This window comes from Myxocyprinus asiaticus, chromosome 23 (genome assembly GCF_019703515.2).
Source record: "Myxocyprinus asiaticus isolate MX2 ecotype Aquarium Trade chromosome 23, UBuf_Myxa_2, whole genome shotgun sequence".
Lineage (NCBI taxonomy): Eukaryota > Metazoa > Chordata > Actinopteri > Cypriniformes > Catostomidae > Myxocyprinus > Myxocyprinus asiaticus.
Window position 1 is genome coordinate 34,482,406 of NC_059366.1, and position 144,179 is coordinate 34,626,584.

The 144,179-nt window shown below is 40.0% G+C and overlaps 2 protein-coding genes across 3 annotated transcripts; both read right to left on the reverse strand.

Moving 5' to 3' along the window:
* Positions 1 to 24,322: 24,322 nt before the first annotated feature.
* LOC127414163 (BTB/POZ domain-containing protein 3) lies at positions 24,323 to 36,537 on the reverse strand. Of its 2 annotated transcripts, none has more exons than XM_051651959.1 (5): positions 36,129 to 36,537; positions 35,626 to 35,878; positions 31,798 to 31,888; positions 29,130 to 29,248; positions 24,323 to 27,249 (listed from the first exon to the last, which is right to left on the reverse strand). In XM_051651959.1, the coding sequence occupies exons 2-5, from the start codon at positions 35,760 to 35,762 to the stop codon at positions 26,217 to 26,219; spliced, it is 1,380 nt and encodes a 459-aa protein (XP_051507919.1). In that variant the 5' UTR covers positions 35,763 to 35,878; positions 36,129 to 36,537; the 3' UTR covers positions 24,323 to 26,216. The 2 variants fall into 2 exon arrangements, with proteins under 2 accessions (XP_051507919.1, XP_051507918.1); XM_051651958.1 differs by having other exon boundaries at positions 35,626 to 35,948.
* On the reverse strand, positions 26,217 to 112,770 carry LOC127413799 (BTB/POZ domain-containing protein 3-like). Its single transcript, XM_051651214.1, has 8 exons — positions 112,669 to 112,770; positions 108,278 to 108,462; positions 102,905 to 103,077; positions 44,467 to 44,573; positions 35,626 to 35,948; positions 31,798 to 31,888; positions 29,130 to 29,248; positions 26,217 to 27,249 (listed from the first exon to the last, which is right to left on the reverse strand). Exons 1-8 carry the CDS (start codon positions 112,768 to 112,770, stop codon positions 26,217 to 26,219), a joined length of 2,133 nt encoding a protein of 710 aa, XP_051507174.1.
* Positions 112,771 to 144,179: the final 31,409 nt, after the last annotated feature.

The following is a 144,179-nucleotide window of genomic DNA, read 5'->3' on the forward strand; positions in this document are numbered from 1 at the left end:
ATGAAATTCCTTGATGAGCGCAGCTTTCTATATTTTGTTGACATACTTCTTATTGAAACAAAAAGGGCAGGACATATCATAAGGGCTCATACTTTTTTTTTTTTTTTATGAATTAAGCATCCAATAAATACATATCTATGAACCATGACTTGCTGGTTGGTTGAGGGGAGGTACATTGTCACTCTATGGTCTGTTAATCTGACTTCGCAAAAAATGGAGTGGTAAGATTTCAGTAGAACTAAAGCTTTTAAATGATATTTAAAAAACATAAATTATTGTTTTAGTCTAAAATCAAATGTTTAAAGTGCATGTGAACATACTTATTAACAGTCTTTTGCAATGTGAAATGCACTGGTGTGCCATGTGTGCTCATTCTGACACACTTTGATATATTAAAAAAACAATATTTTTGTTATACTCTTGCTGCCACTTCAGAGGAAATGAATGTCATCCAGTTGAAATTGGTTTCCTTTCACCTCTCAGTGTGTTATGTGCATTATTTCACTGCAAAACTGTTCCCTCTTTGATGCTGACTGTTATTTTTTTCAGTCATTCAAAAATATAATGCTGGACCTAACTTTCCACATAAAACTCTTTATTTTTCTGTTGTTTGAAAAGACTTTAACTTACAGGACTTAGACCCAGTGACTAGTGAGCAAGAATATTAGTGTCAATGATTGTGCTTTACAAATATTGGTTTTATTGTGGTGGGGAAGTGGTTAGCACACAAGCTCCAGACATGTTGATCTGTTGTGCTTATAGGGGTGACACAGGTTTGGGTCTAGCCTGCAACATTTCCTGATTCAATTCCTCCACTCTCTCCCCAATAATGCCCTGTCCCGCAATTACTTTTCCTGTGCCCAAATATTTATAACAACTGGTATTCAGTACATGTCCAACCAGCTTATATTTCATACCACAGACAGTTTAAAGGAGTGGTTCTCAACTGGTGGGTTGTGACCCAAAAATGGGTGGCTGGTCTGCTCTAATAGGGTCACAAACAGCTAGTAGAATGCAATGTAAATGCAAATAATGAAATTCCACTAAACATATACTGTAATCTTGCATAGTTAGGACAGCAAAATGAAAAGTTTATCAACTTTTAAAAATGTGGGAAATGGTTCTCATGTCTGCCAAAAGCTGTTCGCCCATTTACACTCTGGTATTTTGGCACAAATTCACCTAAATGGCTAATAATACAATATTTGTCCCAGTATTTGTACCATGTGTTAAGCTGGTAAATCGCACTTCTGCTATTGCTTATGCATTTGCAAAATTTTCTGTATTATTTCATGTTATTTCATGTTAATAATTTTGCATATTGTTGGGCCTATGCAATTCATGGTAATGTTAATAACTTTGAAAGTTTGGTTTTAAAGACATTTTTGTTTACTTTGTACAATATTTCACAATCCACTTATTCCAATGTAAAATTTGGGTCCTGAAGCCAGAAAAAAAAAAAAAAAAAAAAAAAAAAATAATCAAAGTGGCTTCACCAGGTCTCCCCAACTATTGCCCATCAGTGGCGGTGAGATCTATCTACCTCATACTTAAGCGAATATAATAGTGTTGTGCCATACGAAATGGAAAGTTAGGAAAGGAGCCCCCCTGGGAAATGCTTGCACAGAGCTGGGGAACTGAGCTGCTAATTATGAGTCCATCCCCGCTTATCCTCTTCCACTTTTATTCCCTTCCTCACTTGAGCTTCATCTGCATGATTCTGAAGCTCCCCAATTACCACAGCAAAACCCCTGGCCACTACCACAGGGAAGATACAGAGGAGGAAAGAAAGAAAAGAGAGGAATAATATTAAATTACATGAATAATTTAATATATACCTAGTGTCTTGAATGCCTGTATGTAAATGGTTGCAATTTTCCCCAAAATGCTTTTGGATCTCTGTGTATAATACTGTAATGATTTGTGGTACAAATCAAGTATGACCTTCACTGTACAATTATACAGATATAGCTTGAAGAAAGGCTTTTGTTGACAATTCGGGTGCCATCAGTTATAATTAGTGAGGATGTGTCTGTTTAACTCGTTCATTGATTTTGTGCTTCCCGAAGCTGACACTCTATCATTTGCTCAAACTTTCATTGCTTTTATGTGTCTGTATGTCGGTTGGGTTTTGCCTACATTCTGGGGATCAACTATCCCCACAAGTATAGTATGACCTGAAATCACCTGCATTGTGGGAGCAGCCAATGTGGTAGTAAGGGGAGGGTAAGGGGAGAGGAAATACAGTGTAATGAGCTAACATTAAGGGTAAGGGGAGAGGAAATACAGTGTAATGAGCTCAGTATCATTTTATACTAATATAATTAGTATAAAAACAACAAGTATATGGAAAGTCCCCACCATGATAGAAAAACAAAATGTGTGTTTTATGTTTGGGTTAGACAGCCTCAGTATTTTGAAGAGGTGACATGTCTCTCCAATGCAGAGCTGCTAGATGCAAATGTGAGAGAGCTAATAATTTCACCATGCCATGGGCTTGGCTCTTGCCCAGACTGAGCGAAGCTACAGGTGAAAGTTGTTGTCTTTATAAATATTAACCTTCACAGGAAATGTGTACCATCAACTCTCAGACATAAGCAGTGTTGAGTCCCCTGGCATACTCAGTCAGACAGTGTACTTAGAAAGACAGAGAGATCTGTTATCTTAGATGAACAGAGCATCAGAATATTTGGCAGTTTTTACGCTCAAATGAAGCTGTTTACTTCTTTGTGCCTTTTGGCATTCGCAAGTAATGTTTTCATTCACACCTAAAAATAGTTATAATTTTTAGGCATATGAGACAAGAAAACGAGGAGAGGTACGTAGTGTATGAAAGAGTACTAATGAAAGTGCTTCACAAATAAATATATAGCAAAGCATTTAGCACTGAGCAACTTACTACAAAGAAAATACAAGGAGATGGACCGCTTGTTAAAAAATTTATTGGGTAAATTTCTCAATAAATTGCTCAATACATTTAAAAATGTTAGCTGCCGTGGGAATGGAGGACCTACCTTTTAGTAATAAGAGCCAATTGCCTGTTTGATAAAAATTTACTCTAGAAAGTGCATACAAATTAGCTGGACCACACAGTTTTGGATATATAAGTCTTTCTTCATTCAAGTAGATATGAGCTGCATGCCTGTTACTTAGATAGAAAACAGCTGTTGTTGTTGCCAAGATGGCAGCTGAGTGGACTGACTTGCGTTTAATGGATTTTGCTAAGTAGGGATGCAGAATAGACCTTTTTCACCATCCGGGTTTTGGAATGCAGAAGTAAAAGATTGCAGGGTAAATTTCGACAGCGGTGAATGGCAGTGAATGGGAAACCACAGCAAATATTATTTTCACTTACCCATTATTACTTTTCAATGATTTTCCAGAAGAGGAAAAAAATAGAGAGTGGTGGATTACAACTGTCAGATGCAGGGGCGTAGTTTCCAGTGAGGATGGGGGGGCAGGCCCCCCCCCCCCCAATAATCAAAATAAGCAAGTACAACCCCCCAAAAATATATACCATGATCAATGGAAACATGTAGATGCTTCACGCTGCATATATATATATATATATATATAATTTTTTTTCTTTTTTTTTTCTGTATAATACAATGCCATGTTGCAGAATTACTGTGCATTACATAGTTTTAATACCTAATTCTCTTGAATCATATACAATTCTAGATCAGGGCATTGATGAGAATGTCAATAAAAATAAAATAAAAAACATAGGCACAACAGTATAGATTTATAATATTGCCTACTATATTGCTTATTGAATATTATGTAAACTCAATGTTTTCAAAGTCTTTCATTTATTAGTCTAAACAACATCAAAAAGATATCTTACATTAGACTTACTTTGTGCACCTGAGGACCTTTGAGCTGATAGCATCCCTGTAATATCAGCTAATCTATCTGTCATTCTCATATAAGAGGAAAAATGAGACATTTGGAAAACCATAAATGGCAGGCTCTGTTTTTAGAGCCTGACTGAAGTGTTATATTCAGTGTGGGAGAAGATGACACTTTGCACATCGCATCTCTCCTACCATGACTGTAGGCAAATCCATTAGGGTTTTTAGAACCACTGTCACTGTTTTCCATGCTTTCCAAACCTAGTCTATTCAAAAGACCCTCTACCCTCTCAAACATGTTAAGTTGCTTTTAGTAAAACTAAAAAAAATTGTGTTCTTCCTCTGCTTCATACTTTTTGTTCCTGTCTCTTTCAGTCTCTAGTGGACTGCATTACACCTTACTAATATATTTCATCTGCTGTCTATCAGTAGTCCTGTAGTGTCGGACAGGTAATGGACGGTCATGGCTGAAGGCTCATTGGGTTATGTGCTCAGTGCTCTCATCATGGTACATTTTCTCCTCGATCAGCTCCAGCTCGTTACGCCAGGCATCCAGCCTGTCTCACAAACTCCCACAGCATCGTGACATCTGCACATCATACCATTAAATACATGTCACAGCACCCACTGAATGAAAAAGGTTGAATAACAGGGAGGTTTATTATGCACCAACATATTCACCTGTCAACCCTGTGGTTGTTTGTTTTTTATCTAAAGAACACTGTGGAAATCTCTTCCCATGCAGCTAATACGCTATGAATGAGCATTTTGATCTTGAATTATCAATACTTCCATTGTTCACAAAGATAGATTATTCCATAATATACTTATATTTAAACTTTTAAGGATTGACCCCATTCACTTCGATTGTAAGTACCTTACTGTAACCCAGATCTGTTTTTTTTTTTTTAAAGAGGGACAAGTCAACATAAATTTTTATGGTATATGCCACAAATGTTGTTGATTGAGCTGAATGTGTATTGAACTCAGAATATTAATTTAATGTTACTAATGTTAGCAAATGGGTTGTTTTTTCACTCAACTATACAGTTGAAGCTAAGGTTTCTGTTGATGCTGAAGACTCATATTTTGCTGTTTATTGTGAATGGTAATGGCTTTTAGTGTTAAATGATTTTAATTAACCATTTTATATTTAGAAATGTCAATTTAATTGAAGTATCGGTATTGGTATCAATATTGGCTTTAGTACTTGGTATCGGATCGAAAAGATTGGATTGAATTAGCCTACATTCTACTAAAAGCATACATCCAATTAATGGAACTCCAAATTGAACAAATTCCATAATGACATGTGAAATATAATTATAAATTCAGTTTGCTTTCAGATACCTTTGTGGCTAAATGTAAAATGGAACCGTGTTAAATTACAGGCGAATTACATTTGCAGGTAAAAATTTTGAAGGACAAATCTCTGGTGCATTTGAGAGATGTCTTCTGCCCCAGTGGGTGTATAATGGAGGCTGATGGGTGCTGCTAACCACTAGCACACAACACTTTGGAGTACTGTTAATGCCCTGCAGATATTGACCCAACATCCATCAGAGTTCTTGTCATACTGTCAAACCTGATGCTTAGTTCCAGCAACCACCATACCATGTCCAGTCCCTAAGTGAGAATTCACAAATTGAAAAAAAGTGGGCATGTTCTTTTAAAAAAAACAAAAAACAATCACGCACACATAATCCATGAGCTGCTAATTGTTGGGAAATTAAATGTGTCTCTTAACCAGAGGTGGGAAGGGTTGGGGAATCGATGCATCCAGTTTATTGTTTCTAATCCTGCAAATCATGTGTTGCTCCTGGAAGAGCTGTATTGAACAACTGAAGGAAACGCGCTGCTTAAGTTTAATTTATGTAATGCAGTGTACGTGCAATGAGCATCATTCCAGCAAGTGCTCACTGATTTAGGGAGCCATTAAATATATTTATTTAGCTACAGTGTCTGATAGGACATACGCAGAGGAACTTCAAACTAACTAATTTCCTTATTAAGACAAAAATGTAAGCTGAACTAACGGAGACATGTAATTGACATGTATAATGTATAACAAGGAGATTCTAAATTAGTGAGAAATCATTTAGCTCAGTACACTTATTACAGGGTCAGTCCCCTTTGAGAAACCTGGGGTTAAAATGTGCCTTGCTCAAGGACATAGTGGTGATAACTGATGGATCGCTCCTTGTGGGGTTCAAACCTACAACCTTGCCAGACTGGTCTCATGTGTGGAATCACATTACTATACCTATTTTTGCAAAATGATTTTTTCATGGCTCATTATACATATCACAGCATTTTCTTGGTAAAATAAACACTAGAGAGACTACAACAACAATTGCTTTTAATTATTTTCTCACAAATCACAAGTAACACTGCAGATTATCAGTATTCTAACAGCTGTAACAATAGTGACAGTGACTTAATTAGTGCGTTCACGTCATGTCGGAATTACTGTAATTATGATGTTCCAACTTGTAAAAAGCGTTCACATCTTCGTAGAGCTCGTAATTACAAGTTGTGAACTCGGAATTCTATGAAAGCTCTGACTTGACAGTGGTGACATCATGTGAAAAGAACCAATATGGCAGCAACCTCAACAGTGAAAAAGTAGTGAACACATTTCAGTTTAAATGCTATTGCATTATGCCATTGATGACTGGAGCATTTCTTTTTGTTCTTAAAATTTTTTTTAGAAAGCATTTAGAGGTGAATTAATGAAGTGATAAACATTTTACTGTTATCAACAACAAAGCTGTATTGGCGTTATAAGTGTTGCCATAGAAGGTCTGATGACGTGAACGTCTCTGAGTAGGACCTCCGAGTTCCCATCTCGTAATTGCAGTAATTCCAACATGACGTGAATGCACCATTAATATCAAATAAGCTGACATCCATAACACCGGCATATCTTACCACAATTAATGCCGCGTTATTAAATAAACAAGTCCAATCGAGGCACGAGTTCATTCATTAGATCATTATTAACCGACAGCAGTTTTAAATGCTTTTTAACCTTTTTTTGTGTCGCGTTGCTCGTGCCAGTGAGCAGCCGGTGGAAAACAAGGCTGAATATGCGGATGACAAGCAGCTAATATCTCCATCTCCATGAGTTAACAAAACCACACATGAAACACATGAGACACACATGTGTATAGTGCAGTGTGGCTTTCTCACATTAAGTGACATGACAGACTACTAGTTGTCTAGTACGGTTCCGTTCACACAGCACAGGTTTGTCGAGAATGCGATTGTGAGTCCTGAAAATTTACAGGTGTAAGTTTGATTATAGAATGCGGTTGCCACTCTCATAAATAACCGAACTCTGTGTGAATGTAACGGTATTAAGCACTCAAAACAGGACTGACAACCGTATTCTGCTGCTGTGTGAACGTGGCCCTAATGACCACCATTCCCTTTAAGCTGCGGCGTGCATGGCCAGCCGACCGCACAGGTTAGTTGTCTAAAATTTTGGTCTTAACTTTTTCAGTCAGTTGCATATAATTTTAGATCAGTCTAATTTAAGACCAAAATGTAAGACTGCATACCCCTAGGCAAACTTTTGTTTACATTCTATGTTGCCATGGAAAATAACTGTGAGCTGAGCTAGTGGGGGCTTCAACTGAGGGCTAAAATTTGCCTTAAGTTGAGACTTTCAAAGCTAGTTAGTCCACTGTCAGCCATCTTTGGAATGCTCTGGGGAGGCTATTTCCAGTCATGCCAGTGCAGCTCCTATCAACTTGAATGGGGAAAGACCAAAATCTCAAAAATGGTAGGTCAAGATTACAATCAAAGAACATATTTCAAATCAGCAATAAAATTTGATAATATTGGAATCATAGATTGTGCTTCTTTACCTCATATTATGCTAAAACTTGCAATTTTCCCGGCTTGTACAACTAATACGCATAATGTCAGCAGATGTTTGCGAGTTAATTGACAGGCGATGTCTGTATCTAAAAGGTGATTGGCTCTTTTACCTGTAAGACTTCCTTTCTACATCCATTGACCATTGGTCGCCAGAGCTTCTTGGTTGGTTGGGCGTTCCAATTTCTCCCATTCATTTAAATAGAAGTGGCCCATCTCTGTTGACTCTGTAGAAGACTTTGGCTTCTACGATGATAACCAAATGCATTGTGTTTTTTATTATATTGCATAAAAATCACATTTTCTTTTTCATTACAATCAATTCTGAAGCATCATGTATGCAAATATTGGAAATACTGTATTTTCAGTGATGGAAAACTGTGTTGAGCCCCCACTGTTGGCCAAGGTTTTTAAGTTGTTCTGTGTCTTAATTTTCCCACAATGCAATGCAAATTAGACTGTCATACTAAAGACAGCTGTGAGTTTATTTTAATGCAACAGGCTTTCTCTGGCATATTTAGTTAGTCAGACTAATTGTTAGATGCACTCTTAAGTTAAAGTGATATTTTACCCAAAAATGAAAATTCTCTCATTTACTCAACCTCTTGCCATCCCAGATGTGTATGAATTTCTTTCTTCAGCAGAACACATACAAAGATTTTTAGAAGAGTATCTCAGCTCTGTAGGTCCATGCAGTGCAAGTGGATGGTGACTCCAATGGTTAAATTAATGTCTTCTAAAGCGATACAATCTCTTTGGGTGAGAAACAGATCAATATTTAAGTCCTTTTCACTATACTGTAATTGTTTACTTCCGGTCCATGTGGGGAATCAGTTCACGCTGCCTCTCCTGTGATGTAAGCACACTGGCATGTGAAAGCAAAACCAATGATGCTTGTGAACAGCATTCTGTTGTAAACAAATTGAGCTGCATATCCGGTTGTATCGCATCAGTTTTTGCATGAACACGTCAACACAAGAGGCAGCGTGAACTGACTTTTTTCAAATAAAGGAGTATTGTAAATAGCAACACTCAATTATATATTAAAAAATATATATATATTCCTTTGAACCTGCAGATAACCTGATCTCTGATTATTATTCCAGAACTAAAATTTTTGCTAATGTGCATAATCAGGCAAAACCACTAAGCAATGCATTACATAATCAAAATACACTTTGCACATTTCCAAGTGTCAATAAAGCTTTTTAAATAAATAATAAAAAGAAAAGGTTATAGTGTGGAGAGCATCTTTAGATAGATAATCAGGGATACAGTCTGCTCCTGCATTAAATCCTAACATTTATTATTTGAAATGTACAATGGAAAAAGTCCATAAAGGTTATAATTTTATGCTCAGCTAGTTAAAAGAACTGTGGTTTCCAAAAGAAAATGAAAAATCTGGCTTTGGTTTCTGAAACACACAGCTAACCCATACAGTGCTGTAGATTTTGATTTTCCATAGAAAAGACTAGATAAGCTGTATGCATTATATGATTTTGCCATGACAGACAGATGTTTTCACCACAGGGTATTACTTTTCTTGTTCTCTGAATGCATGGTAAGATTTCCAGGTGGATTTCCATCCCAGTTTCGATCAGATCAACTAACTTTGATTCCCAACATGTGACAGTGTGTCATAGTGGGACTTGCTCTCTCAGCATGAAATATTGAAGAAGTCAACCATCTTCTGAGAATCAGATAGAAACACAAACAGCGTATGCTATTAAGTTATAGAGTGCTTATTTAATAATTGATATTTTACAAAGTGGGGATTGATTTTAATTCCAGAGCAGTCTGCTAACTCCCTTTAATTAGGAAATCCACAGTTTGTGGTCTGACTAAAGGAGGGCTCTTTTAGTCTCTTTTCTATCCCTGTCTTTGTGTCACACAGAGAAAAAGCAGGAATTAGATGGAGAAGAGAGAATGGAGGGGAGAGAAACCTTGAGGTAGAATTAAATAATGAAGAGGGCTGCCACAGTTTCAGCGAATGTTTGAGAGTCACTCATTGAAAGTGATCGGCATCTGAGAATAAATGCGTGCATATGTTTGTGTGTATATGTGTGGTGTTCTTATTTCTGGCTCCCTGGCTCATTTAGACAGTTGTGATATTCATCTCTCTGACAGACTATGACATCGTTCAGCTTAAACAATAGACCTTTTTCACACTCCGGGTTTTGGAACGCGGAAGTAAACGTTTGCATGGTAAACTTCGACAGCGGTGAATGTGAGATCAAAGCAAATGTTATTTTCACTTACCCATTTGCTCCAAGAGCAAAAGAAAAAATCCACAGTTACGTTTGAATGACTTTCCAGAAAAAAGTAATAGAGAGCAGTGGCTTAAGCAAGTCAGATGCGAGAAGATGCCAAATTTACTGTCACTCTCTCAGCAGCTGTAATAGAAACCCCCTCGCAGCTGTGGTAATTCGTTTTTTTAAAACTAATTCCAGGGTAATATAGCACAAAGTATAATGTTATAAATTTACACTCAATATTTTAAAAATGTATAATATAAAAACATTTGTGAGATTTACGCTGATAAATAAGGCAGAAGCGCATCACTACAGTCTGTGAAAAAGGTCTATACAACAACTATACACTCAGACGCAGCATTATTAATTTCAATCAGCTGTTGTCTTTTTTTTTGCTGTAATGTAAATTCCATCATAAAATGTTAATATAAAGTCTGTTTTCATGGCCCCATCACAAATGATTGTTAACATCTTAAAGAACAACATCTGTTCAACTTAAAACAGTGTAAACCAGCCAAAGGATGTGTGCTTGTCTTAGCTAGTTTAAACTGGTTTAACTGGTCTCCCAGCCTTGTCAATCGTTTTTTATTTATTTATTTATTTTTTTGTCTAGCTGGTTTCTTAGCATGGCCAAGCTTGTTTGTAACAGGTTTAGGTGGTCGGTCAGCTGGTCTCTCAACTTGACCTGCTGACAAGTGCCCTAAATACCTCTAAAAGCATCAGAACATAGCAGCCTAACCATCTTGGCCTGGATGGAGCACCACTAGGCTGGTTTTAAGCTTTTTTTTTTTTCAGCATGGATTTATTTTTAGTTTTTTTTGTACAAAGGCAAAGCATAAGGCTCAGTCCTTCTTTCCCATCTTCTGAGTAGACTTCATTAATTTGATTATTCTCATTAAGTGTACCATACTGTTTGTTCCCTCCTCTTATCCACTTAGGTAAGTGCATGCAGGGTGGAGAGCCAATACAAGGTAAATGCTTCACTCTGGGTTTGGTCATCATTGTTAATTTGGTCCTTTAGCTGCCTGTCATATGGGGCTATTGATGGATGGAGGTTGAGGCTGCTATTCTTGTTATTGATGATACAGTGGGAATGTACTACAGCAGAAACAGCCATGAATGAATATTTAAAGAAGATCAAAGAAAATGCAATTTTCCCCAATGGCGCCATTAATCGAAGGCTTTCCTAATGCACCCGTCCAAATTAATCTGCTGTTTCTGCTCTGCATTTAAAACTGAGGATGGCAACCTTCATGCAACATCATCATATGTGTCTATATTTTATGAGTTGAGCTCACTGTCTGTTCAATATTTTAAATCATTATTTTTAATTATGTCAATGATGGGATCAAATAGATTTCACTTACATTAAAAGGTCTGCTCGTCAAAGGATAATGAATTGATTATTTACAGAATGAGACATTAAGTTATTGGTGCTGTAAGCAGGTTTTAAAAAAACACCATGCCTAAAATGGTCCTACGACCTGACAGATATCACTGAAATAGGTGTCCTGAGAAATCACACCTGTCTCTGTGATAGCCCAAGACTCATTAAACAGTATAAGTCCAGGGAGAGGCCCATATGCGTTTTAAACAAATCAGAAAACTAGCAAATGAGAAAACGCTCTCTGCCTGTGAATCATTTTATGCATTTGGGTTTGCTGACATATCTTTAGAGGGTGGGGTTTTGAGGTTTTGGTGAAAGTCTGCAAAAATGATTACATTTATATTGAAACTGTATGAACTGTCAGAAAAAAGGTATATTAAAGGAATATTCCGGGTTCAATACAAGTTAAGCTCAATCGACAGCATTTGTGGCATAATGTTGATTACAACAAAAATTCATTTTGACTTTTAAAAAAAGCAAAAATCGAGGTTACAGTGAGGCTATTACAATGGATGTGAATGAGGCCAAATTTTGAAGGGCTTAAAGGCAGAAATGTGAAACTTAAATTTTATAAAAGCACTTACATTAATTCTTCTGTTAAAACTCATGTATTATTTGAGCTGTGAAGTTGTTTAAATCATCATCTTTACAGTAGTTTTAAGGTTTGTTTACATTACATCTTCATGGTAACGAAGTTGTAAAATTGCCTATAACTTTACACAGAAAAGGTTAGTACGCAATTTTATCACACTAAAATCATGTTAACATGCATATTGTTTATGTCTTGTGAATATACTTTTGAAATAGTGCGTATTTTAACGTTTACGAATTGGCCCCATTCACTTCCATTGTAAGTGCCTCACTGGAACCCAGATTTTAAGAAAAGTAGGAGCAAGTCAAAATTAATTTTTGTGGTAATCAATATTATGCCACAAATGCTGTCGATGTAGCTTAACTTGTATTGAACCTGGAATATTCCTTCAAAATGTAAAGGAGGTAAGTAATTTTGAGGGTACTGTCCCAGTGACATGCTGTTGTACCCCTGAAGGTAAAATTTTTGCACATTTTTCAGACATTATTTTTTCTTGATATATAATTTTTCCACGAACTAAAGATCATGATCTGTCAAAATAAGATACTGTCCAAATGCAATCACATAAACTAAATCTCTGTCTACTATTCAACTGAAAATATTTCAAGAAACAAGCAAAACAATGACATAAAGTAACAATATTATTATAATTCAGATGTTTTTTGTAGATTATCCATGAGCATTATATGTCACTGTGGCACTGCTAAGAATATTTCTCAACAAATTATTTCTAAGAAACACAGGGGCTTTAGTTAAGCATTTCATTTATTCATTTATTTGTTTTAATTGTCATCTCAGGCAAGTAATATAGTGTGTCGGGGAGGAAATGTGCTGTAAAAAAAATTTCTTTTACTCCTGACAGCCAAATAAATGGGCATAATGTGTTCTTAACAACCAATTCAATTTGTAACAGAACTGCATTGTACGTTCAACACAAGGAACACAGGACTGACATCCAGAAGCAAACTATTTATTTGGGGAATTTATTACACTTTATTATAGACAGTTAAAACATCCATATAATGAACTTTAAAATATAATCAGCACTAATGTTGACTTGATTTTGCCTGTTTGCTTATGTACACTGCACACTGAGACTGTTAACTATATTGGATCCAAATATAGAACATAGAGCTCAAAGGAGTGGTTTATCCAAAATGTATGTTTTGATTTGGGTTCTGGCAAAACGTAATTACCAGTTGTGCAGTTTCAGTCACATTCAATTCAAAAGTCACATTACACAAACTAGAGATTATTATAATAAGAGCTAGAGCTAAATGAAAGTTAACCCAAAAATGAAAATTCTGTCATAATATCACCAAACCCTCATGTCGTCTAAGCCCATATGACTCATGCAAGAACTTGCATTGTTTTCAGCACTATACAACTCAAGTTCTTGCAAAAACACATGTGCTACTGTGAAAGAGTTTCTGTCATAGTGCCTGAACGCAAAATGGATTGCAACATTTTCTGAAAAATGACTTACATTTTGGGGTTGTTTCACATCATTGAATGTCTTCTGAAGACTTGCCATATTTTTATTTTTAATTTGGGTCCTTTCTTACTTATATTACTTATCTTCTGCCATTGCATTGAAAAGACAGACCGCAATATTCATTCTCTTTGTGTTCCACATAAGAAAGAAAGTCATACGTGATTGAAACGACATAAGGGTGAGTAAATTATGACAGAATTTTCATTTTTTGATAAATTATTTTTATATGTGGTCCAAATCAAACTTCATATTATTCACATCTTGCATGTTATGTTGACTATTACGAATTTTTTACAGGTTAAGATGGTCAGCAAATTATCCTGGACCTCCAGTTCTGTATTCCAAGGTTTGTTGTGCAGTGCTGTTTTAATTTCATTTCACCTTTTGCAAATGGAAGATGACAGAATGGAATGTATTTTCATTATTTAACATTATTCAGATTTCTAGAGTCAAATACTTTGAAGTACTAAGATGTAAAAAAAATGCATAAAAAATGCATAAAAAATAAATACAATAAAAGCATTTGCATTAGCACTTGGGACAATGTTTATGTGACACCTTGCAAAGAGCTTGTGGAATAAATAAATTTGGGTTCCTTCAGCACAGACATTTGGAAAAAATAAAACTGAAGAGCTTGTTTTCACCACTCTGTAAAAACCTCTGGGAGGAGATGACAAAAAGGCAGAAGATGAGAGGCAGTGCTGCTCGATTTTACCGTGAGATCAGTCTGGCTGTTCCGTAAGCACGTAGTATAAATCAACGGTGTGCAGCATCAGAATGTTGTTCTGTGACCATTTAAAGGAGTAGTTCAGCCAAAAATGAAAATTCGATCATTTTTTACTCATCCTCATGTCATTCAAACCCGTATGACCTTTTTCTCTGGAGCACAAAAGGAGAAATGTTGTAGAATATACTGGTCACTCTGTTGGACATAATGAAAATGAACTTAGGCTTTTGAGCTCCAAAATTCCAAAAGAGAATCTAAAGAAGAAACATAAAAGTGTTCCATACAATGTGTACAGTATATTGAAAGTCTTATGTATAATAAAAGGTTTTTGCTGGTTTTATGGTGCTTTCCCCTTTCATTGTAATTAAATGGAAATGGAGTGGTCAGTTCTTCTACATAGATCCTTTTGTGTTCCACAGAAGAAAAAAGTCATATGAGTCTAGAACAACGTGGGGGTGAGTAAATGTAGTCAGGTTTCTTTATTTTTATTTTTTTATGAACTATTTCTTTAAAGTGTTTTCAGCACTATAGTTCCTTGCCTGAATCCGAACACATTTCCGTAACAAATCTACCATACCAAGCATCATCCTGGTCAGTAGAAGGTTAAAGAGAGGTAACATGGATTGAGCCGCTTGGAATTCTCTGCACGTTGTGTGTAGGTGGAGGGGCCAAAAAACGCATTATGCCGGTGTTGTGAAATTGTGCTGACTCCTATTCTAAGTGATTCCAATTCATTTCTTCAGCCTCCCCTCTCAGACACAAAAGAAGCAATCTGGTGCCAAACAATAAGATGAATATGGACGATAAACCTACAATACGTAAAAGCATTCACCTATCAGCATGTTTTTGTGCTAACCCATTCAAATTGTGCTGAATGTGAAAGCAAAATGCAATCAGTTTGAATAATCTCGCTGTGTGGTACGCCATTCATCTCATCGGTACAGGGCAATAAAGCGTATTTTCCATTAACTCTAATTAGGTCTTGGTATTTTCCATGTCGTCTTTAGCCTGAGTAAAAATGCTGCTGAGCAAACTTCCGCCTGGATTGTATATTTTGTCTCTTAGACACTCAGATAATAAAGTGAACGAAAACTTTTTTTAATGGGCTTGGTTCTAGTACAAGTCTATGTACTTGAATCTTTTTATTATCATTAACGAATGAATGAAGAATGATGTAATCAAATCGAAAATGATGGTGCAATATAAAACTATTAATTGTATACTTTGGCATATGAAAGTATACCTGTAAGTCACTTTGGATAAAAGCACCTACAGAATTTATGAAAGTATAGATTTATATTCAATAATTAAAAGTATAGAAAACAATATATTTTAATTTTGTTTCAAAATATTCAGATATATACAAAAATATAGGTAGTTCGTGAGTGTAGGGAGTTTGAGACTTAATGTGGGAGTGTGTGCAATGTGGGAGTGAGCGCAAGCTGCTGAACTGTTTTTCTGCGATTTTCTGTCAGTCAATCTCTCCTCTGGACTGGTGGGATTTCAGCTAATAAACATGCTTTTTTTGGTTGAAATCACTTTTTCTGTGTCTTTTACAGAAGCATATACCATCTCTAAACTATTTTAAACTCATAGTGGGCTTTAAAATGTTTTCACAATACTGATAAAAAGCAATTTCTCTATGGAAGAAATATATAGGGTTTTTACTTCCAGAACCCAACTTTTATGATCTATCAAGGTTTTTCACGCTGCATATTACAGGCAAGCATTATTACATATTGTATTTACAGTATTTTTGTTCTTGACTATTGTATTGCAAACCTCTTTAGTGTATGAGGATCATAAAACTGGTGCTGATCTCCATGAAGTTCCGAAGGAGCATCTTGGTTTGAATACATGCACAACAATGACTACTGCAACTTGCAAAAGGGAGACAGCTGGGATTGTGTGTTGCTATCTGTCAGGCCTTAGTGTTTTTTGGTCTTTATGTCTTTTATAGATCCCTGTTTAGTTAGCCTAGCATTGTTATACTGGGCCCCTGGGATATGGCGCCTCTGATTCGCTCCGTTCATGGCTCTGGGCTGCCTTAAAGGACACAGCACAGGCTTGCACGGCAGATATAAAGAGCCTTGCCTTTTAAAAAGTGCTCTGCTCAGCCCTTCTCCCTCCTCTCTGTTTGTGTTGTTGCCAGCATCCAGGGTTTTGATCACGCCTCGCCATTATGGCGGAATATGACAGGTATATGGAGTCAAGCTTTCTGAGAGAAGGCAGATTAGCATAGTGCATCACCCACAAATTCAAAACAGAGAATCTCCTTGGGCAACACACAAAATATCTTAAAGAATAAACTTATTGATAGCGTAGGCAGAGATTGTAAACACAAAACACAATACTTGTTACTCAGTTAGATACTGAGGCAGTAAGGTGCTGATACTTATAGTCTGAGCAAGACAGATATGCTATTTTCCAGTTTTAAAGAATCCTACATGCATGACTGTTAAAGATATTCTACCATAACTGGGAGTGGTGGTGGCATAGTGGACTAAAGCACTGCACTGGTAAGCAAAAGGTTGTTGGTTCAATCCCCACAGCCACCACCATTGTGTCCTTGAGCAAGACACTTAACTCCAGGTTGTTCCAGGGGGATTGTCCCTGTAATAAGGGCACTGTAAGTTGCTTTGGATAAAAGCATCTGCCAAATGCATAAATGTAGAATGCGAATGTAACTCTGAAGGTCTGCAAGAATGATGTGCCAAGAAATATGTTCAAAGTGAAATCCTAATTTTCTCTCAGTCTGGGATGTTTTCCTACTCTGAAATCCCTGTCATACTGATCTATTTGAAACTGTCGTGCTCAGTAATAGCAAAGGTAATCTTACATAAAGCCAGGTTACGCTTCCGCCCACTGCCTCTTGAGACGATTTACCACCGGCTGCTCACAGTGAATAAATAAACAGTGAAAGGAGATGAAATCTCAGATTTCATTTAATAAACCTACAAGATTATATTGTGACAAGCTTGGGAAAAGAAATTATGTTAAAAAATGCTTTGAATTGATTGGTTCTGTGACATTACCTACAGTATACAGGATTACAATGTTCACCACATTTAGTCATAATAGATTTTGCTGAAAATCTGCCTGTGTGTGCTTTTAAATTTTGGTTAACTAACCTCAAATGTAGATTGTTGCTTGGCACTCAGTATGAGTTTCTAAAATATATTGCTTATTTATTTATTTTTTATTATTGTTTGAACAGAATTGGTGTGACAACAAAGCTAAGCATTTAGAACTTTAAAATTTGTTATACAACAGTTAGATTTGGTCCTCAAAAGCGTCATTCTGAGTGCCGATAATTAGTATATATTGATCCACTATATACTGAAAAATGATTTTGGGGGGTGTTAATTACTATTCAAACACATTGGTTAAAATATACCCTTAAACTGTATTGCATGCTAAAATTGAGAAAAACATTACTCAAAGAAAGTGGGTGCAAATTGCTGCCTCATTTTTTGGGGGGTAAATTCTATAGGTTGTTTTTTTTTTCAGTGCAGTCATACCATCAAGATATGCGATTTATATATCAGAAGAAGTTGCTCATAGTGATTCCTACCAAAAGTATAACCATCTTAGTTGTTGTATATTTGATGGTTTAGTATCTTCTGAATACGCAGCTTGCACAAAGATATAATAAGCCTAGTTTTGGTCTAAACTGCTCTGTGAAGAATAGTTTTAGGTGGTTCACTGTGAATAATGCTTTAGCTCCTTAGACAAGGCTCATTCCATGTCTAGTGTTCTTGCTGAATACAACCATCAACGTATTTTCAGTTTATTCTAACCATCTTTCTAGGGAGAATCATATCTTAGACATCTACATGCAGCTCCAACATATGGCCAACGCTTATGTTTCATGTATGACTAAACCTGACATTTCTATGCTATTAGGGAAACTGTGCATGAAGAGACTGTGAAGAAATGTTTCAGTATGGACTTAACAAGCATAATAGTCCTGGCTTCTCTCTCACTCTGTTTTTATTTTTTATTTTTTTTTTACCAAATTTTTCTCTTTAATTCTGATCAGTATTACCAAATTAACATTTCCAACCCCTATTCCAAAACCACAGCCCCCTAACAAGCTGTGAGTAAAACCTGGACTCATTCAATATAGGATCAAGCAATTTCACTCTTACACCTCAGAGGCACACACAGGCATACACACCACAATTTCTGTATTACGCATCACATACAAAAACAAAAGAGCTAATCATCAAGAATTCTATTTTTCAGACCATCCTGATGACTTTGAGAGAAACTGAAAAAATACCATCAATAATTTGTCTATACTGTATAAAGAGATAATACAAATTCAGATTTAACTTAAAGGAACTGTACTGTAAATAAGATATGTAAACAAGGCAATGTAATGGACAGTTAGATATTGATTTACATCTTCAGATCTAGAAGAATTCTGATTTAAGCAGACAGAAGTTTCTAGATCAGAGATGTCCTGGTAGCAGGGGATTTAAGCATCCAGCATGCTGCATTACTGTAATTGCTTCTTGGATCCATTGATCTTTGAGAGCATTAACTTGGTGATCATTTGAATTAGTCCAGTCTTTCTCAAGCTTTCTGCAGCCTTTGACACAGTCAACCATCAGATCTTACTCTCTACCCTCTCCTCACTGGGCATCACAGGAACTGTGCTTGACTGGTTTAATTTCTATCTCTCAGGTAGGTCCTTCAAGGTAGCCTGGAGAGGTGAGGTATCCAAGCCACATCAGCTACTTACTGGGGTACCTCAGGGATCAGTGCTTGGGCCACTTCTCTTCTCTATGTACACAACATCACTGGGACCCATCATTCAGGCACATGGTTTCTCTTACCACTGCTATGCTGATGACATGCAACTCTACTTGTCTCTCCAGCCCAACGACACCACAGTGACTGCGACATCTCGGCCTGGAAGAAGGAGCACCACCTGCAACTCTACCCAGCCAAGACTGAACTCCTTGACTTTCCAGCCAACCCTGCTGTTGAACACAACATCACCGTGCAGCTGGGTGCAACTACAGTAACGCCTTCCAAATCGGTCAGAAATCTAGGGGTAACCATCGACAACAGACTAAATTTCACAGACCACATCTCAAAGACTTCAAGATCATGTAGATTTACACTCTACAATATCAGGAAGATAAGACCATTCCTCTCTGAACATGCCACACAACTGCTTGTCCAGTCACTTGTCATAACTAGACTGGACTACTGTAACGCTCTCATTGCAGGCCTCCCTGCATGTGCAATTAGACCCCTCCAAATGATCCAGAATGCAGCAGCACGTCTGGTCTTTAATGAACCAAAGAGAGCACATGTTACACCACTCCTTGTCTCTCTCCACTGGCTGCCGGTTGATGCACGTATCAAATTCAAGGCTCTGATGCTGGCATACAGAACAGTCACTGGGTCTACTCCAGCATACCTAAAATCATTTATGCAGAGCTACGCGCCCACTAGAAGCCTGCGGTCGGCTAAGGAACGTCGCCTTGTTGTACCAACACAAAGAGGCACCAAAAGACTTTCCCGAACTTTCAGCTTCATCGTACCACATTGGTGGAACGACCTTCCCAACTCCATCCGTGAAGCTGACTCACTCTCTGTCTTCAAAAAACGACTAAAAACACATCTTTTCCATGAGCACTTAACCAGTCATTAAAAAAAAAAAAAATCCTGTTGCACTTTATTCTGTTTTGAATGCTATTATGATGCTAGTGATACTTTGTAATACAGCACTTTTCATACTTAGAATGTCTCCTAAGATGATTCGCTTATGTTTTTCTCTTTTGTGAACACTTTCTCTTTTGTAAACACTTTGGATAAAAGCGTCTGCCAAATGAATAAATGTAAATGTAAATGTAAGCTTGAAACTCACTCTTCTAAGGTGTTACTTCTCACATTATCAGCCAAATTTCATGGTCGCTGTGTTAACATCTATGAACAAGTTCTTTCAAATGTGATTGTTCAACTGATTGATTTAATTTATCATGAGTTAGTCAATGAAAAGCTTATTTGGGTCAGCTGATAGCTGCCTAATGCACTAGCTGGTATATACTGTAGCAAGTTGAGAAATAAGCTATGTGAAAGAGAGATAAGATAGATTTTATTCCTGTTGCTGAGGAAATTAACAAGTCTCCTATCAAATACTTTATTTTTGAAATGCCAGTAAACAAATTTGGTTAATCATTCTATATTTATTTTTGCAACACAAATAAATGATATAACTTGTAATACAGGTGATTACAGGGATTTTCCTATCAAAAGCATGGTTAGGATTAGGGTTTGTATAAGGGTTAAACTTTATGGTTAGGTTTAAATTTTGGTTAGGGGTTAAACTTTGTTTATATAACATTGTTGGTTTATTTTCCTCTATGGGAGTAAAAGTTATACAATTTGGTATGAGGATACTCATATTTTTCTCCATCTTGTACTAATAATTGTTGTTGGAGAAACAGAAATGACATCTTTGGGTTGCTGGTTCAGTTACCGTTTTGGAATAAAGTATTTTTATGAAGGAGATTAGTGAAAGATCATCAAATCATCATGATTTAGTGTACATAGACATGCTTTCAGATACTCATTTAAGGTTTTAAATGTGAAGCATGTAATTTCTCTGCCATTAGCATCATCTTTTGGAGTTATTACACTTGGATTGAAGACAATATATTGAAAATTTCACATTCACCTTTATGTTTCAGGCTAATAATAACATTATTTCTTTTTCTGCAAGAAAACTGCCCCAAAATATTGGGCTTAGACTCTATTTACTACTTCAGATGAAGGGATTTTAAAGACAGCATGTTATCTATTTTCTATTCATATAAGCTACACCCCTGGGATGGTGAACCATATGAGTTATTTCAGAAGGGAAACACAAAAAATAATGACAAAGTGAATTTGCTTCCTGCAATTGCTCCACTGGCATAAATGAAAAATTACTCTGACTGTCAGATTTCAATCCAGCGACTTGATCCGAGATGTCAAAATGCATTTTATCTGTCTGTTTTTGGTATGGGACCAAAATTGGCTGTGAAAGATAAATGATTTTCTTCACTGCATGTGAACAAACAAGTGTGTGTTCTTGTTATTGAGGACATGAAACATTTATCTTGTCAGCACCTTTAGTGTTTCAACAGTTTTGCCCTTTAGCTTGGTCTTTTACCAGCACTAACAAGACAGGGTGAAAAAAATTCTAGATTCTAAATCAAAACACAAAAAATACCTCAGTGTTCTTACCTGCACTCCTGAATAGAAAATAAAGTATTTATTTATTATGCTCTTTGCATACTGCGAGGAAAAGTTTCCATTTCAAAGAGAACCATAATAAAGAACCATATTCACATATACAACCATAATGAAGCAAGGTGTTATTACTACATTATAACGTAATTACTGTTATTACCCATAAGGGCCTCAAATGTCTCAGTGTGCTTTCTCCGTGAGGAGAGGATTCTAAGAAAGACACTCCCAATCTGGGGTCTGGGATTTAAGAATGTCTGAGTTGCTTGAAGAAGATACTCAAGTGGTTATTACTGTGTCTGCATTATGTACCGAAAAGGTCAATCGACACTGAATTCTCTGGCTGGGCAACTAGACATTTCATGACAAAGAACAAGCCAGCATGGACATGCCAAGCAGCCCTTTCAAGGGATTTCTCCAGCCTTCTTATGCATTTTGAGTTACTCGTATTATAAAGCAAACTGCAGTGTAGTTGAAATGAAATCTCATTAACATAAAGAATCTGTTGCATCAGTTGCATGACAGGAGTGGTTCTAGAAATTAATTCATGGGGTGGCAAGGGAGTGAAATGAGAACCATGAGGGGTGGCAACACCTAAACGCTCATGCATAGATCTTCTGGATTAAGATACCAAGCCTCATGCATCAGGCACTAGTTAATTTAAGTCACTATCAAATGACAAATGCCCACAAATTTGTAAGTTTAATTTCCACAGAGAGGCCATAAAGTAATAATTTGTTACTTTTTTTTTTTATATTAAACTAATTGTAATAACTTTTTTGCATTCTTAAATAACATCATCAATAAATAACAAAATATCAATCTCCAGAGCACCAAGATATTGTCTATTAAATGCATCAACAGATTCTAAATGTTCCTAATCTTGACCAGTGCTAGTTGTCACACTTTTATTCCAGTAACTTAATATTTATCAGAATAGGTGGTAGGTTTATTTTTTTTTTAACTTCTATATCTATATTGCCACATACATTGAAGTCTTGGCTAAAAATAGTTCAACATTTTCACCGTTATTGTTCAGGAATAAAAGATAAAATTTAACTGAACTCACACACACATGTTGAACTTTTGTCCACTAGGGGTTAGTTGTCACAATGGAACCTGCAATTAAACCAGTGGCATAGGTTTCATGTTAACTTTCATGTCATCACACCTGATAGAATTAGCAAAAATGTATTCTAATTTAAGAGTTTTTAACTAAGTTTTTGAACTCTGTGTGAGACCAACATATAAAACCACTGCTAGAGAAAACACATTTGTTTAACTGGACTTTTAACTTAAAACCTTATAGTTACGTAAATATAGCTCTTGTGAATCTAAAGTCAATGAATAGATAACACCAAGTATCATTGGGGTAGGGACTGGGAAAGGCAGAAACAAGGGACAAAAATAGAAACAAACTAATAATGTATTAATAATGGATGGTTATGTAGAGCAGGGGTGTAAAATGTAAAAAATAAATAAATTGAGGGCAGGATTGGATTAAAGTCATCTTATGCAGGCCAAATTGTTTTGATTTGTTAAATCTTGATGTACCCATGGATGGAGAGTGCATGCACAGACCATGTTATTCTAGAGCTAATAAAGTCCTGTATCACCTTTGTAAAAAGCTATCTGAAAGCGAACATAACACAAAGTAAGGCTTTAAAAAAAATACCATTGTTCATTGTAAGCTCATGCTAGATTTTAGTGCATTAATTAATGTTAACAAATACAACATTTGATTTTAAAAATGTATTAGTATATGTTGAAACTAACATTAACAAAGATTAATAAATGATGTAAAAGTACTGTTCATTGTTAGTTCACGTTAATTAATGTAGTTAACTAATATTAACAAATGGAACCTTCATGTAAAGTGTTACCAATTCACTGCACAGATAATTGTAATTACATGTCAACTCCGACATCGTATTTGTATTAATGCATCATATCTAATACTCATTTAGTGAAGACTAACTGGAAACAACTGAGAAATTCATATTTTACCTCTATTTTTCCATGTATCAGTCCATGTTGTCATTACTATCTTGGTTGAGGAAATATTAACTGGGTTCCTTTATGACAGTTGAAAAACGAGAGTCAGCATGTGATACGCGAGGGCCAAAAGCTGCGTGGGGCTGATGTGCTGGAGACCCAAAAAACAAGACTTTATTCTGGAAATAATTGCAAAAAACAGCAACCTGTGAGTGCCTGTGTTTGCAAGCAACTTTATGAAAAAACAAGCCCAAAGTTTTTAATTATAAGTGGACTTATCAAATATGCCTGTCAGATGCAGAATCACTGTGCACGTGATGCAGTAGCCAAACATGCGATTGGCCGCAGCTGTAATCAATCATGTGTTCGGTGGCAATGCTTTTTCTATGCGTTTTCTTAGGGTGGCAGTTTCCACCACATCCCACCCCAGTAGATCTGCCCCTGTTGCATGAAATAAATCTATCCATCTTATGCAGCCGCTTATCGCCTACTGGTCACGGGTAGTGCTGGAGCCTATCCCAGCTGTCTCAGGCCAAAGGCAAGGAAACACCCTGGACTGGTGTGTGGCAAAACACACAGACATACACATTCTCACACACCTTAGAGTCTCAATTAACTTAACCTGCTTGTCTTTTTGGACTGTGGAGCACCTGGAGGAAAAGTACACAAAACCCATGTGATTACAAGGAGAACATGCAAACTCCACGCAGAAAGGCCCATCTGAGCCAGAACTCAAACCCAGGACCTTATTATTGAAAGGCAACAATGCTACCCACTGAGCCACCACACTGCTCCTACATAAAATAATGTACTAGCAATATGTTATGGTTTGTAATGCATTGTCACATTGGATAAAAACAAGCATCAATACTGTGTGCTTTTTGTAGAACTGGTGTAATAAATCTTTAATGATGCTTTGTGAAATGGGATGTTAAGATAGAGGTGAAAGCAGGTTGTAGCATTAAATGAGGATAAACTCCCCCTAAATGAGATGAGAGGATTTTTAGTGCCCTTTTTATTCAGGTGAAGTGCTTTCATTTAAGTGGGCAAAAGTATAGGCATTTGACAGCTGCAATTATTCTGCTGTCAAATGGTGCAAAATTACACACAAAAAAAACTTAAATTAAAAAGATAGGAAATTAATGTCATTGTGTTTACATGTTTCCATTGATCATGGTATAAATATTGGGGGGGTTGTACTTACCAACCCCCCCCCCCAAACAAATTCCTCCCTGGAATCTATGCCACTGCATGTAATCTCTTGACAGTTTAAAGAGGAATTATTTGTCTTCTGTTCATTGCTTACGTTTCGGTTGTCTGTCACTAAACATCTGCAGGGAATATAATTAACTTTCTGCTTTCTTGCTTTTGACACCTTAATGACCAACAATGCCAACAAAAGCCAACAATGCTGGTAAATACAGCCCAGAGCAGATAACATGATGCATGATAACTTGTCTTTACAAATTCATGATATAATGCTAGTTGACAACATCTCATTTAGTAGTGTGAAGACAAGGTTTTTTTTTTTTTGATTTTTTTTTTTTTTTGCATGACAGCTAATTATGTTGCTAATTAGCCATGAACGCAGCACTTATAGAGGTGTAAATAATGACACAAAATCCCAAGTGTCACATTCTGTGGCTCCTATGAATATGTAACCTGTTATTTCAGCTGAAGGAAATGTTGCTTATGCGTTCAGTGTGTTTTTTGTGCATTTTACAAAACTGACGTGAAAGAGAATAAAGTACTTAAAAACATACTGATGGTGAGTAGTGTTGAATAATAAGTCATGTTTTATAAAACTCAGAAAACTGTGTATTAATAGCAAGATACATTTTAAAATGCTCTTTATGCTGAATATAATACAATATGTACATGTTCACTGTACATTAGATTGCATTGCAGGGTTTATTTCACTGCAAACACCACGCATGTTAATGATAAAAATATTTCATAGTTTAGATTTGTCAGTGTGATTGGCCTAAATGATTTGATTACTTTTAAAGATAGTTAAAAGTCTGTCTAAGGTGATCTGTGCTTGCAAATTATACTTATTAATTAAATGTAGTTAACTATTAAAATCCTGATGCTGGGATAGTGATAGTAACTTTGGTGTTAGGTATCTTGATTGCCTTGAAGTGTAATGTGAAGAAATACTGCAGTTTCTTGAGTTTGAATATGTTGTTCACTATTGCTACAATATACATGTGCAAGCGTTCACTAACATGGCATAGTCATTGTTAACAGCAGATATAGCCATGGAGTGGTAACATTGTATATCTATATATAATATAATTTAGTAAACACATTTAAATATACAGTATACTATACATGTAAAACATTATATCCAGTGCTCGTAGTTTGCTTGTTTGTTTGTTTTTTCCTTTCTATGTCCCCTCTCAAATTAAATAGAAAATAATATATTTAAAATAAAAATAAAAATAAAAGAATTTAAAGATAAAAGAGCAATAGCCTATTGAAATGAGAACATTATCCCTTGTAAACAGGTATAGCTATATGCAGAGCACAAAATAAAATATTTAATTAGCAACTTTTAATACCTGGAGAAAACCCTTCACGCTTTGACAGACCCCCACAAAAACCCACTTTAAGCTTAAAATTAAACTCTTGAAATGCCTGTTATTTCTCAGTTTGAGTTGACAACACTGGAGGAGAATTATGCAATGTAGTAGAAAAAGTAAGATATTGTATGGAATGTAAAGCTATTCCAATTTCACACTGGTAAATTGGGCAGTTATTTGTCTTGCACGTGGAAACTCAGGCATAGAAGATAAGCTCTGGAATCTGTCCCCCCTGCACACCTGTTCCATTGGTACTGTCTGAGGAGCACTGAAACTGGAAGGTCACCTTCCCACACTGAACTTCCGTCATACCCTCCTGTCCAAAATAACTCAATTCATTGCCATCCAGAACCACACTGGCCGTGTAGAAAGTGTCAGGCTCGATCTGAACTGGATACTCGAACCAAACAGGGAAGGTGTTGCTGGAACCATCTGAAAAGTACTTGCTGAGGTTGGTTCCCAGCACAACACCCTGCCGCTTCAGCTCGATCTTTGCGGTGTACTCTGCAGATCCGCAGCTCGAGCCGTAGAGCCCGAAACCAGCGATAAACACCCGCTTATCGACCGCAAACTGAATACTGTCACAACGTCCACGGTAACGCCATTGGTTGCTGCGGTAGGCGCAAGATTGGAATCGGTGGCACTTTTGTGGCGTCAGTCCCTTTCGAGGCTGGCTTACAAACTGCAGCTCGGGCTTCTTGGCCGCCGTGTACCATAAGAAAATGTCATTGGTTTCATTTAGTGTCAGCACTCCTGACTGTGCTGCACCATTGGCGAAATCATCAAGACCCATAGTGGGGATTCGGATTAGATAAACGGCCTGGCCCAGTACTTTGCGTTTGTTGTCAATAGTTGTGTTCATCTCTTTACGCTGACATTCAGCCTCCGCCCAGCTCAGTGCCGCTTCAAACACTACAATCTCCTTGGCATTTAGAGTCTCCCGCCTGAGTATGCTCTCTAAGGTCTGAGAGTCAATGTCACAAAAGCCCTCAGATTTAAGTGCCAGCTCAGCCTGAGCGTCAATGACTTCCCAGCAGCGTTGTGTTAGGTCTGGCTCTTCAAACAGACAGCTCTGAGATAGAAGAATGCATGCGTTCTTGGCACTCAGACTTGTTTCTAAGAAGTTGACGCAGGCCCGAGCTAGGTGCGGTACTATGTACTTCTTGGCTGCATATAATGTCGCCAGCACAGTGTCAGCACTCAAGTCAATTTCATCACAGTAAATGTACCTGAGAAACACAAAGATTCAGGGTTAACGGTGCAGTACACAATCTGTGGTAGTAATTTAAAAAGTATGTAGTACTTTAGAGTGCATTGTAACCTGCTATTACTAGCACAGCTAGAAACAAATATTTTATGATGCTCTAGCAGCATGAGCCACAATGCGTTTTGCTATGAATATTTGGTCCACACAAGTAAAAGAAAAAGTATTGCAAGCCTTCAAACTATAATGGAAACACTCTATTTTGAAATGAGTTTTTATATCAAAAAACAATATTCTGGAAATATTAGAGAAGAATATAAATTATTTTGCAGGCACAGTGACCTGTGATTGTGTCCATGGGAGCACCACTGCTCACACAATGATATGTTTTACAGAGCAACAGCACATCTTATACTACATTTCCCAACTCGGAAATGACAAGTCGTAATAATAGTACGAGATGGCGAAATTGTAATAAATCTTACAAGTTGGCTCAAACAAAAACATAATACTTTGACTTCCATACGAACCAAACACAAACGAACCCAACAGATAAAGTTATAATAATTTTCCTAAGTTAAACCCCTAATATCCCTAATCTAAAGCTAAATGTAACTATAAAGTATAACCCCTTGCCCAAAAACTAAACCTATTCATTTTATAGGAAAATTACTTTGGCGTACCACAGAAGAAAATAAACGTTTGGAAAGAGAAAGGGGAAGCGTATTACAGGTTGTTGACATCAGCCATTTGTATTGCAGAAATAAATATGCAATGAGTAACTAGATTTGTAACAAACGTTTCATTTCTTAAAATAAAGTGTTGGATGGGATACTAGCTTAAATTTGATGCCTGTATTGTATTGATTTGAAATTCTGTTTGTTAATTGGTTGATTTCTATGGCAATAAAAACCTGTTCATATGAGCCAAGTTGTGCTGTATTTTATGTTTTGGGCAACTCGTACAAATTATTACAATTTGTCATGAGATTGTTGACATTTCCTGTAACATATTCTGGACTAGTACAGACTACAAGCAGTAACTTAGAAGGAAACAACAAAAGGCACACAATGTTCTATAGGGGTGCTCTGCAAACTGAAACAATATAGTATAAAGCAAAAAAATATGATTTACATGTTCATACTTTATGACAATGGCGAGTGAGAGGAAAGAGAAGGAGAGAGAAAGAACAAAAAGATTGAGAGAGAAATGAGCCAAGGCAAGCGAGAGAGAGAGAGAGTGGAGAACACAGAATGTCTCTCTAGAGAGATGGGTAGAAAAGCATGAGCTTAGGTTTATCAGATACTTCTGTCATGGTCCTAACCCTTTAGAGAGGCGGACAAGCTAAGCTTACTACATTATTTATTTTCTCCTTGTTTAAGGTAGAGTTTTATTCAACATTTAAGTTAGCAGTGCCACTTGTGTTCAGGGTTCAAGCTTTAAAAGCTGATTATAAAATACTTACGGAACATCCCTGAGTTCTAGTCATTCTGGAGATACAGTTTTTTTTCAGGTGGGGCATGGAAGACACATAAAGTCAAACCAGGGAGCTTTTTGAAAATGTATTAAACAGTGGTACCTCAAGTGAGGACATTTAAGAAATCCAATTAAGCTTTTTGGTATATTCAATTTATTTAAATGAAGCTATTTGCTTAGTTGGATTCAATTAGGACAGACTTTCAAAATTCTTTCAAAGGCCATATAGCTTTAAATAGTCTTGAACTGTTGGCTGTCAATAGTCGAATTACCCTCTGGAGGAAGTCCAAAGAAGGGTACTTAGACTGGAGAGAACAATTTTCCCCACTCCTGAGCTTAATTGAAAACAATAATAACTAAATCATCTCTAAAGGAAGATGATGATGGTTTTAAAATGCAGATGAGGACAGGGTCAGCCAGAAGTCTTACTTCAGCATAGCCAGAAAGGCTGGGGGTTCCACATCAGGGATACGGATCTCATCCTTGTCTTCGGCTAACTCTCCATAGAACATGGCATGGAAAACAGAGCTTCCCACAGCGAGGACATACTATCAAAGAAAAAATATTATAATATAAATGATTTTCAAATTAACCATTTTAGCAGTTAGCAGAAGAAGCAATAGGATCATTTACATTCAATGGATTAACAGGTTTCTCGAACACTCCAGGTTTGACAAATAGGTAGTCCTGCCTTAAACTCACACAACTGGTTGAGCTAGTGTTGCTGTTTCTAGTTGGTTGGGATGCTCAAACATTAAGATGGGATAGAAGAAAGTGTTTTAACATTGTACAAATTCATATTTCACTATTAATTTACAATAATTTACATGGTCCAAATTGGTTCCCAGAAAAATTCAAATCATGTCAGTGATTTAATGTTAACTCATGAGCAATGGTGGTTTCAAACATCAAAATCATTCCAAACCAGTCAAGTCAGCTTTGTTTTGAAGTATTTTTTGAATTTGAAGTCAAGTTTGGAGTCAAGACCCTTCAAATGGAAAAGTGATGAAGACAGATTCAAGGTCTCAGACTGTTCTGTCTTCTAGCTGATTGCTGTTTTTCAATCTGTCCCTTACTTTTCCAAAAGTGACCCATTTTGATGACCTATCTCTAAAGTCTTCTATGTCTCTTTCCTTTTCTATAAAAGTCTTTAAGCTGTCCTGGTTATTCCCCTCTCACTTATCACGAGAACCTTTCAAGTGGCAGATGAAAAATAAGAACTAGTAAAACTGGTTTCATGTAATTACTTACAGCCCCAAAACACAATTTCTGTTATAAACCTGGAACATACAAAGACACAGCTTGAATTATATAGCAATCTTCAACTCATCACAAGTTGCCATTGAGGTTTTATTTTTTCTGATTCTATTGCATTGTATAAGTAACACTTCTGGGTGTGTTTGTTTGTTTGTTTTGTTTTTTTCTGCTTTATCCCATTCCCCTGGAGACATTTGAGCATGAAGCACACAAAATTTCACCCACACAGAGCGATGATTAATTATGGCTGTAATTTTCACCTGGGTTTATGAGACACGCAAGTGCCATTCATGTAAATACCATTCAGTCTTCCCTTCTAAGCAATGTCGTGAAAATGGCTACTGGAAATAAAAGTTTTCTTACAGATGCTTATGGATGTGCACAACTACTGATGAAATCAGAGGCAACACAGTGATGCAGATGGATTATATAATATGAGCAAAAGTGATTCTTCCTTACTATTTAGGTGCATCTTTTACAGTTAGCAAACTTAATTCTTAGTGTCATTTTTGAATGCTGTGTCAGTAAAGACATTTTCTCATTCCCTTCAATGTCCCTCATGTTGAAAGCCCATAAAACATATGCTGTTACAATGAAGAGCATCAAATAAATGATGAGAGTAATTCTGCAAAGCACTCAGAGGATTTGGAGCTTTTACTAGAAGCAAACACAACCTTTCCAATAAAAATGATTATGCATATCTGAACACCAGCCAAATGGACATAAAAAAATAGGTGCTCAGTAATAATTCTTCACGGCCCATTGCAATATTGTCTGTGTCCAAGCAGCAAAGAAATACAATAGCCTTGCCTAAATGGGCTTTATAAAACATCACATATCGGCCAATCACAGCTTTCCATTCTACCCTCTTAAACAGATAAAATATGAGTCATGCCAGAATTTTAGGCACCAGTTTTTTTGAGGATAAATTAGCCCTGCATGTTTTAATAAAATGTCAGAGTAAAACAAGAACCAGTTTCCAATGATTTTTTTTAATCATTATTATTATTTTATTAGTAGAGACAAAATTGGCCTGAGGTCAAAAAAATAATAAAACAATAAACAATAATACAAATCCCAGAGTCCCCATGAAAATATTAGAAGATAAGTAATTGGAAAAGCTGGTTAACACAAGGTCAAGACTTCAAGCATCCGATCAGCCTGACATAGCAACATTGGCTCAACCAATGGCATGAGTTTGAGGTGGGGCTATCTGTTCTTACACCAATGGAAGATGGAAAAAGTCTTTGGGAAACCTTTTTGAAAACAGTCACTATTTTTGCAATTCCCTTTGGTGATGTTAGTGGCAAAAACATTACACTCTTCGCCTTTAAATAAAGTAGGAATAAAAGACTAGTGTGGTTCATCTGATGTACATTTTCATGATACACGCAATGAGTCTTTAGTTTTAGTTTGCAAAACAAATTTGGCACCAATGACAAACAAGACATGTCAGGTGTGTTTTGGGAGAAAATATTAACAGTGTGTAAAATTAAAAGCAAAAAAAAAAAAAAAAAAAAAAAAACATTTGCATTGCTTTCCTTAAAGTTTAAGAACTTCGCCCTCAAACTCTACTTCATTAGATGCAGCAAAAATCCAGCATGAAAGGGAGTTTGAAGCAAAGAAACAGACGTGTCTCCACTGTCTCTCTGCCTGGTTTACATCAATAATTGAGGTGTGTCTCAGAAAAGCATATGGCCGGCTAGCCAGACAGCCAACACAACAGAATGACTTGGGCTGTCATTAGCAACAGCAATGAAGCATATCACAAACTCTAAATCATCATGCTGTTCTCTGGTGTTGCTGAGGTGACTGTCTGGTGCAGTTCTGAAGGGCTTACCTTGTGTCCCGGGAGCCTCTGAGTCCCTCCTGACTGGCCCACAACAAAGTGAACATCAGCCATCAGTTCATTATTGAACATCACAGCATTTCTGCATGGGAAGATTGAGGTAATGCAATTATCATAGGTTGAAAAAGAGAACAGCATTCCTAATTGGGTAACATTTTATAATAATGGTCTGTCATTAATAGGTAACTATGCAGGAATTGATGTAGGATAAATGAGTAGTACTACATTAACACTTTAGTTACTACTATTAACTAATATGGAAACATGATTAACCAATCAGTAAGTAATAGTGAACTGATGACTGAGGTAGTTCACTGTTAGGTATTCAATAATTACTGAATTTGATTTTCCTCATTGAGAACTATCAACTAACTATGGCTAATTTAAAATAACTACTAATTAATTACCAATCAAAACATTAACATGTGTCTAAAATGTGAATGATTATGTTTTTATTGTGAACATGATCATGAAATGTGCCTTCAGAGAAACATGCGCCCCATGTGTGTTCTTTGCTGGAATTAATTTATGAACATAACAGCTCTCTAAATCATGGCTACAGTGTCTGGTAGAGTATCATAGTCAGCTTACAGATGTATGTGCCCAACGTGTATTCCTTGGGATATCTCTTCTGTTCATTACAAATTATTAATTTCGGCAGGTTTGATATTTCTGGAGGTCTTTTTAAAATAATTTTGGTAACCCATAAGTAATGAGTCAAGTGTTAACACATAAACATGAAGAAATTACTAATTATTTTAAAGTGAGGGTCATGGTAACGCATCATTAATTAATGAATACACACTTGAATAAAAAAAAAATAAAAAAAACATTCACAAACATTTTTTCAAATGAATTTTTTAGTCATAATTACTGTAGGTTAATCTTACAAGAAGTGTTTAATTTTATATGACGTGCATTTTATTTTCTAAGTAACTTAATGGATCCAATGAAAAAAAAAAGAATGAGTGTCATGTCCATCAAGTTTCTAATCCAATCAGGGTTCACCATATTCAGTGCTCGCGCTGAAACTGAAAGAAGTGCGAGTGCAATTTTGCTCCACCCTCCTGTCGATCCACCTGCACGCGGTAAACTTTAACATACATTCTGTTCTATTCATACTGAACATAGGCAAAGGAGGAAACATGTCAAATTTGTTTGATAAAAACTGTACATATTTATTGAGTGGGCTGTCTAGGGCAGAAGCACACAGGTGGAATTGGCCTCATGCTACATGCCAGTTTTCTCTCCGTTTTCCGTTGAAGTCTTTTGGAGATCAACAAACTTGTCCTATAGACACATAATTGTATTATTTTACTTTATGTTAAGATATAAGACTTTTAAAATATGTAGTAACCATGAGCACCAGCAATTAAAAGCATTATCCTGCAAAAGGTTTGCAAAAATACATTGTGTTTAGTTAAGTATGCAGTTATGTTCAATTATTTCAATGATTCATAATTCAATGGCAGAGTTTTTGAATGAACAGAAGAGGTATCCCTATATTTATGTAAGGTAAGCTGACTATGATCTTTTATTTTTTTTTTATAATTACATTATTAAATTTGGTCCCCATCAATCCTGAATATGTGTTTGCATCCTTGACTATGATACTCTACCAGACACTGTAGCCTTGATTTAGCGACCTGTTACATTCATAAATTAATTCCCACATAGAACCCATGCATGATCTTGTTCACAATAAAGACATAATCACTCATATTTTAGACACGTTAATGATTTTTATTAGTAATTAATTAGTAGTTCTTTTAAATTAGCCATAGTTAGTTGATAGTTCTCAAAAAGGCAGATCATATTCAATAATTATTGAATACTTAACAGTGAACTACCTCAGTCATCAGTTAGCTATTACTTACTGATTGGTTAATCATGTTTCCATATTAGTTAATTGTAATAACTAAAGTGTTAATGTAGTACTACTCATGAATTCCTGCATAGTTACCTATTAATGACGGACCAATATTATAAAGTGTTACCCCTAATTGATTTTATACAAGTGGTGCAGACACATTTCTCAACGCTATTCTAACTGTCCAATAAGTACTTACAGTACTGTATGGCAACTTCACATTACTTGAAATAAATAGCAATTACTTTTCAGAATGTGCGTATTCTATTTTGAAAGATAGAATAATAATTAAAAAAAAAAACATCCTTTCCTGTGCTCACTAGATAGGACTGTTGGTCAGTTTGAAAGCAGAACTACATCAGAATTCTTTGCTTTAACTATCCACTTGCAAAATGGTTAAACAGCATCTTCTTGCAGTAAAATAAAAAGGGAAATCCCTGACCCAATTGGAGTCAGCAATGGCATCTTTCTCATGTATTATTGGGTTCTGGGCCATATTGGAACCGTGGATAAACAAGGAACGGCGTTCCAGGATGACTATAAAGCGGTGTCCGAGAGCGAACATTTGTTTTGGCCAGCATGGGGTTTTCCCATGACAACAAAGTAAATATTACCCTTTGACAAGGAGCAACACTGTGCATATAAAACAAATCTTGTTCCTTTCTTTTGCCTCCTGTGGGACAATGCACACAGGACAAAACAGAGACCAACAATACAAGATTTTTCTAAAGAGAAATGAATGAAAATGCTAAATATTACAATACCAATTACAATTTTAACATTTCAGGCACAGTGTTCCACACAATCTCAGAGACCTAAATCATAAGTTAATAACAGAGTTTCAACATCCAAACCTAAACAAGCAGAACCATGAGCGTAGTTACCTTGTAAAAGACTCAGATTTCAAGGAATTGTTCTGTGTATGCACATATTCTTCCAAATGCACATGTCAATAAATAATCAAGTCAAAAATCAAAACCAATAGATAAAAACACAAAAATCAATTCAAGCCAAGTAACTTTAATATGTATAGCTCTTTTCGCAAAATCGTTTCAAAGCAGTATTAGAGTGTTTTTGTGTAGTTTTCCAGAACAAAAATATCTAATCATTCTTAAAACAGGATAAATTTACTTGAGAAGCAAAATGACAAGATAATTTGTTTGGTTTTCAGAGAAATCTAACCAAATTTATTAACGTTTATGCTTATAACATGAATAAACTGCTTGCCAATGGGATAAGAAAGAAAACTTTCAAAAGAACAACAAGTTTACTTTCCATACCCCATTGGCATATTGTATTTTGTTATTTTAAGCATAATCCCACTAATTGTTGTTAGATTTCTCTGAAAACAAGACTTAATATCTTCTCTACTAAATCTAACTTGTTTCAAGAATGTTTAGATAATTTTACTGGAAAACAAGACAAAAATAATTAGTAAGAAAGTATTTATTTTATTTATTTATTTATTTATTAAATTGTGCAGTAGAAGGTGTTTAGGCAGAACAGGAAAATAACATTCAGAAAAGTCCACCCTTCTCTGACGCTCATTACAATAAATGTATGGCAAATTCTTTAATACCTAAAATATCATTTGGAAATATTATTACATTGGTGTCAATTGGAATGATCTTGCACCTTAGTCGATGTCTTGCACCTAGTCAATAAAACGTGGTAGCAAGTCTTTCACAATCTAAATAGAAGAAAATTGCAACTCACTTCCATTCATCTACAAAGAAGAGATTGGCATCTCTGCATACAATCTCTATTTTATGGCTGAACGGAAGTGTTGCAATTTTTTTTCTGCTTGCATTTAATCTAATGTTGACAACGTGTCAATACTCTGTTTGTAGACAGATTTTCGAATCTCAGAGCAACTTATGTCCATCACTTTTCTCTCTCTCCATTTGCCTCTTTGAGTGAGGCATTTAAGAGCTCATAAGCTTACCTACCTCTCTCTAATCGTGGAGTAGAGACCCTGCCAGTTGCAGCATTGGATGGTGTTGTTGTTGTTCAAGTTTTGTTGCTGGTACTGTTGCACCGTAGTGGCCGATGCCGGCTTCTTGGTGGGGAAAATCTCTGTGGCCATCTTCTTCTTCTTCTTGGTTTTCAAAGTGATGATTTCATAGCACACAGGGGGCAGCTTGGAAGAGCTGCTGGGACTCCCCTTTTTGGAGACTTTGCTGGACTTGCTTTTAACTGACTCTGGAAGCATCAACAAGAACGTCAGACATTTCATGTTCCTTCCCTTGGCATCCACCATGAGTGTGTTCACCTGCAGAGCAGTGGGAAAGCATGCAGAGAAGATGTTGGGAAGGAAAGGAAGAATCTGAGAGAGGTGAAGGCTTGAGGGGACACAGTGTGAAGGGTGAGGAGCTCGAAAGCACAGCAATCAATTTAAACAGACAAGGAAAAAAAGGGAAGAAATAAGGAGAAATCCAATCCAAGTCTTCACCTTGTGAGAGCAAACTGACAATTTAATCTCCGTCCTCTACCAAAGATTAAAGTGGATATGATGAGTAACTTTTTTGTCCTTTGCTTTTAGATTGATCCATTATTGGACAGCAGAGAGAAGTCCCCATAACTGTGCTGTTAAACAAATGCTGGTCCTTCTAGAATTCCTTCTCTCTCTCTCTCTCTCTCTCTCTCTCTCTCTCTCTCTCTCACTCTCTTTCTCTCTCTCTTCTTATCTGTGACAGTCCCAGATTTAGTGTTCCTGCGTTCCTGCAGTGGTTTAGAAGCAGCCAGTCCACACTGTCTCTCTCACTCTCTCTCCTCTGGACGTCTGACACAATCATACACAGAGCTCTGCAGGATTTGCTCGCTGTGGACCTGTGCTCTGACGTGTGTTTTGCTGACTGTGGGGGCTGAATGGAAGGATGGAGCAGAGAGAGTAACCTCCTACTGATAGGAGCCAGACATCCCCCTACAGCCCAACCAATGAGCACTCTCAAGAGCCATGATTGGCTGAGACTGCCATGCACAGCACCTTCTAGAATATGCTAAGACCTCTTTGATTAAAGTGATAGCCACTTTCCCCCTAGAATGATACACTCTAATTTTCAGCATTTCCCTAAACAGTCTATTGTTGAATATTAAGAATAAAGAACCACAATTTCAATAAGTCATGAAATATGAAGAATGTAAATTGAAGTGATAGTTCACCTATGAACATTCTGTCATCATTTACTCATTTTCATGTTGTTCAAAAGGAGAATGATAGTATCAGTCACCATTTACTTTCATTGTATGGGGGAAAAAAGATGCAATGAAAGTGAATGTTGACTGATAGACAGGTTTACACTCTGCCTAACATGGGGGGGGGGGGGGGTCACTCTTATAAATGTGAAGTAATTTAATTTAATTAACACGACTGAATAATTTGGAGTGATTTCATGTCAAAATATGTATATAATAATAAATAAATAAAAAAAAAAAAAAACATTAATTTAAACATTAATTTAAATTAGCCTATTCCTTGAATATGTTTTTCTCTAATTTTAAAAGTACACTTTACAATAATGTTCCATTTGTTAACATTAGTTAACATGAACTAACATTGAATAATACTTATTAAGCATTTATTAATCTTAGTGGATGTTAATTACAGTATATATTAATGCATGTTTAAGTTGTTGTAAGTTGTTAAAAGTTGTACTTGTTAACATTAGTTAATGCACTATGAACTAACATGAACTAACAATGAACTAAATTTTTTGTTTATTTATTAACTAAAATCAACAAAGATTAATAAATTATAATACAAATATATTGTTAATTGTTTTTTCATGAAACTTAATGCATTAACTAATGTTAACCAATGGAACCTTATTGTAAAGTGTTTCCTAGGGGTTTTCAAACTGGGGTCCGGGGACCCCAAGGGGCCACCAGAGGGTGCTTGGGGGTCTGCAAAAAAATAGAAAAAAAAAAAAATTAAAAAAAGAAAAACAAAATAGTAAAATGTAAAAAACAAAATTGACATTTTTTTTTTTTAAATTACTTACAGTTTCTTTCTGAAACCATGATCAGGATTAAACTATAAAAATAAATAAATAAATAACAAAAATCGACATTTAATTTGATGTATTATGAAAAAAATAAATTAAAAAAATTCTTATTCGTAAGACTATTCTCTTTGAAGCTGCTTTGAAACAATATTAATGTGAAAAGTGCTATACAAATACATTTGAACTGAAAAGTTTTTCTTCAGGTTCTAACATCTTATATTATTATTATAGAAAAAAAGTCAAAATTTTAAATAACTAAAAGGATTTATTTTCCAGATAAGATCTGAATAATTAACATTGTTTTAGTACAATGGCACTATCAAAGCCAGTTATTTTAATTGTCTTTATAATATCATGTTTACTATTTTTCTCACACAGGGGGTCCCTCACAAAGGGATCATCATTATTGGGGGTCCTTGGCATCAAAAATGTTGAAAACCCTTGACGAGAGTCGTGTGACGCCATGCGAGGTTCGGACATGTGAAAGGCGAGCTCTGCGCATTTTGCTAGTTTTATTAATGTCATAAACCGGTGGGATTCAATACACTCTGTTCCATAACTGTTCTAGGAGGACAATATGTTAAAGAATTCAAAATCCTCAGGCTCTTGAGACATTAAAAGACACTTACGTGCTCAAGCTGACACCCCCGTGGAGGCCTTGAACCTGGGAGTCGATTTGGTCGGAGAAATGAGGGAAATTCGGCGAGAAATATTGAACATGTCGGCAATGCTGATGAAGGTCATTGCTGACATGGAGGATCTTGTTGTAATACGTCAATCGATCACTGCCATGGAGACACAATTCACTGAGGTGGTTACAAGAGTGGGGGATGTCGAGAAACAGATAGATTATCTGGAGTCATTGGAGAGGGAATCATCTGCTAATCCGCTAGCGACCAAGGTGGATTTGGAGCGTGTCTGGGAGAAATTTGAGGACATGAAGAACCATAGCCAGCAGAATAATGTCCGTATTTTTGTAATTCCTAGGTTGCCCTCTTTGCCCATTATTGTTCTGGAACCATTAGCAGCCGCGATAAGAAAGGAGGATGATTTTCCAGGGGTGGTGGCAGGAGGTATGGTGCATAAACTTTTGCTTTACTCAGATGATATTTTATTATTCATCTCCGACCCCACTAGATCTATGCCTTGCCTCCACAGAATTATTAATTCCTTTTCTAAATTCTCAGGATACAGAGTCAATTGGCCTAAATCTGAAGCTTTGGCTTTGACAGCGTACTGCCCAGTAACGGCTTTCCAGCCGGGCGCCTTCCAGTGGCCCTAACAGGGCATTAAGTATTTGGGCATTTTATTCCCAGGAAATTTGTGTGATTTATTGAGTTAATTTTGACCCCTTAATAAAAAGGTTTTCAAGCGATGTGGGCAGGTGGGCTTCATTACATTTATCTATGATTGGGAAGGTTAATGTTATTAAAATGAAATGTATTCCAAAATTCAACTATCTGCTACAATCTCTCCCTGTAGATGTCCCCCCCCCACCCCCCCCACCCCCTTATTTCAAGCACTTTGATAGCACAGCGAAGTCCTTCATTTGGAATGGTAAATGTCCCAGATTACATTTCAATAAGTTACATAGGCTGATTGACAAAGGTGGGCTAGTTCTAACCAAGATTTTGTTTTATTATTATGCATTCGGTCTCAGACATTTGGCTCATTGGTCACTTCCACCTGAGAGAGCCCCTCCCTGGTTTTATATTGAACAGGAAATTCTTGCCCCTATTTCGCCATTGCAAAGCCTTTCTATTAAACTAACCGCAGAAGTTAAGTTACACCCTGTTATCACGCATTTGCACTCGGTATGGACAAAAGTGTCCAGAGTGTTTGATTCGGACATTTATTTAAATGTTGCCTCGAGCATACAGCTGAACCCCAAACTGACGTATTAATAAGTCCCCTTTGTGCTGGTCAGAGTGGATTGTGAGGGAGGTTAATTAGCTCAGTGATTTATATGAGAGTGGTGTGTTGAGATCCTTTGAAAATATAGTTCAACAATTTAGGATTCCCAGATCTCAGTTTTTTAGGTATTTACAGCTGCGCCACCTGCTCTGTACTATTTTTGGGAGTAGCATACACCCCCCTAAAGCGGCAGATACTCTGGGAGTGGTGATTACTGCTTTTGGAAAAGGTCATGAGGCATCAGTGCATTACTCCCTGCTAATTCAGAATCTGGGGGATGGAGCATCAACTTCTCTCAAGAGATTATGGGAGAAAGATTTAAACATGGTATTGGAGGAGGGAGAGTGGGCTAGGACTCTAAAAAACATCAAGTCTACATCTAGAGATGTAAGGGTGTGCCTTATGCAATTTAAGATTTTACATTGATTCTATTGGACCCCCTCTAGATTGTACAGGCTTGGTCTTAAAGACACACCCACCTGTTGGTGATGCCAATCAGAAGATGAGGACACAATCCATGTTTTTTGGTGGTGTGTTAAGATCCAAGAATTTTGGTTGAGGGTTCAGAGTTTTATGTGTGACGTTTTGGACACTCAATTTTCATTTTGTCCCAGACTCTGTATCTTAGGCTATGGGGTGGTCATTAATATAGGGGATAGATATATAAAAAGTTGGGTCCTAGCCGGAATTATGATCAGCAGACGGATCATTCTTAAGGGATGAAAGTCGGCTGGAGCACCCTCATTTAATGAGTGGTGCACAGAGATGGCAGGGTGGCGGCATTTGAGGAGGTGATATATAGAAGGCTGGGAAAATGGGATTTGTTTAATAGGAAGTGGGGTAGATATTTGGCCTTTTTGGAGGGTTCTCGAGGAGGGGTAGTGGAGAGGGATTTGTAGTTTTAAATGTGTATGTGCAGTCTTATTGTGTTTTGAAAGTATACTTTTTTATGTTTTTTATTTTATTTTATTTTATGTTCTAAATAATTATGACCACTGGAGTGCGTGTTTGTGTCATATTTTCTGTTATGTTTATTTAATTTGTGAATGGCATCAATAAAAATTTTAATAACGAAAACCGTTGACCTAGGCCAGTTCTGTCTTTTTCTGATGCAGTATCTTGTTACAAGTTTAAACTCTCATACATTTGTTGTTGCTTACCATAAACCACAATGTTTTCCAACCCATTCTATCTGTCCCCCATTAAATGAAAGTTTAAATCCCTTCAATGATGTGCTGCTCAGCACAGAATACAAAGCCTGTCTTCACCTGCTAATAGCATGTTCGTTTTAGGTCCCAGTCACCATACACGTAGACCTACATGTCATGTTTAATGCATATAGCACAGAGCTCAGCTCTACACATCCCTCTGCTCTCACTTAATTACATTGCTAAGCCTTTTGTTCCTCAGCTGAGGAACACATTACAGATATCAGGGAACCGAGCACATTCCTGTAAAAGCACATAAATCTGATGAGATTGCCAGTAGCAATGTCTGTCTGTCTGTCTATCTGTCTGTCTGTCTGTCTGTCTATCTATCTATTTACTGTACCATCATATTTCTTATGTGATAAGCAGTCAAACACATATAGTAGATACAGTTGTTGTACTGGTAATAAATCGATTGCTCGTAAAAAAAAATGCACCATGTGTTGTCTGCCTGACAATTCAGATTCTGAAGAGGCCCCTGTGTCCCCTCTGCTTTGGACAATCTTTCTTTACTGCATCCATTGGCCACCAGTGATGTTGCCCTGGAAACGGTGTTCATAGGATAGCTGGGGACAGGAAGAAGGTGAGATTTATAAGTAACTGCCAGAACATGTATTCTCATAGAACATTTCCTGATATTTCTCTGATTATTGAAAATCTAAAATCTATAAATGCTTTGATAATAGCTTAGCCTCCTATAGTTAGAAAGCTAGAATAGTTTTAAAGCTTAATTGTTTACTAACAATTTGCTTATGATACATAGCAGAAACATAAAAACAATGCAGTTGTTACTTTGAGTGATTTTTGTAGTTTTAGAATGTGGGTGAGTAAATGATGACAGATTTTTTTTTTTTTTTTGGGTGAGCTATCCCTTTAAATAATATGTTTTACTTGATTAAAACCAGTTTATATAGATGTTACCACATTGAGCATTTTTGACAATTTATTTTTAAATGTACACCTACAGTTACGTTCATTCATTCTCAACAGTAATTTAACACTCATCAAACCTTCTGTCTATCAGTACTTTCTAATTATACAGACTGCAATACTATTCATACTTTGACTGCTGTTGTTTTTAACAGAGATGACGCAGAATCTACAGAACTTAAACAGTGATCATTATTGCTTAATAGTTTAGCATTTCATTATCTTTTCTCAAGGCATCCTCCATCAGCTAAACTGAATTGAAACTGTTGCACTAATGTTTAAAGCTGATACTTGTAAGGGTGGTAATGATATACAGGCACCTGTTATTCTCAAAGGTTTTGCTGTTTTTGTAATTCCATGGTCTCTGGACAGTTTTGTGCAGTGTAGTGGTTGCACATTTCGCCAAAGGCTTGCTAGCTTCATTAACACTTTGCAAGCATGACAAATTGCATTTCCTATTTTTCCACCATACATGCCGGTTAAAACATGATGGCAAAACAAAACTTTATGTGATCAAGGTAATAAGATTCTCATATTTTACAAAGTAATTAAAATGTAAGTGAGGAGCCGTGAGATTTTATTGTTAATGAGTCACTCATTCAGAAAAAAACAAAAAACAAAACTTTTGTTTTGAGAACAGTGTTACAATGTAAAAAAAAAGAAAAAAAAAAGAGAATTTAACTAAAGTTAAGTATCTTTGTGTTGTTTTCTATTAAAAACATGTAAACATCCTTAAAACAAGATAAATTAATCTGATAAGCAAAAAGTTACTATGGCTTGTTTTTAGAGAATATTGAATATGTGTATTTTTTTTAATTAATTTTTTTTGTGGCACTGGTAGGTTCTTTTTACTTTTTTAAAGCAAAAAGGAAATTACAGAATCAATCTGCCAGTGCCACAAGACAAAATGCCTTTATTTTCAACGTAACTGTTCTGTAAAACAAGCTGTAATATCTTATCATGTTTTGCTTATCAGGTGAATTCATCTTGTTTTCAGGGAATTTACTGTAGATATTTTTCTAGAAAACAAGACAAAGATACTTATTATGAATTTGACTTTTTCACAGTAGTACCACAGGATTGAGAATAAGAGCTCAGTCTATGTGTGTGAGCGTGTGCATGTTTGGAAATGTGTGACCTCTCTGTCTCTCACAACAGACAGAGGAAAGGAGACGAGCTGGACCTCCGTGGTGGCTCGGACAGATCTTCATTCTGTTGGGACACCTGCTGGGAGTCTTGGCTTAGAGTAAGTAGAGCGGAGCTGAAAGACAGCCGTAAAGGTTGGCACGGAGAAGCAGGCAGTCAGGCATTGGATCCGGCAGGCTGGCTGCTGGCCCCCTCCCCTCTCTCTCCTTTCCCATTAAAACAGCCAAGAACACCTGACAGGTGGGAAAAGTGGTGGAAGCCATGGCTTTGGACCAGGGACAGGGCTCACACTGGTGTCCAAACAGGAGACTTGCTGACTAGAATGATCTGAAAGGATTTAATTGAGGAGGGGGTTGGTGGATGGAGGGAGCTGCCAGTCTGCATGTGTGTGTGTTGTGGCTCAAGCCCCAATCTAACCAGATAAAACCTGTAGTCAGATGTGGCCACATGTACACGTGTTATCATTACTAATATCTGCCTGTGTGGCTAAAATAAGTTTTGCTATAGGAGTGGTGCAGATCTCACAATTTCCCTGTGTGTTTTGGCATTCAAACTCTATATTACTGTCTTTCAGTTAAGCACAACAAGGTGACTCACTGAAGATATCTTTCAGAAAAAACAAAATGCCAATCAAGGCATTTTCTTAAATAACAGGGTGTCTCACGTATTTTCTTAGAGAGGGAGAGGGAGGTCTCACTCTACATGGCATTGAAATCAAGTGTTTGGTCATGGATGACCTTCTGTTGTCCCTGACAAAAGAACACCAGCAGAGCCTGTCCCTGCTAGAGCAGTAGAGTAGACATTGATGGTCAATCTGGACAAAACCTGTCCAGTGTTCAACAAGAGAGACCAATCTTGGTAAAAGTATGGATTATATTTATGCTGCCTTTATGTCTTTTTTGGAGCATGATATTTTTGGAACCCATTGGCTCACATTGTATGGACTAAACTAAAGCATGCTCAAATATCCTTTAAAAATCTTAATTTGTGTTCCGCAGAATAGAGAAAGTCGAGACGGCATAAGGGTGTATGATGAGATCATTTACATTTTTGGGTGAACAATTCCTTTAAGTATCTACAAAACCTATGCAAAAGCCTTACAAAAGTCTTTACAAAAGATATACAGTAAAATATATACACTCCCTGACCACTTTATTAGGTACACCTGTGCATCTACTTATTCATGCAATTGTCTAATCAGCCAATCGTGTGGCAACAGTGCAATGCATTAAATCATGCAGATACAGGTCAGGAGCTTCAGTTAATGTTCACATCAACCATCAGAATGGGGAAAAAATTTGATCTCAGGTGATTTCGACCATGGTATGCTTTTTGGTGCCAGACGGGCTGGTTTGAGTATTTTTGTAACTGTTGATCTCTTGGGATTTTCACACACACCAGTCTTTAGAGTTTACTTAGAATGGTGCCAAAAACAAAAAAAAACATCCAGTGAGCGGAAGTTCTATCAGAAAGACTCGCAGAAGTGGTAAAGTTTATGTGAAATGTATTTGATTAAATGATAGTGAATCACAGAATATATTTTCTCTTTTGGTGTAAGCCCCTTCTGGCAGTCCGATGAGATTGCTACTTGAACCGTCAGATCCTGCCGGAGATAGGAGGCAGGGGGCGAGGAACCTACCTCCGTGCAGGATGGAACTCGACTGGTTGTGGTGGGGAGGTTGTCGTGTTGGCACACTGAAACAGCAAAGAGGTAAATTGAAAGCAGGCTTTAAAAGCAATGGCTGATGTATGACTGGCTAGGAGCTAACTAGATAATGGTATGATGATGTTCATCTGCGAGTCTCCCGCTAGAAATGTGCTTACGATTACATTTCTGTGGACGGAAATGCCTTGTTGATGAGAGAGGTCAACGGAGAATGGCCAGACTGGTTCGAGCTGACAGAAAGGCCAAGGTAACTCAGATAACCACTCTGTACAATTGTAGCGAGCAGAACAGCATCTCAGAATGCACAACACGTCGAACCTTAAGGCAGATGGGCTACAACAGCAGAAGGCCATGTCAGGTTCCACTTCTGTCAGCCTTGTGACTGAATGCTATCCTCGTCTGGATCAGTTTCATTCTGTGGACCAGTAGGTTATACATTAATAGGACCACTGATAGGAACAATTATGTTGCATGAGAGAGTCTGCAGTGTGTAGGTGTGTGTGAGCAAGCATATCTGTAGAGGGTGTGTGTATATGTGCGTGTGGGAGGGAAGGTGATTTTGCCATCTGCTTAAAGGCAGCAGCAAAAAATATCTAAATTCACTGGTTTCTCATTCCCAGAAAACTATCCATATTTATTTTAATAAAACAACCCTAAAAATATCCCTTAAATAAAAAATCAGAAACTTTAATAGGTGAGAACAATATGGACTAAACAGGAGAATAGATAGCATAGTATACCGCTAACCGATTAGCCTGCAAACCTATAATACACCTCTTGATTTTTCTCACCCTAAGAAAGGTATTACACAAAATCACAATATACCTTCATAAAGGGATTTTTGATCAGGCATTTCAAATTGTTACCCCTTGAGGTCCAAAGTGATTTTGACAAGTGGTAGGATTTGGCATGACATCTGCCTATGTGACAACAGTCAAAAAGAAAAGCCATTTTGAGTCGAAGCATAGCAAGTTATACAATTATTATGAAATATATGAAGACAAACATTTTCCTTTGGAATAACATGCATTGAAGAATCATGCACAATAAGACCAGGAACTGTCTCTGTCTTGTGTTTCGCTTTCTTTGTGGGGCATTACTGTATTTTCCCTCTCTCTGACCATTGGCCCATTAGGTCCATTACGACATGACAGGTGTAGGGTGATGTTAGAGGAGGGAAGACGTGTGACTCTGGCTTATTTGGATTCTGTAGAGGAGTGAGTGAGACAAACTTTTTGCATTTAGTAGCAGACAGTCCCTCTGGTTTCACTCAGTCACCTCTCTATTTCCATCTTAACTGTAAACACCACTGTAGAGAGAGCAAGGTGATGTTAAAGGACTTTTATATGATGAGGAAAAGAAGCAAAGTAAAAGACTGAATGACAAATGTATACAATGTGATTTAACATTATGCATAACTTTCCTCTTTGAAACATCCACAGAGTTATAGTATAGAATGTTATGAAGGAGCAGGGAAATATATTAATAACAGATGATTGTTAATAAAATCTACATAATACGTAAGATACTTAACAAAAGTTACACAAATAGGGCATATTGTTGGATCAGCATTCCTTGGAACAGCATTAATATTAACAATTAAACACTACCGATAAAAACAGTGGGCTTGCTTCTTTGTTGCTCCAGAAAAAAACAAAGGATGCTGATCCAGACATACACTACCGGTCAAACGTTTTGAAACACTTTACTGAAATGTTTCTCATGATCTTAAAAATCTTTTGATCTGAAGATGTATGCTTAAATGTTTGAAATTAGTTTTGTAGACAAAAATATAATTGTGCCACCATATTAATTTATTTCATTATATAACTAAAATGTAATAATAAAAAAATAAATAAAAAAAAAGATTTGAAATTGATGACTTGGTCCAAATAATAAAAAAAAGCTGCCAATAAGTGCTCAACATAGATGGGAACTCCTTCAATACTGTTTAAAAAGCATCCCAGGGTGATACCTCAATAAATTTGTTGAGAAAATGTCAAGAGTAAATTCCTGGTAAAGTTTGACTACTTTGAAGATGCTAAAATATAACACAGTTTTGATTTATTTTGGATTTTGTTTAGTTCCATTTATGTTATTCCATAGTTTTGATGACTTTACTATTATTCTAAAATGTGAATTTTTTTTTTGAATAAAGAATGAGTAAGTGTTTCAAAACTTTTGACTGATAGTGTATGTCCAACTTCTTTTCAAGAACATTAAGCAATGTAAGATGAATGATGACAAATAATGTTGATTGTTTGAAAGGATACTTCCATATGCTTTAGATGGAGTTCTGGGCCTTAAATCATTTAATCCTACAGGCTGTGCTTTGCTGCTGATTGAATGCATTCAAACGGATGAATATTTATACTATGGCCCCATTAACACCTGGAGTAAAAATCTGTTTTGGGCGATCCATTTGAAACAGGACGATGCTAAAGACAGGTGCAAACGGGGTCCAAAACATTATGAGATTTGTCCACTTCAAAAAACATATTGGGCTCGTGGTGTAAACACTCATGAGAATTCTGCTCTAAACATCATGTTTGCACAAAGATTAAATGCAAGTACAATTAAGAGAAACAATGTGCCAGTTCTTAGCACTTTTTTTTATTATTTTACTTTTTTCATGCTTTATTATTATGCAATAATACAATGATGTAATGATTGATGTATGTCATCATGGATATAGAGACCCTCACCTCGCAATCTATTAGATAATAATATAAGTTACTATTAGCCTGCAGATTGTAAAAAAAAAAAAAACATTGTTCTGTACATTATTACTATTAGGTAAAGACAGCATTAGAATAATGTTAGAATAACTAGAAGAATGCTTTTCTCAGCTTTTAAATTCCTAAGTTAGAATCTGCTGATAGGTGTGTAGGGAGATGCTTGTGGAGATTGGAAGCACATTGCAGTCAAGTAGACACAGGATTGGGCAAGAGTCCTGTTTGTGGAGGAGTGTTTGCTCAGAGCAGACTGCATGGAGAGCTGACCCTCTCACCCCGAGCCAACCAACACAGAGCACAAGTACTTACTCTTTCATATCTCTCTCACTCTTCCAGACACACGTTATTACACCAACATGTCACTTCACATCTTCAGTCCAAAGAGTCCATCTTTACTACTGTAAACTATCTGTCTCTCAATATTAAAATGAGACTAATTATACACAGATTTGAGAGTATTTTTCTATATTTTGATGTGTCTCTTTGCGTTGCACCATATGGCTCTATCAGTGCTGCCCAGTGATCATGTGCTTGGCCATATGCAGTGACAGAGAGGTCATATCACATTCAGCATCCACCTCACAAACTTGGAGGGGAAAGAAAATAGATGCATTACACATCCCCCCAACTTAAAACCAGCCTAAGTTGGTTTGCTGATTTTAGCTGGTTTAAGCTGGTCTTCCAGCTTAGCCAAACTAGTGCTCAACTGGTTATCTGGTCAGTGTTGGGAAGTAGTTACTAAAAGTAGTGACGCTACTAACTTAAAGGGATAGTTGACCCAAAAATTTAAATTCTCTCATCATTTAGTCATTATCATGCCATCACAGATGTGTATGACGTTCTTTATTCTGCAGAACACAAATTAAGATTTTTAGAAGAATATTTAAGCTCTGTAGGTCCTCACAATGTAAGTGAATGGTGACCAGAACTCTTAAGGTTCAAATATCACATAAAGTCATCATGAAAGTAATCCATACGACTCCAGTGGTCAATGTCTTCTGAAGCAATCAGTTTTGGGTGAGAACAGATCAAAATATAACTCCATTTCCAATATAAATCTTGACAGCATTCCTTAACGATCATGATTTCAAGCTCGATTACAATTACTGTAGCGCCATCTAACGCTCTGCACATGCCTCGAGCACTAGGAAGTGTAGCTGAGCTTGAAATCACGATGGTGCCAAGACACTGCAATGGCAAGATGTACAGTGAAAAATTAATTATATTTTGGTTTGTTCTCATTAAAACAATTACGAGGCAACACCCCCACCCCCCCACCCACCGGTCAACAACTTTGGAGGCTTGTTGAAGCGGGTTTCACACAGGGCGCCATACAAGCTAGAACCGCCACTGTTACCTAGGTTACTGTCGTTAAAATGGCAGCTGTCTCTCAGAGATTGTGTGGAAGTATAATTTTTACATGATTTGCAACACAAACTCTACAAAGACAGCATGGCCACGACAAATGAGTGGAGAGAGATATGAGATTTTAAATGTGAAAGGAGCAGTGACAAGTTTAATAAAGCAAAGAAGAGGCACAGCACTAAAAGCGGTGGTCCACGGAGAGAAAAACCTGCATTATTGGCTTTACTTTTGGCTGGAACAGTACGTTAAACACGTGACATCACCCTAAACAAACTTATTTTAAAACGACGTTGCGCGTAGTATAAACAGCAGTTTCGTTCGCCTAGGGTGCTTTAGTTCGTCCAGGAGAAAAAGTTTGGCTTCTTCCAGAGTATAAACCAGGCTTTACAATGAGGGCTGACAGTTCTGACACTCTTCATATTGGAAAAGGAGGGAGAAAGTCTATAATGAACACACTTTTGTCAGGAGCAGGAGGAGAAATCTCTCTTTTGCCTTAACAAAAGTGAGCATGGATGTTTGTAAGATAACAATAATGATGCTGTCCTTTTCTTCTAATGACATTTGTGGCATTTAAAGAAAGAGATTTAGAGGAGAGAGTGTAAGGAGGAAAAAAATAAAAACTTTGGAGGGGTGGATCATTATAAAAATGTAACTCATTTTTTCTTACACTGGGCAATTAAAAAGCTTTCTCTGTCATATATTTATGATAATTCATTTATTTTTTCCAGAGCTGAGAGCTAGGCAGGGAGAGCAGTTGTGCAGATGAAAGGTATTGTTCGTAGAAAATTGAGTTTTGTGAAAGTGGGTCTGGGAAAGATAGGGTCTGTCTGACAAACCATATCCACAGCAATCACACAAGAACATTTTCAAAGGAGCTTAGGAAGTGGTGCAATGTAAAAATCCCAAAAATCCCAAAAATTGAGTTTTGATTAAAGTTTGGAAGTTAGTTTCTGTGTTTCTGTTCCTGACAGAACTGAACATTTCAAACCAGGTCCATTAATGTCCACACTAAGGGTTGCACATCCACTGAGAGTCCACTAGTCCACTAGTCAAGCCCATTAGCGGAGTCGAATTCGACTATTCATGACATCATTCAACGCCCAAACCACAGCCCACAGTAGATACTGTAGATCTACATTCGCTACAGTGTAATGGGTTAAAATGTTTTGTATTTACAAAAATCTTGGTAAAACTTTACATCAACTAATGATAACGAATATACTGTAACCTTAGTGTAAATTGTTACCCAGCTATATGCTGTCTGGCATTAGATAGCCAGTTAGACTGTGCCTGGGGTCCTATAGGTTGCCATGGAAACCCAGTTTGACACCTGAGGGGTAAATAATGACCGACGGTCTGAGTGTTGTTTTGTATGTAAATGGATCGGATCATATGAAATAAACATCCATCATAACGTTATCTCCTCATAAGCACCTTTTTATTAGAAGTGTGCCACAATAGGTAGACATATGTCAAGCTGTAACGTAGATAAAAGTTAACATAAGTGTCTGAACACATTTAGCTTAGCCTGGACTACCTGTAGCTGCAGACAGATCTTCGTCATTTTGCAGCTGCTTTTTTGGATGGCTTTGGACGGTTCAGGAATCTAATGTGCAGACGACTATGCAAATGCATTCTGTCACATCATTGGACGTTAAACTGTCACCGAATTGCATTCTTGAAGGAACGAACAGCAATATAGTCAGATGTCCCAACACACAAATTCGACAGTCAGGTCATCGGACTTCAACTTTAAGAACTTTTCTAACTGTCGCTGAATCGTGTTCTTGAAGTAGAAAAAAGCATGCAGGTTAGCATAACACCAGTATTCCGGTTATATCTGAAGGCCAATTTGCATTTATTGCAGGTTACCGTAGCATTTGTGTCATCTTTATCAGAGTAGCTTATGGAATGTTCTCAACATTCTCAACAGTGTTGATAAAATGCTATGTGTATATGCAATACAGATACTAAGAATGTGTAAGATTGTTGTTGATACGTTGATGCATTGTTGAGCAGAGCAACACAGTAAACAAACACCAGTTCAGAAGTGCATTCTGTGTGTGCATCTTTTACTGTGAGTCTAACAAAACATCACAGCATATATTTGAACCACTGCGTCTATTCAGTGCAAAGCCACTAGGCTTCACACCTGCTGTATTTCCTACAGGTGCGTTTTATAAATCATTTGGTGAGCGACTAGTCAACTTCAGGCTGACAGTGTCTACTATGTTAGTTGTTGTAGACTAGTCTGTGCAACCTCTAGTCCACACTAAAATAAGCAAACAGTTGTTTTTCAGACCAGGATTGGTTAACATTCTCAAAGCTAGTTTCTAATGATTTCCTCTAAGCTTAACAACATGTGTCTCCTCAGTCTGACCTTTTCAGTTTTTATCAGAGCTAACATGTGATGCTAATCAGGATAACGAGGTGTTAACATTAAAGGCAACACACATGCACTGCCCTTTTCTACCTCATACACAAGCAAAAATGCAGACACAGCCAGACACTACATGGAATTGCTGAAAAAAGAAAACAGCTAAAACAAGCTGTGACAGATCACTAGCCCTCTACTAAAGGAGGAAGCGGGGGCCAGGTGAACAATCCAACGTAAGCCTTTTATTTTTGATACTTTTCAGTATAACACAAACTGGTAGCTTTTCAGCTCAACATAAACATGCGCGCACGCACACACAGCTTTGTGTGTCACTCTCTCTCTCTCCTCCGGCAGTCTGGTCTCCCTTTTTATCCCTCTCTAGCTCTCACTGTAACACAGAACAGCTGTTAGAGATAATTTCCCACAGGTGTCAATCCTTACCGTTCTTCCTCTTCCATCCTCACTATCCACAGACGTTGCTCGGCCACGCCCACATCACCACACAAGCTTAAGCAGGTTGGCTGGTCTTAGATGGTCTCCCAGCCTGGTTTAAGGCTGCACAGCCAGCTGGTTTTAGAGACGTTTTGGGCAATATTAAGCTAGGTAGGCTAGGAAACTAGATAGACCAGCTTAATCAGTCTGGGCTGGTTTAAGCAGCAGGGCAGCTGACAAAATCAGTTTGCAGAAGTTACCAGAAAAAGCTCTGAATCTGACTCACTAATAACATGGCAGTTTCCTCATATTAGACCGTTGCTTTCTTAAAGGTTTATAACCTTTGATGCTGTACTTACTGATTTGCTAATGTAAAATAAAACATTTAGCAGGTTGTTGATTGACATTGAACATTCATTAGAGCTGCCCTTCCCTTCCATTACACCTTGCTAATTAGGTCTGTTCTGAATAAAAACATTTTCATAAATGTTGCGTTTCCATCCCTGTGAATATCGCAAGAATAAACACATCAGTGAACCGAGGCATGTTCAAAATAAATTTGGCTTCATGCAAGGAGTACAACTTAAAAAAAATCAATAAACAAATGCTACCAAAAGAAACCACAATAGACGCAGGTTACAAAATAGCACAAAGGTCTCCAGGGAGATTTGAGTATTAACCCAGGGTGCAGGGATAGAGCGGAAGAGATGAAAGGCAGACACAGCTGCAGTATTTTTCTTCGGATATCTCCACAGGGGAGCACTTCTTGATTTGTGGCATGTAGGATCTCATAAAACTGATTATTTAATTGCTATTTCTGAGCACCTCAGAATACTATATAACTTCCCAGCTCCTCAGAAAATTCCAGTTCTGAGACCAGCTAGCACATCAATCACTGACAGATGTTTCAATTAGCTAATGGTTCTTGATTAATCAAAATTATTTTATTCTACTTTAGATAATTAGTGTGCAACTTGGATGATAACAATACGTGTTTGGTCAGATCAGAATGTTTGGAAAACATCTAATAAACCAGTGGTTCTCAACTCTTTTTGCTTTAGAACCCAGATTTCACATAAGACATCAAGTGGCTATCCAACTGCAGTACCAGAATTGTTTAGCGAACAATAAATATGTACGTCTTTAAATTCAAGCATGAATAATAAACCGTTATCATGACAAAAAGTTATTGTCTCAAAATGATTTCTTTAATTTCTATGGTTTTATTTTCTCTTTTCTATTTACACTCTTCTGGTGGATAAGTAACGCTGGCACGTGCTCCTCTTACCGTTTATTTATTATTTTGTTTGAGTTTATGTTTTTTTTTTTTTTGTTTGTTTGTTTTTTTATTCCTTGTTGCAATGTGGGATTACTAAATAATTTTTTTTTTTATTTTTTTTTTTATTTTTTTTAGCTGTCCTTCAGACTGTTTGGATGAGAGGGCTTTTTCTTCCTATGCTTCTAAACAGTGGAACTCGCTACCAGCTGATATTAGACAAGCACAGACCCTCAATTTATTTAAAACATCTCTTAAAACATACATGCATGCTTTTACTTGACTGATTACTTTGTGTACCCTGTTTTGTTATAACATTTTTATATGCATGTTTTTGTGAATATTTTATCTGAATATATTTTATTTTATCTTTTTGTATGCTTTTTCTTAATCTTTTTTCCATGTAAAGCACCTTGGGAAGTTACCTTTAAAGGCACTATTTAAAAGTTCATTATTATTATTATTATTATTGGCAGCCAAAAAATCACCAGACAAATCATAGTCAACACAAGCCATATTTATCTTTACCTCAATTCAACCCATATTTAACGTTGTTGGGGTTGTATTTACACATAATGGCATAATGAAAAATACAAAATATGTTGTTACTATTTAAATCAAATCATTGGTATTCATATTACAGTTTTCAGAAAATAGTTAGATTACTGAAATATTTACTTTGAATTTGCCTGCCATTTGTTTCATTTATTATTTTGTCTATTTAGTTGGAGTTGTACAAATGTATGCAATGAGTCAATTCAGCCTAATTCCCATATGTCCCCTCACATTCAAAAAAAGAGCATGCAACCTTTGTCGATGACGATCAACAACCTCCTGACTTACAAGAACCACAAGCACAATGAGTTTTGCATTGAAATTGACATACCATTTTACTTTCAAATTCGGCAAAGGTCGTACCATAACCGTGCAATGTAAGCTGTTAACAAGCAACCAAACTAATATCCGCTTGAAGAGATTCAACTTCTAACCTGAAGACACATTTTGAGGTTAGTCTTTCTCAGTATGGAACAGTCTACCCAAAATGAAAATTCTGCCTTTTACTCACCCTCAGCATCTTTTGAAGCCATATGATGTCTTTGTGTAAGGAACAGATAAAAATCATTTTCTGCTTTTCTTAGCAAGTAACAATCATAGAAGTAACGATGTTTGATTATTTATCAGTAAACTACTTAAATTTGTGTGAATAAACTAGTTTTTATGAAACTTTAAAGATACTCTCATGATACTTTTTTGAATCTAATAAAATGTAATGTGTTACAAATGTCATTTTACAGCATGTATTCTAATCAGCAGTGGAATAAATTTTAAAAGTATCTTTTATTATTTTTTATTATTTATTATGTTTTATCATTTGCATTTAGTACTTTTTTTCCTCTACTGTCTTAGATCAGACTGCAGCCTATTTTTTGTTTGCGTCCCAATAGCACTAAACATCCTTTTCATCGCATATTTGGTTCAGCAGGGGAATAGAAGACTTATACACCAAATGTATTTATACTAACTAAAATAAAGTGTTCATAACAAAAACTTGGGAGGTGCATGTTGATATAATCCCACAATACTATGCGTATAAAAACCTTATGCCTTCCAATGATTCTTTTGGTATTCCTCCTCTACCCAACTGCCCCTCTCCATTCCATGAATTTATAGAAAAATCTGAATGAATAAAAAGACCACTGGCTTAAATTTTTTATATAAAAACCCTTTATCTATGCTTAGATCCTCAAACTTACAAAAAAATAAAAAATAAATAAATAAATAAATAAATAAAATAAATAAACACACTGTAACATAACCGTCAAGCTATTACAAGTAGTTACAGTACTAATTTCAGGAACAGTCACCATAAGTCACACCTGAATTGACCAGCTGTGTATTATAGGGATGGGCATTTTGGTCATTTTGTCTGCTCGATTACTCGAAGTAATAACTGGAGTACTCGTCGAGTACTCATTGGGGGGGGGGGGGGGGAGGTTGGTTGGGTAGGTACTGTATGTACAAATACAGTATGTACATATATGTCATACATCTTTGGCTGCTGCATTGTCTCATTGTTCCAACGTCTATTCATTAGCAGGCTGTTATAATGTAGTCTTTTACAGTAAGTACAAAAGACAATCAAAATATAATGCAAAATATTTTGTCTTTATGTAAATACTTGCTGGTCAATTCACTGAAACATTGCTCAGTGTGCATCTCTGTTCTTCCTTCAGGTTACCGTAATAAGCTTAGTAAGTGCGCACATCTGTTTCTAAACCATGAATCTGCAAACCATGGTTTCCGTGACACCATAATCATCACGTTTTTAAAATGCAGTGTTAAGTTGAAAATAGTTTTGAAGACCCTGCATAGTGTTGCAATCAGCTGTGCACCATCTAGATGTTTGAAAGAAAGATTTCACATTGTGTGTGTAAGCCCGCTTCTCTAGAGTGTAGAGCGCCGTCTCTGCCCTGGACAGAAAGTCACGCTGCGCTTCTTCCCATTTAACTTGGAATTTTAAACTTCATACTGGGAAAATTGCAATGGAACGCCACTTTATGTTGGACTTACAACTCATGCGGAAATCTTCAGCTCTGATTTCACTGAGATGCAGGTGTGTCACGCAAACATGTCGGCACCGAGGAAGATTTACAGTCATTGATAAACCTTCACTTTTATTAAATTATATACATTAATGAGTCAAGGTTTCTACTTTATATGACAATAAAACCTGTTTAGCAAATGTGTGCAAAGACAGATGTTCAAAACAGCAGTCGATAGGGCCATATTTATATAAAAAAAAGATTAAAAAATGAAATATGGTAATGAAATAAGATACAAGGAAATACAGTAGAGGCTAATTTCAAAAGAAAATACAGTGCATTAGCCTACCCACATGCCTCAACACATACTTAATACATGCTTCAGTAGTTCGCAGTTAATGTAATCCTGTATTAAGGATAGTGTAAACATGTGTTTACACACGGAGAGCTGTTGTGTGCAGGACGGATCGTTATGCCCTAACACAGGGGGCACCCCCGTGAAAGTGCAGGGTCCTGAAAGTTACCGGCTGGGGGCCATAAGTGTCTATGTCAGGGGGGTGTCACTCCCAAGGGGAAGACACTGCAGAGACCACACCCCTCCCGGAGGGGGGTGGGGGGTGGGGGGGCATTTCGAGTGGAAATACGTCACATGGTCTTACCAAGTCTTGTCGGAAGTATGTCATGTGGAGAAGTCCCATGGTAGGTCCTATCCAACAGGGGAGTTCTACAAACACGGTGACTGGGGCAGAGGAACCACGTGTACTGGGCCGGCAGTGAGTTTCTCCGCAAACTCATCTACCACAGGGCTAAGGAGGAAAGTCTTCCAGAGTGAACATGAGGGGAAAGGCGCTATGTGCAAGCGGCACAACCGGCCAGCTGTCCCGGAACTTACCTGATTTTTCCTGACAACACATGGGATGAAACCGGCTCAACACAGAGATTATAGAACCTCGCAAAGGTGTTGGGTGTTGCCCAGCCCGCTGCTCTGCAGATGTCTGCCAAAGAGGTGCCACTGGTCAGGGCCCAGGAGGCCGCTACACTCCTAGTAGAGTGGGCTCGTAACCCAATGGGGGGCGGCACGTCCTGAGCATGATATGCCATCAAGATAGCATCAACGACCCAGTGGGCGATCCTCTGTTTGGAGACAGCGCTTACTTTCCGCTGTCCACCAAAGCAGACAAAAAGCTGCTCGGAGCTTCTAAAGCTCTGTGTGCGATCCAAATAGATGCGTAAAGAACGCACCGGACACAGCAATGCCAAAGCTGAGTCTGCCTCCTCCTGGGGCAGTGCTTGCAGGTTCACCACCTGATCCCAAAAAGGGGTTGTGGGAACCATGGGCACATAGCCCGGTCAGGGTCTCAGGATCACGTGAGAGTAACCCGGACTGAACTCCAGGCACGATTCGCTGACAGAGAACGCCTGCAGATCCCTTACACTCTTGATGGAAGTGAGCGCAGTCAGGAGGGCAGTCTTCAAAGAGAGTGCCTTAAGCTCAACTGACTCCAGGGGCTCAAAGGGAGCTCCCCATAGACCCCGAAGGACTACAGAGAGGCCACAAGAGGGGATGAGGCGTGGTCTGGAGGGATTCAACCTCCTAGCGCCTCTCAGGATCCAGATGATCAAGTCGTGCTTCCCCAAATACTTACCATCCACTGCATCGTGATGTGCCGAAATGGCGGCTACATACACCTTCAATGTGGAGGGGGACAGCCGCCCTTCCAGCCTCTCCTGCAGAAAGGAAAGCACCGATCCAACTGCGCATCTCTGGGGGTCTTCGCGTTGGGAACAGACGCCACTTCAAGGCATACAGGTGCCTCGTAGAGGGATGATTGTGTCTACCACCGCAGGTGGTAGGCCACTTAGGTCTTCCGCATCTCGTCCAAGGGCCAGACGTGTAAATTCCAGAGATCTGGTCACGGGTGCCAGATGGTGCCCCGTCCCTGAGAAAGAAGGTCCTTCCTCAGGGGAAATGGAGCGTGGAAGAACGTGAGGTAGGAGAACCTCGAGGAGGGGGGAGGAGGAATATCGTCCCCGTAGTCCGTCGGAACAAACCTGGTGTGGGCATGTTTGTGCCACAGCTGGGCACACAGGGGCGGGGGGTCCGCCGCTGGAGCGCCGAGCCTGCCAAAATTGGACGGTGGACGGCGGTTGTGATGACGCCTGTGCGCACCTGACATGTGACCCAGGGAACAAGAAAACCACTCTTTTGTTGAAGTTTTGGGTACCGCAGTCTCTTGGGCATACGGTGAAAAATGAAACAAAAGATTCTCCTCCCGGCCCTCCACTGGGGGTTGGAGTGGTCTGTCTACCAGCTCCATAGAAGTGGGTCTCCTCATCCCTGGGTCGCCCGTCTCAGGGGTGCTTCGAAGCCTTCCTTGGGTTCTTGGCGGCCGGCCGTGAGACGGGTGGCATCTGCTTCCTGCAGTGGGCTCCACACCGGGGCCCCCCACGATCTTGTCAGCTCCTCATGCGCTTTAGGGAAGAAAGGGACCGGGACGGGGCGTGGCCGTGAGCAGCGCTCTGGGCCCAGGAACCAATCATCGAGCCGCGAGGGTTCAGGGGAGAGTGGAGGGTTCCACTCAAGCCTGACGCTCGTGGCTGCCTGGGAAAGCATGTCCGTCATCCATGTCGGCCTGAGACTGGGCGACCATACCCGAAGGAGGAAGCCCAGCCAAAGCCTCCACGTCAGAATGGATGAGCCCGCACTCCGATGCTGTGCTCGATAACTCATCATCTTCCCGGGCCCCGAATAAGAGGTCGAACTCGCCCTGAGACAAGCCAGTGGTCTCATCCGAGAGCCCGACCGGGGCAAGCGAGCGTGCTGAGGAATGGGAGGTCCATGGGGGGGTTACCCGGCAGGGGTGCTCCCATTGAAGTCCCCAAATCGCCCCCCAGTGCTAGCCGATGCGGCCTCATACCCGTAGGTAGAAGGACCGAGGCGGGGAGCCGCTGGGGTGGCTTGCTTTCTTACGAAGGCAACGTTGCCATGGTCATGTTCTCGCAATGAGGACAAGACCCATCCACGAATGATGTCTCCATGTGGGCAGCGCCCAGACACGTAAGGCAGCGATCGTGGCCGTCAGAAGCGGAGAGATAACGACAGCAACCAGGAATAACACACAAACGGAAAGGTATCTTTAAAAAGATGTTCCATGTGTGCTGCTCTTTTAGGATTAAAAATATACTCTTTTTAGAATATACTCTTTTGTTTTGTTCTGCCGAAGCACCCAAGGGCATTCTCTGCACTCCACAGGAGCAGAGGGGGGAGAAGCAGCTGAAATGCACTGTAAAAACCAGCAGTTTGAGGTGAATTGAATTCAGTGCACTGAATGCAATCGCTCGGCTCCGAAGAGAAAATGTGAATGAGTGGTTGCATGCCAGCTCCTTTTATACCCGTATGTCCGGGGGAGTGGCATGCAAATTCCACTCGCCAATTCCCATTGGCCTTTTTTCAAAAATCAGAGGTGTTTAGGGCTCCCAAGTGTGACCCTTAGTGTCACTACATCAACACAACGTCGAGTGAGTGACAGATAGGGAACAACTGTATTCTCTGTAAAACTATAAATTTCGTACCTCTGCAGTCACTCTGCAGCAAAAACAGTTTGCAAATGCTGATGCCCATTTGAATAAAAGCTGCAACACATAAAACATTTATAAGAAGTACTTAAAATATGTGACCTATATTCTCCATGCAAATAAATAAGACTGCCTGGGTGGAGAAGAATATTTTCAAAACTAGGCAACAGGAGAGCTAAATTGCATAAGAGAAGGATTTAGATCTTGCTGTGTAAAAGCATAATGGATCCTGATCCTATTTTTCTCTTCCACTCTTCAGCCCCTTTTCAGAGAGATTGTCTAAATGCCTGTCTTCCGTTACTGTTCTGAAATATGAGCCCCCCTGTCATGCAAGGAATCCCCTTTCACTTTGGATAGTGCATTGTCTCATATTCTGAGCCCAATTTCAGGAATTTAATTCCTGTTAGCTATAGCTGAAGGGGTGATTTCTGTATATGAAGCTATTATCACAACACTGCTAGAGACTTCTCTCTCTCTCTCTCTCTCTCTCTCTCTCTCTCACACACACACACACACACACACTCTTATGAGTGCTTTCTCTACTCTCCATTCTTGCGCTTTTCCTCTCCATATTGTTTACCTTCTGTTATGCTGTTTTCTTCATCAGCTATCCCTGTTCATGTTTTCACCCTAACATACTGTCATCTTAAAACTTTTCACTCATTCCACTGAGAAAATTACTAGACACTGAAGAAAATAGAAAATACTGCAATAGTCTTGTTTTTCAGTAAAAAAATATACACACACACACACACACACACAACCGATCAAAAGTTTTGAAACACTTATTCTTTATTATATATATATATATATTCACATTTTAGAATAATAGTAAAGTCATCAAAACTATGGAATAACATAAATGGAACCATGGGAATTATGTTGTGGCTAAAACTAAATAAATCAAAACTGTTATATTTTAGCATCTTCAAAGTAGTCACCCTTTGCCTAGAATTTGCAGACATGTACTCTTGACATTTTCTCAACCAACTTCTTGAGGTATCGCCCTGGGATGCTTTTTAAACAGTATTGAAGGAGTTCCCATCTATGTTGGGCACTTATTGGCTGCTTTTCTTTATTATTTGGTCTAAGTCATCAATTTCAAAAACTTCTTTTTAAATTACATTTTAGTTTTATAATGAAATAAATTAATATGGTGGCACAATTATATTTGTCTACAAAACTAATTTCAAACATTTAAGCATACACCTTCAAATCAAAAGATTTTTAAGATCATGAGAAACATTTCAGTCAAGTGTTTCAAAACTTTTGACCGGTAGTGTGCGCACACACACACACACACACACCTCTTAACATCCATAAAACTACCTTCATTTATTCAAGAGGGAAATTATTGTTCAATAATACATATTTCAGGGAGTACATCTTGAATGAAACCAATAAAAAGAACAAGAAACTAAGTTTATTTGCTGAAAACAAGTCATACATCATTTGGCTAAATGTATATTGTTTTAAGCATATTTAGACAAAACCTCTTGGTTACTTGCGTAACCTCCGTTCCCTGATGGAGGGAACGAGACGTTGGGTCGATGTAGTGACACTAGGGGTCACTCTTGAGAGCCCGAAACACCTCTGGTCTTTGATAAAAGGCCAATGAAAATTGGCGAGTGGTATTTGCATGCCACTCCCCTGGACATACGGGTATAAAAGGAGCTGGTATGCAACCACACATTCAGGTTTTATGCTGAGGAGCTGAGACAAGGTCCGGCCATTTCAGCGGGTAGTTCAGCGTTGTGGCAGGAGGGACACAACTTCTCGTTCCCTCCATTAGGGAACGCAGGTTACGCAAGTAACCAGGACATTCCCTATCTGTCACTCACTCGACGTTGTGTCGATGTATTGACACTAGGGGTCCCTATACAAAACGCCGCAACTGGCTGAACTGTGTTACATGAACTGGCGGTGTGTGACGGGCAGACCACTGTGTGCCTCGTAGCCAGCGCACCAGGCCGACACGTAACCTCCCCAACATAGTTATGAGTGTCGAACGGCCATACAGGCGCCTCGTAGAGAGGGCCCTAGCCTGAGTGATCATGTCTACCACTGCGGGTGGTAGATTCCAGAGGTCTGGTCACGGGTGCCAGATGGTGCCCTGTCCCTGAGAAAGAAGGTCCTTCCTCAGGGGAATTCGCCGGGGGGGGGGCAGTTGATGTGCCAGCGCCCCAGCCCGTTTTGGAGGCGTCTGTCATGACCATGACGCGCCTGGAGACCTGTTCTAGGGGAACACCTGCCCGTAGAAACAAGAGGTCATCCAAGGGCTGAAAAGACGGTAACAGACCGGCGTGATGACCACGCGATGTGTCCCACGGTGCCATGCCCATCTTGGGACTCGAGTCTGAAGCTAGTGCTGAAGCGGTCTCATATGCATCAACCCGAGCGGGGTGGCCACCGCTGAGGATGCCATATGCCCCAGGAGCCTCTGAAAGAGTTTCAGTGGAACCGCTGTTTTCTGTTTGAACGCCTTCAAACAGGCCAGCACCGACTGTGCGTGCTCATTCGTGAGGCACGCTGTCAAAGAGACTGAGTTCAACTCCAAACCGAGGAAAGAGATGCTCTGAACCGGGAGGAGCTTGCTCTTTTCCCAGTTGCCCTGAAGCCCTAATCGGCTGAGGTGCGAGAGCACCAAGTGCACACAACATGTCCCGAGAGTGAGCTAGGATTAGCCAATCATCAAGATAGTTGAGAATGCGAATGCCCACTTCCCTTAACGGGGCAAGGGCTGCCTCTGCGACCTTCATGAAGGACAGGCCTAAAGGGAGGACCTTGTACTGATACGCCTGACCCTCGAATGCAAACCGCAGGAAGGGTCTGTGTCGAGGTAGAATCGAGACGTGAAAGTACGCGTCCTTCAGGTCTACTGCTGCGAACCAATTCGATTTTGTCCAGCAGCGCTGTAGGCTTTGGCCGTCAGGGACGACGTGAACCTACAGGGCTTGGACGGGAGCTTTGGGCGTCTGCGCCAGGTGGCGGCACTCTGCAGGCATAGGTGCACCGTGAGCACCTTATCCACCAGGGGAATCGCCGTATAGCCCCTGGCCGCTCCGCCATCGAGGGTAGTGAGAGCGGGGGAACTGAGAAATCAGGACCGGGCAGTAAAAGGTGCCTCCCACGATTTTTGTTAGCTCCTTGTGCACTTCCGGGAAGAATGGCATTGGAGTGGGGCGTGGCTGCTTTGAGCAGCGCCGCGAGCCCAGGAAACAATCATCGAGCTGCGAGGGTCCGTCATCTCTGCATCAGCCTGTGACTGGGCAATCGACCCCAAAGGGGGGAGCCCAGCTGAGGCTTCTGCATCCGACTGGACAAGCCTGCTCTCCGATGCTGCACTCGAGAGATCATCAGCTTCGCGGGCTCCGAACAAGAGGTCGAACTTGCCGTGAGACGAGCCGGTGAACTCATCCAGAAGCCCAATCGGGGCAGACGAGCATGCTGGGGAATGGGAGGTCTGCAGGGGGATACCAGGTGGAGGCGATCCCATTAGAGTCCCCAAATCGCCCCCAGTGCTAGCCACGCTGGCCTCAAACCCGTAGATAGAAGGACCGAGGAGGGGAGCCGCTGGGGTGGCTTGCATTCTTACGAAAGCAAGCTGCGACCGCAACGTTGCCATGGTCATGTTCTCACAGTGAGAACATGAACCATCCACGAACGCTGCCTCCATGTGAGTCGCGCCCAGACACGAAAGACAGCGATCATGACCGTCTGAAGTTGAGAGGTAATGACCGCAACCAAGAATAACACAATCGGAAAGGCATCTTTAAAAAGACTCATCTTTAAAAAGAATTTCCGTGTGTGCTGCTCTTTTAGAGAAATATACTCTTTCACTCTCTTTTTTCTGCCAAAGCGCCCAGGGGCGTTCTCTGCAGTGCACCAGTGCAGAGGAGGGAGAAGCCACTGATATGCGCCGTCAGATCCAGCAGAGGTAAATGAACAGTCTTGAGAATTCAGTGCAATGAGCATGACCGTTCAGCTCCAAAGAGAAAATCTGAATGAGTGGTTGCATACTAGCTCCTTTTATACCCATATGTCCAGGGGAGTGGCATGAAAATACCACTTGCATATTTTCATTGGCCTTTTATCAAAGACCAGAGGTGTTTCGGGCTCCCAAGAGTGACCCTAGTGTCACTACATCGACACAACGTCGAGTGAGTGACAGATAGGGAAATACTGATTTACAAAATTATTTTTTGCAGTGAGAGTGGATCAAGGCAAAATGCTTGACTCGCATCCATTGGCTTCAGCACAAAAGAGCAAAACTATTACCAAAAGCAGTTGACTTTGAAGGAAAGTGAGTGACCTTTTGGGCAGACAAACGAGAAGCTTAACACAACTTAGCACACAGGCTATTGCAGTTGTAACCTTTTCACTTACCTGGTTCACCAAAGGCCATCATCCTGGCAAGCTAACATCTGAAATGAAAATGTAAAGTGTTTTGGGGTGCCAGGACTGATAAAAGGATTGGTTAGGTCAACAGTTTAATTTCCACCATTTTAATCAAATATTCAGGATCTATGTTTTACTAGAGTGGAATATTAAAAGTATTTTTCAATTTACTGAAAACTTTTAGCCTACTATAAAGATGTTGTCAATTTAATGTGTTTCTCTTGAAAAGGCTGTAAGAGCTTTTGGCATAGGCCAGGATGAAGAGTGATCCAACAAAACTGAGTAGCCTTTTCATTCACAAGGGAGTTAGGAGCGGACCCGACCGGATATCGTTTGAGGTGGATGGGGAAAGAATCCTGGTGCTGGCAGAGCAGCCCATTTCAAGATTAGGGAGAGAATACACAGCAGGTCTTTCAGATAAACACATGGCAGGGTTGGTTTTGAAATAGCTGAAAGAGGGCTTGGATTAGACAGACAATTGTCATCTCCCAGGCAAATACAAGGTCTGGAGTTACCAATTTACATTGTAGCCGCTAAAAATGTGAGATCACTTAAGTGGCAGTTGCAAGGATGGACACAAAAGGCCAACAGTTACAGTACATCAGGAAGTGGCTGGGCTTGCCGCATTGTCTTTCACATGTTGCATTGTTTGGAAGAAATGTCTTACAACTGCCACTAAAGTCAATCACCCTGGGCTACAAGCAAGAGAAGATCAGGTTGGTCTTAGATCTAAGGGAATCAACAGACAAGTCTGTGAGGGCTTCTCAAGCCCAGGTTCGAACAGGCCACACTTGGAAGGCAGAGGAGGTTGTAAACAGGGCAGTTTCAAGACTGAAGCAACAAGGGATTGTTGGAAGAACCCAATCAGGAAGAGCAGGCCTTTGATTGGTTCCCAAACTGTGGTCTGCAGCCTCTCTCTCTCTCTCTCTCTCTCTCTCTCTCTCTCTCTCTATATATATATATATATTTAAAAGGAAAGCGATGGTATGGAAGTGGAAGGGTGTATGATTATTTGGATGGAGGCCTGGGCCACCTAAAATACAGGGTATGTATTGTTAGTTTCCCCAACTACAGGTCTTCCAACCAAATGAAAGGAACAAGCAGAGATGTGCACAAGCACTCCTCTTTATTCAACACTTCCTTGCTTTAAATATATTTAAAAGGGTATATTCATATAAAAACACAATATACTTCCAAAAGAAATACACAAATTACAATCACAGTAATATTTAAATAAAAAAATCCTAATACCATCCAATGGCCACCTATAATAGAGTGTCTAGGACAGTCAGTATCAGTGCCCCCTGGGATAACTCAACATTGAAAGAAAAAGACAAAAAATAAAATACAATAAAAAAATTCAGTTCAAACAATAACGCCCAAAATCACACACTCCATACCGAATCTGTGAAACACACAATATTCCCTCAAAGTAAAATAAACAAAACCACAACCCATACAACAAACAACAAAATAAAGTAAACCCTCCCAGCAGACAATAGTCCTTGTTGGTAATAAGTGACAACAAATAGTCAAAGATGGTGATGGCCACTCACAATACTCACAGTTGACCACAAAAGGCACCCAACTAACTCAACACACACACGCCACAATCACAAGCGCACACAAATACAAGTGCACACAAACACAGCTAAAACATGCCACTGTTAAATATCTGCGCCGTCTCTTAGGCACGCACGATCCAATGCATTCGGGGAAGCCTGACAACGTAGTACGGAGAACACCTCCCTCTCCACGGCACAGCACCACAGTACACAGTGGCGAACTGCCACAGCAGCAAAACAGCAGCGGACAGATTTCTATAAAAATAATTACTCAATTTGTCATTAAACCACACATACGCTATATCTAAAATTACATATTTAGGTGGCAGACAACTTACAAAATACTATATAAAACCTACCTACAGCACAATTGACTGGGCCCATAGTAAAACCGGTGGACAACCCACCAATACTGGCTGGATCATGCTAAATAAACAAGCGCTCATTAATAAACACTAACTATTAAAGAATTAGTAATGTGGCAGCATAAATCAATGTAGTAACTGAAACACATTGAAATAGGTGAAAACCCTCAGGCCCATGCCCAGAGGTAAAAGAGAATCGCAAACTTGTCTTGGTCCACACAGAATATACTTAGTGCAAGCTCAGTGCTTAAAGCATGCCAGATGACTCTTGCAGCCTGCACGTCACACGACTCTTGCAGCCTGCACGCCACACCAAAGAAAACGGAAGTAAAGGAAACCCTCTGCGTTTTTAAAGGGCTGTGAGCTCAACTTCTGCCTGGCTCTATTCACAGAAAAAAAAAAAAAAAAAATCTAAAGTGGTCACCCCACTACAATTAGTAGGGCTGCCCCTGACCAAAGATTTTCCTAGTCGACTAGTAGTCGTTAGTTTAAGCCATTAGTCGACTAGTTGTTGCACGTTTATGATATTAATTTATCTACTTAAATATATATATTTTTGGGGGGCATCAGAGAATGGTTTGAGTTCCAGGGCTGAGAAAGAATGTTATAAGTAACATTGCTAACACTGTTCTACATTACAGAGAAATACTAAACCGTAATAATGAGCCTTTAAAATATCAATTTTACAAGCGCACTCACGAAGCAAGCCACAACGACACCGGCAAAAGCGTAATGATTCTGAATGTGTCGGAAAAACCAGCAAGGAGATTGTCTGAACATTTTGTTAATTTATAGAGAGAAATGCACATTAAGTTAAACATGCAATAAGCGAGGTACTAATTTAGCTTCCCCACTCCCAGTGGCAGGCCGTGCATTTAAAGTCTAGGCCTTCAGTGTGATTCATGCCATTAAGAAAACACAGTTTCACAATGAATAATACACCCTATGCCTTTGGGCATCATACATTATATCGCAGCTAACTAGTAATACCAACTGACATTTTAAAAACACATCCACGCACGAAAGCTAGAACTTGAAACGACACTTAATGCTCAAGCAAGCTTAATTTTAACTGCAGCATGACTGTTTCGTGAAATGAACGTCTCCCAAACAGATATTCAAAAATCATAATTTTTCATATGAATCTACCAAGGAGGTCTATAATACCTGGAAAAATCGATCTAATAATATTTGCGATTTAAATGTTGCTTACAATAAATTTCATTTTGTCAGGGTACATGGTTATTCTGCGTTCCATTCAAGTTGGATGTGGGATATTCGTACTTGATATCTCTGACCATAAATGCATTCCATTCCCTGATATTCGGAACTGCAATGCTCCTGTTAGCTTAACAGGGGTTTGACTCTCTTAAGAGATGTCTCCTAGCAACCCAACTGATAAACATGCTGCAGCGCTAGCATTTGTGCTTCAAATGTACGATTATCAAAAGAGATTATCATGTTTTATACACCTGTTTCTTCAGGTGTTTGTTAAACAAGCTTTAATATCATGTAATGTGGATTTATCGATATTACTTAATAAAGTGAATGTTTATCACTTACTTTGTATATCTCCCTGAGTGTCGACATGTTGCATCTCGGTGAAATCGGTGTTGAGAATTTCTGCACGAGCCTACAAGTTGTAATTCTGACTTCAAGATGTATTCCATTGCACTTTTCTTAGTAGGAAGTTGTACAGTCCGACTTTCCGAGTTGAATGGAACGCAGCACTACTTTTCAAAACTTGATCCGACACTGAATGCTCCAGCAGCCTAATTTACACTTAGAAAACTCCTGATGTTGCTATAACAATGCAAAAAGCACTTACCAATTTACTTGAAGTGAAAATCAGTCGTCCTTTCCTGTTTAATCAATTAAGCAATCACATGGTCATGCAGAATATCTCGTGTTTTTAAATCCATAAGGATCTCTTTCTCAGTGGTGATGTGGCAGTGACAGCCAACTCGTCAGCAAGATCTCGTGCTTTTCACTCTTGAATTATGTACATCACTTAAAGCGTGATTGCGTCACTCATGGCCAGCTAGAAGGCCTCGACTGGGACATATCCTAAAGATCACACCCACCAAGAACAAATAAATCAATCTGATTGGCCGATGAATCTGACAATCTGACTTTAGTTACTCATTCATTTGCACTGTTGAGGGATTCTGTAGAAATTCTGAAGGCCTGAGGGGGTGGAGCTCAGACTCATGTGCTGCTTCTGCTAACGAGCTTGGCTTTGGGCATGCGATTTAGTTGTCACACTTTGCTTGTAAGCATCAAGGAATAAATTCTGACTGGATAAACTTTTAGTTTTTCTCTATTTGTTTGTAGATTAATTAAGAGTGGAATGCGATTAAAAATACATTGGCAAAAAGATGATTGAGAATGAAAGGATGAAAGATATTTATTTATTTGGCATGTTAGGCTAGCAGAGAAGGCTTTGCTGGCCCTGAGAAATCGCCACTGCCCACTCCCCACAAACACTTGGATAAGCCAAATAGCGCATATTTATCTAGGTTATCTAACGTTAGAGCAAGCGGCCATGCTAAGAGGCTAACATTAGGCTACTTACATGTTTCAAATGATAAGCCATGTTTGAGGTTGATGAATGATATGTGAACGTTTGCCTGCAGAATTTGCATGTCACCTTCTTGGGATCATTCTTTACCCTCTCGAAATGATCCCACATTTTGGATTCTTGCCCGACATAATTAATTACCGAATGGACCAGCCGTGTAAACGATCATGTCTGTCCGTCACTGACTGCGTAACTTTGCCACTTTCCGTGGAGTTTTTTTTTTTCTGCGACCAACCGACCAAACAATACTTGGTCAACCAAGACTCTTCTCATCGACTAACATTTGGTCGACTATTAGGGGGCAGCCCTAATGATTAGAGCAGTCAGCCAGCAGCAGCAAGGGCACTGGACAGAATGGGAGGGTACATATGATAGAGTTTTATGACAATCGAGCGTACTGTCCCATGGGATGAGGAACTGGAGGCAACCTATGTGAGGAAGAAGCTGAAATATGTTGATCTATCTGCTGAGTGCAGGGAAAATGGATGGAGGGCTGCAACATACACAGTGGAGGTCAGATGTCAAAGATTTATGGGAAGATTAATGCAGCATCTATTGAAAGACATTGGTATTATTGGATCAGCGTTGAAGAAGTCTCTGAAGGAAATGGCAGAAGAAGCTGAGAAAGGGAGCTTCTGGTTCTGGTTAAGAAGGAAGAACGATAAAGTGGGGTGTGAAGAAGTGAGAAAGTAGTAATAAGGAATATTTGTTTTATGTTGTGAGGTAGTACATGGGAGAGGAAAGTGGGGGGAGGGATTTTTCTGCAGACCCACTTGGTCCTTATACAGGAGTTTCGGGAGAGGGATTGAGTGTGGGAGCGAAACCATGTCAAGCTAGGTGTTAGAGGAGCGGCTGACACAGTCTTGCGGCTCACTACTCATGCCGCACTCCTACTTAATCTTTTGGGGGATTGGTTTAAGGATAGACATTGGAGGGGTGGTAGGCATAGGTCATCTTTTCTAACAGAAAAGAGGCCTTGGACGTAGGATAGGACTGCTAATAGAACTGCTATAGAACCCTGGTTGCATGGTATAAGCTGTAAAGGGGGAATGTCTTTATGGAAATGAAAGAATGAGAAGCAGTGGAAAGGATCCGGTGGCCAGCTGCGGGGGGTGGAAGGGAGACGTCCCTGACCGCTGCCTCACCACTAGGAGATGTTCCAGGATTAATGGGGTGAAACATCTGTGATGGGTGGGCCCTAGCTGATGACCCCATAGATGACTGAAGGCACTGGCAGAGGTGCAGCAAGCAAAAATGCCCAGCATTTTTAGACAGCTACATTTGCATCTGATTGTTAATTAGAATGATTAAAAATAATACACACATTTTTAGAAGTTAAACTACTTTCAGCTCTGTCACAGTCTTAAAAATGCATGCTTCAGAAATAAGAGTCAGTAATAGAGAGTCTCAGGACCCAAACGCAGAGTGAAAAATAAAGGTTTATTTAATACAAAAATAAAAACAAAAATCCAACATAAAACTCCCACAAGACGGGAAAAACAATCACAAACTACCTCGTAGGGGAAAACGTAAAGTAATTATGATCCAGGGCTGAGGCAGAGGGTAACGGGGAATCAGGACCGACCGGACCAGACAGGACTGGGATGGAAACACGACCAAGTGGAAACACAAGACACACAAGACTGGAAACAAGACGAACTGGCACTGGACTGCAAACACGAGGAGACTAAAACAGGGAGAGAAATCAAATGGGTTAACAAGACCTGTGCGAGAGTTCGGCCACACACACACCCGACATCTTAGATCGAAGTGACCGAACCCCAGCACAACATGAAGACATCTCAACGCAAGCTGCCCAGCATCCCAAAATGGGAACATCAAACAGTACACAAGACAGAAAAAACAAGCACTAACATTAAACAGAACACACAACAGAAAGGTAGGGAACTTAAGGAAAGGTGGAGGCCTCAGGGCAAAGGTAGGGTCTGGCGGTCAGGGAGGAGGCCTTAGGGCAAAGGTGGGGTCTGGCAGCCTGGGTGGAGGCCTCAGGGGAAAGGTAGGGTCAGGCGGCCAGGGAGGAGGCCTCAGGGCAAAGATGGAGTCTGGCGGCCTAGTAGGAGGCCTCAGCAGCTCAGGGGGCGGAGCCGTGGAAGGCTCAGGCACTGACCGCGACAGGGGAAAGGCCTCCATTGCCGTGAACACCAGCAGAGACTGGGGAACGGTCTCCTTGATTGTGAGCACTGGCAGTGACAGGGGAACGATCTTCTTGGTCGTGAGCACTGGCAGGGACAGGGGGACAGTCTCAGTGGCTGTGAGCACAGGCAGTGAAAGGGGAATGACTTCCATGGTCGTGGGCACTGGCAGTGATGGGGGAACAGCCTTCATGGCTGTGAGCACTGGCAGTGGCAGGGGAACAACCTCCATGACTGTGAGCGCAGGCAGCGACTGGGGAGCAGCCTCCATGGCCGGGAGCGCTGGCAGCAACTGGGGAATGCCACACAAAGCGATGCCACGAATTTTCACACTAAACGAAACCTGAGGCAAATGCCACGCTATGCACACAACAGGCGACAAAAACAAGACAGGACACCTGTGCAAGAGTTCGGCCACAACACACACCCGATACCTTAGTGACCGGACCCCAGCACAACATGAAGATCTCACGACCCGGGCACGCAACGCAAGCGTGACGCACAACCGTGTTTGCTGCCAAGATGACATAAGAGTGATGCACTCACATCAATAACAGACAGACATGGAGAACGAGTGTCTGGATCCCAACACAGACCGAAACCGAACCAGACAGGAAGTCAGCATCCAGACACTGTGCTCCCAACATGAAACAAGACACGAAGAGTGCACGGCAGGAAATACAACCGAAACCATGTGCTCACACAAAGACAGACAATGAAAAACAAGACAGACATGGGACGATGATACCACAGTCCTGTCAGACAAAAACCCAGACTGACCGAGTGACAGGACCGTGACAATGAGACCAGGCTGTGAAATTAACTTTTTAGCCTGCCTGCCAAGATGGCTGGTAGATGAAAAAATGTACCAGCCAGTCAGATTTCTTACCGGACATTTTTTAAATTGCATTTTTAATGGTTTATCGGTTTATTTAGAGTAAGTCCATTAGCTAAGTCAATTAAATTTGTTCAGTCACCGCTTCGACTGATTCATAATTATTTTTGGTTCACTAATAAAAGCCAGCTCATAAGAGTTATAAATTTGGGATTTGGACAACACTGGTCATGCTGTTGTTGATTCACTAAAAACAACTGACTCAAAAGAGTAATTTGTTTGGGAATGGGTTACTTGTGAATATTATTAGTTCATCTTGTCAAGTATTGTTTTTTTTTTTTCATCTTCAAGAACCGCTGATGGAACCGAATTTCATGAAAATCATTAGTATTTTAATGCTAATGGGTTAGGGTTAGGGTTAACCCTAACTTATTCACACATCCATTTGAATTTTTTTCCCGATGGCACTGAACATTTCCTTGATCCTACTTCTAGATCAACAGCAAACTGAGGGTTCTAGCATAGCTGTTCTGTCTAAACACCTGCAACTTTGACTGCACACTGACAAAGCCCTCTTGAGGACAAAACTGGAAAGTATTACATTAATATCATTAGATATTATAGAAACAGTCATTGATAGAAAGGAAATAGCGATAACCTGAAAATGTTTCACTATTTTATTGCACCCACCAGAAATTCACCAGCCAAATAGAAAAATTACTCACATTTGTTGCTTGTCAGATGTTAATTTCAGACACAGGATGGTGATTTTATTTTAATTTTATTTTTTGGATTAATTATGATTTTATTAATTAATCAGCATACTAACAAAATTAATCAATTGAAAGTGTAAGGTCCACCCACTGGTCCAAGGACGGCAGCCAATGGCGCGGTAGAAGGGTATCTGCGTGTTACTGTTTTTCCTTTTACGCAACACTACAAGATTAAATTAAATACATTTCCTTATATGTATTACTTCTTTATTTCATCTGACTCCAATAATGAAAAAAGGTTTAAATGATGTTTGTTAATCATTAAATTTAGGTGAATGTTTGATTATTCTATTTAACACTTTACTTTACATTCTACACTCGTTCATCCGGATTCCTACAACACTTTGAGTCTCGCACCGGCCGGGTATACGATCTCATAATCACAAATTCGTCAGTCTTGGTCATTAGACAGAGGTGAGTGACTAATATCCTAGAAGGCCGTACTCCACTTTACTCATTCTAGAATATATTATCTAGTCCCCATAGATCTGAACACACTTAATTAAGGTAAGACTATATCTAACCAGAGGTCATGACCATTACCATAGAACTAAACTGACCAATTTAACTTCTTCTAATGGTAACTTTGTATAATCATGCCATGGTTTCCCACGTACACTTAGTTAAAATAATATTACAATAATCAGAGGTTGAGGCTCACCCCTATTTAGATTGGTCTGACAACACCTTGTTGTTCTAAACGGAAAAACCCATTATTAGCCTCTACAGTCTAAGTATACATGACTAATGCCAATATGTTAGTCGGAGCTCTAAAACATCAGTCAGTGTGCCCCTCTGCTCCACCGAAGCTGTATTTTAGTCCGTTACTAACCTGAGCGTAGATTTGTGGTGTTATGGACTTAACGTAATCTACTAGAGTTAATAACACAAGGTCAATTAGAATAATTTTAAACATAATTTATTAACCAGGTAACAAAACAATAATTCAAAATCTAATTCAAAGAATAAAATCATTAGCCAATCACATACAATATCAACAATTCAGAGATCAAGGAATTTAAGAATATTTACCTGGCAATGAAAACTACGCACAGTGATCGTGCGGAAGATCTGTCTACAGATTCCCTGAACCTTTTGCCATCTCTCCTTAAATACCCAGATAATTCAATAGACTTACCAAATGGTGGTGTCTGCAATTATAATTAGGTTTTGGTCCCCTATTCAGGGGGTCACAAATGGGCAATCAGAATTTGTGATTGAATGGGTTCTCGATGCCTGTAGAAGAGAGTTTGTATGAAGTTTGAATGAAGGGTCGGGGGAGGGCACACCTTAAGTGGCACGCAATATTTCTCATCTTCTAGAACTTCTTGGAGGTTTGTACTATGGCTGGGAGAATGAGACCATTTTACCAGACGCACTGAGACATTTGAAATGATACTAAATATGTATAGTGACTTATTGCACACACTTAACATTGCATAGATCTTGAGTGAGTTTTAGGTGAGGGAGAGAAGAGGGGGAACAGAGAGTGATGGGGAGAGTGCAAGGGTGAGGTGTAAACTGCTCGGTGTGGTGCGTCTCGGATGGTGTTGCTACTTATGCAAGAGAGTGTTCAAATGTTAATTCTCAGGAAAGTCATTTGTTCTCCCAGGGAATAGTCGTCCCTTAGTCCAGACGTTCCGACTCCAGCCTTACAAAAGCCTTAATAAAAAGACTCTCCAAAGTAGTTATAAAAGGTGTTTAGCGTGAAATAAATCTCACACCCTCTTCACCCCTCCCCTAGTGGCCAGTCCTTGAGATGCGTCTCTCACCTTCCAGTTCCTTGCTGATTGTTGGTTTTAACTGCCCTTCACAGGGGAACCCTTCACATGGGAGCCCCTTCACTGGTGAGAGTTTAAATAAGCTTGACAGGAGAAGCCAGCATTGGATCATGTGGGTAGGTAGATGGACAATGAGTCTTGATAGGCTGTTCCTCAAAGACATGTGCTTGGTCCAACCACAATGAGGACAACAATAATGGAAAATTTAATTATGTCAGTCTCACAGTCTTTGTATCCATCATTGTATTCAGTCTCATGATTGTATGAGCTTGATTAACTGGGGGATGATGTAGAAATAAAATATTAATTGAACATATTAGTGCAGCTATGTCTTGCCATGGCTTCATTTAGGCTTTAGTGCTGCACAGAAACTCCACACAAGTTACTAGCACAGGTCAAATATTCATGTTTCAGAGGATAGAGCTTTTTTCATACTGACAGATGTCAAAAGTGCAGGGAGTTGAAACAGAGTTCATTGTTTCTTCAGTGAACACCTATGGGTGCTTGGGAAGAGCTTTAAGGATAGAATGATGTTATTTATCATTCTAGATTTAAAAATGAGTTTGAACAATTTGCATAATGCTTTAATAAGCATAATCTGTGTTAGATTGTGCATGTTAAATAGATGTGGAGATCCCAAGACTTTGGGCTACAGGTGAAAACTCATCACATGCAGTTTTCAGATGGTGGGAGAACAAAACCATAACTTAGTGCCCACTATCTGCCTGCAGTGAAGAGGAAATTTGCTCAAGTCATGTTTACTCAAACCGCATACTGAGCCAGTTATTTAGGTAGCCTTCTTTTATTGACATCAACCAAGCAGGACTTCACTGAACCAGGCTAGAGTGCAAACATTATCTCCACGAACCCCTTACAAAATTCCATTAAAGAGCTATGTCATGCTGAAAATTGGTTGACAGGGAGCTGTCAAAACAGAAATACTCTCCAAAGTGATATAGTCACTAAACAAAACAGAGAAACATGCCATTTCTCCATTCAGCCATGCATCAGCAGTGACTGAGATGTCTCTTTTGATAAATAGGGGACATGAAAGAAGAGTCATCATGAATAAATGGAATCATTCAGTGCCTGCGACACATCAGTATCCATTATCTCATAACTCATATTAGTATCGGATGTGGCAAACGTGGAAGTATAGCCCCAAAAAATAAACATTTTTTTATTTTTATTTTTTTTTAATAAAATATAATTAAACTATTTAATCAGTCATAAAATAATATTATTTAAATATTTTAAATAAAATAAAAATATTAAATGAATTATAAAATAAAATAATTTAAATATTTTAAATAAAGTAAATAGACAGATTTTGGAACCAGCACTACATAAACTGTAAGTCAGTTTTGAAAGACACTGCAATGTAATATATATATATATATATATATATATATATATATATATATATATATATATATATATATATACATATATTTCTTCATATCAGTACAGAGAAGAGAAGCCATCCTGAACCCTAAAGACACAGGGCAAAGTTCCACCATCTCTGGATGGAGATAAGTAGTATTGAGGACATCATAGTCTGAATTTAGCAACCTCTCATTCCTCTCTGCAAGGCTTCCTCAGGCAGTACAGTGAATGTGCATGAATGACCAGAACTCATTTATGCTCAACTTTTACATGATATATTAGTTTTTGTTCTCTCTCTCTCTCCTGTGTAAGATTACAGGAATACTGGCCGGTAGCATTTGTGCCCTCGGAATAGCTGGCATTATGTCAGATGGCATCAGGTCCAGGGGTGGTCTCCTGGGGCCTCAGATGTGCAGGCCTCCACTGAGCTGGGGACGTTTTCACGCTCCCTGACCGATTAGCTTCTATTTACTACCCTGTCTCTCTGCATCAGGCATAGAGAGTTTGACTGCCATGAACAGTCACAGTCAGTCTTTCTTTTGCAGCATGCTTCATAGACCTTGAACAGAACGTTTATCTTGTGACGGTTTCAAATGGCTGTTTTAAAAAGAAATAAAAACAGCACATTTGTTAGACTCAGAAAAAAATGACAAAGATGACTTGTTAGTCATTCAAGCCTAATGTCTAAAAACTTTCAATAGATAGATAGATAGATAGATAGATAGATAGGAGTTTTACTCTAAAGTAGGTAACATTGGTAATCCTAGATCAAGTGCAGTAGTGCAGTGGGTTTGGTGCTTCACATGTATAGATTATTAAGTTGTGTACTGCCCTCTGGTGGTAAAAAAGGATCTGAAAAAGGGCGACTGATGCTTAACATTAAACTTCACAAAACATTATTTCTGTGGGGAGTCACGTATAAATGTCCAGTGAATTGATTTATATAAATCCAGGGCAATTGGTCATTCACTTATCCGAGTAAAAAATTTACTTGTCCAGAGACAAAAAAAAAAAAAATTGTTCATTGTTTGTTCATAGTGCATGAACTAATGTTGACATATACAACATTTTATTTTAATGTATGAAAATGTATTAATATACTGTATGTTGAAAGTAACATTTACCAAGATTAATAAATTATATAAAAGTGATGTTTATTGTTAGTTCATGTTAACTGATGTGGTTAAATAATGTTAACAAATGTAACCTTTTTGCAAAGTGTTACCAAATTTTCATTTTTGAGTAAATTATCTCTTTGAGAGTACAAGTCAATTCTCACCATTTGCATTAAAAATGGCTATTTACTATTGGCAAAATGCATTGAAAATGTTAACAGATAAAATCCTGAGAGAACTAAATAAGTTATGATGTACAGTATATTCAAAACAGATATGTATATTAAAGATAGATAAAATTAAAAAACGAATAGAAAATATAAGTATATATAGAAATACTCAATAAGACAAATATATATATATATGTACAAATACAAATTTGTTATGTACAGATTGTCACAAATTGTGTTTAGTAGAGATGATGAAGGAAAGGTGAGAGGCGATGGATCTATTTGCAGGCCTTAATGAAGAAGATGATGATGAAGAAGATATAAAACAACATGGAGTACCATAAACCAAATAAACAAACTAACACAAGTGTTACATGGACATAACACTTCAAGGACTGACAAAGGAATGGGAAAAACTAATAGAATGGAATAATGAGGTGATGAGGGCAGTGAACTATGGGAAATGAAGTCCAGGGGAAAACTTCAAAATAAGAGTCCTTGAAGAAAATGAGGGAGGCAGACTGTGACATTACCCCCCCCCCCCCCCCAACGACGGATGAGGAGGGTATGATGATGTAGAAGGTGAAGAAGGATCCAGGGAGGACGATCTAGGGGCCTGGGGGGCGGCTTCAGGGCTGGGAATGGATCCGGAGGCCTGGTAGGTGGCCACAGGGCAGGGACTGGGTCAGGAGGCCTAGGAGGCGGCCACAGGGAGAGGACTGGGTCAGGAGGTGCAACTGCAGGAGGAGGAGACTCTGGGGAAGTGGGTGGAGCCGTGGAAGAGTCTGAGGGCAGAGCTAGGAGAGGCTCGACTAAAGCAGGCAGAGCCATGGAAGGCTCTAAGGGCAGAGCCATGGAAGGTGGAGCCGTGAGAGACCTGAGGGGCAGAGCCAGGGAACTTGGTGCCCGGAGAGAAGCCGATGGCTCGAAGGGCCAGGGTGGAGCTGAAGGTTCGGAGGACCAAGGTAGCACCGAAGGCTCAGAGAACCAAGGTGGAGCTGGGGGATTGGAGGACTGAGGCGGAGCCGGTGGGACTGAGGACCAAGGCGGAGCTGGAGGGGAGAAGGTCCCTGGTGGAGCCAAAGGCGGAGCCACGTGACCAATGGACCAAGGCAGAGCTGGAGGGACGAGGGACCCCGTGATGCCGATAGGCTGATGAGGTGTTGATGAGGGATCAGAGGGCCAAGGCGGAGTCCAGGGCTCATAGGGCCAAGACAGATCCCCTTGCCTGTGGTTTTGCAGGGAGCAAAGGTCGAGCCAGTAACATGGGAGAAGCTGGCTGACCAGGAGGAGGAGGAGGAGGAGAAAATGCCTTGAGTGGAGACAGCGGAGGAGGAAGGGACAGGGCACTGGATGGAACCAGAGTGTCCATTAAGCTGGCTGGAACCAGCGGAGGATGAAGGGTAGCCAGGGTGGGAACTAGGGCGTGGAGCAAGTCCAGGTTTAATAATTGCCGATAGCTGGCTCAGGGGCGGTCAAGGCAACAGGCATTGGCTCTGGGACGGTCGAGGCTACAGGCACTGGCTCTGGGTCATTGAACGTGGCAGGTGTGGGTGCTGGCTCGTTGACCTTGGCAGGCTTGGAAGGAGGAGTTGTGGAAGGCTTAGAAGGAGGGTCCTTCTTGTGGGTCGAGAGGAGATGTAGGGACAAATTCTAAAAAGAGAAGATTTTCCACTTGCGGAAGGGCTGTGGGATGATGGAAGTTTAGGCCCATTCCTTAAATGGCACAGAGGTAGGGGTCCGGGACAGTGGAGGAAGTGATGAGACAGAATTTGATGATGTAATCCAGGAGAGGAAGGTCTTGTTTAAATATTTCCATTAAAGGACCGGTCATCTCCATGACTAAGTGTTGTGCTCATCGAGATCTGGCTTTCTGGGAGAGGAGGATAAGTGGGATCGCTGGAGTAGAGGAGGACATTGGGAGGAACAGGTAAGTAAATCTGTATTTCTTTGTAGGTCAGTCCTTCTGTAACATTGGTGTCTGGAGTGGAAGAAGAAGAGAGGAGACGCAGGAGTAGATTCCTTAAATCTTTTAATAATAATCACTGGAGTGGAAACAAACACTGGAGTGGAAACAAATGCTGGAGTGGAAACAAACAATAAATATTAACATCAAAACGTAACTCAACGTAACACTTCAAGGACTGACAAAGGAATGGGCAAAACTAGAGGATATATATACAAAAGGAACTGAGGGAATGGAATACAGGTGAGGATAATAAGAAACAGATGGAAGTGATGATGGTAGTGAACTATGGGAAATGAAGTCCAGGGGAAAACTTCAAAATAAGAGTCCTTCAAGAAAATGAGGGAGGCAGGCAGACTGTGACACAGATAGTGCAAGGGAATGTAATGGCAGAAGAGGTAGGATATGTTAGATAAATATAAATAGACTAAGCTGTGTATTGCACATAATTATTGCTCAATGGGGCAGTTTTAACTGTTCATGAGATGGATAGCCTGAGGGAAAAAACTGTTCTTGTGCCTGACGATTCTGTTACTCAGTGCTTTGTAGCACCAGCCAGAAGGCAACAGTTCAAAGAGGTAGTGGGCTGGGTGAGTGGGGTCCAGAGTGATTTTTCCAGCACTTTTCCTCACTCTGGAAGTGTACAGTTCTTGAAGTGAGGGCAGAGGGCAACCAATAATTCACTCAGCAGTCTGGACTGTCATCTTCTGATGTCCGATTCCATAGCTGAACCAAACCAGACAGTTATAGAAGTGCAGAGGACAGACTCAATGACTGCTGAGTAGAACTGGATTAGCAGCACCTGGTTGAACTTCCTCAAATTGCAAAGGAAGTACAACCTCTACATTGGAGTCAATGTGGGTTTTATATGTGTGTGTGTGTGTGTGTGTGTTCGGGGGGGGGGCAATGATGGAGTGTTCCTCCTGAAGTCCACAGTCATCACCTTGGATGAGACAGATGACATTAGTGTCATCTGCAAACTTCAGGAGCTTGACAGAGGGGTCCTTGGCGGTGCAGTCATTTGTGTACAGGGAGAAGAGTAGTGAGGAGAGCACACATCCCTGGGGGGCACCAGTGCTGATCGTACAGGTGCTGGAAGTGAATTTCCCCAGGCTCACTAGCTGCTGCCTGTCCAGAAAACTAGTGATCCACTGACAGATAGAGGTGGGAACAGAGAGTTGGGTTAATTTAGTCCGGAGAATAGCTGGGATGATGGTGTTGAAAGCTGAACTGAAGTCCACAAAAAGGATCCTTGCATATGCCCATGGTCTGTCCAGATGTTGCAGGATATGATCCAATCCCATGTTGACTGCATCATCCAAAGACCTGTTTGCTCAATAAGCAAATTGAAGGGGATCCAGAAAGGTTCCAGTGATGTTCTTCAGGTGGCCCAACACCAGTCTCTCAAATGACTTCATGACCACAGATGTCAGAGCAACGGGTCTGTAGTCCTGTGATTTTGAGTTTCTTTGGGACAGAGTTGATGGTGGAACATTTGAAGCAGCTGGGAACTTCACAGTGCTCCAGTGATGTGTTGAAGATCTGTGTGAAGGTGGGGGCCAGTTGGTTGGCACAGGCTTTTAGACAAGTGGGTGAAACACCATCTGGGCCCTATGCTTTCCTTGTCTTTTGTTTCCGGAATACCCGGCACACATCCTCTTCACAGATCTTAAGTGCAGGTTGAGTAGCAGGAGAGGGGAGGAGTGGGGTTGCAGGAGGTGTTGGTGTTTGTGTGAAGTGAAGGTCAGATTGGGTGTGGGGTGTGAGACTGGGCTTTTCAAATCTACAGTAAAACACAATCAGGCCGTCAGCCAGTTGTTGATTCCCTAAAGTGTTGGGGGATGGTGTCTTGTAGTTAGTAATGTCTTTCAGGCCTCTCCACACTGATGCAGGGTCATTAGCTGAAAACAAAACTAAAACTAAAGAACTTAAAGCTTCGCAGAGTAGCTTCTTTTAGCCACTCTAATATACTTTGTCAGTGTGTTTTTGGCCTGATTGCACAAGATTTTATCCCCACTTCTGTAAGCATCCTCTTTGGCTTGAGGAAGCTGCTTGAGTTTTGCTGTAAACCATGGTTTGTCATTGTTGAATGTTAAATATGTCCTAGTAGGAATGCACAAAAACTGATATATGATGTCACAGTATCTGTGAGCTCATCCAGATTGGTGTCTGCAGCTTCAAAAACACTCCAATCAGTGCAGTCAAAGCAGGCTTGTAGTTGCATTTCTGCTTCATTGGTTCATCTTTTTACAGTCTTTACTACAGGTTTAGCTGATTTAAGTTTCTACCTGTAGGTCAGAAGAAGATGAACCAGACAATGATCAGAGAGTCCCAAAGCTGCTCTAGGGACAGAACAATATGCATCCTTTAATGTTGTGTAGCAGTGATCCAGTATATTTCTGTCTCTGGTAGGGCATGTAATGTGCTGTCTGTATTTTGGGAGTTCACAGGTGAGATTGGCTCTGTTAAAATCAGCAAGAATAATAATAAGTGAGTCCGGATGTTGTTGCTCCGTGTCTGTGATCTGATCAGCCAGCTGATTCAGCGCTGCATTCACACACGCTTGTAGAGGAATGTAAACACTCACCAGAATAAACGAGGAAAGCTCCCGTGGAAACTAGAAAGGCTTACAGTTGATAAAGAGTGCTTCCAAATTAGGACAGCACATCTTCTTTAATGTTGTTACATCTGTACAAAAAAAAAAAAAAAAAGATACTGAATTTTGCAGCAATCTTCATCAAGCAACATAAAAGTCCTGAATCATTATCACATAAAAACAATGATCAGATTATAATGAGCTTTTATAAATAGTCACCAAGTGATGATGTAAAGTTACATAGCTGGGTGTTTCTTCAACTTTAGGCAATTTCATGTCCCATGGTTTGATTTTTATTAAAACAAACCAATTGCAACGTTTGTCTTTTGGCTATATAACTATAAAACTGACTTGGAAACTTTTGCAGGCCTTAAATTTTTTTTTTTTCATCCTTTTTTTTTTTTTTTTAATGCCTTTTATATGCAGATCTTTCTGTTTTAGCCTTGTCGCAGACCCAGACTTTCACTATTAAACTATGAAAGTCCATTACAAAAATAAAAATTATTACATGTCTACAACTATATTAATCTAAACAAAGAGTGAAATAAACATAACCCATTTAAATGTTTATTGTGTGAAAATGAATTCTAATTTAAAAAAATTACAACTGTCCCATATGTGTGCCTTCATTTCCACCACACCAAACAATTTCACCTCTAATAAAGTTGTTTATTATTATTATTATTATTCATAAAGTTATTGTACTTGTTAACAAAGTCAACAAAATTGTCAGTGAAAAAGCATGTTTGAGATGAAATATAAGACAAGTGATGTTTAAAGAAAACAAATCAATTTCAAGGTAATTTAATTTATAATGATAAATTATGCAAAGATTGAGAAAATAGTGTTATTTGTGTGTATTTAGGATACAAATGCTAGCTATGAACATAGCCTTAACAAGACAAAGGAAACTACTCTGTTTCAAAAAACATTAAAAATGTATTTTCCACCACATAATTCTGACCAAAAAAAAAAAAAAAACAAACAAAAAAAAAAAGACATAGATCTGCTGTGATGCATGAACATAACTGTTGGACATTTTTCGTAGACAAATTAAATAAACTATTACTGTAAGAGTGTGGTGGACAGGAGCATAGCCACCCCCCAACCCCAATGGAAACATGTAGATGCTTCACGCTGCAACAACCCCCCCCCCCCAATATTCAAGCCAAATCTACGCCCTTGGTGGTGGAAATGTTTTACAGAGAAGTTCACAGAGATAAAATTGCCCAGAGTTGAAGAAACACCCAGCTACATGTGCAGCAGTTTCTGTCTGCAGTGTATTTGCCAGCTAAGATTGTAAAAATTATGCTTTAAGAAGAGATTATGTGAAGAATGCTCCCTCACACCAGGCTTAGCATTTACTAGTTTTTGTATTTCTCATCAGAACAGCACTTTAGTCAGAGTAGATTCAAGTCTACACTGCACTTTCTATCTTCACACCACTTTGTTCTGATAGAGCTCTCCTGTTATGGGCCTACCTCTCTCCCTCCTTGCTCAATCTGCCTTTCTCCCAGTTTCAGTGGTATTGCTGGTGCCAGTAATTGTACAGTGCTTTATAAATGAACTGCTTGTTTAGAGTGTGGGAAGAATTTTTATTATGTAAGAAAACCCAACACTAGCAAATCCAGGAGCCAAAGATCACCATAGGCTTGAGCAGCTTTTGATCTTCATTTCTTTGTTTTATTTAAAATAAAACATATTTTAACTGTAGGCATCATCACAAATGAACTTTTTTTTTATTATTATTATTTTTTTTAATCTCATGATTTATTTATTCATTTATGTTTTTGAAAACATATGTATCTATATGGTAATTCATAAACCACAGTGTTTACAAGTTTAATTCCATTTACATGAATGTGCAGTACCTTTATTGAGAGGAAGATGGCAGTAGGTATTTTGTTAATCTCTATATCTAAATCTACGATAACTCAGATTCCTGAAGTCGATGTTTAGAAGTCACGGGGCAACCGCTAATCACTGTGAGGTCAAGACATAACCATCCTAAGGGACTTTCTCAAGTGTTTACTGCCTCTTTATAGTGTGAGTTCTTCCAGTTTAAAAGGATAAGTCTTTTCTTTAAATGCATGGGAAATGAAATCGGAAGCCTTGAGGATTTCCCCTACTTAATTCATCCAGCCCACTTTCATGAATCCTTTGGCCCTAATTTTGTCTGTATGTGTGTCTTTGACCCTCCTGCCCTTTTGTCATGTGATTGATCCATCCAGCAATTTAATCTAATCCATCACTCTCTCATTTACTACAATTTACATATGTCAGAGGAAGTGTCCAATAGCTGCTAGTCTGTCTGTTAATTCTATGTTTCACTAGTGTTCATGATGTTCTTGAAGGGATAATTGAGTAAAAATGAAAATGTGGTGTTCATGTCATTCCAAACTTGTATGACTTTCTTTCTTCCATGGAATAACAGAAGTTTTGAGGAATGTTGAAAATGCTCTTTTTTCCCCATACAATTAAAGTGAGTAGGAACTGAAGCTTTTGGTTCTTAACATTCTGCCTAACATTCCCCTTTGTGTTCCACAGATGAAATACATCATACGGGTTTGGAACAACATGAGGGTGAGTGAAAAAAATTACATAAAGTGTAAAAAAGTATAAAATTAGTAAAGAAAAACAAGTTTTTTGGGTGATCTTTCCCTTGAAGACAGACTGTCATGGAAAATACTCATTAGTGATGTTCAGTCAGGTGAGAATTAAAAGAACATTTCACAGCTGGATGACTCCAAAGTGCTTTACAACTGACACAACTAGCCTGATGCCACCACCCTCCCACAGGTGCTTAGAAATCCATACCTGTCAGAACTAGTTGCCTGTTTCTCATGGTGCAAAAATTACAATTCAAACTGTCCCTTTTTCCTCATTACCTAACTTCCACCCTGCTTTTAGAAGCTAGTGAACGCTGCCAGTGGAATGTTTCATCTCCCAGTTTATTCTTTTATGGACTATCTACTTGACCACATGCATAAGGTGAGCTTAGGGGTCATCTCAGCCCTTTGGCCTGTCTCTACGTGACTTAAAAAGTGTGTGCAGTCCTCGCAGAATGAGCTGCGCTTCTGCCAGCCAGACAGTCCCAGAAAGGCCAGATTTACGTGCAGAAAACTCCCCTCACTAACAGAAAAACTTTGGCTCTGACCCTTGACAATAAGCATACTCCCTGTCTTACCAAGTATGCGGTTCCAATCCGTCAGCCCAGATGTCAGAGACAAACCAGTTCCTTCTGTTCCATTCTGCTATACTTAAATAGGCATATATACATTTACAATTTACATTTTCTCATTTAGAAAATGCTTTTATCCACTTTTAAAGTGACTCTAAAAAAAAACATGAGTACTTTGTATAGAGGCCAACAATTGTAGCAATACTGCACATACAGAGAAGATCTGTAGGAGAATGTTGAAGTAGTAGGAGGGTGTCCTAAATTCCAGTGTGAGAGCATTGAATTTGATGTGGGCAGCTACAGGCAGCAGGTTAAGTGAGACCACTATGTTAGGGGAGTTTTTTCTACTTTTTTAAAGCTGCTTTGGAACAATATATATTGTAAAAAATGCTGCACAATTTTATTTTTTATTATTAAATAGAGTGCGACATTATCATTCCGGAAGTAAAAATCCCTTTAATTTTCTTCATAGACAAAATTATTTTTAACAACATATTAACATGCTAATACAGACTTTCCATGATATTTATCGATGGTATATGCTTCTATTGAAGTCGTCAGTCCACGCTGTTTCAAAAAGTTGTGTCTTAAAAAATTGTGTTTAATAGCGAAATTCCTAGTGATCATGAACCATGATCCTGAAGGGAGAGGATCCACCAGTCAGAGAATTGTGGCCAACTGAGCACGCTAAAAGAGCTATGCAGCAACCGCTGCACTGTGAATGACACTCTCTCTCTGACACATCTCCCTGCACTCTCAAATGACTAACTGCTGAATATTTTGCAATAAAAATAAAATATTGTTTGTAAATTATTAACAACTTTAAATCAATAGTTTAATATTTTTGCATCATTTTTAATTCAATTATGTAATTTACAGTGTGTCATGGGAATGTAGTTCATTCCCTATTTAAAGATGCTGAGTACACAGTCTTGTACCTGGCCTTTTTTGTCCAATTGTCAAGTACTTTTTTGCTTCAAATCAAAGTTTGTAATGTTGTGATTTACCTCGGAGCTGGTGGAGACTTTAAAGAAATCCCTATGGGAAAAAAATAAATAGGAAAAGCACTTGCAGGACCAAGACAACTGAAAAAGTGGGTGGGTACTGTTGCACTCACTTGTGCTAGATGGAAGGCTGGCCAACAAAGCATTGCAATAGTCCAGTCCTGAAATGACAAGTGCCAGGACAAGAGCTGCACAGTCTATTCAGGTAGGTACTGTTGGTCTGATTTATTTTATTTATTTATTTTACGTAGTAAAGTGTGAATTTGCATGAATTTGCATGGCAGTCATCAATATGTTGGCAATGAAGTTAACTGGCTGGTGTTATTGCTGTTGAACCTAGCTGTACAGTGATTTTGTGACCAACTCATGGGCTGGCAGGGATTGTGAGGAGTTCTGTCTGAATAGACAGCTCAGCAGTTAATCCTCATGAAGGGTAAGGTCAATGGGTGGTAGATATCTCTTCATAATTGTCAATAAATGCCAAGTTTGTTTATATTACATTTTTCCACAGAGAATAATCTTTTGTGGTATTTACAACGAGTAAAGGATGGGCAAGGAGGAGGCGGGAAACTCAACTTAAAAAAACATAAAACAAAGACGCACACACATACATAGTGGCTGTGTGTGTCTCTCTCTCTCTCTCTCTAGAACTGGAGTCTCCAGCTCCCCTTTTTCTCTCTCTCCTGCTGATTATGAGACTCAGCACCGGCCGTGCACCCTCACGGCCTGGCCAAGCCCTCCTCCTCGTCACACTCCTCCCCCCCACAATTCAGGCCGGGGAGCCATCCGGACTAACCTAATCCCCTGCCCATCTCTGGAGGGGAGACACTGCCCTTCCGGCCATTCCGACAGCCGGTGGTCCACCCCGCCTCCTGGGAACCTGGGGGAGAGACAAGAGGAGGGAGAAGTGAGAGGGAAAGGGCGAGCGGGAGACACACACATAGAGAGAGAGAGAGAAAAACTTGCTCGCTGGTCCCCGGACACGCTGTCGTCTGGTCCTCAACCACTCCTCCGCCCTCTGGTGGATGACAGCCACTTCTCCCCAGGTGGACAGCAGCGAGCTCTCCGACCCCTGGCGGACAGAATGGCTCCTCCCTTTCCTGGAGGATGGCAGCGGTTCCTCTGACTCCCAGCGGCCGGCAGTGACTCCTCCGTCCCCCAGCGGATGACCGCGGCTCCTCCCCTGGCGGACAGCAGCGGTGAGGACTCCACGACAGTACATCCCTCCTCCTTCCTGGGTTTCAGCACCAATGTAAGGAGTAAAGGATCGACAAGGAGGAGGCGGGAACCGGCAGAACAGTCAACATAAACTTTAATGCCTCAACTTAAAACAACATAAATCAAAGACTCACACACATACACAGCGGCCACGTGCATCTCTTTCTCTCCTGAACTTGCGCCTCCGGCTCCCCTTTATGTCTCTCTCCCACTGCTTACAAGACTCATTGCCGTCCGTGCACCCTCACGGCCCAGCCACGGCCTCCTTCTCATCACAGTATTCAATCTACAGACAATTTATTGGGCCTGCATAGGGATTTAAAGCAGGAAACCAGAGCTAATACCTACACTGACTTCAAACAACTCTTAAACTCCTAAATGTCGAGTGGGCCGGAGTGGGCTGTGTGTGAGAGAGAAATATTTCTGCTTATCTGGAAAGCTGGAGATGGTCATATCTACAGTACTAAAACAGAACAGACACCCAGGGGTGTTGTTGTATGATTTTGGGGTCAGCCAACAAGCACAATGCCAGAGTGCAGAACATTTCCCTTCTAAAGTACCGACCTGATTCCGAAAATGCATATATGCTAAAAAGCATATTTTGTTAATAACCCATTTCTTTCTATCATCTTTAGTGACCTATTTTGCACGTCGAATGAATGTACGGTAATTGTGAGGCTGTCCTGCAATGTTTGGATTAAATTGAGGCAAACTGTCATTGCAAGTCATTATGGAACTTGGCAGTAAACTAAATGTCCTTGGCTTGAATGACTCATTCGGATGTCTAGTCAAGTCATAGCGCTTTTCACAACACACATTGTTTCAAAGCAGCTTAACAGAAAATCATGCATTAATAAAAAAATGAAACTGTAATATCTATAAAGTCTTAGAGTGATCATTGTGTAATTTGATTAAATATGATTGTAAATTGTGCATAAAAATTAAATAATTAAATAATAATTGTATTTAGAACCCCTGTGAGCAAGCTGTAGGCGACTGTGGCAAGGAACACAAAACTCCATAAGATGTTGGTTAATGGAGAAAAATAACCTTGGGATGTAAAGAAGGAGAGTCAGTGGATCGAATGGCTGCAGCTGTTTAATTCTGTTCTGAAATATACTGTTCCACAGTATAACATATGGGCTGAATGCTTTGGGTTATATTTAAAGGGATAGTGCACCATTAATTTGCATGTATGGAAAGAAGATGCAATGAAAGTGAATGGTGACTGAGACTAACACACTGCCTAAGATCTTTTATTTTATTTTATTTTTTATTTTTTTTTCACAGAGGAAAGAAATTCATATGGGTATGGAATGACATGATGGTGAGTAAATGATGAAAGAATTTTTTTAAGAATCGACTGACACTAACAATAAATGGAGGCACATATCTGTGTTAAACAATATGCCAATGGCCCTGCAGACTGGACACATAAAGGCTTTGAATGTGGTCTACATGCTGTTTCTTATCCTCTGGACATATTGCACTGGCTGTTAAGTTGAAGACTCCCAGAAAGCGCTGCAAAGCCACAGCCTCCCTCACTTTGTTTCAACAACCCCAAAGAAACGACTCAGAAAAAGTTTAACTACCCCCTCCATTTTTTAAACAGAATGAGAAGTTTGGCCTTAAAGAGGCCTTAAAGAGGCCAAACTATTTTTATTGGCTTCGGATCATAACAGAATGCATATATGGAGGTTTTTGGCTAGAGGGAAGCCGATCCCTCAGTAATATGCTATACGTCTGCATGTGGCAAATGTTTCTGCTCCATAAACTTTAGCAGCTATGTCTGAGAGTCTGTACATTGGAAGAGTAATGCATACTGTGATGATGGAAATATTGTGTGTTGCGGCATCCTCAGTACTTACACAGGTCTAGTGGCAGAGCAAGAACGGCAGTTTAAGCAGCCTACAGTAATAGGGTAATATTTAACAATGATAACGAAAAATAAATCCAAATGATATAGTACAATTGGTAGAATACACTTTCTGTGCTTATTAATGTGCTTATTTTAACAACCTATTAATTAATAAATATTAAGTACTGTGTATAACAGCCAGCAGCCTGATGGCATCCATTGGTGGAGGTCCATAGAGCTGCAGTGTTTCCACTTTTCAGGGAAATCAACCTACAAATGGCTTCCTTATAGTTGACTGTGTTTAAACTGAGATATTAAAGGTGCACTCACATACATTTTTCATTTATGTTGTGCTGGTCAATATGGCAGTCATCTTGGATTTGCACTGACACCTAGAGGTGTGGATGCTGAATCATTCAAATGCATTAGTTTTCAGGTACCAATGTCATTTTAGAAATTCACTATTCACAGTCAGCCATGATTAATTTCATCCATGAGTAAAAGTGTCCAGTAACAGGGCAGTTACTGAGAATAAGTGAGTAGTATTGCTGCTGGTCATGTGATCTCAACATGGCAGACCCTATGAGGAGACCCTCTCCATGTAGAATAAATAGCTTTTATAAAGTTACTGATATGATTGGAGTCTTCATCTCATGTGAGTGATCATTAAAATATACATATGTTTCAACTATTAATTTCTTTGGGAATCAAACTTTTTAACAAGGAAACAAAATATTGAGAGCACATTTAAGCTCGGATAGAAGAAAGTTTTTGAATTAAAAAAAAAATATGTATCACCTTTACAGTAAAGAGTAACCAAAATTGGTTAATCAATGACTGAAATATATTTTACTTGTAATGGCTTCCAAAGGAATTTATTCATGTTTCCAACAATAACATATTTTCTTGTTTGTTATAACTGGGTCGCTTAGACATATGTCATTTTTATTTTCACTCAGCATGTTAATTATAGCACATGATCAGTGTTGTTCATCTCGGAACCTCCCACATACTGTAAGTGAATGTACTGCAATGTGCTTATCTTGACTATCTGTACTCAAGAGACTCATAGTAATCTTTTATTGTAGGCCACCTCCCCCTGGGTCTTTTTCACAGTTATCAGGTTTTTTTTTTTTTGACAGAGATATCAAAAACAACACTAACCACAGGAATCAAAAACTTGTTGTGCCCTCGAGTGCTGAAATGAACTGCTTTCACCTCCACAGAATATAATTCAATATATTCCTAAAATATATTCTTAAATATGTAATGTCTCTTGCATCAATGTTCTTCTCTCTTTTACTTTTTTTTAGTGTGTTTTAAAAGCTGATGTGTTTATTTATTTATTTATTTTTTAAGTTAAAATTCTTTCTCGTATCTTGGCTTAATTTCGTCAACTACATTATAAGTAAGCCATCAGTAAGTTGATTTCACCTAAATGTGTAACGCTGTGGCTCTGTGAAGCTATGAAAACATTCCCAGTTTGTTTGAGCAGCCTATTCAGTCCAACACAGCAACGTTGGATCGACCAAATGGCAAGAGTTTGGGGCGGGACTATCTGATTGTAAACTGATTGAAAATAGTGATGATGATGATGATACTAGTTGTAAAGAAATTACACACTGCAGCTTTCATTTTTGATTCCCGTGCTAGTACGATTTTTTACATGAATAATGGAATTATCCACTATTATTCTTTAATAGAAACTCTTGAATGGCAAAGAATACAACCTTGCCTTGCTTTACTGATTTTGTTTTGGTACCTCATTGATTTCTTTATTTTTGTATTAAAGAAAATAAGGAAAAGAACAAGCATTTTTAGGAGACATGTCATGACTGGAGAGGGTGGGTAAGGGTGGTTGCTACTGGGAATCGAACAACATCTTTCTTTTCTTGCCAAAAGCACTGTTTATAAAAGTGTGTTTGGTTTGCCCTCCCTTTTGTGAAAGGTTTGTGCAGCTAAATCATGTTTTCTTCTTTATCGTATTTAGTTTGGATGGACACTTCCTGTTAATTGTTTTATACTTCCTTTGGGCCAGTATACTGAAGGCATATTTAGTTAATGACAGATATGATGGTTTAGATTAATTTATTGGTTGTACTTCAGATTAGTGTTCATGCACTGTAAATTTCAGCATCTCATAAAAAAATGGACTTAGTGAAAATAGTCTGAACAATGGCAAAAGAGTCACGCATACTGTACTTCAGCAGTGTCATTAACTACGTCAGTAATGGCAAGATTCCTTTACTCAAGACTTTTTTCCACTCCCACAGTTAGATTCACATAATTCACACCACTTAATTCCACCACAAAGGTCAAGAGGTTAAGGGTCAGGTCACCTCGCTCCTTTTGCAGGTCTCACATGCCAGCTAAAATGCCCAGTCTCTTATTAATAGGCTTACAATGAAACCCACAAGGTTCAACCACAAGACCGGATACACGAGGTCCTCAGAGACATCAACATGTGGGGTGAAATCCAGCACACACATCTGTCACACTTTGTGTGTGGCTTTATTTTAATGTATATGTTTGCTTAAATCTATTCATGTATGTGCTTACTGAAAGCTATAGAAATGCCAGCTTTGGGTCTATAACTATAAGCTTGTGCATAACCTTACCTGAACATAATTCCTTTGCTTTTTTTCTGAAGATGGCATATAGATAAATAAAACATAATAAATGTAGCATGTGTAATAACTTAATCCACAATGCCCTCACAAAACCATATCATTTCTGTAATCCTCTACAATTTCCTAAAATATCAGAAAGTTTCAGTGACAGTTAATGCAGATATTTTTGAGTGAGTCAAGTAAAAATGTCTTCCTTGTATAAATCTTGTTTTTTATGGGCCATATTGTTACTTACACTACATCAAATCAAACATAATTTTAAGCAGTTAACACCCCTTCAAAATTATGTATATATGATGGCAGCAATATTGAAAAAAAAAATCTGTGACGTTACTGTCTGCATTAAGTTATACATTTAATTGACTGAGTTTATTCTTTTGTTCACTGACATAAATAGATTTAAGTGGACAAACGGAAGTTTAAGCAAGCCTCTTCATGTAGCTCATAATATGTAAATAATAGCTGCACGTGGAGGGAAAAAAACCTCTGATGCCACTATGTTAATCAAAGTAGGTGGTTGAATCATGGCAACATCCTTTCTGCGTTAAAGGATGCATCACTGTGTTTAATAACATTTTATGTAGCTCTTTGAGTCAATTCACGGGACACAGTCATGGAAATAAATGTTTTCACCACTTAAAACAGCTTTAATATTTGTATTTTCATTACTCTCAGTCTTACAGGAAGTTTCCTTGCCTTATATTTCACCACAGCTGCTTTTTTTTTTTTTTTGTATGTTTGAGGTAAATGTTGTGACATTGATTTATTTTGCTAGCTTGACCTTCATGCTTGAATGCAATTCAAAATTCTTTTTCCCATGAATTGCGTTTTTACTAGCAGTTTATGACTAACCCACCCACTATTTGAAACTATGCATATTGCATTAGAATCAACCAAAACATTTAGTCATACCCACCTAAAGATGAAATTGCCCTGAAATTATCCAGAGATTGTAATGCAGGATGCACTGAATACATAAACAAATAAACCATCATTATGTTTATAACTGAGATAAAATAACTTAAAAAAAAAGCATTTCCTGCTTAAACTGCACCAAGGTGTATGCCATATTATCATACATATTGTCATGTCATTCAGGTACAGTATTATCACATTAGGGCCCTTTCACACCAAATGTGTTTTTGCATCCACCTGCATTGTTTTTAAAGGAATGTTCTGGGTTCAATACAAGCTGTGTTAGTTCACCCAAAGTGTTAGTTCACCCAAAAATGAAAATCCTCTCATGATTTACTTACCTTTAAGTCATCCCAGATATGTATTTCTTTGCTTCTTCAGCAGAACCAAAGTGAAGATTTTTATAAGCAGATTTCAGCTCAGTTTGCCCATACAATGCATGTTAATGGGTGCCATCAGGCTGCTGGCTGTTTGATGGTCCAAAAGGCATATTTAGGCAGTATAAAAGTAATCCACACAACTCAAGTCGATCAATGAATGTCTTCTGTAGCAAACCAATAGGTTGGTGTAAGAAACAAATAGATAATTAAAATGTTTTTAACTTTAAATTGTTGCTTCCACCCAGCGCTGTATTTCTGTTTGAAATGAACTAATTCTCGCGTGACGTTCGTTCCTCTGTTGTATACAAAATGTGTGCTGCGTGAACGCACCATAGTGCTCATGTCACTAATGCGACGAGCCAACGACTGCAGTAGTTTTTTTTTTTAAGTTAATACAAGTTTTAATTATTGATTTATTTTTTACACAAACCTATTGGTTTGCTACAGAAGACATTAATTGATCGACTTGAGTTGTGCAGATTACTTTACTGCCTAAATATGACTTTAATGCTTACAGCTTCACAAAACTCATTAGCTTCACAGGTACGTAGTTTCACAAACTCATTAGCTTCACAGATACGAACACTCATAAACTCGTCAGCTTCACAGACACCATGGACTTGTGCCAGGCTCTCTCTCTCTCTCTCTCTCTGCTGGTGGCTTGGCTGCTTATATGCCACTCTCTTCATGCTCACTGGAATTAGAGACAGGTGTTAGACATAATCTAGCTCAGGTGCAAGCGCCCTTACCACTTTCTCTCTCTCCGGACAGACGTTTGACTACGCCCCGCTGCCACATATCCCCACCGCCTGACTCAGGCCGGGGAGACATCCGGCCTGTCTGCCACTCCCGCCCCCATTTCTGGAAAGGAAGTCGGCAACAGCCATCTGCACTCCCGGTCTGTGGACCACCTTGAACTTAAACAGCTGAATAGCCAGATACCAACGGGTGATCCGCGCGTTGGTATCTTTCATGCGGTGGAGCCATTGGAGTGGGGCGTGATCTGAGCAGAGGGTGAAGGCCCACCCCAACAGGTAGTACCGGAGAGTGAAGACTGCCCACTTGATGGTGAGACACTCCTTTTCTATGGTGCTGTACTTAGTCTCCCTTAATGAGATCTTGCTGCTAATGTACAGCACCGGGTGCTCCTCCCCCTCCACCACCTGTGAGAGTACAGCCCCCAGCCCTCTGTCTGAAGCGTTCATCTGCAAGACAAAAGGGAGAGAGAAATCAGGTGAATGTAAAAGCGGCCCCCCGCAAAGCGCGGCTTTAACCTGCATAAACACCTGTTGACACTGCTCCGTCCACTGGACTGGGTATGGAGCTCCCTTTTTAGTGAGATCAGTCAGCGGGCTGGTGACTTCCGAATAATTAAGCACTAATCTCCTAAAATAGCCAGCCAGCCCCAGGAACTGTCTCACCCCCTTTTTGGTCTTGGGCCTTGGACAGGTCGCAATCACCGCAGTCTTGTCAATTTGGGGACGCACCTGCCTGTGGCCCAAGTGGAACTCCAGATACCATACCTTCACCCACCCAATCACGCACTTCGCGGCGTAAGCCAAATGCGGTCTGAGGATTCGGTCCATGAGACGCTGAAATGTAACAGTGGCCCCAAACAAACTGAACGGAAGTGTCACAAATTGGTGTAATCCAAATGGTGTGTTGAAGGCTGTTTTTTCACGGGAAATTGGTGTCAAGGGGATCAGCCAATAACCCTTTGTCAAATCCAGTGTCGAATAAAATCGAGCAGTGCCTAACCGATCAAGCAACTCATCAACATGAGGCATTGGGTACGCGTCAAATTTAGACACTGCGTTGACTTTTCTATAATCCACACAGAACCATACAGACCCGTCACTCTTAGGAACTAGAACAACTGGGCTGGACCAATTGCTGTGGGATTTCTCTATTACCCCCATATCGAGCATTGCATCCAATTCTTCTCGGACAATTTTCTTTTTGTGCTCGGGCAATCGGTAGGGACTGCTGCGTACCACCACCCCTGACTTGGTCTCGATGTGGTGCTGGATGAGGTTTGTATAACCCGGTAGAGGGGAAATCACATCTGCAAACTTCTGTTGCAACTTGGTAACCTGTGCGAGTTTTTGGTCTACATGTTCTACGGTGAGAGGTGGTCTCCACAAGTGATATGATTGTGTTTTGTTTTCACCTCTGGCCCAAGCTCCGCCCTCTCCGGAACTACCATAGCCAATGCCACAGGGACCGCCTCCCTCCATAATTTCAGGAGGTTGAGGTGATATATTTGACGTGCGCCCCCTCAATCGGCTCGCTTTACCTCATAATCGAGATACCCCACTCGTCGTTTGACCTCAAAGGGTTCTTGCCACTTGGTGAGTAATTTGGAGCTCGATGTGGGGAGTAATACGAGTACCTTATCTCCTGGTGCAAATTCCCGTAGCCGAGTTCCCCTCTTATACTGTCGGCTCTGTCGTTCTTGAGCTTGGAGCAAATTCTCCTGTATTAGTTGCCCCAAGGTGAGGAGTTTTTCTCTAAGATCAAGAAGGTATTGAATTTCATTCTTACTGGTTGAAGGCCCCTCCTCCCAATCTTCGCATATGACATCAAGCACGCCGCACGGGCGCCACCCATACAGCAGCTTGAATGGGGAAAACCCAGTGGAGGCTTGCGGGACCTCTCGTACTGCGAATAACAGGGGATCGAGCCATTTGTCCCAATTTCTAGCATCCTCGTGCACGAACTTATGAATCATGTTTTAAAGGGTTTATTAAATCACTCCACCGGGCCATCTGTTTGTGGATGGTAAACGCTGGTGCGTATTGACTTAATGCCCAATAATTCGTAAAGATCACGTAGTGTCCGTGACATAAAGGTTGTGCCCTGATCGGTGACGATCTCTTTCGGAATCCCCACCCAGGAGATTATTTTGAAGAGTGCCTCCACAACACTATGAGCTGAGATGCTGCGTAGAGGCACTGCTTTCGAATATCATGTTGCATAGTCCACTAGGACTAATACAAAGCAATGTCCGTGTGCTGAAAGCTCTAGTGGCCCGATGAGGTCCATGCCAATTCTCTCAAAGGGGACCTTGATCAGCAGAAGTGGGTGCAATGGTGCTTTTGGGGTGGCCAGCAGGTTCACCAGCTGACATTCACGGCAAGCCACACACCACCTGCGGACATCGCCGTCAATGCCCGGCCAACAAAAATGGGCTATTAGACAGTTCAGTGTTTTTCTTTCCCCTAGATGACCCGCCATGGATTATAATTTGCCGCATGGAACGCCATTTCGTGACGGCTCCGTGGTATTAAGAGCTGGGTTGTATCTTCCTTTGTTTGAGCATCCTGCATCACTCTATACAACCGCTCATTTATAATCGCAAAATAGGGATATGAAAGTGTGACATTCGGCCAGAGTTGCTGACCATCGATCACTCTCACTTGGTTGATGGCGTGCTTGAGGGTTTCGTCTCGTGACTGCTCCAAAGGGAAATCCCTTGAGGATGGGTGGGGCTGCAGCCTCACCCCCCCTCATGTCATCCTGACGTGGAGCTGACGAAGATGGCCCCGGCTCCGCCTCCCCTGCCAGAGCATCGCACATTTCACATCTAATCGCTTTTATGCATGACCCATCCATGCATATTCCGGAATGTCATCCAATCATTATCTAGCCTATGCCTTATAAGGTCCCACAGCTGTGTGTTATTGCTCATATGCCGCTATTGCTATGCATTCACTTTCAAGCAACAGTCGCTCAACATTTGGATTATACATTGTTTGGCTACTCACCTTAATGCTCACGCTCCCGATTTCATCCAACAAGATATACAAGTTTTCTGTTTATACTTCTTTTGACAGAGCAATTGCAAACAAATAGCTGGTGGCATTTGGGGTGTAGGTGTTTCTGCTGTCAATGTTCTTCTAAAGTATATACTGTTCATTATATTCATTATGTACATCAACAGTCACTTTTCAAGTGGCATGTTCATTTTGCGGCATTGTTTCACATTACAAGAATATTCGATGCACATTTCACACCGATCTTCACGTTAGGTGTAAGAAAGTGTATTCTACAGCCATTTGGCAGCGTCATGCAGTAATCTTTTACATCAGCATTGTATGCACATTAACACCATATCTTGCATGATTTGTAAGAACGTTTACTATCGCATTCTCTTTTAAACAGAAGAATCAATCATTGCTGCTTGCCTATTGGCATCTAGCGGTAGGCAACTGCACATCAACATAACTGAATACGGAATCACAGCATGCATAATTGCTGCCAATCAGAATATTTTAAATGATATGGGATGTACCAATCATGTATTACAGTTATCCAATATTTTCCTTTTAATAAGGGGTCATTTTAATGTACCAGTGTAGGTATTTGCATTGTTGGTTAAACTGCCCTAATAATGTCTTAATTATATGATCATCTTTATCAATCTACAATCTCAGTAAGTTCACAAATTAATGTAATCCTGCTTGAAGGATAGTGTAAAACATTTGTGGCTCACTGTCCTGGGTCGAAGGGCTCTAGGCTTGACCTGAGCACGAATCCCTGAACCCCCCCCCCCCCCAAGGAGGTGAAGGTATGCCGGAAGACTCGATGCCATGTAGAGGTAAGTGGCTGTTTATATACGCTTACTCTGGTGATGTGATTAGTCAGATTAAATTACCTTGCTCCTCCCGAACCTTGTTTATAAAACTCAATTTCAGTAGTTCACAAGTTAATGTAATCCTGCTTTGAGGTTAGTGTAAAACGTTTGTGGCTCACTGTCCTGGGTGAAGGGCTTGAGGCTCGTGGCTTGACCTGAGCACGAATACCTCCCAAAAGATGCCAGAAAATGGGGCAGCAAGCCGTTGTCTACGGGGCCTTGTATTTGAGATGAGACGAAGTATTTAACGGTGCCTCTTGTACCCACCCAAAAAAGCGTGAAATGAGGAAATGAATTTGAGGAAGGGGGAGGCTCTTGCTGAGCCCTGTGAGAGGTGGGCAGAGGTGCCAAAGTATGATAGAATGAGCGGGAGCCACCAATGGAGGCAGTCTCGCACTAGGGTCCGCTCGGGGGATAGGAAACTGGGAGGTGTAGAATAGGTAGAGATGGAGAATGAAAATAGGCGGAAGCACTGAAGAGACAGTGGCAGTTGCAGCCACATGGAAATGTGCTCTGCGAGAGCTGAAAAGCACTGGAGGGATCGTTATGCCCCGTGTTAGGGCAGGGTTGCCCCGGGCAGAGGCGTGAATCGTAGCCGCCCAGACTGAAATTTAAGTCTCCCTCCAGACTTGGTGAGTTCGACAGATGGGCCCATGCAGCGAGTGGGCGAACCCAGAGGGATGGAACACTGCTTCGACTGGGACAGTCTTCCGAGTTTCGAACGGGAGAGCCAACGATAAGAGTCTGACCCGCCAGAGTGGAGGTGTGAATCCTAGCCACTAGGGCAGATCGTCCCGAGTGTAGGATTCAATCCTAGGTGCTTGGAACAACCTCAGCCTCTCCTCCTGACAATGGAGGGGCCCTCGCGGCATTCGAACGGGGGAGTCCTCGCTGCACTTCGAACGGGGAAGCCCACGATACAATTAAACAGTTAGCTCAGTTAGCTCGCACTGCATTCGAACGGGAGAACCCCCACTGCGATTCAAACGGGAGAGCCCTTGAGTGCTTAAGTCAGGCCCATCCTGCATTGTGGGATGGGGTGCTTCTGTATTGACCGGGTTGGACCCCTGCAGCATTCGAATGGTGGGACCGGCCTATTGGAACGACGATGATGAAGCAAGCTTCTCCTTGACCCCGAATGTGAATGTTTGTGTTTAGCTAATTAGGGCTTGATGTGCTTTCCTGATATGGAGACGGTTGGTGCAGATGAAGCCGAGATATGCGTCGGATAACCAGCAGCCCAGTAATTGTATTTGGTGTTTGGGCAGGCCTTTGTGGGCTGCTGTGGTTTTAGCGCCGATACGAAATGAATGGCTTGTGTATAGTTTATCTAAGATGCCGGAATTGAGCAGGATGGATTTGAGGTGTTTTTGGAACCAGAATCGGGATACTGCTTGATTTTTGTCATTGACGAAGAAGGGATCCAGAGGTTTTTTTTGTTTGGGATCCTGTGTAATGTAGGTAGTGTGCTAGTGATTGGAAGAGCTGGATGGGAGTAGGAAGTTTGAAAATGAAAATTGGATGTCCTTTTTGGGGTTTGGTCTGTTTTGCTTTGTTTGACGAAGTATCTGATTGTGATGTTATCTAGGATATGGAGGTCTGAAATAGTGGGATTGATTCTTGGATCGAATTATGTTGTGGTGGTGAGTTTGGAGCAATGGAGGAAGCCAAAGAAGACAAGGATGAACATGCTGTCTAGTGTTTTTGAGGTGTTTAGAGAAATGTAGCCCTGACGGAGAGTGTTTATGCAGTGAGTTAGTAGATTGATTGAAGAATGGAGTCCTGGTGGGCGTGGAGGAGTCTGAGAGAGTGATTTTTAGGAATTTCATTTCTGAACGGGGAGGAACTGGGGTTGGTGTCAGGTTCGCTTCTAGGGCCAAGGCTCTGGATCTCTGAAAGATAAAACAAGAAAGAGTCAGCAATATGTTTTTTTGTACCTGGAATGTGTTCTGCTTTAATTACGTTTAGCTGAGGAGGGATTTGGGACGAAATTCGCTTACGGAGGCAGCCTCGCGCAGGGAATGGTTCTGGAGTAGGAGAGGTTAAAATGGCAGAAAGGAGGGTGATAAAGTGAAGAGTAGTGGGATTCTCCAGTAGAGGCAGCTTCATGTGGGAATCCGCTCTAGTGGCCCATGGATAGGGAGGGGTAGAGGGATGGATGTTGGCAGAGAGAATAGGTTGTGTGGAAAAACTAAGGCATCTGGAACATCTGTGTGGCAATGTCAGGATACGAGCTTGCATGGGCATTTGTGATATGAACGGGCTGAATCCTCGGGCACAGGACCACACAGCGTTCAATGGGAAAGCATACGATTCATGTGAGAATGTTTATGCTGAATTTTACTGAGCTTGCTCGAAGCTGCGAGTGGCTGGATCCGCAGGCATGGGCCTGCACGGCATATGATGGTAGGATGAACGTGATGAATTCTTGAGTGCGGACTCACGTGGCGTTTAACAGGAAGACCCCATGTTTTTGTGTGAAAAGTTTATGCTGCAAATAAGTAAGAACTCACTCTGCGGTACGAATGGGTTGAGCACGGCATTTGACGTGAGGCCATATGGTAGTCTATTTTCAAATTCAATTGATTGATGCGGAGATGCAGGTTTATGGTGAACTGTTCAGGGAAGACCTGAAACAGACCGATTGTTATCAGTTGCTAGATGGGTGATGGTTTGTTTGATATGAGTGGCATAATATGGGTTATGGAGCCATGGAGGCTTAGACGCATGGTGTGAAAGACGTGCCACAGTTGTGGCACATGAACAGTTATGGCACTTGGACAGCGTGTTTGTTGTTGTTTTCCATGTAGTGCGAATTTGTCTTATTGCCCTAAAGATGCCACAGTTGCAGCGCTTGGACATTGCATTGCACTTTTTGCAGTGTAGTGGGAGGTTTGATCGCACAGCCTAAAAGATGCCGCAGTTGCGGCGCTTGGACAGCGCATGCGCTGTTTGCAGTGAAGTGGGAGTTTATCACATGGCCCAAAAGATGCCATAGTTGCAGCGCTTGGATAGTGCATTGCACTGTTTGCGGTTGTGGCAGCGGGGGCGTGGTCAAGTGCCTTTCTGGAGAGAGAGAAAGCGGTAAGGGCGCTTACATCTGAGCTAAATTATGCCTAACACCTGTTTCTAATTCCAGTGAGCATGGGGAGAGCGGCATAAAAGCAGCCACACAACCAGCAGACGAGAGAGAGCCTGGGTCCAGAAAGTTATTATTGTGAAGCTAAGAATTTATTATTGTGAAGCTGAAGAGATTATTATTGTGAAGCTAAGAATTTATTATTATGAAGCTGAAGAGATTAGTGTGTGAAGCTGTGAGTGCTGAAGTGTGGTCATTAAAATCCTTACCTGTGAGTGGTGCAACCTGCCTCCCGTTTCCTCCTCATCGACCGCCTTCACAGTGGTGTAGTGGGAGGTTTAGTCATACGGCTCAAAATACGTAGAGAAGCCAGTCTGTAAAATAGAATGATAGATTGATTTTACCTGATGGGAGGAAAGTCATGTTATAGTGTAGAGATGAGTGGAGCAGCTCTTGTTTCATGTTATCGGGGCTGAGGCGAGGTGAGCTCGAATACTGAGAGGAGGCGAGGCCAGTTTGCAGAATGATTATGAATGAGTTGGGACGCGGCGCGTGATCCCCCTCTTGCGGAACCAAATTTGGCTCGTGTCTGCTCGGACAGAGGCTGTGTATAACTGCAGTGTGTTGTGGAATGGTCAAAGCGGGTGCTGGGCGGCAGCGAGCTCGCACTAAAATGTCTGCGTTGGTTTGAAAAGAAGCTGGAGTTAGAGTATCGTCGATTGGAAGGAGTTCGCTGTTGCATGATTGCCCCTGTGTTCCTAATGGGATAAATCGCACTCCGAAGGGCACTTTAAAGGGAGAACAATCATGATATTCATGTTAGAAGTTGACAAACAAAATCACTGAATGGATCACGCCCTAAACAAGCTGCGCGGTGAGGTAATGAGGCTGACAGGAATCACCTGTATGGGAGAACCAGATTGAAACTCACATGGTCTGTCCACACAGAGGCCGTTGTGTAGAAGGCTCACCAGTGCCTCTTCTTCCTGAGACGGCTGAGGAAGTTTGGAATGAACCACCGCATCCTCACACTGTTCTACACCAGCACTGTAGAGAGCATCTTGACTGGCTGCATCACTGCCTGGTACGGCAACAGCACCACCCTCAACTGCAAAGCCCTGCAAAGAGTGGTGCGAACAGCCAGACACATCATCGGAGGTGAGCTTCCATCCCTCCAGGACATCTACACCAGGCGGTGTGTGAAAAAAGCTTGGAGAATCATCAGAGACTCCAGCCACCCTAGCCATGGGCTGCTCTCACCGCTACCATCAGGTAGGCGGTATCGCAGCATCAGGACCCGCACAAGCTGACTTCACGAAAGCTTCTTCCCAAAAGCGATCAGACTTTTGAACTCTTGCTCTCTCACAATCAATATACATCAGCACTGCACTTTATTAATCTCACACAGGACTGTCATAAATTATATTTTCTCTTAACAACACACTGGCAACTGATTATCAACCGACAGCCTGAATGTCAATACAACACTATACAACCTACTGTATATTTTATAGATATTATTTTTATTGTATACTGTGTATTCTATATTGTGTGTATTGTATACTGTACATTGTATTTTATTATTTGTAAATTGTGTTGTGTGTAATTATGTGTATATTAGTTTTGTAAATTGTGTTGTGTAAATCTGATGTTTATTGTAGATTGGTATCTGTCTCATCACTGTCATGACTGCTATGTTGCTCGGAACTGCAATCAGGACTTTCACGCACTGTTGCACTTATTTATATGGTTGAGTGACAATAAAGTGATTTGATTTGAAACGCTGGGGAGCGTTGGAATGATGATTGAATTAAATATTTAATCTGTGTTTCCCTCGCATTCAAAATTAAGCTGTAATGGAACTCGTGTGGCATGAGCCGGAGCAGCGCCCGTTCATGGAGGCAGGTTTACATGATGGACCGCTCCAGGTGGAAAGTTTAGATAAGAGAACATATAAGCAGTCGTGAAGAGCTGTTTGACATGTATACAGAGCCAAATGGAATGGAGCATAGAAAGAAAACAGTGTAAAATATAATGCGTATCGTGGTAGCGGTCAGTGCTGCAAAAACAAATGAGCTGCTGTGGCAGCTTCTGTTGAATAACGAGATTGTTTGGATGACAGATCTGTTCTGATGAAGGCGAATGCTTTGCAGTGAAGTTGAATCCGATGATCCAAGTCACTGCCTTGGTCTGTTCGTGGGCATGGGCGGGGCCGAATGCCGGAAGACTCAATGCCATGCAGAGGTTTCTATATGCTCACTCTGGCGATGTGATTGGTCAGATTAAATTACCTTGCTTCTCTCGAACATTGTTTATAAAACTCCATTATGTATTCAGCATATTACAGCTTTCCACAACTTCGCATCACTAGGCAATGCCACCCATTTCACGGGCAGTCTGTTTCACAGACACATGCATTGTTGCCCATTCCATGGGCAGTCTTTTTCACAGACACATTGTGTTTCAGAAATGCATCACTAGGCAATGCCTCCCATTTCATGGACAGTCTGTTTCACAGACACATCACAAGCAATGCCACACATTTCATGGGCAGTCTATTTCACAGACACATTGCAAGCATTGCTCCCATTTCATGGGCAGTCTGTTCCACAGACACATCATAAGCAAAGCCACCCATTTCATGGGCAGTCTGTTTCACAGACACATCACAAGCAATGCCACCCATTTCATGGGCAGTCCGTTTGCACAGACATATCAGAAGCTGTGCCATTTCACAATGCTAGTCATCTTTCAGTAGGGTATGGCACATTACATGCCATTTGTAAGGGTTTCATGTTTGTTAGTCATATAAGGTTGTATTCACTGTATTACTAATATTTACGCTTTTTTCAAGTTCCTTCGCCTGAAACCTGGTTGTCTAAATTGAACTATTAATTTAGTTCTCCTTTTAGGGGGACATAAGTTTAAATTAGGTTGTAATTTTCTTTTGGGGGTAGCTCTTCTACCCTGCCATCATTGCCTTCTGGCAGGTTCTGATGGTTTGAGTGAGAATCCTGATGCTGTACCATAGGACGGGGCTTACACCAAGGGTATCTAATCTATAACTCATGTTATTCATATGAGAGAAATCAATATTATGCCACAAATGCTGTCGATTGAGCTTAAATTGTATTGAACCTGGAGCATTCCTTTAAGTTGTTTATCTAGGGTGACAGACATTTTTGATGTTGTGCTGCATCTTGCTGTTTTTTCAGTGTCTCACGCAGGTGTGCCACATTTTTTAGACACTGTGCCAAGTAAAAAAAAAAAAAAAAGTAAACGGTTTAAAACTCAAGAGGTCTTGAGACTTGCATTCTATCCTCTTTGTTGTGCTGCATCTACCTTTATCTGCACAATAACGCATTTCAGCAGAAAGACAGAAACTAAAAGGTCTAATGTAATTTAATAAACATTAAGACAATGTCTAGACAGTGTTAAGGAGGATAACGTTGAATGGTGTGTCTGCAGCACTTGTATGTCCTGGTGATCGCTCAGAGCTGAAGTTTGGAGCAGAGGGGTCTTCCTGAGGAGGCTTCTGGGGCAGTTGGCGCATAACGAAATTGTGTATGGTGGACGTTTTAAGCATCAACTTCAGCTCTTCCTCACTACTCCCCAAAACACTCACTCCGTTTACCTCCACCAGCCTGGAACAGAGCCACAACCTCAGAATAAGAACTTGGACAGCTGCAGTACCAGTATCTAGACTGATACATCAATAATCTTGTGTAAATGCTTGTAAATGTACAGTAATACACAACATTGTTATGCTTGATTTTATGGACTACAACAGATTTACATTTACATTTACATATATTCATTTGGCAGACGCTTTGATCCAAATCGACTTACAAAAGAGGAAAACATAAGTGAATCACCTTAGGAGACAGTGGTATGAAAAAGTGCTGTATTACAAAGTATCACTAGCATCATAATAGTATTCAAAACAGAATAAAGTGCAACAGGAATGTTTTTTTTTTTTTTTTCAATGACTGGTTAAGTGCTCATGGAAAAGATGTGTTTTTAGTCGTTTTAGTCACACAGAGAGTGAGTCAGCTTCACGGATGGAGTTGGGAAGGTCGTTCCACCAACATGGTACGATGAAGCTGAATGTCTGGGAAAGTGTTTTGGTGCCTCTTTGTGTTGGTACAACAAGGCGACATTCCTTAGCCGACCGCAGGCTTCTAGTGGGCATGTAGATCTGCATAAATGATTTTAGGTATGCTGGAGCAGACCCAGTGACTGTTCTGTATGCCAGCATCAGAGCCTTGAATTTGATACGTGCATCAACCGGCAGCCAGTGGAGAGAGACAAGGAGTGGTGTAACATGTGCTCTCTTTGGTTCATTAAAGACCAGACGTGCTGCTGCATTCTGGATCATTTGCAGGGGTCTAATTGCACATGCAGGGAGGCCTGCAATGAGAGCGTTACAGTAGTCCAGTCTAGTTATGACAAGTGACTGGACAAGCAGTTGTGTGGCATGTTCAGAGAGGAAGGGTCTTATCTTCCTGATATTGTAGAGTGTAAATCTACATGATCTTGCGGTCTTTGAGATGTGGTCTGTGAAATTTAGTCTGTTGTCGATGGTTACCCCTAGATTTCTGACCGATTTGGAAGGCGTTACTGTAGTTGCACCCAGCTGCACGGTGATGTTGTGTTCAACAGCAGGGTTGGCTGGAAAGTCAAGGAGTTCAGTCTTGGCTAGATTGAGTTGCAGGTGGTGCTCCTTCATCCAGGCCGAGAAATCCGAGCAGTCACTGTGGTGTCGTTGGGCTGGAAAGACAAGTAGAGTTGCATGTCATCAGCGTAGCAGTGGTAAGAGAAACCATGTGCCTGAATGATGGGTCCCAGTGATGTTGTGTATATAGAGAAGAGAAGTGGCCCAAGCACTGATCCCTGAGGTACCCCAGTAAGTAGCTGATGTGGCTTGGATACCTCACCTCTCCAGGCTACTTTGAAGGACCTACCTGAGAGATAGGAATTAAACCAGTCAAGCACAGTTCCTGTGATGCCCAGCGAGGAGAGGGTAGAGAGTAAGATCTGATGGTTGACTGTGTCAAAGGCTGCAGAAAGGTCCAGCAGAATCAGGACGGATGATCTGGATTCAGCTTTCGCCCGTCTCAGCGACTCAGTGACAGACAGCAGGGCAGTCTCGGTGGAGTGTCCACTTTTGAACAACAGATATTTTAAATATTTGAGGTTGTTCAATGTAATCATAACAAAAATTAGATAAAGGGTAAAAAATATATATATATATATATATATATATATATATATATATATATATATATATATATATATATATATATATATGTTGTGTTTTGTTATTTCTTAGCATTATGCATACAAAATGTAAATTTTTCCTCATGGAATAATCCATTTCTTTTTTAAATGTCAATTATTATATATACAGTGGACCCAAAAATATATGTACTCTCAAGCTGAACTTAAAAATACATGAATTCCTTTGCATTTGAGAACAAAACATCAAACCAGTGTGCATTTATTGTAAAGAAATCACAGAAGTGGCTCTTTAAACAGGATAACAATCCAAAGCATAACAGCCACCTACTGAAAGAATACTTTGCAAAAAAGAAAATGAAGGTCCTAGAATGGCCCTCCCAGAGCCCTGACCTAAACCCTATAGAGCAACTATGGGATGCAATGGAGAAGAAAATGTCAGATCATTGATGTTTTTTAGTGTGGAAGAACTGAAAGGTGTCTGAAACCTGGAGGAAACTTTCACCACAGGTTTTACAGAAACTTGTTGACTCTATGCCCAGACCTTGTCAAGAATTTTTGCGGATGAAAGGATTGCAAACTAAAAACTAAAATACTTGAAATTTTAATCTTTAATGAAGCCAAATTAAATGTTTCCAAATAATGTTTTGTGTTAATTTTAAACCATTTATCTGTTGTTTTATAATTGAAAATGTAACAAGCTTCTTTTTGTTAAATGTTCTGCTTGAAAAGTGTGCTTATGTTATCTTTCTTATATATATATATATATATATATATATATATATATATATATATATATATATATATATATATATACTGTATATACACACTGGCAACCAAAAGTTTGGAGTAATGTACAGATTTTGCTCTTATTGAACGAAATTGGTACTTTTATACACCAAAGTGGCATTCAACTGATCACAATGTATAATCAGGACATTAATAATGGGAAAATGTACTATTACAATTTGGAAAAAAAAAAATGTTCAGAACTTCTTAAACTACTTCAAAGAGTTCTCATCAAAAAATCCTCCACGTGCAGCAATGACAGCTTTGCAGATCCTTGGCATTCTAGCTGTCAGTTTGTCAAGATATTCAGGTGACATTTCACCCCACGTTTCCTGTAGCACTTGCCATAGGTGTGGCTGTCTTGTTGGGCACTTCTCACGCACCTTACAGTCTAGCTGATCCCACAAAAGCTCAATGGGGTTAAGATCCATAACACTCTTTTCCAATTATCTGTTGTCCAATGTCTTTGTTTCTTTGCTCACTCTAACGTTTTCTTTTTGTTTTTCTGTTTCAAAAGTGGCTTTTTCTTTGCAATTCTTCCCATAAGGCCTGTACCCCTGAGTCTTCTCTTTACAGTTGTACATGAAACTGGTGTCGAGCAGGTAGAATTCAATGAAGCTGTCAGCTGAGGACATGTGAGGTATCTATTTCTCAAACTAGAGACTCTGATGTACTTATCCTCTTGTTTAGTTGAACATCTGGCCTTCCTCATCTCTTTCTGTGCTTGTTAGAGCCAGTTGTCATTTGTCTTTGAAGACTGTAGTGTACACCTTTGTGTGAAATCTTCAGTTTTTTGGTGTTTTCAAGCCTCATATAGCCTTCATTCCTCAAAACAATGATTGACTAATGAGTTTCTAGAGAAAGCTGTTTCTTTTTTGCCATTTTTGACCTAATATTGACCTTAAGACATGCCAGTATATTACATACTGTGGCAACTCAAAAACAAACACAAAGACAATGTTAAGCTTCATTTAATGAACCAAATAGCTTTCAACTGTGTTTGATATAATGGCAAGTGATTTTCTAGTACCAAATTAGCAATTTAGCATGATTACTCAAGGATAAGGTGTTGGAGTGATGGCTGCTGGAAATGGGGCATGTCTAGATTTGATAAAAAATGACTTTTTTGTCTGATTTTTTGTCTGGTGCTGATTTTTACATCAGTAATGTCCTGACTACACGTTGTGATCTCTTTAGTGAATTAAAAGTAACAAATTATTCCAAACTTTTGGCCACCAGTGTGTGTGTGTGTGTGTGTGTGTGTGTATATATATATATATATATATATATATATATATATATATATATATATATATATATATATATATATATATATTAGATATAGAGAGTATTAATTGTACACTTTACCTATTTGCCAGTGCTGAGCATTGGCACTTCTATTAATTGTTAAGAACACACATCATGCATGAATCAAAAACTCCAGCATCTTAATGGGTCACATGAAAAATGATTATTCTATGCTTGTTAAATTTTGTGTTTTCCTTAAAAGCCTTTTATTTATTCACTGACTGTGAAAAGAGTTTTGCTAGAAGTATGGCAATCAACCATTAAGTACATGCAGTTACTCCATTTCCCCTTTCCATTGGGTGCTTATGCAAATTGTTGTTTTTTTCCCCCTCCCTCCTCTCTCTCTGACCTAAAAAATATATTTCATGTGTGCTTATGTACATGTGTTTGCATGCATATGGTTATCATCTTTATGAGTTGTAAAACCCTGCTCACAAATGGAATGATGAATATTCTTCATGGGTTTTTTTTCTTCTGTTCCTCACGCATACCCATCCAAGTTTTACATTTCAGTGTTTTCCTGTTATGCTCTATGCCTCCTACAAATTTCCATAGCAATGGGGGAAAAGACACACAAGCTGATGGAACCTCTGTGATCCTCTCTGCTCTTAAAGGCTGGAAACTTCGGGATGTCACTTGGTTTGTTTTACGAGTGGCTAATTAGAGACTTAATTCATCAAAACATCTATTGCACTGAGCTGACCTCTTTTTGTCTCACATTCCTTCACATTTGAATTTTTTTTTACACTATGACCCAACATTTTTACTTGATGGAAATCACTTAAAGTCAACAAAAATTCTAAATTGACACTATTATAATTATAATTGACCCTTATTGCACATGCTTGGTCTTACTGTGAATTATTCGTTGGTACAAGTTATTCCAAAGGAAAACAAATCTGTAATCTTTAATTTAAATGTAATTACTTGCTCCCCCTCTAAAACAACTTTTCTTTTTAGATGACTACACAAATCCCTCTTTTCAACCTCTCCCCTCCAACAACTTGGCCCCATTCTGGTGTATAACACACACTTTTTATGATTCAATAATTTCCTGATGGGTAAAATCAAGTCCTGCCTTACATTTATTCTGTTGCATTCTAAAATATGTCACATGAAAGTAAAATGGATTGCAAATGGCACTTCACATTGACTCTGCATGTTTTAATAATATTTTGTTGCAGGGCAAAGAAATAATAGCTTAAAGATATGCTTGAACATATATTCAAACATTTTCATAAGATTTTTGAACCAATTACAGTACACGTGGCAAGGTCAAATACAACATCTGTTTTGACATACTGTAAAAATGGGTTGTAAAAAAAAACATTCAGTTCTACTTGATCTTACCCTTAAATTTTTATTTTGTTGGTGTAACCTAGTATATTCAGGCTGATTTAGTCATATTCAATAATATTTTGGACTTGAATAAATCCAGTTCATTTAGATGCTACCACACAAATCACATTGTTTAGGTTACCTGACAAAAATGTTTTACAGTTCAGTTACCTGTCATTCAGACAGAGGTTTATATCCTCAGTATGTATCACCATCAGACCCCGTCCCTCAACCCAGCGTACAGAGAAACTATAGTGACCGTCTGGGTCTGCTTGCACTTGGGTGGCCACCAGTATGACAGGAGACTGAAAAGGGACAAGCTGAGTCAGAGTAGTGCACTTCCTCTCTGCTCTCTCCTGCGGAAAACAAATCCAAAAAAACATGAAAAAGCATAAAAAGCAGTTAATAGCTGGCGGCTCTCCTCAATGAGACATTGCTTATGTTTTATAGTAACTAAACTGGAGATCCAGAGAATCTGTCCTTGTAACCACAGCTTTGAAAGTGCAAGGTGTTAAAGCTGATAGGCTCTAAGATCAGACCGCTGCAGAGAAAATGAGCTCTATTATTAGTGGAGTCAGCATTCTTCATCCTGAAGAACTCTGTACTTTACACAGCATATTGAGTCTTTCAAAACAAATGCAATCACCATTACTGAAATACATAGACCTCATGAAATATGAAATCTCAAGATGTGTAAAAAACACTAAAAACAAAATGCATGTTTACATAGAAAAATTATTTGAAAACAGGACAGACAGAGGCAAAAACATGTTTAGTGAGAATGGCTGCTTAGGTTTTTGTCTGTCCTGTGACAGGTTTGGCTCATATACAGTATGCTTAGATTTAAGGAAAATGGAGTGAGACTTATTTTTAATCCACATTTGACTGGACAAACAAAAAACTTTGTTTCAGTGTTGGTGTGGTTACTGCATTTTGGATTTGTAGGGTTCCACAGTTTAACAGTAAGCACTCTAGATTTAAAAGTTTAATCTCAATTAAACCTCCTCAGCTTCAACCGTGTTCATGTAGCTTATTTGGTAGATCATGTTGCTAGCAACTCCAAGGTCATGGTTTGATTCCCATGTAAAGCATGGAATTATAAAATGTGCAGTATATACTTAATGCACTGGAATTCACTTTGTATAAAAGTGTTTGTCAAATGCATCAGTGTATATTATTGCTGAATTTTATGATTTCTATGACAAAAGCCTCACCAAACAGAATTGCTAAAATAATTACTGTTTTCAAACAGATTCTAGAAAACATTCCCCATCTTCCATTGGTTTCAAACAGATGGTCCTGCCCTTTTGATAGTGCCACAGAGCCAAATTGTTAAAATTTTAGGTGAAATCAACCAGGGTCAGAAATTCAGGAGGGCTCAGGAGAAAAATGCCACCAAAAATACAAAAATGCCATGATCTTCAAAATGTGGAGGCAAAAAAAATTCCTCATAATGATAATGTTTTTATTTGTTCTGATATAGTTATTCATATTCTCTTAAAGTTCTAGTTATTCATATTATGGCCAACATTATATGAATTATTGTTAATTTAATCCTTAGAGGTAATAAATTCTCAATCTTGAGAATTTGTATTAATTAATCGGTTAAAGTGAATTATTAGATGTAAACAGATGAGCCGGTATATGTTTTAAATGGTTTGAAAAAAACTAAGCCCTCATAAAGGTAAAAAAAAAAAAAATTTAAAAAAAGAATACCCCTGAAAAACAAATCCAGGGGGCCAATAATGCCCCTTAATGCAAAAGTTAATTTCGGACACTGAAATCAGCCAACAAATGGTCCTTACAAATGGCTTACTTATATTGTCTCTGCATTTAGGCTGGTATACGAGAAAGAACTTTAAAATTGAAAAATTACACACATCAGCTTTAAGTGAAACTGCATTCACATACATATTAGACATAAAACATGGTAATTGTTACACTCTAAAGGGGCCAAAATGTGACATGACTCATGACTAAGTACTTCATCACTGGTGAAAATGCAAATCAATTGCTGAGACAGAGACTGAATACAGGAAGCGAGTGAAAAGATAGATGCAGAGTGATTAGGTTTCTCTGAACATGCGGCAGAAAGCAGAGGTGAGGGCTCGACTCTCATGGCATGTGAAAGCCCTGTGGCCACGGCTACTGAGCCTCTCTCCAGACATGGGAACCAGATGGCTTGCTCACGCAGGAAACTGGAGAACAAGATGAACATTGGAAATTGGAAGAATATGACTTGGCAAATGGTCTTTGAAAGCGTAAAGGGTTGGGAGGTGCTCCATGCAGAACAACTGGTTGAGAAATGGTCTTTCTTGGGCACACCTTCAGAAATCCCAAACTCTTGTGAGATGGGAGAGGAAGCCATGTCAAGCCTTGGATTGTAGGATTGTGTTTCACATGAGAAAGGCTTCCGGACTCAGTTAGAAAAGTGTGGCTAGTATTAAATGATATAAGTAAGGCACTGTCAGTTACAATTATACATTCTCAGGGCCCAGGAGTGCAGCATTGAATGCAGTAAAATGGCAACCTCAACATGGACTATAAATCCCTTACAGAGCCAAAAGCTGCCACAACTATTAGCCATGGGGCCTCTTAGCCGCCAGTGCAGCTCAACACGGTGACTGCCAAGACTTCAGGAATGAAAGTGAGCCCAACTACTGGGAGCTCTCATGCTTGGCCACAATTTCAGTATCTACACCACCTTTCCCATGAGAATTGTGAAACCTAATCCTGGAGTCTGCAAAGACGACTACATCTCTGGCCTGAAGGAGATGGGAAGTGCATTTAAATTGAAGTGAGAAAAGAGAAAAAGAGAGGTTTGAAAAAGTTTGTGGGGAGCCTGTGCCTTATTATTTCAAGGGTTTTCCCCTAAAGTTTCTGTCCCAAAATGGGACCCCACTTGAAACAACATTTGTTATTTTTCCCTCTGTTTCAACAACTCCTCCCTCTCTCTTCCTGTCTGTTTTGATGCACTGCAGTCACGATGGATCCCGCAGATTAGAGCCGATGATTAAATATTTACTTATTGTCCAATAATCTCAGGAAAATAAATGACAGCCTGCTCCTTATTAGGACCAGGCTTGTATTAGTTCCCAGACTGCTCTGTGGCCTGACCTGTGCCTTTCCCTCTGATTAGGTCATATGATAAACATTAGCATTACTGCCCTGTTCCCACCAACTCAGCACCTAAAGACTGTGGCCTGAGGGCAGCAACGTGACACGCTCTTTTCTTCCAAAGCTCCAGTCGGCATGTGTCCTTTCATGGCACCTCGTTAGGTCTCTACAGATGAGATGAAAGAGCCGCTTTAAAAGGAGGACGGAGGTGGGAAAGAATCATCGGTATGGCCACGACGCTGATAGTTTTACACCCAGTGTCAACCAGACTAGCGTTTTGTGTCATGCTGGCTTTTGAAAAATGAGTGGTGTCGATGCCAATGGCTCACTGCTGTGGTGATCATCATTGTGAAATGACACCATTAATTTGCTAGGAAGCTCCACTCACAAAAGGAAGCAAGTTACTTTCCCATGAAGATTTATAAAAAACAGTATTTATGAAGGTCATAAAGACTTGAAAATTTCCCCTCATGTCGTTCCAAATCCATTTGATTTTTCTTCCTCTGCAGAATAGGTTTAATTGTTGATCAGTGATTTGATTTGATTTGAGAGTAAACAACAACTTAAATTTCAGTCTGTTCATCATACAAAATAATCGCATGACTTCAGAAGACTTGGAAAATGATGCAAAAGTTGCACGGACGAATTTTATGACATTTTTGGGTGCTTTTGGGGGTCACTGTCAACTGCTATGCTTTGGAACTTAGTGATTGAAACTGTAAAAAGAGCAAAACTTCTAAAGTTCTAAAACTTGAGTAATTTGTATCGCTCTACTGAGTTTACTCAAATGTTTGATGTATAAAACGCCCTAATGATCATGGCATCATGATCAATTATTTGATTTACTGTAAATTGGGAGTAAATAACAACTTAAATTTCGGTGTGTTCTGACTAAGTGATACAAGGTGATTGCATGCCTTCAGAAGGCTCGGAATATGATGCAAAAGTCACATGGACTAATTTTATGACACTTTTCAGCTGCTACTTTATGGAACTCAGAGATTGCAACATTCTTTAAAATATCTTCTTTTGTGTGCCACAGAATAAAGAAAGTCATATGGGTTTAGAACAACATGAGTGTGAATACATAATAACATCAAAATTTTGGGGTGAACTATTATTTTCAGGCAAAAGAACAAACAGTAATAACTACATGTTACGAAAAAAAAGCCTCTAAAACTTATTCAGTCCTTCATGTCGAATAGCTGTTCATTTTTACCCTCAAATGTTTTTGTATGTCCAACAAAGTGCTTGCATATTGGGAAAGCCAAGACTCTAATGCTCACATAAGTACCATATGTTCAGCCTCATTAAAATGTGGTTTAATATAGTAACTACTGGCTTGCATTCACATATCAGAACTCTACAGTATCATTTTATACTGCACCAGGACAATCTGAGAACCTGAAGGAACTCTGTGTCAGATCAGGGGGTTTCTGGCTCACCTTGGCCTGGGTTTTCTCCAAAGCTGAATGCAGATGAGCCACCTGCCGGCTGAGGTGGACAAGTGTGAGCTCTTCTTTAAACACCTGGCAGTTGAGTCTCATCTTCTCCAGCAGCCAAACCTATGCTTGCCTGAGGAGTAAACAAACACAAGCTGCTTCCATGAGATCTGTCTAGTTTGGCCTTGGATCTGGAAGCTGATCTGAACAGATATTCAGTGTTCTGTCACTTTACATCAAAATTAATTTTGTCAGTATTTAAGAGTACACTATCATATAGTGTAGAAGGCCTCGCAGTTAATAGACATTGACTAAAAGCCACAAAACTCCAATTTTGATTTCATGCCGTTGTTATGTCATGTTCTCAGACTCAAATATCTTAGATTAATGTCAACCAAAAACACTGAAACTTGAAAGATTTGTTTGCTTTTTTCCTGGGGAAATGGCCAAGCACATGAAGAACATAATGAAACAGAAAACAATAAGGCTTCAAATTAAGTGGCTTATCAGGTAAATAATGAGGACTTTGACATATTGATTCATGAAGGTATTTTCTCACACCCTTATCCATTCCTGCTTTCAACCTGTCCAGCTCGAAAAAGATGTCAGAATAAATCAAAGGCCGTAATGTTGAGAAAAAGCAGGAAACTACTGGCTGAGACTCACACTGGCTTTTCCCTCAAACACCCTCATTTTATTTGCACACCTCATAAATTTAACAGGTACAGATTCCCGTTTTGCCCAGGTTACTGTTTTTACATGATAAGGCTGTTCCATTCTGTATCCGTTACCTCCACACTTTTCATGATGAAAGTTTCCACGTTGATGTTTTAATGATATTGATTGTGTCTAAACTGATTATAGTGTAGGGTTCATGGATTCTTGTTTTCATTTCCAATGTAGTGAGCAGAGGTGCAAATGTGAATGATTTTCAATGTTTTAATAAATGCAGTCTGGTATGTGTTGTATTTCCAAAACTTTCTTTTTTATGAGAACATTGATAATTAGATTAAAATGATTATTAGAACTACAGTATGTAGATATTTAATATATTAAGGAAGTATATTACAGGGATAGCTCACCCAAAATAAAAATTCTGTGATCATTTACACAGCTTCATGTTGTTTAAAACCTGTATGACTTCCTTTCTTCCATAAAATATAAAAATAATATTTTTTTAGGCAGAATGTTAATCTCAGTCACATTTCACTTTCATTGTATGGAAAAAAGATGTAATGGAAGTGAATGGTGACTGAGACTAACATTCCACTAAACATCTCCTTCTGTATTCCACGGAAGAAAGTCATATAGGTTTAGAACAACATGAGGGTGAGTAAATGTAAGAATTTTCACTTTTGAGTAAACTATGCCTTTTAAGATATGCAGACTTATAATTTACGTCATCCAAAGCAACCTGTAACACTGACACTTGAACACTTGAGAAAAACAAACTGAAATAAACAAAACATCAAAAATCACAGGATGCAGACTCTTTCAGAACATTCTCTTTAGAACAAGGAAATTGCATGCAGGGCATCCAAAACCAGCTCTGATAATCAGTTTTTCAGCCTCTCCCTTCTGGAAGACACAGCACATAATTTATCCATGAAGATCAATGGGTTATTGAACTGTTCTGCATTATCCTCCAGATCATTCTATTCTATTCAAATGTATTCTATTCTACTGTTTTCAAAACTAAACTGCTCTCTGCAATGTGTAAATACTGTAATTTATTATTGTGTTATGTAACGCATGACCAGGGTCCAAAAATTTAATTCTCACTAAATACTTGTGAATAAATAAAACTGTTGGCCGGTAACTTTATAAGAAACTTCAGTTTATTTTCCTCCAGAACTCCCTGTGGCGACACATATGTGGAATATTTTATTATATAAGATTAGAATATTATATTTAATATTAAATAAAAGTAGCAGACATAAACTACTTACCCACACAAGCTGACCACATCATCACATGTCATTTGCAAACACATGATAAGTGACTGGCCATGATCTTTGATGAAAGGATTTATTTGCTTTTTCGTCTGCACTGGTCCAGTGTTCAGATTGTCCCCGAGCATTTGAAGACTCTGTCTCTTCCTCTGCAGTTTGTCCTGGGTCTGACTGAGATGTCTCTTCAGCTCCAAGCTGTCTTGCTACTCTGCATCCATCTCTCCTTCCATCTTCTTCAGCTCTGAACAGAAGGTCACCAGACCATGGTATAGCTCCTGGACCTGCTTATCGTACACACACAGCTGAACTAAAAGCTAGAATAAGATCAGTCGAGCTGTGTGAATAAAATAGTAAAAGAGAACATAGGTATTTTATCTGGGTTTAATCATTTTGGATGACAGGAATAATTTAGCTGTATGATGATGTTTTGAAGTGAGGCCACCTGTTGTTTTAGCTCTCGGATCTTTCTGGCATTGTTTAGCATATTTTTGCACTGAATATCGTCAGCAGTACAAATAATGGCATCTGGGGAATCAGGGTCATTTTCTTTGTTTCCTAAATGTTTTCAGACCCAATAGTTCAGTTTTAAAGTTTATATTCCAAAATAATTACATGTGTTTTTGTTTAATCCATTGAAATACTTCTCTAAAACTTGGGATTCTGTCTACCTTCCTACATAAGTGAAGCTCCATTAGTCTCGTCTCTGAGCCAGGCAAATCTCCAATCTGCTGCTCTGGGGAGAACTCGTCTGAAAAACGTGGAAAAATAGAGACTAGAGAGAGTAAATTCCATGTGTAAATTCCAGAGCACTTTCAAGCCACAAGCCATATATGATTCTCTCCAAACTTAAGACTAAATGGTTGTTCTTTTCCAAAGATAAAAAACAAAACAAAAAAAAAAAAAACACATTAAATTGGGCGTCATTTGGTTTAGTTTGTTTAATGAAAAAATTATCTTGTAATATATTGACAAGAAGGTCACAAGAATTTGCCACATTTCAAACTTTTACTGAGTCATCTCAGAGCCCACAAGGGTTTCATTACACTGCGCATGTTCATCACCAACACTTTAATAACCAGTAACTTAAATGGTCCAATGAAAATGCACTGCCATTTAAACTAATATATCACACTCTCTTAAGCTTTATATATATATATATATATATATATATATATATATATATATATATATATATATATATATATATATATATATATATACATGTTTGCACACTTCCAGAAGACACATACTAGGCACATGGAGATGCTAGGCAAATTTCCACCAGTTACACTTTACAATAAGGTTCCATTTGTCAACATTAGTTAACATTAGCTAACATGAATTAACAATGAACAATTTTTATTTTTATTTTATTTTTTACTAATATTAACAATGATTAATTAATACTGTAAAAAATATAGTTAATTGTTTGTTGATGATACCTAATGCATTAACTAATATTAACGAATGGAACCTTTTTGTAAAGTTTTTTTCAAACTTTCCACCTAAAATATAAGAATATTAGCATCATCTGCAAGTAAGATAAAAGTATTCTAGTCAACATGCAGTGTTGTTGTAATCTATGATACTGTATTGTATTCATGAACAACCCCTTTCACTTCTTCTGACTAAAAGGTTCACAATCCTCATACCCATGTACACACACTGTGCATTTTTGTAACTATATTGTTTATAAGACATATATATATATATATATATATATATATATATATATATATATATATATATATATATATATATATCATTCTGATGTATTGAACCATTTGATCAGACAAAATTTTATACACAAGAACAGAATGTTGCCATTGATTGTGATTTCAATAAGATGTGAGTTTCATTGAACTCTAGCATTTTGCTCTTTCTGCCTAAAAGAGAGAGAATATGAGACCGCTTCAGGTCATACTGTAAATACTGAAATAGAAATACTGTAAGAATGTAAATACCATTCCCTATCTGTCACTAACTTGACGTTGTGTCGATGTAGTGACACTAGGGATCACTCTTGGGAGCCACAAACACCTCTGCTTTTTTGAAAAAAGGCCAATGAGAATTGGCGAGTGGAATTTGCATGCCACTCCCCCGGACATACGGGTATAAAAGGAGCTGGTATGCAACCACTCATTCAGATGTCTCTTCAGAGCCGAGCGGTTGTGTTCAGTGCACTGAATTCAATTCCCTCCAAAGACGCACCTCAAAACTGCTGGATTTACAGCGCATTTTCAGCGGCTTCTCCCCCTCTGTACCCGTGGAGTGCAGAGAACACATCTGTGCGCTTCGGCAGAGCGAAAATAAGAGAGTATATTCTAAAAGAGTATATTTTCATACACAAAAAAAGCGGCACACACAGAACGTCTTTTTAAAGATGTCTTTCCGTTTGTGTGTTATTCCTGGTTGCGGTCGTTATCTCTCCGCTTCTGACGGCCACGATCGCTGTCTTACGTGTCTGGGCACTGCCCACGCGGAGACATTGTTCGTGGATGAGTCATGTCCTTATTGCTAGAACATGACCATGGCAATGTTGCGTTCGTTCCACCCCAGCGGCTCCTCGCACCGGTCCTTCTACCTACGGGTTTGAGGCCGCGTCGGTTAGCACTGGGGGTGATTTGGGGACATCAATGGGACCACCTCTGCCGGGTATCCCCCCACGGACCACCCATTCCCCAGCATGCTCGCTTCCCCCGTTCGGGCTCTCAGACGAGACCGCCGGCTCGTCTCAGGGCGAGTTCGACTTCTCGTTCGGAGCTCGGGATGACGATGAGTTATCGAGCACTGCATTGGAGAGTGGGCTCGTCCAGTCTGACGCAGAGGCTACGGTTTGGCTTCCTCCTTCGGGAATGTTCCCCAGTCTCAGGCCGACACGGTAATGAAGGATACAATAGTATCCAATAGTACGCAAGTATAAACACCATGGGAACATGAAGCCATCATTCCACTCAGGAAGGAGATGCATTCTGTCTCCTAGAGATGAATGTAGTTTGGTGCAAAAAGTGCAAATCAATCCCAGAACAACAGCAAAGGACATTGTGAAGATGCTGGAGGAAACAGGTAGACAAGTATATATATCCACAGTAAAACGAGTCCTATATCGACATAACCTGAAAGACTGCTCAGCAAGGAAGAAGCCACTGCTCCAAAACTGCCATAAAAAAGCCGGACTACAGTTTGCAAGTGCACATGGGGACAAAGATCTTACTTTTTGGAGAAATGTCCTCTAGTCTAATGAAACAAAATTGAACTGTTTGGCTATGTTATGTTTGGAGGAAAAAGGGTGAGGCTTGCAAGCAGAAGAACACCATCCCAACCGTGAAGCATGGGGGTATCAGCATCATGTTGTGGGGGTGCTTTGCTGCAGGAGGGACTTCACAAAATAGATGGCATCATGAGGAAGGAAAATTATGTGTATATATTGAAGCAACATCTCAAGACATCAGCCAGGAAGTTAAAGCTCAGTTGCAAATGGGTCTTCCAAATGGACAATGACCCCAAACATACCTCCAAAGCTGTGGCAAGTGGCTTAAGGACATCAAAGTCAAGGTATTGGAGTGGCCATCACAAAGCCCTGACCTAAATCCGATAGGAAATTTGTGGGCAGAACTGAAAACGTGTGTGTGAGCAAGGAGGCCTACAAACCTGACTCAGTTGCACCAGTTCTGTCTGGAGGAATGGGCCAAAATTCCAGGAACTTATTGTGAGAAGTTTGTGGAAGGCTACCCAAAATGTTTAGACCCAAGTACAAACAATTTAAAGGCAATGCTACCAAATACTAACAAAGTGTCTGTAAACTTCTGACCCACTGGGAATGTGATGAAAGAAATAAAAGCTGAAATAAATCATTCTCTCTACTATTATTCTGACATTTCACACTCTTAAAATGAAGTAGTGATCCTAACTGACCTAAGACAGGGAATGTTTTCTACGATTAAATGCCAGAAATTGTGAAAAACTGAGTTTAAATGTATTTGGTGTATGTAAACTTCTGACTTCAACTGTACCTGAATTTAAATGAACATTGTTTCATTCTGATGTTGTTCACTTGAGGAGACGATTTTGACCTTGTCAAAGACACCAAAGCCATTGTGAATTTCTTAACGTTGTGTGGACCAAATCTTTCTTTTGGGGTGAAGATCGGAAACACAAGAAAACCAAAACAAGTCAGGCAAACTTGGTTGAGGTTTCTGTTACATCTCAAGTTACAATACCAGTAAAATACAGTTCAATACAGACAAAAGTACTTATACTGTATATAACTGATTCAGACTCAAAAGTTCATGGTTGTGTATGGTACCCAGGATGGAGTCGAGTCTCTGGGTGCTGGAGTTCGGTGGATGTAACTCATGGTAGATGGCAGAAAGCAACCTCTCTTTCTCCTCCAGATTGAACACTTGAAGGATTTCAAGGGTGTTGAGGTCAAGAGAGGTAATGTGAGGTCCACTGAGCTCTGCCTCTGTAGGGTTTGATCCACCCAAAGCCACAGAATTATAATTAACATCGATCCAAAGTGTTGCTTCTGATAAATAATATTAATGGATCTCTAAAATAGCACTTTATTGCTTTGAAAACTGTACAAATAGGTCCTGCAAATCATTAGACAGAAATGGTAAAAGTCTCTATGGTGTTGTATTAGATAGTAAATGTTGTTTTCCTCTCTTTTTAAGTTGATGCATGGAAACACTTCTTAAACTGGTGCAATAGCTTATACTGTAAGTGCAAATGAGTAATACATAATCTGAATAGTTATTGGTTTGCGGTATGCACTTTTGTCTCTGTGAATGATTTGTGCATTTAAAAATAAAATAAAAGGGTGGGGAAAATGGCAAAAACCAATGTGCAAACTGTACATTACCTCTAATGAAGGGGAGGCATTTATGTAGCCCAGTACTACAAAACCACTGGCAGACCTCCTCTGTGTTCAACTCTGCTAGAGTTTTGGCTCTGTACCCATTAAAATTGTGCTACACTCATGTAGATACACAGACAGACACATAAAACAGATAAAAATTACTTTTAAAGGTCACGGGTATATGCATGCAGACACATTCATCAACTTAATATAACCGCTCATGAACGTATTGTTGCATGTTCATGTGGAATTAACACAATGAAAGACGTGTTCACACAAAAAGACCAATTTAGAACATTCCACCATAAAAGACAGAAAATAAGACCAAATTGGCTTTAATAGTTTTTTCTTTAATCATGGAGATTTTTCTCTGCTCCCATGAAAGACGCTGCATGAGTGTCCTACTTGCGTATACCCTAAAGCTGTTGATGCTTTGACTAAAACACAAACCCCAGGAGTATTTTTATGTGTAACAGCATGTCATTTTCCAAAATGGCTACTGATGAAAAGAGTTTTGTCAAGAGAAAGACCCCTCTGTATTTCACTAAATAATAAACAATGTTTTGTAGTGCACTTAAAGGGGAAGTACATAATTTCTGTGCCACTAGTGGAACCAAACGGAACTGTAATCTGTTTGTTTGAGCGACCCGACTTGGCTGGACATTATAAATTGGCTCAACCATTGGTTTAAGTTAGGGACAGGACTATCTTTTTGTCCAAACAATGGAAGACAATGCAAATGTTTTTCAAAACACTTTACTCAAAAAGAGTTAAAAGTAGAATTACCTTTATTGCACAGTCTCCAGCATGTTCCATTGACTGGGGAATGTAGGACGCTGGGTGGAGGAAAGTTAACACAAGCTCATTGGTCCTTTTCATGTATCATAAATCTAATTTAATCTGAATTCACACAAATATACTGCTGATTTGTATTAACCCTAACCTAACCTAACCATGAGAGAGGCATGTGATTGAGTCCTGGTTACTGACGGAGGGAACGAGACATTGTGTCGATGTAGTGACACTAGGGGTCACTCTTGGGAGCCCCAAACACCTCTGCTTTTTTGAAAAAAGGCCAATGAGAATTGGCGAGCGGAATTTGCATGCCACTCCCCCGGACATACGGGTATAAAAGGAGCTGGTATGCAACCACTCATTCAGGTTTTGTGCTGAGGAGCCGAGACCAGGTCCCGGCCATTTCAGCGGGTAGTTCAGCATTGTGGCAAGAGGGACACAACGTCTCATTCCCTTCATCAGGCAATGGAGCTTACGAAGGTAACCATGACGTTCCCTATCTGTCACTCACTCGACACTAGGGGTCCCTATACAAAACGCCACAACTTTCTGAACTGTGTTACGTGAACTGGTGGTGTGTGATGGGCAGACCGCTGTGTGCCTCATAGCCAGCAAACCAGTAGACCGCCTTGAAGGTTGATGTACGCCACCGTCGCCGTGTTGTTTGTCTGGACCAACACGCTGTTGATGTGCCAATGCAGCCGCGGGCCAGTCCAGGAGCCCGTTGCATACAGTGCCCCAGCCCGTCTTGGAGGTGTCTGTTGTAACCACAACGTGCTTGGAGACCTGCTCTAGGGGAATCCTGCCCGTAGAAATGCAAGGTCGGTCCAAGGACTGAAGAGGCGGCGACAGATCGACGTGATGGCCATGCGATGTGTCCCGCAGCGCCATGCCCATATCGGGACTCGAGTCTGAAGCCAGTGCTGAAGCGGTCTCATATGCATCAACACAAGTGGTGTGGCCACCGCTGAGGATGCCATATGCCCCAGGAGCCTCTGAAAAAGTTTCAGTGGAACTGCTGTCCTCGGTCTGAATGCCATCAGACAGTTCAGCACTGACTGTGCACGCTCATTCGTGAGGTGCGCTGTCATCGAGACTGAGTCCAACTCCAAACCGAGAAAAGATATGCTCTTAACCGGGGAGAGCTTGCTCTTTTCCCAGTTGACCCGAAGCCCCAGTCGGCTGAGGTGCCGGAGCACGAGGTCCCTGTGTGCGCACAGCAACTCTCGAGAGTGAGCTAGGATTAGACAGTCATTGAGATAGTTTAGGATGCGGATGCCCACTTCCCTTAGCGGGGCAAGGGCTGCCTCTGCGACCTTCCTGAAGATGCGAGGGGACAAGGACATGCCGAAGGGGAGGACCTTGTACTGGTATGCCTGGCCTTCGAAGGAAAACTGCAGGAAGGGTCTGTGTCAAGGTTAGACCAAGACGTGGCAGTACGCGTCCTTCAGGTCTATTGCCGCAAACCAATCTTGATGCAGGACGCTCGTTAGAGTGCGTTTTTGCGTCAGCATCTTGGACGGGAGTCTGTGCAAAGCCCGGTTCAATACTCGCAGGTACAGGATTGGTCGCAACCCACCGTCTTTCTTCGGTACGATGAAGTAAGGGCTGTAGAACCCTTTCTTCATCTCAGCTGGAGGGACAGACTCTATCCTTGCGCAGAAGTGTAGCGATCTCTGCACGCAAGGTAGCGGCGTTCTTGAAGCGGACGCCGCTGAACCTGGGCGGGTGCCTGGCGAACTGAATCACATAGCCGAGTCGGACGGTCCGGGTCAGCCATCGCGACAGGTTGGAAAGCGCGAGCCCTGTGCCCAAACTCCGGGCAAGGGGGACCAAGGGAATGATCACGTCAGACGTACCGGCGGTTGGGTCCTCGTGGCAGGGCGGAGCTCGAGGTGCCACGTCAAGGGGACTCGAGCCCCGTGGCCGTGCTGAGTCCAGGGACAATGAAGCACTTACCTGGCTCCTGCCGCCCACCATAAGATTGGCCGAGGAGGGGGGAGGAGAAATCTCATCCCCGTAGTCCACCGGAACCAATCCCATGTGGGCGTGTTTGTGCCACAGCTGGGCGCACAGGGGCGGGGGGTCCGCCGCAGGAGCGCCATACCTGCCAAAATGGGACGGTGGACGGTGGTCATGATGACGGCCGTGTGCACCGGATATGTGACCCAGGAGACGATGGAACCATTCTTTTGTCAGGCTTTTGGGTGCCGCAGCCTCCTGGGCATGCGGCGACAAAAGATTCTCCTTCCGGCCCTCCACCGGTGGATGGAGTGGTCTGTCGACCAGCCCAAGAGAAGTGGGTCTCCTCGCCCCTGGTTCGCCCGTCTCGGGGGCACTTCGAAGCCTTCCTCGGGTTCTTAGTGGCCAGCCGTGAGACGGGTGACATCTGCTTCCTGCGGAGGGATCCATGCCAGAGCCGGGCCACGGGGTGGGCTGCGGCGGAGCCAGTGTTGTTGCTGCAGGAGGACGCCGTTGGTGACGAGCAGATAGGGTGCGGGGTCTTAAGCCGCGCCGGGGCAGGATATGTTGTAAGGCCTCCGTCTGCTTCTTCACTGCCGAGAACTGCTGGGCAAAGTCCTCGAAGGTGTCGCCAAACAGGCCAACCTGGGAAATGGGGGCGTCAAGGAATCGTGCCTTGTCCGCCTCTCCCATCTCGACCAAGTTGAGCCAAAGGTGGCGCTCCTGGACCACCAGGGTGGACATCGCCTGCCCGAGAGAACGCGCCGTGACCTTCATTGCCCGGAGAGCGAGGTCGGTCGCCGAGTGCAGTTCCTGCATCAATCCCGGGTCAGAACTACCCTCGTGCAGTTCTTTTAGCGCCTTGGCTTGGTATACTTGCAGGAGAGCCATGGCATGCAGGGCGGAGACGGCTTGTCCAGCGGCACCACAGGCCACAGTCGTCAGGGATGACGTAAACCTACAGGCCCTGGACGGGAGCCTCGGTCGCCCGCGCAAGGTTGCGGCGCTCTGCGGACACAAGTGCACCGTGAGCGCCTTATCCACCTGGTTGATCACCGAATACCCCCTGGCCGCTCCACCATCGAGGGTAGTGAGAGCGGGGAGCTGAAAGACCGGGACTGGCCAGTAAAATGTGCCTCCCACAATCTTGTCAGCTCCTCATGCATTTCCGGGAAGAAAGGAACGGGGGCGAGGCGTGGCCGTGGGTGGCGCCCCGAGCCCAGGAACCAATCGTCGAGCCGCGAGGGTTCAGGGGAGAGTGGATGGTTCCACTCTAGCCCAGCGCTCGCGGCCGCCCGGGAAAGCATGTCCATCATTTCCGCGTCGGCGTGAGACTGGGCGACCGTTCCTGAAGGAGGAAGCCCAGCCGAAGCCTCTGCGTCAGACTGGATGAGCCCACTCTGCGATGCTGAGCTCGATAACTCATCATCTTCCCGAGCTCTGAACAAGAAGTCAAACTTGCGCTGAGATGAGCAGGCGGTCTCATGCGAGAGCCTGATCGGGGCAAGCAAGCGTGCTGGGGAATGGGAGGTCCGTGGGGGGATACCCGGCGGAGCTGGTCCCATTGATGTCCCCAAATCGCCCCTAATGCTAACCGACACGGCCTCAAACAGGTAGGTAGAAGGACCGGTGCGGGGAGCCGCTGTGGTGGCTTGCTTTTCTTACAAAAGCAAGCTGCGACCGCAACGTTGCCATGGTCACGTTCTCGCAATGAGGACATGACTCAACCACGAACAATGTCTCCGCGTGGGCAGTGCCCAGACACGTAAGACAGCGATCGTGGCCGTCAGAAGCGGAGAGATAACTGCCGCAACCAGGAATAACACACAAATGGCAAGGCATCTTTAAAAAGAAGTTTCGTGTGTGTGCCACTCTTTTAGAATATACTCTCTTATTTTCGCTCTGCTGAAGCGCCTAGGGGCATTCTCTGCACTCCACGGGTGCAGAGGGGGAGAAGCCGCTGAAATGTGCCGTAAATCCAGCAGTTTTGAGGTGCGTCTTTGGAGGGAATTGAATTCAGTGCACTGAATACAACCACTCGGCTCCGAAGAGAAAATCTGGATGAGTGGTTGCATACCAGCTCCTTTTATACCGTATGTCCGGGGGAGTGGCATGCAAATTCCACTCGGCAATTCTCATTGGCCTTTTTTCAAAAAAGCAGAGGTGTTTGGGGCTCCCAAGAGTGATCCCTCGTCGAGTGAGTGACAGATAGGGAACAAAAAGCCTTTATCCCCCAGACAATGCATGCCAATAAAAGGTAGTGTCATTACCAACAGTTATCCTTCTTTGCTGTGGCGATTCCTCATCTTCAAGAATTTTATCTCCTTCTTGGCACGTGGAGGGAAATGTACGACTTCTTGGCACCGTATCCCCCAAACTGCAGGACCTAACAGCTGGTTTCTGTGAAAAGATGACAAATAAGAGTATTCATAAATGTTTAATCCCTTTTAAATGGCATTTTCCATTTATTGTTTGAGAAATTAGTCATGTGGTGAGAATGCAATCTGTAAGATTTCAATGGGTTGTCAGTAGGGAGGGGATTCTGGTTTCGATTCTGATTCCTCTAACGATTGTGGTTTCTTAACGATTCCATTAAATGGACAGGTCTTTCACAAGCTTTTGAACTGTGTATGACTTTATTTCGTGGAACACAAAAAGAGCAGTTAGGCGGAATGACAGCTTCAGGCACCATTCACATTCATTGTTTGGAAAAAAGATGCAATGAACGTAAATGGTGATTGAGACTAACATTCTGCCAAACATCTCCTTTTGTTTTCTATTGAAGAAAACAAGAAATATGGGTTTGGGTTCATAAATGAATACAGAATTTTTATTTTTAGGTGAACTATCCCATTAAGTAGTGCAATAAACACTGTCAGAGTGTTTTAGTTCCGGTCACATTTCCGGATTAATGCATTTATGAGTACCTTAACGAAACTGAGTCACTGAAATATTAGGTTTCAGTATTTAAAAAATAAATAAAAAATTGAACCAGTTCTTGGTTCCCAACTCTAGTTGTCAGTAATTTGTTGAGTGATTTTACCTTTTGGTGTGTTAGCGAGTTCATCTTGCTGCTTAGAGGTAATAGCCTAAACTCTTCATTTAGTAACTTATGGCTGCTGGCATCTTTGTTGCTCAGATCATCTAAATGAGTAAAACAACACATCAACAAGATGTCAATGTTAGCAGATGCCTCCTGAGCTGATGAGAAATCAGTTTTGGATGCTGAGAAGCCCTAACTCGGTCTGGGTCATTGAGTCGATCTCTGGGAAACAAAACAAGTAGAACTTAAAGCTAACATGGGAAAAATGGGTCCCAAACTCCGGTCTTTATAGTCCAGAACACCATATTTGGTGTATTGTGCTCCGTGGAACACACTTGAAAGCTTGGTTGGAATTTGTGTCAAATTAATAATGTCAGCCAGAAACAGCTACTTAATCTCTGTATGCTAGTGCTAATACTTGATCTGATGATGTTGAGGGAGGAATGAATGAGTTTGCTTTTTGCTGTGGTTGTTTTTATACGGGCTCTGTAGCATCAGTCATTACTAATTTATCACACAAACCTGGTGCACACACTAAAATACATGCCAGCACATAGAGATACCACACTAGAATACGGGATGTTGCAACACTGGGCTGACAGTGAAAATAGGACAAGAAAGGGACTGTCTGGCCACTGGCATGGTTTAGTGACCAATGACATCTATGTTTTCCCACAGACAGCAGACTGTTCTAACATTCCCATAACCACATTGCTTTCTGTAAACCCCTCCCCTTCCCTAATATAAAAAGCAGGAAAAACAAACAAGTGCTGGGAGTTCTTGCATTGAAATTATAATCTTAAATCCTGTCAGAAGTCCACTCTCTGATGCTTGTTGATTCTGTGTAATAGGAAAAAGTGTGTTTGGCATCAGTGCCAGGTTTGTGCATAACCTAAAGGAAGCCATTGGGATATGGGTCAATAACCATAGGTGAATTACGGACCGGGCCAATGGGGCCAGTGCACAGGGGCCCTTGAATTATAGGGGCCCATGTGGGTGTCATGGTCATACATGGTCTCATGGCCCATTAACTTTGAAAACAAATGTGTGTATTTGCTTAAATGTGAGAGAACCCCTTTAGACCATTGTTGTGTGCAGAGTTGTATAATAATAATAATAATAATAATAATAATATATATATTATCTTGAAAATATTTTTGAAAACTTTTTTGAAATGAAATATTAAGTTGTGTATGCTCACATGTTTTCAAGATGCAAGGAAAGTTATTTAATACACTTAACTTAATGGATACACAACTTAAAATTTGTAAAGTTATTACATTATTTGAATACATGTTTTTTTTTTTAATTCAGTAATTTTCTTCTTTTTTATTTATGAAACAAACATGGAAACAAAGATTATGTTTCCATAAACTTAATACATGTATTTTAATATAGATTTTCAAATATTTCTCAGTTTTATAAAAAATGATTTATCATCTCGCTCAACCTTGTTGACATGTTGGTTTCACAAATAAAAAAAAAAAATTTAAAAAACTTTTATGGCATTTTCAACAAAAAAAGTTGATTTAAGAAATGTCAAGTGCTGTAACCATCAAGTAAAAGGTATTAATATACTTTCATTACACCCCGAATACACTAAAATACCAAAAAAATATTTTAGGTAAAATAAAAAAAGAGCAATATATACAGATGTGCTCAAGGAATTTGCAAAATTTAAGTCATGAGCCAAGACATTTGCATTTTTTGCAAAACTCTTTTATGACATGATGCAATAAACCTTGCAAACGTTTGGCAAATCTAGCAACTACTTTTTCCTTATAAGTACCTATTTTAGCCTTTTTAGAGCATGCTATTCTAAACACAAATCAATGATAGGTATAAAACTGTTAATTTTATACAATGTGCATCGAACTACAGAAATCCGATAGGGACAATAAAATGTTTTTTATAATCACGTTTTAGTCTTTAAAGCTTTTATTATAAAGTGTATTATATTTTGCTATTTCCTCAAAGGATAGCCCCATATGTATCCACAGAGGTCTGGGTTTAGCCCCGAATACCCAATGACCCTAGAACCGCCCCGAGTTAAACCACTTTGACATTATTTTGATTTAACCCCCAGAAAAAAAGAAAAAAAAATTATAAAAATGACTCTTGATATGGAAAGCATGTTCATCATAGAAGAGGTGTAGTCAAGTAATGTTTTTGTGTGAATTGCATTTTTTATGTATTTTTGAATAGCTTAATAGATCTAGACAAAAACATTGTGTCACTGACCACTTTACATTTATTTAAAAAAAATTGATCCCAAGAACAAAAGCAAATAAACATGACGATTTCAATCATGAATGAGGCCATATCTCAGTATGCTTTGAGAATGACTTATTTCCCAGACAATACTAAAAGGGTCCAGCAAAGGAGAGGAAACTTTCGGAAACTGGGCCACTTCACACGGTCTATGCAGTGCAGTCGGTCCTCTAATAGCCTCTGGACGTTCTAAACAGTGAACAGGAAGAGGATTTGTGTGGAGCCTGCTCCTAGACTGGAAGGAAAAGTCAGTAAAGCCAAGGTCTTAACACAGGTCAAGATCTGAGGGATCCAACAACAAGATCCTGCTGTAGCAGGATAACACACATATGCACTGAAGTTCGACACATTCTCCTCCTTGGAAACAGCCAGTAAATTGCAAACTGGATTCCTGCAAAACCACGTGGCTGAAGGAGATAGAGGTACTGATATTCACAGCGAGGGAGGCCTTTGGGATCGTGGGAAGTATCTAGGTCTTTCTGCCCTGCCAGCTGTTTCCCCGGTCTCCACAGGGCCCCCACTGTACTCTATACTAGTGTGAAACACAGCACCAGAGAATACAGTTTCCTTCAAACCAAGCATGCTGAACTTTCAGATGAGTGAATTATGAGGGCAAATTGAGAAATGAAATACATTAGAATGTTAATCGATTTAGGGCTTCACACCTGTGTTGTCTGCATATACATGTATTCTTAACTGGCAAGGGTGTAGTAAAAAAGAGAAGACTTCTGTGTTAAAGGGATAGTTTGGCCAAAAATGAAAATTCTGTCACTATTGCTCATTTTGTCCCCTGAATGTCTTTCTTTCTAATATAAAACACAAAAGGAGATGCTAGGCAAAATGACAGCCTTAGTCACCATTCACTTTCATTGTACTGTACGTACAAAAGATGCAGTGCAAGTGAATGAAGACTAACATATATGGCTGTTCACATAGAACACATTTTAACATCTGTCTGAGCTGCTTTTCAATTATTTTACCAATGAAACATACACTAGATGGACAACTTTAACGATTGAGCTGCATTTCGTTTGGTTTTCAGGGTCATTCACATGAGCGCAATATTTTTTAGGTGCTATGTCAGGTTGAAAAAGAATCTCACCTTTTCAAAACATGTCTCGAGACACATGCATTCTGTTCTATTCCTTGCACTAGCTTTTTAGCGCAAAAGTACATTCACTCTGAATGACACCTTGCATGTCCTTTTGTGTTTCATGGAAGAATGAAAGTCAGACATGTAAATGATGATAGTATTGTAATTTTGGCCAAACTATCCCTCTTAACAACAGCCATTAGCAAAACCATCAAAGCACAAGGTGAGTAAACGTTTCTAAGGGGTTCTGATTGCCTTTGAAAGAGACGCATGAAGAGGTGGTTTTGATTCACAGGAATGCAATGCTTGGGAACAGGTCATATGGCTTCACACTGTGGAATCCTGGGACTAATGTGTACAAAAGCTGCCCCTTGCCATAGCATGGACACCATTGTCCCAAACAGATTACCCCTTGCTCACAGACTGGTACCCCAGTTAGAACACTGAGATTAACTGTGACTCTGTGACCTCAGTGGGTGTCATTTCACTAAGACCAAACAATAAACACCTTAGTTTTCGGTAATGTGCTAAAGTTTGTTTTACTAAAGTGTCTAAATATCTTTCCTTAGAGGCATTGTGTGCGTTGGAGTCGCATGCTTTTTGCATGATAAGACCTGCACAGTGGCATGTCCACCCACACCCTCTGAACTGTGCCCTTTCCAATGGATACCACACCTGGATGAAAATATGAGTAAAATCTCAAGTTGTCAAGATGAGTCATGAGAGAGCCGGTTTAGTGTTTCAAAAATATGTATGGATGATGAAGGATTCAGACTGTCTCTAATTTCTGCAGCATTTTCAAACTTGCTTGCTGCCAAAGGTAGTCAAGTAGTTGTGTTACCTACACATCTCAAAGTATTTATAGACCTCCCTCAACTACAGCTTAAAATAAAATCCACACAAACCAGCGTTTCTCCCATCACTAAGTTAAAGGAATAGTTCACCCAAAACTGAATATTTGGTCATCATTTACTCACCCTCATGTTGTTCAAAACTAGAAACAATAAAGGATGCATTTAAAAAAATGTTGTGGTCAGTTTTTTCAATACAATGGCTGTGGACTCATTAAAGCTTAAAAATGGACCCAAAAGTATAATAAATATAGTCCATGCGACTTGTGCATTATATTGCAAGTCTTCTGAAGACATACAATAGGTTTTGGTGAGAAACAATCTAAAATGTAAGTAATTTATCAGTAAAAATCTTGACGTTGCATGAATATGATACAATTTTTATATTCAGGCATATGATTGTTGGTGAGAATCAATCCTCTCATAGCATGGATTTTAACAACAAAACAAATATTATTATATTTATTTTTAGGTGAACTATTTCTTTAAATTGTCACAGTAAAAGTAAATTCAGAAATAGTTTACAGAATGTTGGGTTGGATTGGGTCGGGTGGTTGCTGGAGCTGCAAGTGCCTACTTCTCTTTCTCCCTTTCCACTGATATAAAGTAAGGCTTCAGTTCCTTGACATTTGCCAAGTTGCTACAATCAATCACACTTTGTTCTCTGCTGAAAATGTAATTGAAGCAAAAGTTAAATATGTAGAATTGGCCAATAAAGTATTGACTGTTTATACAACAAGTAAAAAAAAAAAAGAAAATTCAAATAATACCCTTTATGTTATTTTAGATGCCCCACGAGGACCCTTTCAAATTTAGGAGTGATGATTTCAAAACTTTCAGGCAACAGCTCTATAAGCTATCTGTTGCAGCTCTTACACGGTTTTTACATGGAGTGAATAATGCAACATTAGCTCCAGGCACTGAAGATGAAACTATTGTGAAGATTCATCACAAAGCAAAACTGACTCACCCAAGTTGTGTTCAGTGAACTGCAGCAAACTGATTCCAGTATTGATGCTTCCTGCCAATGCAAACAAAGATTTGACTATTTCGCAAAAATACGTCATGATTAAAGCAAAATTACTCACCGATCTTGCAAAAAAACGTGCCTATGGACTCCTTGCGATGCTGTTGAAGGCCCTTACTTTTTTATCTATATTCAGGTAGAAAGGTGCTGCACAGGATGTTGATTGTGGACTTGTCCACAGTGTTCTTCTTGGCAGTTACTTCCTCCTGGGGCTCCACCTCTGGAGGTTCAGGAGGACCTTCTTTCTCTTTGGTCTCACAGTTGCCTTCAGATTCCACATCTTGGTCTGACCTCTCACAATCCTCCTCACTCTCCTGCTCACCTGTAGCAGCACTGCCGATAATGTCCACACCTTCACTGCCTGACAGTTGCATGAGGCTCTCTTCTTCTGAGTTTATGTCAAATAACTGATCGTCGTCTATTACGCCAGAAGGCGCCGGTGGTATAACGTTAATAACTAGTGGTGTGAGAAGGCCACCATCACCAGTGCTGCCCATAGCATAGAGGAGAGAGGTTACAACAGTCGGGTCATCTGGATTAGCTCTGGGCTGAAATAGTAAGGAAGAAAAAGGTACAAGCTTCTTCTTTTGTGCCCCTCTTTGGCTCGTGGACACAGAACTAGCAGAACGGCCCATGGCGCTCTGTTGAGATGGGCCGCAGTGCTCGATTTCAGCGATGCTAAAGCCAGGGTTGTCTATTCTCAAATCTTCAACAACAATGTGGATGCTCTCCTCATCCACGACAGCTTTGGTTTTTGTGGCTCTACCTGATCATATTCCAAACAGTCTTCATCACTTGTTCGAAAGCAGAAGCAACACAGGAACCTTTGTACCACACTGATAATGTTTTCTTGTCTGGAACTTTGGTTAGCCCGCAAACTCCTTTCCATGCGTTGCTGTGTCCATCGCTACTTCCTAACCCATTACCTGATGTTCACCAAAATCTCCAATGACCAGCTCAGTCCCAGTAGAAACTAAAATTTTAGGATCACAGAGAGATAAACGTGGCTTTTTTTCACCTCCATCAACTTAACTAATGTGACCTCAGCGAAGGCAAAACAGACCCATCTGCGAGCATTAAATTAAATTAAATCATAAACTGCACAATGTGGTTTAGGAAATAGATTGGGTACAACTGTGAAATCCATCAATCAACCATCCACCCATCCATCCATCCATCCATCCATCTATCCATCTATCTATCTATCTATCTATCTATCTATCTATCTATCGATCGATCGACCATAACATCCACACCTGAACTACACCTGTGGTTAGTTTACAAGGACAACTGTGTGAACTTGAGGTTGAAAAGGCTTCATAAATCCACTAAAAATCACATTAACTGACACCAATTGTTTTAAAGTCATTTAAAAAATACCTGAAGTCTGACAAAAGCTCATTATTTGCTTGCTGACACTTGCTTTGATATTTTGTTATCTGATGCAATGACATTCAGACACTTTTAAGTGTGGCTTAAGTGTTCAGATACTTGGACACAAAATGAAGGTATTGCAGATTAGATTACTATTGTATACCCTTTACATTTCAGGGCCAATAAAGTGTCTACAGACACAAATCATAATATTGCTTATTACCACAGTTGGAGTTATGAGCACAGACAGCAGTGTGTCAAAGGCTCCATGCTGAAGTAAAGGTTGAGCACCTTGATCCATGAAACATAAACATAGGCATTCATGGAAAACAAAGGATGTGTCAGAGGCAGAATGACATAGAGCTGTGGTAACTGTGCACGTCAGTGTGCTCAAGGGTAGTTTTGTTTTTTGCACGTTTTGTGGGTATCCAAGGGCCTGAGTCACCTGTTCAAGCATCTGTCAAAACCAAAGAGCTTGAAATTACACCTCCATGTGCACTGACGAATAGGATTGTCTAGATACTTGATGAAAGCCACACAATGGAGAGAGCCAGCTGCTATGCTGATAATGTACTGGAGTACATTCTCATGGTATTACTACTCAACATAGACTGTGAGTGATCTGCCTTGCCCCCATCACTAAACTTATGTTCATTATACAGTAACTGTTATTGGCATGTTTAGTCTTATTCTTATCTTTCTTAATTATTTGTGTCATTAATTTTACTTCTTTAATTTATTCAGTTAACAAGTTTGTAAATTGCTACTTTCTTACTCTGCATCTTATTTCATTTTATTTTACTTTATTTATATTAAATCTTGCACTACATATCATTTATTTCTTAAAGAATAGTTTACCCCAAAATTAATATTCTGTTATCATGTACTCACCCTTATGTTGTTACAAACCCGTATGACCAAATTTCCTCCGTGGAACACAAAAGTAGATATTAGGAAATATGTACGTTTCCATCACAATTCATTTTCATTGTATTTAAAAAAAAAAATAAAAAAATTTGTAATTTGTTTATTTATTTTTGCTTTTGGGTGAACCTTTACTTGCTTATGTGTTATATTATTATTTTATAATTTAATTGTATGCATTTATGCTTTAAATGCTTTAGCAATACAAATGTACAGTTTTTGTTCTAACATTTGACCAGTGGCAAATGTGCATCACTCTCTTTTCTGGCAGGTATCTGTTGCTTTTCAAAGGTTGGTAACAATCCATTTAAACATCTTATAAGCAGAAACATTTAGAGAGAATAGGATTTACCATTCATTCACCAAGATATACAGTAGTTCATGTTAATCATGTTCTGTATTTTACAGTATAATGATATACATACTAAAAATGCCAAATTTCATTTAAATTAAACTTTAAATAGATTTTATTTCATATAAAAGAAGGAAATGTGATGCTTTAATTTATAATTTACTTCTTTTCATCCAAATTCATAATGATCCTCAAGGGAATACAAATTTCTTTTTCTTTTTTTTCTTTTTTTTTTTTTTTTCTGAGGAACACATTAGGCAGAATGTTGGTCACCTTTCATTTTAACTGCATTTTTTTTTATTTTTTTTTACATACAATGAAAGTGAATGGTGCTAACATTCTGCCTAAAATCTCTTTTTGTGTTCCACTGAAGGAAGAAAGTCATACACATTTTAAATGAGGAGGGTGAGAAAATTATGACAAAATGTTCATTTTGGGTGAACTATCCCTTTAAGATTACTATTTAATCATGGGCTACCATAATAACATTTATAATCATTTGATTTGATGTTTAATAATGTTTTATTCCTCTGTATTCCTCTGTAAATAATATATTTGCTACTGTAATGTGTGGTCACAAACTATTATAGTTTTTTGACATCTCTACATAAATATAGAGCAACTACTGCACTTTGTATTCATTCTGGCAGCAAAAACATTAAGGTGAAACATCTTGTAGTTCAATCTTCATCAAGCGGGCCTGTTTTAGCAATAACAGCAATTGAGTTGCTATTAAGGAAACACTGCATTTGTCAGACTGCAGCTCACTGTCAGACACCCACTGTCAACAGAGGCTGAAAAGTGCAGTTGTAGCTCTAAAATGTTTAATGAGTTTGTGCACCTTTTAAAAGCTTTAGGTAAAAAAACCTTGACTACTTTTTTCCTTTCATCCCCCCAGTGCACACATTCACATCCCAAACAGATATAGAACTGCAGTACAACTGGGGACTCGATCTGTCGATCTGTCTCTATAGTCACAGATCATGACACAGTGAAAACAGCCCACAAACTTCTGTAAAATCCTTTAAAAGAGCTAATTTTAGTAGCTCAGTATATTTGGTTTTCATTTTGCAGGGGAGACCAGGGCTAGTTGTCACACAAGGGATATACAGTATCTCGGTAACTATAAGGTCAAACGTCTAATTGCTATCAGCAGTCATTTTATATGTTGGTTCCAAACTCCTAGTTCAAACCTATATATATACACACACATACACACATATACAGTATATATAGTAAATATTATTTAAGCAGGATCTGTGGATGGTCATCAGGGGGTGGATTCCCTATGGTTGCCACAATAAGGGGGAGGATTCCCTACGGTTGCCACAGAGTGTCAGTAGTGTGTAAATGTTGGAATCTGCTATCAGACAAGTGGGGAGGAGAGGGAGAGTTTTGCAACTTGGGATTTCATATTTTAGGTCATGTTACTGAAGAACCACACAAATGCTTTTCATTTAGTGCTCAGCAAAATAGATATGCCATGATGTCTTGATATTTGAGATATGAGATATTTGTAGCAACAGTTTTCCCTTTAATTTTGTTTACACAATGTTTTAAAAAAGTATGAAAAATGTGGAGAACTGCTGAAAACTGAGTGCTCTCTTTCTCTTTTCTCTGTTAAACTTTTTAATCAAAGAGCTTTAGGCCTCTCCTTTCAGATTAAAATTATTTGCAAAGATGTTTAGTTTTGCTCCAAGTTTTCTTGTACAGGAATGATGTTAGAAAGTTGCAGTAGAAAGTAGAGTAAAAAAAAAATTAGCTAATGTAACATGGTGCACTTAATTTATGAAATAGCATTAATAATTTTTAAGGGCTGGCTATACATCTTTCATAATGAGATCCTCTTAGGCACTGCTCCTAAATATATGTAATAAACACATTCTTCATGGCAGATGGGGAGAGGGGTTCTATTCTCCTTCTATTATTTCCCAACTCTTCTCTTTCGAAGCATGTTTTCTTTTGGTTTTGACTGCACTCGCCACCACAGAGCGGGAGAGAGAGAGAGAGATCCAAGAGAGGGCCCAGACTCCCAGCCAAGAAAAACAGTGGGTTTCTGCACTGTCAGAAAGGGCTCCTCGCTAAAGAAAGCTGCAGCATGGTTTTTAACACTCTCCAACATATTGAACATTTCCTGTGCTGCTCTGTTTCCTTGGGCTGCTCTCCTGTTCACTGTCACAGAGCATGATGTTCTGTATGGCCCCGCCCACTTTTGGTTTGGCAAATCTAATTAGTTGTGACTAACTCCATGTGTCCCCATATTCAACTCATATATTTACAGTCAGGTTCTTTCACCACCCTTCCAGGCCTACAGAGCCATAGGCAATGGATCGCTTTAATTGCTTTTTCCTAGCATGGCTATATAGGGTGGCGTTTAAAAACAGCTTGACGGAGCACAATGGAATGGAACAGAATTCAGTGGTCTCGAGACACGTTTTTAAAAATGTAACTTTTTTTTTTATTTGACAGCATCTTAAAAATGCAATGCTTATGGTGGTACGCAACAGTCAAAGATGTGTCTAAATATGTAAAGATATACAGGTAGTTGTGGTGCCAACATAGTCTCATGACAACTCGTAATAATTTGTACGAGATGGCGAAATTGTAAAATATCGTAGGACTTGGCTTGTGCGACTTTAAATCCCATAGAAACCAACCAATAAATAAACTGATACAATACAGGCATAACATTTTATCTAGCCTCATCCAACACTTTATTTAAGATAGGAAACATCAGTGAACAAATTTGGCTACACATTCCATATTTATTTATGCAATGTGAATGACTTATGTATGTCAGTAACCGGTAATAAACTTCCCTCTTCTCGTTCAACACCGTGATGTTCCCTTCTTCTATGGTACACAAAAGTTATTTTCCAACTAAAAGTGTGGTTAGGTTTATATACTGGGTTACACTTTATAGTTTGGTTTATCTGAAACAGATAAAGCACAGAATGTTGCCAGCATGCTAATTTAAGTATCACAGATAAAAAGTATCAAAACATAAAGAAATATGTAATAAAGAATTTTAATAAACTTGTCGACCTTATTAATGAACTAATTGTCGGCTGTTGCACTAGTCTTAATTAATTTATGATGATACATTTCAACATTAGTTTGACATAGTTTGACAAAGAACAAGAGAATAAGAAAATTATATTCCCAAACAGCATGGATGTACTGTATTTAAAAAAAATAAAATAACAAAAAATACAGAAAATTGCATGAGATGAGGTAGCCTAATGGTTAAGGCATAATCCAGGAATTTGAGTTACCGAGATGCCAGAACTGTTTTATTAGCCTAAAGCAAGACAAATAACCTATATTGTTCACTGACAGAGTCATTTGTGTGACTAGCGAGTGGCTAGCCCCTAAATTACTGTTCACAAGTTCACAAAGGCTTAAGCACGAGACTCAACTTGCACTCTTGATTCAAGTTCTCCTCTTGGACTTAATTATAGAAATAACAGGAGAGTTGTCGTGGCTGAGGGATGGTGGACAAATTTTTGCAGGATAGAGGTAAGCAGTTGTTTATCTCTTTTTTGTGATTTGGTGTATTAAAAATCATCTTAACAACATACTACTTGGGGACCTGGGTAGCTCAGCGAGTAAAGAAACTGACTACCACCCCTGGAGTGGCGAGTTCGAATCCAGGGCATGCTGAGTGACTCCAGCCAGGTCTCCTAAGCAACCAAATTGGCCCGGTTGCTAGGGAGGGTAGAGTCATATGGGGTAACCTCCTCGTGGTTGCTATAATGTGTGGTTCTCGCTCATGGTGGGGCGCGTGGTAAGTTGTGCGTGGATGGCACGGAGAATAGCGTGAAGCCTCCACACGCGCTATGTCTCCGTGGTTACGCACTCAACAAGCCACGTGATAAGATGTGCAGATTGATGGTCTCAGACGTGGAGGCAACTGAGATTCGTCCTCCGCCACCCAGATTGTGGCGAGTCACTACACCACCATGAGGACTTGGAGCACATTGGGAATTGGGCATTCCAAATTGGAGAGAAAACTAAAAAACAACAACAACAACAACATACTACTTGGACGATATGTTCAATGGAATTGTCATTGAACATGACAGGGCCAAATACAATGTACATTAACAGACTGTCAAACGATATCCACATAAGAACTACAAAATAAGGAGCATATGAAGTAAAAAATCTCAATCATCAATTTCGGGGCCAAAAATACATTTTATATGGCTTAACAGAGCTGTGTTTTCTGCAGTGGTCTGTTCTCACTTGCTGTTGAGCCAGAAACTACTAGGATACACCTAAACAATGTCTATTTGTGTTCTTTCCAGAATTCATCCTGTTTGTGCTGAGCTCCTAACTCCAAAGTTGGAGAGAATGCGGACAAATATTTTAAGTTTCCCCTGGTGGCTGAGCCTTAATGACCACTGCATTGAAGACTCTGTCCAAATAATTGAGAGAAAGGAGGTAGAGAAGGAGGGAGGCATTGACCTTGGAAACCTCTTTCACCTCTCCCTCTTTAAAGCCCTGTGGCTTCAATCCCATAATCAATTATCCACTGAAGGCTGGAGACCACCAAAGTTTAGCTGCAGCAAGGATACATGGCTGCTGGACTATGTATGTGAATAAGTGGGGGTGGTACAGCATTTTTCCTATAACCAAATACTTCTGTGTGAAAGAGGGATGAAATTTTTTTCAACTTGCAAAAAAAGGAGGCAAACAAAACTGTTCGGAAACATGAGTGAATTGTTATGGCTGCACTATGCTGTCCCAGTATATTGAGTCAAATAAATTAATAAGCCACATGAGGCTGTGTGTTATAGTGATTTTACCACAGTTAAGGAGTGTTCATATGTAGCCGGTGGGTTGAAAATAATTAACACAGGATACACTTTTTTTTTTTTTTTTTTTTTAAAAGTATATGTTGAAATTAACATTAACCAAGATTAATAAATGCTGTAAATGAACTGTTCATTGTTGGTTCATATTAACTAATGTTATTAACATATGTAACCTTATTTTTAAGTGTTACCGCAAAATATTTTGAATATTTAATGAGAAACAGGGCTAGTTGTCATACAGAGAAGCTGTCACAAGGGCAATCGGTTTTTTAATTCAAAACTGCATTTTAATGTATTATTATTATTATTATTATTATTATTATTATTATTATTTCTATTATCCAAAATGTTTATATTTTTATTATAGCTCTTGGGTAAACAAGCAAACATAATCAAACCACACCGGCATACATCAAGGCAGATTTTTACTGAAAGGATTTAATGTGTTCTTTGCAAGTCAGGGCACATTGTTACATTTTTGTCGGGGCAGGTTGTCACGTGTTTTAAATGTAATAATTTTTTAATGTATACTGTATATTTTACATTAATGATTTCTAGTAAAATATTTTTTTCTTTTTTTAATATTTATATATTTGTGTATGTTACCTTTTCCATTTTTGTTGTTTCTTGAATCATGAATAATTGTTTTACTTTTTAGGGTACAATGGGACTAAAGGCACCCCTTAAGGAAATTTGGCTTTTTTCTCACAAAATTTATCTAGGTAAAAAACAAAAAAAAAAAAAAAAAAATAAATATATATATATATATATATATATATATATATATATATTTTTTTTTTTTTTATTATTATTATTATTATTATTATTTATTTATTTATTTTTGCAAATTGATGGAGCAACATAATTTATGTGAAAATAAATAATAATGGAAGGTTGTTTCAATTAAAATTCTGTTTTAAAAAAAAAAGGGTGGTGAGGGAGCCTCACCTGGGGTAAAAGGCCCCTAGGGGGTTTAAAGCGATACTGTGTAGATACCGGGACAATAGCTATTGGGCACAATTTGTCAACTTATGCAAATAATTTTGAGACAGCAAGATACTTTTTTTGAGTAACAAATTAAGATGATGCTTATTCAAAATAACTACTTCAGAAAAAGTAAACCATTTCCTGTTAATTTCAAACACATTTGACATTTTATTAAATCTCAAGTATTTATAAACAAACTTATCTCTATTGTGATTGGATGAGTTGACATGAGCCCACTTTGAAAATTTTTCATAACATCTATTCGCACCACTTTAAAAAAAAAAAAAAACATTGTTTACTAGGGGCCTTTAGACCCTGCAACAGGGGGGCTTTTACCCCAAATGCTATCTTTCACATCTTGGACAGTTATTGAAAAACGTTTTATTTAATAACCTTAAACAATACTGAAAATGATAAATAAGTATTTTGCCTCAAAAGAAATGTGTTAATTTCAGGGCTTTTCATTAGCTGCATACATTTGCAACATTTTATTAAATAATACAAATGAGATAAAATTGCCTCACAATGATCTCATGGATCAGGAAATTTTGCAGTTCATAGTGTCACACAGGTGTTAAGGAAAGTGCTGTGGTAGTTTTTGTTGCTATTGAATGTTTTGGAAGAAACTAAAATCAATGGAGCCTTTTACCCCACGGAGCCTTTAGTCCAGTTGTACCCTACATTTTGCTAAAAACAGCCAATGATAGGCTATTTAGATTCAAATTGTAGATTCAAAGAGAGGTGCAGATTTTGTTATGGTGGTTGTGATAGTGGGTGATGGGGAACATATCCTCCCGAAATACTGACATGAAACCTACACCACTATTTTAATTGCAGGTTCCATTCTGACAACATGCCTTGCCATTGAGGCAAGTTGATGCAAAAGGTCAATGTGTGTTCAATGAACTGTATTTTTTTTTTTCTCTTGGAATAATGGTGAAAATGTTCTAAGCTTTTTTGTAGCCAAGATTTCAAGGTATGTGGCTAGGCAGAAACTGATTTTAAAAATATATTTAGATTGAGAGAGTGCCTCCTAATATTTGCTCACTGTTTAGTTATAAATTATGTTATTTTTGTAGTTATAATAATTATTTGAGGAAAGAAAGTACCAAACAGTCAGTAATACTAAATTCATAGAAAGGCAGTAAAAAAAGCATGCATGCACTAGCATTTTGCCTCTCTTTGGCTTTGCTTTAAAGCCATAAAATAGTTTATTTGGCACTTTTTCATCTGATTGTTGTTCCCTCACTTGTGTCTTCAGAGAAACTGTTGTTTCCTGTACAGGTTGTGAACCTCTCCCCAGAAGATATCTAGTTACGGGCCAGAGCCAGACTTGCTACTCTGTCTCCTGCCGTAAAGAGCGAACACTGCTTTTACAATGTGTTTTTACTGGTAAGGCTCAAGAAGTTTACTCTGCTCTGCCCATAACAGAGAGTGAAAATTACAGTACAATTAAAGACGCTGTTCTAAAAGCTTATGAACTGGTACCAGAAGCATACCGCCAAAAGTTTAGAACTTTGTCCAAAGGGGTGAATAAAGCTCATGTTGAGTTTGCCAGAGAGCTCAACCCCCTGTTCAATCATTGGTGTGTTGCATCAGAGGTACAAGCATTTGAGGAATTGTGTGATCTAATTGTTGAAATAAAGTTAACACCACTGCGGAAGCTGCTGTGCTTGCTGATGAGTATGTTTTGACTCATAAGCTTAGTTTTGGTGAGTCTCATTAAAAATAAGGAGCCGTCTGGTTTTAAAACTGATCGTATGGCACCTAAGAATGGTGATTTGGTTTGTAAATACTGCCGTGGTAAAGGACATTGGAAAAACGACTGTCCTGTGCTTAAAGGAAATAGAAAAGTTTCATTTTTGTGTGAACTATTCCTTTAAGTCTAAATACTTCAAATTTGAACTACTATTCAAATACTTCTACGCACATTAAGCCTGCTGTGCTCATGGCGCCCGTAAATATTAGTTCTGTTAAGTCTGCCTGTGAAGAACAGTCTAATGCCATGAATGCTGTTGGAGACTTGCACAGTCCGACTTGATGGTGCGCTCCATTTATTACAAATGGTTATGTGTCTTTAACTGGAAGTGACAAATTACATTCCAGTCCAAATTTGAGAGATACGGGGGCTTCAGAGTCTTTTATCTTACAGTCTGTACTGCCATTTTCCTGGGTAAGTGACACTGGGACCAGTGTCCTTATTTGGGGAATTTTTTTAACCACTTTGTCTGTTCCTTTACACAAAGTAGTGTTATCTTCTGATCTGGTGAATGGAGAAGTCTTGGTTGCTTGCGTCACTTACTGCCAGTTGAAGGGGTTGACGTAATCCTAGGAAACAACTTGGCAGGTGGACGGGTTTGGCCTGATGTTCCTCCACCTCTTGTGGTTTCTTCTGCTCCACTGTCACAGGAGGAGTCCGATGAGAGTGCACAGGAGTATCCCGAAGTATTTATAGCTTGTGCTGTAACTCAAGCTATGAGTGCTAACCAACCTTCTCCCTGTGTACCTAGGACTGACAACAGTGAAGTATGTGTAAAGCCAAAGTTCCCTATCTGTCACTCACTCGACGTTGTCGATGACACTAGGGGTCACTTGGGAGCCCCAAACACCTCTGCTTTTTTAAAAAAAGGCCAAAGGGAATTGGCGAGTGGAATTTGCATGCCACTCCTCCGGACATACGGTATAAAAGGAGCTGGTATGCAACCACTCATTCAGATTTTCTCTTCGGAGCCGAGCGGTTGTGTTCAGTGAGCTGAATTACACTGCCGATCCATTCACCTCGAAAAGCTGTTGGATTTACGGCACATTACAGTGGCTTCTCCCCCTCTTGCACTGGTGAAGTGGGCACTTCAGCAGCTAAAAGAGTATATTCTTCCTACTGAAAGAGTATATTTGCCCTTCTAAAAGAGTGGCGTTAACGGAGAGCGTCTTTTTAAAGATGCCTCTCCGTTTGTGTGTATTTCCTGGTTGCGGTCGTTACCTCTCCGCTTCCAATGGCCACGATCGCAGTCTTACGTGCTTGGGCGCTTCCCACTGGGAGACAGCATTCATGGACGGGTCATGTTCTCACTGTGAGAGCGTGACCATGGCAACGTTGCGGTTGTGGTTTTTCCTTCATTAGAGGGAAAGACCACCCCAGAGGCTCCCCGCCTCGGTCCTTCTACCTACGGGTTTGAGGCCGCGTCGGTTAGCACTGGGGGCGATTTGGGGACCCCAATGGGAGCCACTCCGCCGGGTAACTCTCCACGGACCTCCCATTCCCCAGTACACTCGTTTGTCCCGCTGAGATGAGACCGCCAGCTCGTCTCAGGGCGAGTTTGCGATCTCGTTTCGGCGGTCACAAAGTGGATGAGCTCTCGATTGCAGCATCGGAGAGCGGGCTGTCCAGTCTGACACTGAGGACTCGACTGGGCTCCCACCTTCGGGTGTGGTCACCCAGTCGCAGCCTGACAAGCAGCTGGCAGCCATGCTTGCCCGGGCGGCTCCATGTGTCGGGCTAAAGTGGAACACTCCACACCCCCTGAAACTACGCAGCCTGATGATTGGTTCCTGGGCCCAGAGTGCCGCTCATGGCCACACCCCGCCCCACCCCACCCCGGTCCCTTTCTTCCTGGAGGTGCATGAGGAGCCCACGAGGTTGCAGCAGGCACCTTTCACTACCCGGACCCGGTCTCTGAGCTTCTCCGCTCTCACTACCCTCGGTGGTAGGGCTGCCAGGGGGTACTCGGCGATTCCCCAGGTGGATAAGGCGGTCGCGGTGCACCTGTGCCAGCAAAACGCCACCACCTGGTGAGGACGCCTGAGACCCCCATCCAGCACCTGTAGGGTTACGTCGTCTCTGGCGACTAAGGCCTGCGGTGCTGCTGGATGGGCCACCTCCGCCCTGCACGCCATGGCTCTCCTGCAGGTACACCAAGCCAGGGCGCTAAAAGAGCTGCACGAGGGTAGTTCTGACCCTGAATTGATGCAGGAACTGCATTCGGCGACCGACCTCACTCTCCGGGCGACGAAGGTCATGGCATGGTCTCTCGGGCAGGCGATGTCCACTCTGGTGGTCCAGGAATGCCACCTTTGTTTCAACCTGGTCGAAATGAGAGAGGCTGACAAGACACGGTTCCTTGACGCCCCCATCTCCCAGGTTGGCCTGTTCGGTGACACTGTTGAGGGCTTTGCCCAGCAGTTCTCGGCGGTGAAGCAGCAGACGGAGGCTATTCAACACATCCTGCCCGGCGTGGCTCAAGACCCCACACCCCGTCTGCTTGTCGCCAAGGGTGTCCTCCTGCAGCAACAGCATCGACTCTGCCGCAGCCAGCCCCCGTGGCCCAGCCCTGGCGTGGAGCCCACTGAAAAAGCAGATGCCACCCGTCTCACAGCCGGCCGCCATAACCCTAGGAAGGCTTCGAAGCGCCCCTGAGATGGGCGACCCAGGGATGAGGAGACCCGCTTCTATGGAGCTGGTAGACAGACCACTCCATCCCCCAGTGGAGGGCCGGGAGGAGAATCTTTTGTCGCCACATGCCCAAGAGGCTACGGTACCCAAAACTTCAACAAAACAGTGGTTTCCTTGTTCTCTGGGTCATATGTCAGGTGCGCACGGCCGTCGTCACGACTGCTGTCCATCGTCCCATTTTGGTAGGTTTAGCGCTCCAGCGGCAGACCCCCCACCCCTGTGCGCCCAGCTGTGGCACAAACATGCCCACACCGGGTTGGTTCCGACGGACTGCGGGGACGATATTCCTCCTCCCCCCTCCTCGACCAACCTTATGGTGGGCGTCAGGAGCCAGGTAAGTGCTTTGATGTCCCTGGACTCAGCACGGCCACGGGGTTCGAGCCCCCTCGACGTGGCACCTCAGGCTCCGCCCCACCGCGAGGCCCCACCTGCCGGTCTGTCCGACATGATTGTCCCCTTGGTCCCCCTCACCCGGAGTTTGGACGCATGGCTCGCACTTTCCAACCCGTCGCGATGGCTGACCCGAACCATCCGACTCGGCTACGTGATTCAGTTCACCAGGGGCCTGCCCAGGTTCAGCGGCATCCGCTTCACCTCGGTGAAGGGCAAGAACACTGCTACCTTGCATGCGGAGATCACTACCCTTATACGGAAGGGTGCAATAGAGCCTGTCCTTCTGGCCGAGATGAAGAAGGGGTTTTACAGCCCCTACTTCATCGTACCAAAGAAAGGCAGTGGGTTGCGGCCAATCT

Excerpts from the sequence above, each read along its gene's own strand:
- LOC127414163 (XM_051651958.1), bottom strand. The coding sequence starts at position 35,936 with ATGGTGGATGCCAAGGGAAGGAACATGAAATGTCTGACGTTCTTGTTG. Across the intron at positions 31,889-35,625 it reads TACTCCACGATTAGAGAGAG|AAATGCTGTGATGTTCAATA; the intron begins GTAGGTAAGCTT and ends CTTCCCATGCAG. Across the intron at positions 27,250-29,129 it reads GCCTTTCTGGCTATGCTGAA|GTACATTTACTGTGATGAAA; the intron begins GTAAGACTTCTG and ends TGTGTTTCTCAG.
- LOC127413799 (XM_051651214.1), bottom strand. The coding sequence starts at position 112,770 with ATGAGACTCAACTGCCAGGTGTTTAAAGAAGAGCTCACACTTGTCCAC. Across the intron at positions 35,949-44,466 it reads GGCAGGATCTGACGGTTCAA|GTGAACACACTCATGGTGGA; the intron begins GTAGCAATCTCA and ends ACTGCTCTGCAG. Across the intron at positions 29,249-31,797 it reads AGAGGCTCCCGGGACACAAG|TATGTCCTCGCTGTGGGAAG; the intron begins GTAAGCCCTTCA and ends TTTCTTTGATAG.